The sequence below is a fragment of the Cydia pomonella genome, chromosome 2, assembly GCF_033807575.1.
Source record: "Cydia pomonella isolate Wapato2018A chromosome 2, ilCydPomo1, whole genome shotgun sequence".
NCBI lineage: Eukaryota > Metazoa > Arthropoda > Insecta > Lepidoptera > Tortricidae > Cydia > Cydia pomonella.
Window position 1 is genome coordinate 27,764,091 of NC_084704.1, and position 144,179 is coordinate 27,908,269.

The 144,179-nt window shown below is 37.8% G+C and overlaps 2 protein-coding genes across 3 annotated transcripts; both read left to right on the top strand.

Annotated features, from left to right (window-relative positions):
- The first annotated feature begins 5,065 nt into the window (after positions 1–5,065).
- LOC133534810 (uncharacterized) lies at positions 5,066–63,260 on the top strand. The gene is made up of 8 exons (XM_061874096.1): positions 5,066–5,403; positions 27,592–27,732; positions 47,499–47,710; positions 53,083–53,218; positions 54,881–55,014; positions 57,788–58,018; positions 61,721–61,892; positions 62,136–63,260. The coding sequence occupies exons 2-8, from the start codon at positions 27,669–27,671 to the stop codon at positions 62,297–62,299; spliced, it is 1,113 nt and encodes a 370-aa protein (XP_061730080.1). The 5' UTR covers positions 5,066–5,403; positions 27,592–27,668; the 3' UTR covers positions 62,300–63,260.
- Positions 63,261–69,821: 6,561 nt separating this feature from the next.
- On the top strand, positions 69,822–76,364 carry LOC133534809 (uncharacterized). 2 transcript variants are annotated; one of them, XM_061874095.1, is made up of 2 exons: positions 69,822–72,021; positions 73,217–73,428. In XM_061874095.1, exons 1-2 carry the CDS (start codon positions 70,180–70,182, stop codon positions 73,238–73,240), a joined length of 1,866 nt encoding a protein of 621 aa, XP_061730079.1. In that variant the 5' UTR covers positions 69,822–70,179; the 3' UTR covers positions 73,241–73,428. The 2 variants fall into 2 exon arrangements, with proteins under 2 accessions (XP_061730079.1, XP_061730078.1); XM_061874094.1 differs by having other exon boundaries at positions 71,933–72,021; positions 73,217–76,364.
- The last annotated feature ends 67,815 nt before the right edge of the window (positions 76,365–144,179 follow it).

Here is a 144,179-nt window from a genome sequence, read left to right on the forward strand (position 1 = left end):
ACACATTAACTAAAACCTACGTAATTCACTGCACATTGTATAGGTACCAAAATACTTTTTTTATTATAAATTATCTACAGGCTTCAACAAATAGATTATTGTAAGTAGTAGTACTAAAACGCTTTATTGTACATAACAAATAGAGAATACAATACACCAACACTAACATATACATAATAAATAGAGAATATATTGTACATCTTTGTTATGTTTATAAAAACCTAATTACTTACTTGAAAGTTTCATCCTCGAATTTTTCAAGCAGTTTCCATTACCTAAAATAATTGTCGGATTTGATGTTATGTCTGATTTGATATTTTAGATGTAAGCTTATTTGGTTGCTTTATAATTGTTATACAGTTAACTCTAAGGTACTTGGTTGATTACTAATTCATTAAGGTAGTACTAACGAGCATAATCAACTGAGCTTTATTTTTAGACAGTTTTTGTGGCTATCTCCCGATCATAATAAACTTAAGAGTTATTTTCTTGTCGATTGAGTATATCCCTGTCTTGCGCCAGCTCTTTGACTTAATATCGTATCGTAATGATAAAATGTCAACAAATACGGTAATTAAATTGTAATAAGCGGTTAAAAACGATAAACAAAAATTGTGTGAAAAGAAAATGTATGGAAGGAAAAAAATATTCAATTATACTCACTTACATCCTGCTAAACGTTTAGCGCAAGAATTTGCACCTGCGATTTACCTCCAGCTAAATGAGAACATGCCAAACGGCGGCCTGTCGGAAATGACATCTGCGTAAACGCGCAGTTTCGCCATATCTCATTCCACCAATTCCACCTATCTCAACAAGGGATTTTTATGCTGCTGCCAGGCGAGTCAGGTATTACTGAGAGATTTGTGTTTTATACATATGTTTTGTACCTCAGTTTCTGACTTTAATTTGGTCCATATCTTCAAATTGATAAATAAATAATTTCTAAAGCTTAATCAATATGCAAATGTAGGTATTTATAGGTACCTGCCTGTATATGTGTGTGCATGTACACAGCACATGTAACAAAAACATTTATTTCCAGTAGCCAATAATAAGCTATTGGAAATAAATCATTGGTTTAAGTAGGTACTTTTGACTGGGTATGGCTAGTGCGTACATGCCTGGTTAAAATTGATATCTATAATGTCATTTCGAAAAATCTTACAAGTACATATCTCTACTTGTAATTCTAATTTTGACCTGGCATGTAAGCACCAAGCACTAGCCATATAGCCAATCAAAAGTGCTTACTGTGTGACCTAGCTTAAAGTATTTTCAATTCCGCCTTTACAGACTCTATTTGAAAAGTTTTAAAGAGAAAATGGCAAAGTTTGTTTTATAAAATATTACCTTACTACATCTGGCTTCGTATTTAAGCGGGCGGCACGGCGCACTTGCTCAAAAAGCAGATGCCTTTTCAAGGTAAAATGTTCCCGGGTAAACCGAATTTAATTTCTCACTTTGAGGTTGAGATTCGTAATTGTCCGTGGTGCCCTTTTTGTAATTATTAAACCAATCTGCCGCGGGCGGATTCAGTAAACTATTTGCTGGGGTCTCCCCAGAGGTCGAGGTTATTAAACCTCAAACACCTGTTTGTAATCAAATTCATTCAGGCTTCGTGATCTTTGTGTACGGGCATGGGTATATAATGGCCATCTAAAATAGTATATTATTGCAGAGGCCGGGAAAGGGCAATTCGTGGATGAGTTTCAAGAAGACGAATCCACGAATTGCTGTTCCTGCCGTGGCATATATAGTGCTTTTCTCCAAACATACGAGGAAATCAGGTAAAATAATCATAATTTAAACATGAACCAGCACTCAAATCGAACCTTCACATCAAAAACGTCAAAAACAATTTCCCTCTAATTATTTTAAATAACCGGCCAAGAGCATGTCGAGCCACGCTCAGTGTAGGGTTCCGTAGTTACTCTTCCGTCACAATAAGCTAAACTGGAGCTTAAAGTATAGTAAATTGTTAACCAAGGGATGAAACGGTACCTTTCACCCGAGTTAAATAAATAGGCAAATTTGCATAATCAGTACCTAATTAAAGTAAGTCTTTTTACTATGAAGGGAAAACTTTTTGCGAGAACTCAAAAACAGCTGAACTGATCGTGTCTGCTATAGTTTTCATTTAATGTCTTTCTTAAGCTCTACTTCCACGATTTTTTTCATATTTTTTGGACCTATGGTTCAAAAGTTAGAGGGGGGGACACATTTTTTTTTCTTTCGGAGCGATTATCTCCGAATATATTCACTTTATCAAAAAAAAAAATTCATGAAAACCCTTATTAGTTTTGAAAGACCTTTCCAACGATACCCCACACTCTAGGGTTGAAGCGAAAAAAAAAATTCACCCCCACTTTACGTGTAGGGGAGGTACCCTAAAAAAAATTAAATTTTTAGATTTTATTGTACGACTTTGTCGGCTTTATTGATTTATATATCCATGCCAAATTTCAGCTTTCTAGCACTAACGACCACGGAGCAAAGCCTCGGACAGACAGACAGACAGACAGACGGACATGGCGAAACTATAAGGGTTCCGTTTTATGCCATTTGGCTACGGAACCCTAAAAAGTTAAAGGCACAACTATTCTGCCATTCAGTACCATTCAATATAATTGTGCCATATAAGCTGCATTTGCATGCATGAGATACTTAAAAAAATATAAAAGTTATATCGTCTTTGATTTTATTAAGCAGTATTCGCACAATCATACACGTCGGTCTTACACGACTCAATCCTACGAGTATAGCTTGAAATGATGATGACCTGGTCGTGTAGACGTACCCCGAGGCTATATTAATTGGCTGTATGCGTTTTTCTTAGTGGATACATGTTTTTAAAAAGTAAAAAACAATACAGTAATAACTCTCCCGTCCGCTAAAACGCGACAATAATGGTTTGAATTTTTTTTATTTGAGTTTGACCATAACGAAGAACTTCCCGCACTATTTTGGCTACAATAAGGTGAACATTTCGGAGCATATTGGAGAAAAAACCGATTTCTTCTCGACTCGTTGACACCACACTCGCACATTCCTAATAAGTACTTCTTAAATTTAAATACTAGTGTTGACTACTAGTGTTTATATTTGAGGTGCCTTTACTAAAATTATGGTAAACAAAACAACTGCTTGAGCAAAAAAATCATGCAATATAACATATAACAATTAGGTAGTTCTCTCTTAAAATAAGCACTTGATACTATTCAACTTTGCGAATACATACATGCTTTTACATTCACTTAACTTAATGTTTACAGTACATTATATTTAACTCTTAGTCGTCTCGTAACTCTCGTGCATTCCGTCTGTTGCATGTTTTCGCAGTGAAATTAAGAACCTAGATAACACTTATGTAGTCAACTTTAACTTAGGTACCGTAAAACGCTGCAACTTTGCCTGGATTTTGACGTTTTTTTCTTATATCTGTGAACCTATTTTTCATTATGAGTTTCATGAGTATTAGTCGGAAAACATACCCTATGCCTTACCAGATAAGACTCAGACCTCATTACCTAATCATACTGTATTTCCGATTTACAAGCAATCAAAGTGGCAGGCAAAGTTGTAGGCCTAAGACGTAACTTTGCCTAGACGGATATCTCCATAAATAATGTGTTGCTATTTGCAATAATATTTACTCTTGTGCATGAGACATTATGCTTGTCCCTGACAGTCAAATTATTGCCATAAGCTTAATACTTTTTTTTTCACATGCAATAGGTAAAGTTGTAGCAGGTTCCACAAACTTTCTATACAAAAATATCGTTAACTGTAGGGTTGTGCCAAAAAATATTATTATTAAAAAAATCTATTTATATTGTTAGTTACAAAATAATCAACCAACAAATGTAATATAATGTTGTTTGATTTCTTTTTCTTTTAGTATTTAATAATTTGAATTATTTTAAATTTTTTATTACGAGTACATTGCAGATACACTATTTTGCAAATTTTCAATGCATCATTATAGTGTAAAGTTCTATTTCATTGTAAAGTTCTAATCACCCATCACCTTTGAACTCCAATTGTAATCGACCTGACACCTGACAACCCAGATTTCGATAAGAAAGATAACTGCAAGACAAATCAAATGAGCCTAAACACAGTGGGTTTATTATGTGTAGTTTAGAAGTTGCTATTTTCGGTCTCCATCATCAGATCATCTCGATGGTACCATAAACATTGCATTGTCACCCAAGTTACATAAGTATGTCAAATACCTCAATTGGTCGCTAATAAGTGGTTGAAAATGAGATTGCAAATTTTGAACAAAAAGATAATTACAAGTAAACATACAACATAATTATAATACAATAAATATACAATTGCAAGTAACTACAATAAAAATATAATAACAGATTGCAATAAGTTTTTTTTATAACTTTCATTTTAATACCCATAAGTTTTTTTTGTTAACGTTAGTTTATTATTGCATTGTCAGCAGATCTACATAGGTACCCACACTGAAAGTCGGTGAAAATCGACTTGCAAGATTTGACTTAAACAAACATTGCAAGTTAATAAAAAGCTTGTAATAAATGAACTCATTTAAGCAGTTTAGGCAAGCTTATTTTTACTCTTTTCTGTACATTTATAAAATTCAGCTAGTGACAGCCCTAGACCCAGGCAAAATTGTGTCATTCAAGTTTCCAAAACACTGCCCAATATTGCCTAGTACGTTATTATGCTGAAATCATGTCCTTTTCTTGAAAATATTAATTTTACGGGAAATAGACAGTCTTTACTTACCCTGGGACGTTACCACTTCTCAAAAAACACCTTTTTCGTAGATAAAAATTCAAAAGTTGCGAGACACTAAAAAAATGCTGCCACTCACGCCGACTTATGATACGTAACTGGCGGAGCAACAATGGAGTTACCCTTGTAAAAAAATGAAATATGTGTTGCTAGAATAATGAAAATTACTACCAACTGGTAAAAAACAAGAAAAAACTAAGCAAATTGGAGAGATCGTAATTGAAATGAAATAGGCAAAATTGAGCTTAAATGGCAAAGTTGCAGCATTTTACGGTATAAATGAACATGTCAATACACAAATTTCAAGTGACCCTAGTCCGCAAAAAACTTCGTTGATCGTGTATTTTTAGTTAACAAAGTTGACCATGCAATTGGAAAAGGTTCGATGCTATTAATTGTCCCGCGAGTAACAAGGGGTTTTTGTGGAGTCGCACTTGTAGGACCGAGAGGCGGTCGATGCCGGGCGGGGTTGTGCCATACGGCCTCAGTGTGCCTCGCGTCCGCCCCCACGACGCTCGCCCGCGCCCGGTGCACTCGCCGCGACTCGCTGCGATACCCCGCGACTCGCTCCGTCTCGCCCAGCATCGCTCAGCCCGCCCGTCGCGGCATGTAGGAAAAACGCTACAGGTGCCCGCTTTCCTTACTCGCCACATGAAAAATGAGTGTAATTTTGTAAGTAGGTAAACGGACACAAAAAAGTTTGTTCCGTAATGCAACGTGTATATTATGTGTTTTTTAGTAGTTTGAGTTGCAAAATTCTGAAAAGTTTCGTAAAGAAGTTAGGAATACAATGTTTTTTACGTAACTTAAAAAAAGTAATACAGCTATCTGCCAAATTTTTTATAAGTTTCTTCCAGTATCTCAAAACTGAATGAAGATACATTTCAATGAGCACATTAAAGTTATACGAATTATTTTGGACAAAGGCTATAATTAGTTATACATTTTCGGTTATATTTACGCTTATAAAAGTTATCAAAGTCGACTTTTACTTAGCAGCTCAGTGCGCATGATCTGCGCAAGAGGAGTCAAAAGTGTGTACATCGGTACCCATACTACGGGGATATACCTGTAATAGGGTTAGGGCAAAATTTCCTGTGACCTAGATTTTATTCATCGAAGCTGGTGCGCTTCCGCGGGCAACTCGCCGTCTCGGAGGAAACTTAACGGGCCCGGATCTAACGAGATTATTATTTATTACAGTCTCGAGACACTTGCAAATACACTTTGCTATTTCCTGAGATTTGTTTCAAATCCGTCCTTCGATTTAGGTCTTGAAGGTTTATTTACTCAGTTTGAATGCTTTCTTCCATATTGTAGAATATGCGCGAAGGTTATTCTTAGTACTGAAGTATGTTGATATTTTTGGGTTGCATTGTCGCTTAATCAGCATCAGTAGAGTTTATTTTAAGGGCGTATACGCTGAAACAAGTGAAAAACATACTGGACACTATTTTCTATTACCCCATTCTCGAGAAATTGTGCACTTTTAGTAAACTTTCGTTAATTTATATGTATTATTGAACAGTTATTTAAGTCTGGATGAATGAAATCTAATTCGAGAATCCTGTTCTGACACAAAACAAACGGGCATATAAAGATAATTTTATTTTAATGCTAACCCTCTTTAATTGCACAAGTAGGTAGGTACTTGTTTAATTTTGAGTATGGAATTGGTACCTAAAGCTGAACTTCGGCTTACCCTCAAACGCCCCCCTTCTTGAATATTTCAGTACCCATACGTTATGTTTATTAAGATACTCTTTTTTTGTGATTCTTCACTTAATTCAGTAACATTTTACCAAGAAAAGAAGCATCGCACACCAGTGACTTAAGTAAAAAACTTGTTGTCATGATTATTATCCCAGCAAATAGTTATTTGTACAACAATAGAGCAAAGTTTGATATTTCTTCGAGTGCTTGTTTTGAGTCCCGTGCAAGCGAAAGATTCTATAATTTAGAATCTTGAGCGTAGTAAGGGAAAGGGACTCAAAAGCGCACGAGATGTAAATAACTTTGATCTCGTGTAGTACACAAAATGTTTCACGTCAGTCAGCCATCAAACACAACCTGAAAAAATGTAATCCGTCTTCATCACTATTTCACTCATGTTTTCTGAAGGTATTCTAACAATTAACTTTAATTACCGCAATAAAACAAAACGAAAGAAATTTCAATAAAATGATACGAAAATAATGAATTAACGAACATCAATTGACAGTTCAATCGTCAACTTTTTTTTGTTAAAAAAAAATTTGTAAGATACGGTCCGAATTGCGGATACTACTATTTGTCAACTATAGTAGAGATCGTTAAAAGTCGTTAAGTAGAATTATTTACTGCGTAACAATTGCGTAAATTTGTATAAGTAGGTACATTGTTTTGATTGTATAATAAAATACGTAAAATATGGTATTTTTATTAAATTTTAAACTTTTATTTCATTAATTATTACGAATGAAGACTCGTAGGGTGTTTTGGAACGATGCGGTCTGACTTATTTCGGGGGTCTATTATAAACCGTCAATATATCGTTGAATTACGTATGCACTTTTTTTGTCTCTTTCTTTTTGCTAATGACGTGAAAGGGACAAATACAATAGAATCCAAATACTTCGAACTTGTATTAGGCCCCGCACGTTGAAATGACATTCGAATATGAAGGTCACTTGAATGTTATTTTGTCTCACTCAGTGAGCAAAATACGATTTTAATCACTGTTTTTAAGCAGCAAATTACCCTTGTTCCAGCTGCTGACCTGAAAAACATATTTAAATAATGTAAGTCTCGCAACGCAAAAAGCTTTGAGATGTAATTAATGTAAAACCAAGTCGGGTTTTAATCAGTAATGCGATTTTGTTTGACTCTCCTACTATTTTATAGACTAAACACTAACAGTACCTATCAAAATTTGACGTTTCTGTGTCTGCTAGAAGTACCTTAGATGGGCTGTGAATGATCAGTCACAATGACAACATGAAGTAACTTTGATTTTAATAATTTTTAAACTACAATACAACTTAGTTTCATTTTGCCCTTTTGGTGACTGAAAATCGGGCTTATAGCTTTACTAGTGACCCGCCCCGCCTTCGCACTGGTTACACAAACAAATTATATACTTATCTAGCTATCTGAAATATTAGGACATGTTCATTGTTCATGTTAATATGTATTCACATAGTTAAATGTTCAATGCAACTTTGGGAACAAAACAAATTATTATTTTCGAATATTAGTATTTTTACAGTAGTCACATTACTATATATAAATCTTAAACTGATATGGATGTCATATATTTAAATTAAGCCCTCAAGTGATGGAGGCCGGATTCAAACTATAGCGACTAACCTGAACCTCTAGACCACCTCGCCACGATGGAACCGGTCCCAACTTCTCGATTATACCTATGCGATCTTAGTTAGACTAGGCGTTTTTGATCAACGCTAAGGGCGAGCAGTGCGTGCTTGCTATTACTTCACTTGCTTTCCTTTTCTTTAGTTTATAATTTATATATAGTAGTGTGATTACTTTAAAAAAACATTCATTCGACATAATTTTTTGATAAATAATAGTTTGATTTGATCCCAAAGTTGTCACTCTCACTATATCGTAATCTCGTTAGGGATTTTTCTTTCTGAGGAGGTGCAAACACGTACTGCTTGCCCTTAGATTTAGTCAAAGACTCCTATTAGTCTTTCTAAGACGGCATATAGTCGAGATATTGGGGCTCTTTCCGCCGTGACGGAGTGGTTAGGGATTCATGGCGTCAGCCGAGATAGCTAAAGACGCTGGCTGGACGCTCCACCATTGGAGGCCTTGGTCACTTTTAAGATCATTTATAGATTCGTCATGTCCGTCTGTCTGTCCGATTATGTCACAGCCACTTTTTTAAAATATATGACATCTATTTCAGTTTAAAATTGACTTACGTATGGAGCATGCTAAAAAACAAAAGATTTCACTGTTTTTTAATACACACTATTTTATAACACTCACTGACAGATCAGTTATGGGGATAAAACTAATAGATCGCATAAGAAGCTCAGAGATAAGAAAAATAACGGATATAGTTCATACTTGTGTAAATATTAGAAAATAAAAATTGGCAGGACACATTGCTAGAGCAACTGACGGACGTTTGAGCAACGCATATCATACAATGAAAGAAAGGCACAAGAAATAGCGGCCAACTGAAGATGCGCTGGGAAGACAACATAGTGAAATTAGCAGACAAAGCACAGCAAAGAAGAGCTAGAGACCGATACAAGTGACGTGATAAAGATACCCATGGAGGAGGTCTTTGCCCAAAACTAGACGTCCAAACGAACCTAAAGATGTAACGTGACTCTAATACTACTAGCAAATAAATTAAATTCTATACTAACCAAAACTAGGTAAGCAAAAAAAAATCAATAAGTAGTACCAATGTACCAATTAACTAAGATAGAAACTGTAAAAAGCTTGAAATAAAAATAAAACATTCGAAAGTCTTCATTAGATCCACCTTACTGCGGCTTCAGAATTCATTAAAACCTGTAGAAGCAACTTTAGATTAAGCGTAACTTTTAACAGAGTGAGCATTTTCAACTTTTAATGGATATCGAGAGTGCGGCACATGTGAATCGCCGTGTGGGAATGAAAAATAAAAGTAATATTGCTACCAGCGATAGTTGCGGCTCTGAACTGCAACAATATTGCGGTACATATTATTTTCCAATCTTTAATATTATTTTGACTTTACCGCAACGTTTTCGATGAAAACAACATAAAGAAAGTTTACATTCCTACGTTTTAGATTTTGGATACGAGTGATGTTTATAATGAAAGTGGTGTATTTTAATGATAATAATGATATTGAAATCTAAAAGTATTAAGTATTTTTTTATTATTATTATAGAACATTATTACACAACAAACAATAGTTACAAACACCGAAAATTTTGTTTTTGCTTCCTGATTGACATTATGTTTTGGTGTCCTTAAACTTGAGAGTTGCGCGCGTTGCCGAAGCCAACACGTTGAGTACCATAATATCAACGAAAGAGGTTATGAAATGTTAGGGCTAGACCGAACAGACGCTGTCCTTACCGGTGTCACTAGACGGACGCAGAGGTGTTATTAAAGCTTAATGTTAGATCCAAATAGGCTAGGTATCGGGTGAAAACTGACCTAACTATTATTCTATTGGATGAAAACCAGACGTCTATCTAATAAAACGGTATCCAATTAAATCTCCGTCAGACTGTGACTGGTCCTACTCAAGATGGGAGATCATAAAAACCGACATCAAAGATGACTCAAGGGAAAGACTGCTGCATTAAATAAAAAACCAACTAGCGACGTCTGCTTCCACATTTACCCTCGAGTCCTCAAGATAAGTCGGGTAACAAAAGAGCAGTCAACAAGAGATTTTTGAGATATGTAAGTACGGTATTCCAACCCAAAACCAACCCTTGCACTAGAAATCATTAAACTCAACCTTAAATTCAGGTAACATTAGTTACCTGAATTCAAGCGTAAATTGCGCAGAAAATTCGTCTATGCAAAAATTACAGTATTAAAATTAAGGCGTTCATAAATGCTCGTAACACAAATTACACTTTTATAAAAATATACGATGTAGGTTTCAAATGTTCAACCTATTGTCTGACGTGTTAAGTCCAACGAGCGTTAATTACGAAATGTTCATACGTGACATCTGATAGCACAGAGGGACTCAATTAGTTAATGTCGATCCGGCGATAGGGCGTGACCACACGTGCGCAAGTATCGGAATGAACACAAAAACACCGGCAATACCAATCGTTTGTTCCACCTAATGGATTCACAGGGGCTTATTGGACGTGAAATAATCGAGGCAACATGGGGATTAGATCGAAACAATAACTGTCCTTAATTACAATGTCCATTTTAGAAGTGAGAGCATTAATGGGATCAAGAGGGCTGTAGCTTTATCAACTATGATAATGAATGATTTTGAATATACAAACCAGTACACCCATTTCCAAGAGTATCAGTTTCTCGTAACTGCGTTATAAAATCGATGCCTAACGTAATTACTTGAATTTACCTTTGTGTATTTGAAAATTAAGTTTGTTAACTTGTACTAATTTACCGATCAAAATAGCGTTTTCATTTGAGACCATAAGTAGAACTTTTCCTGAAACTCTGTGAATCATTATTAAACATAACGTGAACTTGAGTTGGTGAGAAACTCCTAAGAGAGCTAATCTTTTAACTCCCAAGACATAGGCTACATCAGACTTGGAATAATCCCCTATTGAATAGAGCCAGATGCTTTTGCGTGTCTCGAAAATTTATTACACCAGATTAAGTACGGTTTCAGGGTAGAAAAATGTATATATTTTGTCTGAGGTACCCTCTTTTGTAGAGAGGGGAATCTTGTGGTGAAAACACGTAGTAAGAATGAGATATCTGAAAATTATTCTAGCCATTCAATTGAATTATATTTCACTATAACTAAGAAAGGTGACTTTATCGAGTTCCTTTTCAGTTGTAACTTGTGACATAAGTAAGGTAGTTACAAGGGCTTTATTAGAGATGTCCATTTATAACTAAAAAATATTTTAAGTACTTACTTTTGTACTAAAAAAACTAGTATGTATCAAACAACCAACTTAGGCGTATTAGACGTGATTGAATGGTTGTTATTTGTGTTATTTTAGTATACAGCGTTAGTAATGTAAATTCCACATTATTTTTATTTTTTGTGGCAGTCATGCAGTATCCCATACACAATACTTTGCATGTACCTACAATTGGTACCTAATTAAATAAATAGTACCTATGTTCAGATGTCACTGTCTAACTGCATTATGTAGTATGCATTGTCTGCAACTCCAATTTACTCGTACTTTGCATTAAAATCAAAACACTTTTATATGTCACTTATTTGGGACGCAGCACTGGTAGTGGAAAGTCAAGACTAGACTTAATTGTTTCACTTTAAGCCTTTTCTAAAATAGGTACATGTAGTGTTTATTAGCAATGGAAGAGAAGCGATCGTTGCTGTGCAGCTGTTTTAGAATATTCAACTAATCCGCGACTCGTTTAAGCCGGAACGGGCCGGGCCACAGTGCGTATCTAGATACGTTGCAGGTTGCAATGTAACTAGGTTCCCATTCTCGAGTATAGTACCCGAGTAGTTCTCGAGTTGTACATATAATAGGTATGTATAAAATATAAGGCCTAACCAAAACCGTCATAGATTAGATTAGATAACACTTCGTCTCGAGATAGATTTATAAAAACGTAATAATTATATTATGATTAGGAATAGGCACAAGGTAAGCTGAGCATGTCAGTTGTTATGAAAGAATTGATTTACCTCCCATACTGAAATTTTAAAACTAACTCTTTTTATCGAGTACATACCTACTTTTTTTTCTTACCAATGACGGGATTCCACAAGGTGCGGCACTGGGCGGCACAAGCATAATCAGTACAATAATACTTTGAGAGGCTAATATTTCTGGAAGTATTGGAAGTTCCGTAGAAAATATTAGGAATTTGAATCTATTTTGAAATTATATAAAATTTTGCATAATATTCAACTTATTATACGGAATATGGTCAATATTACTGAGAACCTACGTACGTCACTACAGAATTATTCGCGCCAATGAACCCCAATACTCACTATTCTATCAGCTAATCTTATCTGTTCCGGTCCGAACGACTCGAATAAATACGACTGTAACCAATGTGCCCTTAACAACATTTAGCTTTTAGCTCGATACCTATTTTGCATTTTAGTTTGGTCATGTTGCTTACAACAGATTCTGTATGGACGGTTCATTAGCATAGGTAATGTTATTTTGAATTCCATAAATAGATAATATTTTATGTATGTCATTTTAATAATACATTTTTACTATTTATAGTAACTACCTTTAATAGTAAAAATGTATTATTAAAATGACATTGCGAATAATATATTGTATTACACTTACTTGCTAACTCAGTTGTTGTACGATTGTGTTACGTAATTTATATAATACATAGTTGTTTACTGTATTAGTCTCCTTTTTAATAGTAATCTCTCCGTCATAGATTCCAAAAATAGAAGCTCTTAAAATAACCATATATTCTATGTATAATATATGTTTACACTTTTACCCTAATGATAATGGAATACGTTATAAGCGTTTGTTTACACACAACATTGTACATCTTTGGCATCAACAGTACGTTTAATGTTGTTGTTACTCCTGAATTGTTTATTACTAGAACTCTGTATAAGAGAATCTAAGTATGTGACACGGAAGTGCCGTGTAGTAAGTACTACCTGCTGAAGGACATATGTGCTGCTTTTTCAAATTGGATCGATAAAAGCCATTACAAATAAGTCCAAGTGAGTGAACACCACTATCTAATTAGACAAGAAATTCTCTATTAGATCAGTAATATGTACTTGGCGTTTTAGGCGCGTAGGAGCCTATAATATCGGTCGGGCATGACGTGGGCGTCCACGGACGGTGTGACCTTTGAAAGGTTTTCCAGGTTTTCTTAGAATTTGCTTATCTTAATTTCGATTTGGGAACTCGCTAACGTACTCAGCTTAGTTTAAATAAGCACGTGCACAAGTGCGCGTTTTCATCTGCGGGCATGCTATATTGATTGCTTTAGCGACGTAATTTTACGTCCAGAACTTTCTACTTAGACGCGCGGCATGCTTTTAAAAGAGACTTAAAATTTTTGATTTAAGTACCTATCTTGTTCTTGCATGCCAGAGAGTAGGTATGACGTAATTTTCTCGCGCACTAGCTGTGGCTGCAGGTCATGCGTGGGATTCGTCTGTCTTTTCCCAGGTGGATTCCCAAAAATAAAGCAGATTAAATCAAATGTAACCTAACCTTTAAGTATAACAATTTAAAAATACTGTACTGTAGACCTCTAGATAGTAATTATAAATGATAGCGTTATATTTAACACGCTGCCTGGGGTAAAAGCGGGTCGCAAGAGCTATGGCTTTGGCTTCGTTATACATTATTGATTTGAATTATTTACAATGGACAGTTAAGTAAAAAATATTAAAATTCAATGACAAACTAACAACACAACATCACTAACGCTCCTTTTATGAAAACCAAGATGTCGGACAGATTACTGATATTACTTATTTGATAGTTAAATAGTTCCTAGCATTGTCTATGTTCCCAGCTCAAAAAATATGTGAGGTGTTGCTTATATAAAATAAGGAAAAAAATATTATGACTAAAATGCAACTTTCTCATCAGTTTTTGAACAATCAAGAGACTAGCTGGTGTGGTAACAATCTCTTCAATGCCTTCAAATTGGGGTTGAGACATTTGATTTTTTCTAATATGAAACTGAAAATTTAGCTTTTTGAAAAGAGTTGCCTTTGTCGTTTTTTTTTAATATTTTAACTGTTTCAAGGGCCGATATAGTACAAATAAATAATAAACGTATACAGAAACCATACGAGTATAACAAATTTTATGGAGCTTTTAAAAAAAAACTTATTACTTTACGTTCAGCAACGTCCAGCAAAAAAATTAAAAAGTACAATTTTGTGAGCCTTGCGATTTTTGATTTTCGCGGTAGGCCCTCAGGTTAATACTTTAATAGCAGTTTGCGTGAAAGGGCCTAGCATGCCCGTCATCCCGTCGTCACAGCGCTTTGTGTCCAGCCCCGCACGGAACACGTATCTATTCAGTAAGCACATGCTTGTTTTAGAGTTCTTTTTTTTGTGCTTTGATAAATGGTTACCTATTGCTACTGTAGGCTACCAGACAAAATAACTGGATTAAAGTGGCAATACTAAAGTATCTACTTTTACCATCCAATAATGATTACATTCGGATTGTGACCGCAGCAGCGTTACTGTTGCAACATTACTACTGCAGCGTTGAAAACGGGCAAAAACATGATCTTGTATGTTAAAAGCAATTTCGCTTCAAAGTAAAATCAAAATATGCCCCTATAATAAAACAACTAAGTAGGATAGAAACTTCAAGGAATTTTAACTGCGTAAAAACCTCTCAAGAATAAGACTATGATGTGACGTTGAATTTATCTTCACAATATGTTTTATACCTTCATACGTGCAGGTGATAGTTCCTGCATTTTTATTCACATTCGGGATAAAATCGGGTCGCGTGAGCCCTAGCCTGGCACACACGTCGCGCCTCGCTTTGTGTAAACCGCCCTCCGAGCTCGTGCTCAACTCGAGTGCTAAGTGCATCACCTTTTTGTTCATGCCTGTTTTATTCACTTAGGTACAGCCCTTTAGCTGATTCTCGCATCATAAAAGGTAAGCTATAAAATATTTTCAACAAATTAGCTGATTTTATACGTTAATTCGAAGCCAACGTCTATTATAACATCATTCATTTACGACTCTTCGTAAAACGAGCCATAAAAAGGAAATATCTAAACAACTTAAACACCAAGGTTTTATGAACTGCCGTGAAAAAACGAATGCATTATGTATTTTAATATTTCATAACGTGAAATACTTAGGTAGGTACCTTTTTCTTGCGCACCCCGAGCAAGCGAATTCCACTTTATACTCTGTTGATAGACAACCTTTTTCCGTGAATAGTTAAGTTGTCCGCCGAATTTACATTTAGGTCGATGCTGACAAAGGGTAAGGCACTCCAGATTGTCCCCCATGTTAGATAGGGGGGTGATATAAATGAGAGGGTTACGTTTTAGCACACCTGCAATTGATCTTGGGTAACCTGGCATTTTTCAGCTCATGCTCGTAGTGCTTAGCGATATCGCAGGTGTATATTGATAAGACTTCATGTATCTTGTGAGCGCCACTTTGCATTTTATACACGATGCAGTGAGAATTTATCGCCCGTGCCAGACTGTTTATGATGTGTAAAGATTGCAGTCTTCATTGCAAAATTATGAGACCTCGATGTTTTAGCTCTCTTTAGATACTCACTTAAACTCGTTTAACAAATATCTGTGCAAAAATACGAGCACAGATAATGAGATTATATGATAACCCCATATATAAACCCAGGTCAAATTGCAGTATCCTTACTCAAAGCTCTCAAAACGCTTCCGTTTTTTTCGTAAATATTGCCTGAAACAAATGAATGAAAAATGAGGGACTTTTCAGTCGGAGGAAGGCATCACGGCAGGTGATTTTTCGTACTTAGCGCGGGATATCCGCCGAATGGTAGAGAAATTATTAACCGGTTGCTCGCTGAAAAGGGAAGAATCCAATTCCTGAAAAATATACGAGGCTTTTATACGTGATGTTTATGTACTTGCGGTATCAGGTTTTTAGTACTTATCTTGCAACAATTACTTGCCTTTTTACAATGAAGCGATATACGCCCAGAACAATTAATAAAAGTCCGGACAATTGAACCACGTTTTGTTTTAAAAAATCGGCCAAATGCGAGTCGGACTCGCACTGGAAGGGTTCCGTGCCATTATCTATAAAAACGATCACCCATCCCCGCCCGACGTTGCTTAACTTCGGTGATTGGATGAGAACCTCGAGATTGGAAAGAAATATTTATTTTATTATGTTTTTAGTATTTGTTGTTATAGCGGCTACAGAAATACATAATCTGTAGAAATTTCAACTGGCTAACTATCACAGTTCATGAGATACAGAGAGTCAGGGAAGTTTGAATTAGTCTAAAATGACTGTATTTGAGTCCGTCTGCGGGTCTAACAAGATTTGCACACGGCTTTCGTGAAAGGGAATGCAAAATACCCTCTTACATTAAAACATCATAAATTCAAGAGTGCGAGCACCAGTCTGATATCTTTTGTTTCGTACAAATATTTATTTAATTTTGCTATGAACGCGCGCCTCCTTTTAAGTGTTGTTCTGAGAATGAATAAATTTTAATAGCGTTTTGTACAAATTATGTTTCCGCACGGGTTCTACAAAATAATTTGTGTAACAAAATTTAAAATGGCCGCGGGTAAATATAATATAATGATAATACCATAAATCGACACTACTTTTCATTATTGTGAAAGAACACATGTTTTATGAAATCGTGTTGTAATTTGAGTACTTACCTAATATAATAAACTTAGATTTAGATATAGATTTCTTAATTTCATGATAAAAATTACACTTTAAATTGGGGTCATGTCAAAATTATGATCATGATCGTCAAGCATTACATTAATAAAAAATAAAAATTGTCTCTCACAATAAGGATCTTCATGTGTAAAGAAAACTTATTATTTAATTAAATATAAATCAAGTTAAAATTATATCAAAATAGATGTCACTGTAGAAACTTTAGGTTCGTCAATACAATGTCAAATAAATATATAAGTACCTATCACAAAATAAATGAATTCTATTACATTTTTACAGTACATATGGTGCTACTTTATAGCACCAGTGCGAAAATTAGCATATTAAGCTACTGTGTCGAACATTTAAAGGGCCATATGTACTGTAAAACGTTGTACGATACATGTGCGAATAGGCAATTCGCAACTCGTGTCGATTTAAAACACTCCCTTCGGTCGTGTTTTAATTTATCGCCACTCGTTTCGAATTTCCTATTTTTCGCACTTGTATCGTAATGTACTATTATGACACAAGTGAAGATAAAATTACGACATTAAAATACATTTCCATGTACTCGTTTACAAAGTACAGCGGGTTAACCAACAAATGGTTTCTCAATTTGCGCTTAAATGCAAAAGAAGAGGGGCTTCGATAGTTTTAGAAGAAGTGGAAAAATAACACAAGCAGTTATACAGCACCAGATTTATTCGCCAACTGCCATGATGTGTTTACAAACAAAATTTACTTAAAATAATTTTAAAATAGGATAGAAATAGAACTTAAAGTAACATAGACAATATTAAATGCGACGGGGAACTGTTCGTATAGACCCTGTTGGCCAGGTAACTCGCGCAAATTAGTGTATAATTCGTCTAATATACAACGTGTTACACCACACCACAAGTTGTATAGATCATACTGAGCAACTTTTACTATGGGACTAACCCAGAACTCGCGATAAAAAAATTGCATCTCCCATACAAAATATGAAAATCAGCCCGCCAAACGTATGGGAGAGTCAATTATTTTTTTCGCGATTGTGGGGTTGGTTCCATAGTCAAAGTTGTTCAGTATGACCTATAAGTACAACGGGTACATACCTCCCCACTTTCAGTGGCTGGTATAACACGTTGTAAATCAACAGATCAAACAAATATTGCAAGTAGTGCGTCATGCGACACTTTGAGAAATAATAAGCTCTTTGCAAGGGTGCCTTTTCCGCGGCGTGTAGGTACATATTGCGCGTTTTTTGCATTATTAGACTCTTTTTGATTCTGTTGAGTTACCCAAGAGTAGTGAGCCGTAAGCCTACGCCACACGGCACTCCTAATTTAAAGTGTTGTCGATCAAGAACCCAAGAAGCTTACTCTCTCAAGGAACTCTTCGCACATTGGCATCGGAAAGTTAGCCATGCACAGTAGCAGTTGAACCCTTCGTTTCGAAAATGACATGACATTTAATTTTGAACAATTAAGCAAAAGCCCATTTGCTGAGAACCAAGCCTACAATTGATTGCAAGCCTCACGGATTTCTTAAGAGAGCTGGTCATAAGATTTTGCACCAGCTAATATAGTCGTGTCATTCGCAAACAATACAAACACGGCAGCTCCAATATTCGATAGTAGGTCATTAAAAATAATATAAATAAGGTATTTCCAAGGGATGGCCCTTGAAGGATACCAATATTTATATGTCTCACATCGGATTGTATTGATTTGCCGTCAGCATTTTATTTATAATTTCAATGGGTCATGCGCGTTTACGTTCTTTGGGCGTTGTCATGTGTCAAATGTTGGAACTTAGGTTTCACAAACTATAGTTGGTATTGCCATAACTAACAGACGACAACTAAAACTTGCGAGGACAGGCGGGTGACAAAGCGTTCTTGGTAGTCTGGTGTCCGAGGAGCTTTTGGAATTTAAAATTGAATGCCCTCCACTGCCACGCGGATTTTTCATATTTCAAGTTCGGCATCCGATATTTCAGCGAACTAAAAACGTGTGGGGTTTAACAGTAATTAGTTATACATTCAGCATGTTATTAAGGTTTGTATAGACGTAAGTTTCAATGTAATAACTGTTGCTGAACCTTAAAAAAAAGAAATAAAAATACATAGTTATGGCTATGACATATTTTATTTAAATGAGGTTAAAAAGTAACTTAGTGTTTTAATAGGTACAATATAATCGTGAGATTATAACTTTGACTTAAAAGTACTATTTAAAAAAAAAAACAGTTTATCTACATAGATATCATAAACTCTTTATGATACTTCCAGAAGCCGCAAATTACAACCAGCATAACGATATACAAACTGTTTTGTTAGAACAAATTCCTTATATGTGAAAATATTATTATTGTTTAACTTTAACATAAATATCGATTTTATAATTAAATTCAAATTTTAAAACAACTCTGGAATACAAAGCAATTTGATTTGACCTCTATCGTAATGTCAGCCGAGATGGCGTCTTATTCGAAATGAAGTGTCAATTGCAAACAATTTTGACAAATTTCGTATATTAATTGATACCGAACAATTTGGCAGTTAGGGCCGACTCTATAGTTTGTCTTTGAATTATTGATTTGGTTTATAATTGGGTATGTATTATTTTATTAAATTAAAAAATCAAACTCTGGGCTTGGGACTTAGAGGTCCAAACAGCAGTTTTTATAACCAGAATATTTATTTCCCTTTCATCCATATCAATAATTTAAGCCAGCCAGCGAACTGAAGCTTAAATTATTGAAATCGGATTCCTTGACCAAAACCCCGCCTAAGCATCACGCAAGAGAACGGTAAATCTGGTATCAACTGTGTAAATTTCTTTTTGATCCCACTGAGCTCATTTACGAGGGATGATATAAAGACTCGTACCCTGAATATTTTCTAAAACAGAAACACATGAATTAAATATTATTATTAAATCCTCCTCTTTTTACAAAATCGTTTAATTATTTAATGTTAAGTTATTATTTTTGGCTAGGAATCCGTAAAGCGGCCGTTGCGAATCACCAAACAATTCTTGGCATACCAATGCGGGTAGCGAAGAATTCCCAATATTCGGGGTCCCATAATATCGCTGCCACGTCCCCGCCCTGCGTGTCAACATTAAGCTTATATTAAAGTCACAAAATAGTTTGTAATGTTGAAAAAAGATTTACAGTGAACAAATGTTTATATCAGTAAACTTAAGATGCGTAAACATGTAGAAGTACCTATACCACGTTTCGTGTGATCCTTCATTTTAATTCACCCTTACGTATTCTTTGAGATTTATGGTAAACAAAAACCTGTCGTACCAGTGAAGGTTTTAGGTATGGATTCACGTATAGGAATTAGGAGGATCTAGGGTATCTCCTTAAACTACGTCCAACAAGAGAGGTAGGGCACATCGATATGTCATCTCGCGAAGTCGTTGCACATCGGTATGTTTGGCGAAAAATTGGAGCGCCTCCCTCCGGGAACTCGTGCATTCTGGTCTGTTTCCAAGGCTATCCAGGAGAATTTCTGGACGCCTTTGCACATGGAAAATGATTCATTGGCCCACGACGCAACAGACAAAGCAGTAGGTAATTCTAGTTAAATTATTTGCGTCCAACTCTGCTTTCGATCGAGGGTCACGCGCCGTCGACCATACTGCGGTGCGAGAGCTATATGCCGGATGTCCGGTTGCACCGAAGCTCAGTATGTAAAGCAGTTTTTCCCTCGACACTCATAAGTCGAGTGGGCCCGATGGAATGCCTGCAATTGTGCTGAAGATATGTGTTCCTGAGTCAGCACCGTCTTAACGCGTCTTTTCGGCTCTCTTACTCTTCTGTCGTAGTCCCGACCTCGCAGCTTTCGTGCAAGTCAGTTGCAGTACCCCCGAACCCTAAAAAAGTCGACCGCTTAAATCCGTTCAACTGCAGGCCAATATCTATAACCACCCTTTTCTTGAAAATAATGGAGTCCATTATCAACTGTCAGTACTCCTTCGGTACCTAGAAAACCACCAGTTGCTTAGGGATCGACAATACGGTTCCCGTAGGGACCACTTGGCTGGTGATCTTCTGGCTTACCTGACACGTCGTTGGTCACAGGCAATCGAGATAGAGGGTGAAGCATTGGCACTTAGCTTGGATAAAGCGAAGGCCTTCTATAGCGTTTGGCACAAAGCACTTCTTTCGGACTTCCATCCTAATGGACTTCCCGAGAAATTATGTGAATGGGCCAGTAACTTTCTAGCAGAAAGCAGCATAAAGGTTGACGGTTAATGCTCAGACTCCATGTCTGTGAATGCTGGTGTTCCTCATGGCTCTGGGCTATCACCCACGCTATTACTTCTGCATATCAATGATATGCTGCAAATTAGCGGCATTCACTGTTATGCTGATGATAGTACGGTTGATGCCTCCTACACCGGCCGCACCAATATTTCTCGGGAAAACATTGAGAGCCGAAACAAACTTGAGTCTGAAATTGATTTCCCTAAAACGAGTCTCAGAGAGTCGACTTAATTTAGTCCGTTTCAACTCTATACAGGTTTGCGCGTTTACCACAAAGAAGTTTGCATTTGTCGTGTTCGTTCTTCGTTTGGAGAGCACTCTCCTAAGTGTCACAGCCAGTATCGAAATCCTTGGCGGCAACATCTCGAGTGGAGTCCAGTTCCGCGGCCACTTAGAGGGTAAGGCCAAATTAGCCTTGAAAAAGCTCGATATACTCAACAAATCGAGATTGTTGAATTACAGTCTAAATATTTGATAAAATGGCTCACCGGCCCAATGCCCAAATATGAAATACTGTTCCCATCTGTGGGCATAGGCACCATAGAACCAACTTCTCCTTTTAGACCGCATACCGGGGCGAGCGACTCGAATTGCCGGCTGTAAGCGTATTTCTGAACGGCTTGACTTCTTGGCGCTACGTAGAGATGTAGCGGCGCTCTGCATTTTCTATCGCATGCACAACGGGCAGTGCTTCGAGGAATTGTTCGGATTAACCCCTGCCACCTCTTTCCGCCCTCGCTCTACGGGACAAACTTTTCCATCTTCACCACTTAGATAGTTGGCAGCCCTCCACAGATACGACTTTCAAACCTTCAAGATAAGCGCATGTACTCCCATCTTAAATGTTGGCAACGCACTTACAACCCCTCTGGTGTTGCGGGTGTCTATGGGCGATGGTAATCGCTTACCATCAGGCAATTCATCAAGCCGGTCGGCCGAATTTCAGCTTCTTATACAAACGGAGTTTTGTTTTCATTTTAAAACTACGTGTTGGATTGTAATAAAACTTGACACATACAATGACATGAGGTATATCTAGGACTGAAATTAGTTTATATTGCTCTACCTTATAAAACAAACAAAATAGAGCAAAAACAAGTTTTATATGAAAATCTTAAATTCTCTGTATTTTTTTAACTCTGGTATCTGAGGCCACATAAACTAATTTCAGCGCTAGACATTATGCTATTGTAAGTACAAAGTTTCGGATTGCTCGTCGCTTCGAGAGCTAGTCGTTTTAAAATGAGAGCGTAACTACGTTTCTATGGAGAACTGAGGTTGCTCTGAGCCCTTAATATTCATACTATGATTAAAAGATAACTTAAATTACTTATACTTTTCCGATCAAATGGCACATCGTCTGTTACGGCAAAATATGTAGTTTGAACTTAAATTTAAAATACGAAAATTGGCTTACTAAAATCGGTATTTCATAATATGCATAAAAACTAAAAGCAATCCTTTAACCTATTGTAAAATAACAACTAATATAAAAGCATAATTAAAGAATTTCGACTGCAAACTCTTAAGCACCGGAGGCTTTGTTAATTTGCAATAGCAAAGAGTGGCGCAAAATAAAATCCGACACTTTTCCATTTAAACTTTTGGTATCGACCAGCAATGGCGGCATCCCTGACGCACTCGCCTGGCAGTTTCATTTTAAAGTTGCCCGACAAATTCAGCAACACAATTGCGGTTGAATTAATATCATTTTAATATTTAGTTCATTTGGGATAAATGAGCAGCTCAAATTTCTGATAACTTAGCATTTAAACTTAAGGAGATACCTAACGTTATCTTTATAAGAGGCGAGAAGACTACACCTTACTTAAATATCCATCTAAACAAGTATAATTTACAATATTCTATTGACACTGACAGGCCAATTCAAATGCACGCTGATATCAGAATGACATATTAATTGTTCATTATCATTCAAATATTGTGCATTTCGCTCGTATTGTCCGCACATATACCTATTAATGAGTATTAACGCGGGCGAGACGCACGATAACTAAATGATATAATTTAAAATCATTCTGATACGTTTGAATTGACCTGTCATATTTATGGGCGAACAATACCTACCTACCCTTAACTTTAATTGCCTTCGTCGAGTTTAAAACGATAATGAGTTTTAATGCACCCGGGCGATTCAGAAACAAAGATTTATTCAGAACCAACGGTCCTGAAAAGGACAAAAACTTGCGGAAATCATTAAAATGAAGAACTGAAGTTTTATACCGGTAAATTAATTGCTTCCCTTCGACATGATAATGCGCTTTACCCAGATGACATAGTAATAGTTATGAACAAATAAATGCAAAATAGTTATTTCAGTTTCCTTTATGAAAAACGCAGTGTGAACTTAGGTTGTTTTTGGACAAAAAATTCTTGTGTCCGCATGCGTGAATTTTAATATTACTTTCAATTATCTTTTCTCGTGTAAAACACAGGTTTAGGCTTTAAAAGACAAATATATCTCAGTAAAAATCGATATATAAATAATAACAAATTGTTTATGTATGTTATGATAAAAAAAGTACATAAGTATAATTTAATTTTTGTAGTAATTTCTACAAAATAGGTAGTATAATTTAACATTGTATTAACTTATGTAAAAAATTGCATCCTTGTATACCCATTTCCATGTATGCACGAGCATCATGGTACCCGTACATACATAACATGGATGAACTTTGTTTTCCGCTTAGCGCTCCTACACTAGCTACTTTAAATTCAAATCATATCATTAAGATAGAGCACTCAAGGTCTATTACCATATGTTATTTAATATTACACTAATTCTGTTAGTTGCCTACATAAATAAAAAAACCTCGCTTATCGAATCTTAAGTTTGGAATGATTTGAAGCAATATTAGTGGAAAACTAGTTTATAATTGAGTTTACCTTAAAACTGGAACCTCCAGTTGAGAAAATAATCACACAGCAGTCTCAGTATTTAGCTTCGCAGAAGTTAATTAGCTGAACTTGCTGCTGCAGCTGCGACGGGGTGTAGCCCGAAGAATGTTTACTACGCAAACAGACTTATAAATTCAGCTATTTAGTCTATTAAGGAAACAACATAAAGCAAAACAATGTAAAATCGACTTGAGGGCGTATCGATAAACTTAAGCATATCAAAATGTTGTTAACATTTTAACGATTCGATACGAACTTTATTATTATGTGTTTGCAATTGTTGAAAGGCTTAACCTAATCGACAGCATAGATCCATCCGACATTCAGCTACGATTAAAAATTGTTTGAAAATATTTTATATTGCTATTAAATTAAATATTTTTAAACATACACAAAAAACATGTTTTAAAAATAAAACTCATTAATACCTCCTTGCGTAGAAATTGAGTAAATGATATAAATAAAAACCATTATGTCCAATATGTCCATGGGCATAATGAAATTAAAAAGATGTCTATTACGCCCAAACCTCATTCAATCTCAGTTAAAAATAACTTTCAAACTAAACCCTTGCCCTACCCTAGCATGAAAGTGAAATGTTTTGTAAATCGTTAGATCAAGTTGTTCCCATTTATCACATAGACGATTAGATGTACCTAAGCGTAACGTTGATGGATGACTGGTCAAGAAACGGTTTCGTGCAAGCAAGGCTCAAGATACAGTCGTCGAGTGCGTAATATAGGTACTTTTATTATATTAAAAGCGTACATTAAACTAACTCTGCGTAGCCAACGTGTCAATCATTTACGCTACGTAAGGAACGAAACGCAACAGTCACTGTCGCACTAATATGGAAGTGTGATAAAGAGAGAGATGACTACGCAACGCTGCGGAATGTCACCGATTGGCACGTTAGCTAGGCACCCAGTTCAGCTAGCACGGACAATTAAATTTGAGCAGCGCATTACGACACGTTGTCGTTTTGCCTATACAATCATTTTCTCTACATACCGGGAAACTAGTTATCGGCTACGAACATACCTTAGCGGTAAATGTGGTAAACAGGTATAAATTGCTAGTTATAAACCGGTTTACGTTGTCGAAAATGAACATCTGAATAATTTAATATTTATCATGATTGGCTAATACAATTTTTTATACATTTATGAAAATCCCCATTTACCTACATAATTGAAACCTTAAATTGCGTGTCCTAGTAACGGTTTAGTAATAATCTATTTAAAAAAAAGTATGGTAGCTACACACAACACAACCTGACAACGAATATGGGAAAAAAAAGAGAAAAAAAAAGTAACTAGTTACTCAGATTGAATGATATCCAGGCTTCAGTTATAGTTCAAACGAAAATCCTATACATATTTGAGAAGTCCGAAATGAGCAAAATGAAAATTTCGGGTCCGTGGTATAACTAGGGAGATATATTGAGGGTTCATTGAATAAAATGTCATGCGGACGGCTCATCCCTATATTATCATGTGGGACTGATGTCCAATGATAACACAGTCCTTCACATTACAAGCCCTCTCTTATACTTGTCCTCGGGATAGGAATCCCCATTACTCCTTTCAAGTAGTTTCTTACGTACCGCAAGCATTTTCGTAATGAGAATTCTTATACCTTTAAGTTTCTTTATAAAAAACGTCCTTTTCTACAGCGCTTTTAATGGGGAATTATTTCATTTAAAAAAAATTGGAGCTATAATTAGGTATTCACTTACATTGAGCTCATTAAATACGGGTCTTTATTTTTGTTTCATTTTTTATTTTCTGATGGTACTAATATGCATACTTTGTTCCACACTGGGTAATTGTGCTCCAACAGTTTTTATATAAAGATATAAAAACTATATTACAACCTCATTTAAGCGTAACCACATGATAGTATTGATGGTCTACTTAAAATCGGCATATACAAAGTGTAATCGTTAAGTGTAACCAGGCGATTACAACCTGTATTGGGAGCGTGCACGACTGTCACGCAACCTAGTGTCCGCAATTCTAGGGGAAAACGTCAATTCACTACATCTTATAAAACTACTCCAAAACTAAAAACTACTGAACGGATTTTCATACGATTTTCATCTATCAATAGAGTGATTCTTGAGGAAGGCTTAAGTATATAACTTGTTAAGGTTTTGTGTAAATTGTTTGAAATATAACGATGTTGTCGGAAAAAATCACGCTGGCTAGGAGCTTTAATCGAAAACGCTGCCTAATCCGTTTGAGCTATAACAACACAATGTATGGTGGGATTGTTTCTCATTCATAGGTCTACAAAAAAGTCCGCGATGTGAAATGTCTATCTTTTAAGGATAACTTACTATATCCATTCTTAACTTCTAGAAAAAGATCACGTAATATGTGGCATGTGCAAAGCTATTTACATGGATACATTATTAACAATTATCAAAATAAATACGTTAGTTATATTAAGCATTTCATACAGATTACAATGGTCCCTTACACCATACAATTTAGATGAATATTTCAGGAGTAATCGTAAATCAAAGTTTCATTTCGAGCCATATAATTGTACGAAATGTTAAAGACGCTATCCGCAGTTAGTTCAAATTTTTACCACCTTATGCGCTGGGATCGCTTTACTTACCCCCACCACGCACTTCGCACGGTCCCAATATAAACATATCTAAAAAACATAAGTATATTAATTTTTAAAATTTAATTTATTTTTCGAATATTAGAGCGTAGTAGGCATATTTTTTTCGGTAATGTCTTTAAAATATTTATTTACATATTTGTCCCAAATTATTTACAATTAGTCCGATTTATAGAATATACATAGTAGCCAACTACGAACCCTTATAGCCTTGTCCTTCAGTCTATATGTCTGCCTGTCTATCCCCGGATTAGATCAGTGATCGTTAGTATTAAAAAGATGTAATTTGGAATGGATATGTATATCAATCGCGCCGACACGCGACAAAGTGGTAAAATAAAACAATATAAGTAACCACATGTAAAGTTCATGACTGCTTTTCGCTTCAACCCGATGGTGTGTGTGCTTGGACACATCTTTCAAAACGATCAGGGGTCTTGATGCTTGAATAACCATTTCTTGGTGATATCAGTGTATTTACCGAAATTAAACAATAGTTACTTTTCTGTTGTCTGTTTTTGATGATTTCAATATATTTTCCGAAGGTTCCTTAATTTTTTTTTTCTTTTCCAAGACATCGAAATTTCCAGAAGCGGTGAATTTGTATTTTTTTTCTTTATCATTTTCAAGTATAATACATTTTCTCATAGTACTCGTGAAAAGCACTTTGTAGTGATTCGGCCAAAAGTGCAATATGCTCCTGACGGGTCGACCCTCAAACTAACTCATTCATCTATTGCAACTTTCTCAACATCATTGGTAATTGGTATGTTTGAGGAAAATGGCTTAGACATAGACTTGTCATGTCACACTCATATTATGTCGTTATTGCTTGTCCATGATATAGAGTTACACAAATAAGAAAGTATCTGCTTCCCTAGACAATAATGTGCAAAATGAATAAATGTGTAATGTGTTTGTACTTTGTTTGGTTTCAGATCTGGTGACGATGACAAAACAGAGCAACTGAATACATGATGCTAAGCACAAGTGATTAATCAGATATTAGGTGGTGATGGTGCTATCACCATGGGTATGGCATTTCTGGATTACACTGCTCGTCTGTTCCACAAAAGAAGGTCAGTATTATTTTTATCTTTTTATTGACGTTTACAGTTGTGTGCAATATAATAGCAGTACACTCTGCGACGAAGATAGTCTTATAGAAAAGTTTATTTTATTCTGGATGACTTGAGTTTAGATGTAAAGCTTTGATTGGAAATAATAGGAAAGATTCTAAATTACAATTATAGTACACAATTGTATTTTTTTCGTAGGGTTTTATGTTTTTATAGGAACTTAGTAAAAACAGCTGATTTTCATGATATTTTTTTTTACTTCCAATATCATTTAAGTAAAGGTTACAGTTAATTTAGAAATAATATCAAGTAATGCAGAATAATTATATAAATAGATACAATATTATTGATCTAAAGTTATAGTTTTCCCTTAATTTACATTTTCTTATGTACTGCTATTATATTGCACACAACTGTACATACTCGTAACTATATGAAAGATAAAATGTTGCCCTGTCTGGCCTAGTGGGATCCTGCCTATGAAACCGATGGTCAAGGGTTCAACTCCTGGTAAGGGCATTAATTTGACATGTTCCTGAGTCATAGGTGTTTTCTATGTATTTATAAATATTTTTATATAATATAGTTGTCCGAATACCCGTAACATAAGCCTTATTAAGCTTACTGTGGGACTTAGTCAATTTGTGTAATAATGTCCTATAAGTCCCACTATATCATATTTACTTATTGCGTAATTCTGCCAAAAACAGTTATAATCTAAATTTCAGCGTATCCTTATTTCAAATATACGTAGTTAAGTTAGTTTCTGCTTGCACATACGTATTTACAATTACATGCATAATCATATCTACTAATTTAGGTAAATATCTTTGTATTTGTCAGATTAAATATTCAATAGTTAACATCCCGTTTGTGGCCTCCATTGCTATGATTTAGGAAAATATTATAACACTATAAAGCACATTTAACATTGCATGCTACGTACGTAAAATTTCTTTTGGTGTATATTTTAAGCACATTAATGATGAGCAAATAGTTATATATATATATATATATATATATATATATATATATATATATTTTTATAAGTAATCAGTAATGTATGTATATAAAACTTACGTATCATTAGAATAAAACTAAAATATGTACAACTAAAAATTTCGCCCCCTTTTCGCCTGGTACCGAGGATGCTGGCAGGCAGCATTTTTACGCTGTATTGCGATGTTTATACATTGCGTGTGGATGCTGCCAGCTTTTCGGTCGCTAGTGAAGTCGACCAGTCTTTTAGATAGCTCTTTGAAGAGTTAAACAGCGTTATGCATGGTTCAAAGGTGTCAACTCCAAATGGCATAAAAGTACTCCAGATAGATCGAGACCCCTGCATTTTTGAAATTTAAGACTTTCGGCCACTTTAGCCGCCACACTTGAGTAAGTTCTTTATAAGCAATTTCTCAAGGCCTCATTTGTTAGTGCATTAACTTAGGTACTCAGTGGATAAACCATTTTATACCTCTTTTATTATAAAAATATGCTAAAGCCGCAGGTGGCGTGCTCACTGCATTGAACGATCAGAACTATTTCAGTAATTTATGTTTAAATATATCGCCCTGTCTGGGATTTTATATTTCTGTGGAGAGGTCGACACCCTGTATTTGTATGCAGCGGAGGTGCCGACCGTCCCCGGGGGGTGCAAGGGTGCCAATGCCCAAATACAATTACAGTTTGCGTAACGTTGTTCGGTTACGGTCTCTGTCGGGTTATGACGTGACACAAATTACGTACCTAGTTTGGCATGTTGTCTAGTACCTAAGTGTAGTAAGTTCGGTAACATAAACCAAATTTGAGGACTCACCAGTGCTTGTGGGCCCACAATCCTTCGTTAATGGTGAACGTAGTGACCCCATGGCGTCAAGAAAGATTTCTATTTGAGCTGGATACTTGGATTTGATTTTCAAAAGATTTGGAGATCGTTGAAAAATGTATGTGGCAGCACTAGAGCTACGGTGTTCCGCGTTTTCAAAAAAGGGTCCCGTTTTCGGCTTGTCCCGTTTGGAATATGCTATTTAATTAAGTATTAACTGATTTAAAAATAATAAAAAGATAATACGTAGTATATTATTTGTGCGTACATGTACAAACATCTTTTAAATTAATTATAAATCATGATATTCATTTACTCAAAAATAGTATTTTGCTTTAAAAAAACTTACTTTATGACATACTATATAAGACAGAGGGAGGAATTATTCCTGTTTTGTTACCTAAATAAACATAAATGTATATTTTTACATTGCACAAATTTTACCTGTAGGTACCTATGTACAACATAAACAGCGGTTAATATTTTTTTTTATAAAATAAAACAAATTGGTAATCTCCTTCAATCACTGTTATTGACAGTCGCTTCATTTATGATTAAAAACGGTCGCCTTCACCTTGTTCTTCTGATTTTAATAATTATCTTAGTGAAAACAAAAAGTTGACAGTTTAGTCAGTGTGCCCCTTTAGTAACAATAAAGTAGAAATGTATTAGATATTAACTAATATTTTTAATAAGTCTTTAATTTGAGGTCTGCAAATATAACTTTAAAAAGATGAATACGATAGAACAGTTGAAGTTGAATATATCATTAATGGTCACAGCCTAGTCAAACATCGATTATCCTTCATTTCTAGTTATTTATATATCAGTTTGCCTCAATGGTAGGTCATAATGTCAGTCGTTGTGTGTTTTCTCACGCTGCAATTACGTTTTGCAAAGGTTTATGAATATTAAAAAACGGGTGGAAGAATTCTGTCGATTTTACTATTACGCTAGCGACCCGCCCCGGCTTCGCACAGGTTACACAAAACCTTTTTTTTTTGTTTTTTTTTATGATAGAGGAGGCAAACGAGCAGACGGATCACCTGATGGTAAGCGATTACCGCCGCCCATGGAGACCTGCAACACCAGAAGGGTTGTAAGTGCGTTAATAATAGCGTAACTGCTATAGTTTTTGGCCACTACATGTTTCATTCTGATTTGTTAGGAGTGGCCAATTACTATGTAGTGGTCAAAAACTATTGCAGTCAACCTATGCCTTTCTTTTTTTTTCTAAATAATAATCATTACAGGTTGCATTCGTAACTCTTTAAATAATATTCTGAGAATAAAATATGGTAAAATGAAATTGTAGTAGGGTATCAATACACTCATAAATGTACCTACTCAACTTTATGATCCCAATGAAAGTAATCTATGTAAAAATCAAGTATTAGATACTTTGTGTTGTTTGGAAAATAAACTTTGTTACGCCTGATCAACACTTCATTCAAAGGGAAATCTCAAGGCTAAATTGCCTGGTTTGAATAAATTTGGCTCCTTCAATAAAGAACTCGTGCCTAAATATTTTTAAGAGATATTTTTTATTCAAATTGCAAAATCCAGATGCATATTTCAATTTTGATAAAAAATTAGTTTCGGCTGTGGTTACGGTTACGAATAATTTTTAATGTTCAAAATATACAAGGTTGACATTATTTCCTTTGTCGCTACAGTGGTGTGGTAGTCTACTATTTTGTAGCAAGAGAAAATAAAATATTTGCGAGCCGATCAGAACCAGACAGTTACTCATGAACGACAATGCCGATTCCGCCTTTATTATTACGAGAGAACCGTTCAAAAGCCTATTAGAAGAGCTAACTCAATAATTGCATTCGCTTATCAAACGGGACAGGCATAGTGACGGGCGTGGACAGGAACGGGAAATAGCTAGCAAGAGCTGTCGACATTGGGACTGACACTCGCTTTTCATTAAGGATTGTAATATTTTGAAAACTAATCATCAAGTACTCGTTTTAATACTCTGGACTTTTTTTAATATGATCGATTCAATATTTATTTTCGCGTACACGTGTGATGGTCATTGCGGTCCTAACCTAGAAGTTAGAGGTATACATAGAAAACATAAATTTCCTACAATAACAAATAGACGTGAAAACATAACGACGACTGAACGGCACAATGAGGTGTCTTTACGGAACAACGCCAACTGATACCTGTCCGTAGCCACAGCTCCGCCTCGCTTACGCAGGAAATACACGCTCTTGAGTGAAACCGAAAAATACATGCGAATTTATGAATCCACCGCCGCATGGACCCAAATCGCAGCGTCCTACGAGCGAAGCTGGAAGAATACTGAGGGATGACCGTTTTCAGCTGGACCAGGCGTGGAAGGAAGAGTTGGCAGAGGCGAAGACTTGTGTCCACAAAAGTGCCCTAAAACATACTTAGAAGCCGAAGGACTTCTCACTGCAGAAAAAAATACTGGTACTGCCTCAATAGAATCCGTACAGGCCATGGCAGGCAATTAAGTTAGTTTGGCCAATCAAAATTAAAGATACAATTTTATGATAACGAGAAAAGTTCGTAATAATAGCTCACACTAACTTTTAATATTGTAATTAAAGAAAGAAAACATCAGCATTAGATTTCTCCAGAAAACTTTGTTACTACTTATAGAGAAATTAGTAAATTTAGAGTGCTCATATATGACTATCCTTACTTATCGATAATAAGTTGTGCGGGAGATATTTTTTTTTTTTTATGTAATAGGCTGCAAACGAGCAGACGAGCCGCCTGATGGGAAGCAGTCATCGCCGCCCATGGACATAAGCAACATCGGAGGAGCCACTTATGCGTTGCCAACCTTTGAGAACCCTAAAAACCTGCTTCTTGAAGAACCCCATGTCATAGCGCAAGGGAAACACCTCAGAAGGTAGCTCATTCCACAACTTGCACGTTCTGGGAAAAAACGAGCGAGATGCCCGCTTGTTCTTGGTTTGCCAAGTGTCGAGAAAGTGAGGATGAACTTTGTTTCTTTGGCGGGAGGTGCGGTGATAAAAACGTGACGGTGGCACCAATTCAAAAAGTTCTTCAGAACATTCCCCATTGTATAGACGGTAGAACAGGCATAGAGAGCCAACGTCTCTCCGAAGACTGAGAGGTTCCAAACCGACTGTGAGATCGGGGTCACCAACAATACGAACTGCCCGACGTTGGATGGAGTCAAGTGGAAGAAGTTGGTATTTCGGTGCTCCAGACTAGAGGTGAGAACAGTACTCCATATGTGGTCGAACCTGCGCTTTGTATAACGAAAGCCGGTGACCTGGTGTGAAGTACTGTTTCGCTCTATTGAGCACCCCGAGCTTCTTAGAGGCCAGTTTGGCTTTGAGTTCCAAATGGCCCCGAAATTGGACTTCGTTCGTAATGTCGACACCGAGTATTCCGATACTCTCAGAAATGGTAAGGGGAATGTTCTGGAACTTAGGCGCTAAGACAAATGGGGTTTTCTTAGCGGAAAACGCGCAAACTTGTGTCTTACTGGGGTTAAACTGGACGAGATTACGTTTACCCCACTCGGATACCTGCTCAAGAGAGGCCTCGATTTCGGACACAAGTTGCATTCTGCATTCCAACACCTGCTCACGAGAGGCATTTGCACGACCTGTATAGAAGCTATCACCCGTGCTGTCATCCGCATAGCAATGGATATTGCTAGTCAATAGCATATCATTGATATGAAGGATGAACAGTGTAGGTGACAGTACAGATCCTTGGGGTACGCCGGCGTTAATGGGCCGGAGATCTGAGCATTGTCCGTCGATGACAACTGCAATGCTACGCCCAGATAGAAAGCTCGCGACCCATGTGCATAGCCCTTCAGGAAGCCCGTACGAGGGAAGCTTGGAAAGAAGCGCCTTGTGCCAAACCCTATCGAAAGCCTTTGCGATATCTAGGCTAACCGCCAGAGCTTCTCCCTTGCTCTCAATGGCGGTGGCCCAACGATGAGTGAGATATACCAGAAGATCACCAGCGCCACGACCATGGCGGAAGCCGTATTGCCGGTCACTTATGAGCTGGTGGTCCTCAAGGTACGCTAGGAGCTGGTTGTTAACCACGCGCTCCATCACCTTGGAGAGAAGGGAGGTAATCGCAATCGGCCGGTAGTTGGAAGGGTTTGTGCGGTCACCCTTTTTAGGGATTGGATGGACCCAAGCAGTCTTCCAGGATGACGGGCATTTACCTGAGCAGTATGAAAGCGAAAAAAGGCGCGTTAAAACCGGAGCTAGCTCTGGAGCGCACGTTTTTAGCACAATAGCGGGTATACCGTCGGGCCCACTGGACTTATTGACATCGAGAGCAAAAAGTGCACGCCTTACTACGCTTTGAAAAATATGATATTTGAAGAATATGAATAATATGGTAATAGGTAGTACTTATTGTCTATGGTAATGTAACTTTCCCGTTAACGGCACATCACTAGGCACGCGTGGGGGACAAAGCTTGCAATATACGGACGTGTCAGTTGCACGGCAGCGACCGCGGGCCATTGCGCACGACCCCAATGCCGTGTGCGGAAGAAATGTATTACACTTCGTGTAATAGGGTTGTGATTCAACCCAGTTGTTATGTACTAGAAGCGACAGTCCTTAGCAATGAAACCTCGTCTAATGTGCTTGAATAGATTTGATTTATTTATATGCTCGCTAACGAATCCACTGCTGTCTTATTGCTATTAGTGATTACAACGATATACAAAATGTATGTACCTACAATAATATGTAAATTACTCTGAAGCCCTTTTTGTAAAAATATTAAATTTTTGTAGGCTATTTTTCTGATATAGGTAGGGAGAAGTGGGTCAGATTTGTACACCTCAACTTTATTGAAATTGATTTTGGCGCCAAAATGAACTCAGAATATCGTAATATTCCGTTTCCCCCTGCGTGATATGATAAATCTGAAAACTTTCTGCCAACTTGGCGTATAGCAAGTACAAATAGGAAAACGATTTCTTTAGGCTAAACCTTTTGATAGTTTAGTTGCCTTAAGAATAAACCTATTGAGGTGAAAAATGTGATTGCAGAATGCCTTTGAATTGAGTAGCTAATACAGGGTAAAATCTAGAACGTGATCAATGATGCATCACATTATCCAGACACTATGAAAACCAAAAGGGAAACATCCAAATGGTGGTATTATGTTTTATGATTGTATGGTATTATTTATTTAGTTGTTAAAAAAAATTAATAAAAGAATTGAAATGATATCAATATAAATTATGGTACGTTATCCTATGTTAACTCCTCCCAAAAATACTTACAAGGTCAATATTTCACGTCTTTTTAATTGCTTATACAGAATACGTCAATGCCCAGTAGTGAAACATATTAAATGCAACGATGCGATGACCATTGCAACAGAATAACAATGAATCATAGCGGCAGAAAAGGCAAATCCTTCCTGTATCGGGATAGAAAGATTCGCAAAATGTGTGACAGCCGGAAACGGTCCTATCTTCTCTCGGATCAACAAGTGAGCTTTCACTACGTTTTCATTTTGGTCAGGCTGGCGCAATGAAATAAAAGGGGTATTAGCTCCACTATGCTGACATTATTCACAATTTTTTAACCTTTTTGTACATTTTACGGCACTAAACTCGTTTTAAGTTAACCCCCGTGTGCTGTGGCTACCTATAAGTGTGTTTAGTGTTGTTGTTGGCTAAAACATAAGTCTGTAATAGTAGAATATATACATTGAATTAAATTAACTGTGAATTCTAGTGAAATTAAGGCATATCATCAACATTTTTTGAAATTTTAATGAAAACTGAAGAAATCCATCTATAGAATAAACTTTTGTGTGCATCAAAAACGGTCACACTTATTACTTCGACGCGACTGAGCCGATGGCGCTGGGCGTCTCTCAGAATTTGTAAAATTAGCAGCTGTAAGGTGTTTCTATGTCCATAAACTCACTATAGCCCGCTAATTTCGAATTAAGCCTTCTATGTCATTTTGTCCATATTTCCCCTATATAAATACCTTTACAATTCTAAATGTTTGTATTTTCCACACAATAACTGAAAACAGAGGTGGCGATTTTTTTCCCTATTCCTTTCAGAAGTAATAATGACGGAATATTTGTAGGTAATATAAAATTCTACTAAGGCACAAAAACTAAGCCCTGAGCAACTTAGCAAATATTATTTAACTTGTACGTAGGTACAGTCAGCATCAAAAGTAGCGGATGAAACAACGCGCCAAAAGTATCTGACATCCCGAATAACTTTTCCAAATATAGATACATTTCTAAAACTCATGTTCAAAAGTATATCTTTTACAGTCTTAGTTGTTGTATATTAAACACATCACTTTTTGTTTAGCTATAACAGAATGGTAGATACTTATGAAGCCTTATTTGATCCGCTACTTTTGATGCTGACTGTACATAAAAGGATAAAGAAGTTATGACAACAGTTGAGCGGCCTTGTACGTTTTCTAAACATCGTCATTGGCAACCCTACGGATTGCGGTGGCTTGATCTTTGTCTGATAATTGTAGAAGTCCATTGATTTAAAGCTCAGTAAATGGGGTTTATCATACAAACCACTGCATCCAGTTAATATTTCTTTTATTACATCGATACACCGTATTAACTAAGATCAAATCGTACATAATATCGGTCGACGGCATTCCGCCAAAATCTGACAGTTCTCTATATAAAACTAAAATGACCATAAACACAACAACCAAAAAGTATAAAGCCCGGTGCATACTACACGTTATTATCAGTATAAGGCCACATACAGGATATTAACTATTGTGATGCTTACAGCTTCGGCCATCCTTTTTTTTAAAGTGAGCCCTCTCACTAAAAGTAATTATAAAAATTAATAACAACAGCAATATATCGTAACACTTTTATCGATATCAAAGATAATTCACAACAACAGTATTTGTAAAGTTCTACACAGTACACTTCTTATGCACAGTATGGGCTCACATGAATCAATCATAGCCAATAATAACCTTTAGCCTTATTGAGAAATAAATCTTAACGCTTAACATGCTTGAATCTGAGATCATGTAAACAGTCATTGAATACAACCAACACCTGGTAGCATTAACAGCCTTCTTTAGATAGTCTTTCAATATATGAACTAACTTACAATCATGGTCTGCTCTAGGCAGTCTGCCAAAGTATAAACCAACCTCAACGATCACAGTCTGCCCTCAAGGCCTGATCTAAACAATTTGGCAAAGTATAATACATGATCATAAACAATCACAGTCTGCACTCAAGGCCTGATCTAAACAATTTGGCAAAGTATAATACATGATCATAAACAATCACAGTCTGCACTCAAGGCCTGATCTAAACAATTTGGCAAAGTATAATACATGATCATAAACAATCACAGTCTGCACTCAAGGCCTGATCTAAACAATTTGGCAAAGTATAATACATGATCATAAACAATCACAGTCTGCACTCAAGGCCTGATCTAAACAATTTAGCAAAGTATAATACATGATCGTAAACAATCACAGTCTGCACTCAAGGCCTGCTCTAAACAGTTGGGCAAAGTATAATACATGATCATAAACAATCACAGTCTGCACTCAAGACCTGCTCTAAACAGTTGGACAAAGTATAATACATGATCATAAACAATCACAGTCTGCACTCAAGGCCTGCTCTAAACAGTCTGGCAAAGTATAAATACATGATCATAAACAATCAAGTCTGCCTCAAGGCCTGCTCTAAACAGTTTGAAAAAGTATATAACATGATCAGAAGCAATCACAGTCTGCCCTTAAGGCCTGCTCTAAACAGTTTGGCAAAATATAATACATAACCACAAACAATCACAGTCTGCCCTCAAGGCCTGCTCTAAACAGTTTGGCAAAGTATAAATCAACATCAAAAATCACAGTCTGCCCTCAAGGCCTGCTCTAGGAATTTTAACAAAATATAACACATCATAAACAATCACAGTCTGCCTTCAAGGCCTGTTCTAGACATCATTCCAAAGTATAAATTGTTATAGCCTGCTCTAGACTTGACTGGTCTAGACAGTCTGCCATCACGGCCTGCTCTAAAAGACAAGCTGCTATCAAAGCCTGTTCTAGACAGTCTGCCAAAACTCACACCTAATCATTTTAATGATTTAATTTGTTAGGGCCTGCTCTAGACTAGATTAGTCTAGACAGTCTGCCACAACGGCCTGCTCTAGAAGACAGGCTGCTATCATAGCCTGTTCTAGACAGTCTGCCAAACCTCACACCTAATCATTGTAATGATTTAATTTGTTATGGCCTGCTCTAGACTAGATTCGTCTAGACAGTCTGCCATCACGGCCTGCTCTAGAAGACAGGCTGCTATCATAGCCTGTTCTAGACAGTCTGCCAAACCTCACACCTAATCATTGTACTGATTTAATTTGTTATGGCCTGCTTCAGACTAGATTAGTCTAGACAGTCTGCCATCACGGCCTGCTCTAGAAGACAGGCTGCTATCATAGCCTGTTCTAGACAGTCTGCCTTCAATGCCTACTCTGGGCAGTTTGTCAAAGTATAAACGAATATAATGAATCAGGCAACAAGGCCAACTTCTTCAATTTCAACATTTATTCAGCAAATAGGCCACAAGGGCACTTTTACACGTCAACATGGAATTTGCATACAATTTAAAAAAAACACATCAACAATTATAAAATACAACTAACCGCAAATATCAATTCAAACAAATTACAAGTATCTCATATTACAAGTACCTTAACAGCATATATACCTACTTATGGCCTCTAGACAGTCTGCCATCAGGGCCTGCTCTAGATAGTCAGCCAAAGTATAAACTAACATAATAAACAGTCATGGCCTGCTCTAGACAGTCTGCCATTACGGCCTGTACTAGACAGTCTGCCAAACTGACCAACCCAACCAACCCAACACTCAGAGACTCTCGCTGGTCAGATGCAGATTGCTATATCCTGGACACGGCGTGTATAGTACGCCGGTTTCTCACTCAGCGGCCCTGGCCATCGGCAGCTTGGACCCTGCCCCACTGCTGACAGCACCATGTAATAGCTTAACCTTCTTTGCTTTAGTCAGCTCTTGCTGCGAGACCCTCGCTTATCATCAACTTCATTCGTCCAGCCAGGTTACCAGCGTTGAAACATAAAACAAATAAAAATGTTATAATTATTGGCAGTAGCAAAGATCGTTTTAGTCACAGTCATCATTAACAATGAACATTTTATAAGCCATAATTATCGACACAGTCGATCATTATCAACATCATCAGTCGTTACTATAATATACCTAATCATCATCTATATTCTATATCGTCATCAAAATCGATCATCATCGTTCAGTCAAGCATTATCGCCGACATTGTCATCGAAATCACCCAGCTCCGTTATCATCATTGATTTGGTCAGTTATTGACCGTTATAGACATCGAGGCAAACACCGTCGCTGACACCGTCACTGTAGACGACATGTTCAGTCATATACATCATCATCGTTATCGGAACTCTGTTGCCTAAGATTTTCCTTAGGTACCTGATTTACTCATAGGTGCTGAAATCGTAATCAGATGTCACAACATTAATTAAATAAAATGACATAAATATTCAATCAATTCATCAACACCGAAAATAATTACATTAAAAACGTGTTTTTTTTTTTGTTCGTTGTTACATCCGGTTATTGCCTATACTAGTGATGACAACACACTTCATGGCGAAAATGCAATCACTAATTTTGTGTTTATTAAACACGGTTGTTTTGCCTAAATATTTTTAATATCACCCACTTATTTCTTGTCATCACTGTACCTTCTGTCACAAAATCATGTGTGTCTTTATCAAGCTAAATTTTTATGATACAAAAATTTATGAATTACTTTATAAGGCTTCATTAAATTAAAATGTTATCTACTTTTAACTTCATTCATATAACTCACTCTGGTGTGTATATCCTTTGTTTAGGTCAATCACACAGTTCTTCACAAAACCATACTAAAATGTCTTAGTAAATAATTGGTGTTACCTGTTATATTCATCAATTTTACATTTTAAGTCAATTTTCAATGACAATCCTGTAAGTCTTGTCTTTTCAAAGGAACACTGATTTTGTTAGCATATTAATTTTATATAAATTGATTTTCTTAAACTTTACAATGTTTTTATATAACTAAGTAAACTGCTTTTACCTTTGTAAGACACTTTCTGGTCGTGTCCATTACTTACACCTTTGCCTACTTTTTAGTAACCTGAAATTTAATGATTGAATACCACTAACTGTTAAGTTTATTAACCTGAACCTGTCATACAATAATTATTTCAGATTCACCCTTAAAGCAAATGAAACTATAAGTCACTAATAAATTGTATTTCATAGCAACAATTCATGATTTCATTCGTGATTTGTTATTGGATTGTACAGCTGCATTATTTAAATTTTCATACCTAGTAAATTTAAGAAAAATAATACAACATTCATTGACTTATAAATTTCTTCATAAAGATGGGACTTACGGGCACCCAGTATGGTGCCAGCACAGCGGTGTCAGTGAATGCGAGCCAAGCGTGCACTCCAAAGTAACTATGCGACTGATGCAAACTCATCAACCATCAATGTGCATTGTAGCAATCGAACTAGGCACACCAAATGAGAATGTTCGGTTATATGAATGGGCATATCTTTACTTTTGAAATCTTTGACAACACTAATAATTTCAACAATATGACCATGTGTGTTGACAGCACAGAAAAGTAATCTGTTCACTCAATCCTGTTTAACTAATGCTTTTATAGGCAGAATTTGCACTATGCTATTTGCACTTACTAAAATGCATAAAAAACACACAAACATAGATAAATACTGCTTCTCAACTATGTAAAGGTATTAAGTATTATATATAGTATTAATAGAGCTACAAGAATTCTAAATAAAAAGACTTGCATGATGTGAAATGTCAAAAACCAAAACGGGCCCGAGACATCAACATCATATGAATTCCCTGAATGATAATAATGATGCTTTGAAATTGTAATTTATATTTTGGCACCGTAGAGGAACATGACAGCAGTAAATTGGTGCAAGTCTGTTTTACAATATAAAATGGTACTTAATATCATTAATGATACTAATTTAACTTCCTTGGTTTGTATGTGAGGTGTGAGGGTTAATACCTTCGCTGCAGCATTAAGTGTAACTCGTAATTAACCATACTTTGTATGAGGTCTTTCAACCACTTACCGCAGTGAAGATGTCAAGTCTGGAATAATATCCCTATAGTCCAATATGCAAAATTTCCATACATCAAATGATATCTAAAATTTCCAAAAATTCAGCACATTTATTTTCATCTTTAAATTGTATAAGTACCTATGTAAATATTTCTCATATACAAAATTAGATTATTGTAATGCTACATTTAAAACAATATTATGAAAAAGACATGAAACTATCAGTATCATTTCATATTTAAAAATCATATAGTGTGTGTGATTCCATTCATTCAGTTTTGTTTCTATTTGCCTCTCTTTAAATTTCCAGATAAATAATTTTCAATATACTTAGCAATACTAGGCAAGTCAATGCTTATACCTATATCATTCAATATCTTCAATTAACTTTTTTCTTTTGAATTTTCCCATATGAGTACCTAAAACCTAAATAACTTTTATAAATAAATAATTTGTTTGTTATCAAATCATAAACGAATTCATTTGTGTATTTTATCCAAAATGATTTAAATGATTTTTATTAAGATTCTATTGAGACCAAAGTAGATAGAAGTATATTTTAATGAGTGTGCTGCTTGCTAAAGGCCTCCTTTAGCTCTTTTTCTTTAAAACTATCATGGGCCACTGTCCTACAATTCTAGCCCGCTGACAGATTAAGTTCTTCCTCTCATCTTAGTTATACCATCATTCCATCATAGCAAAAACCTCTAGGATACCAATCCAATACCTTTTTTTTGTTATCTCTTAACATATAAGTATTATATACTCATGCATAATTAAAAAAACCTTTCATTGCCATTAGTCCATCCAAAAATAGTAATAGTCAACATTCAACTTACAGAATGTCATTATACAACTCAGTGTTAATAACTAGATTCACTGAGCACTTGCACTGCACAATGCCATCCTTACCGCGTTGCCTTCCTTCATAACCATGTCACAGGCTCTTAAGTATGGCTCTTGTCTCACCAGAAAGTTGATGGTTGATTGCTTGCGCTTGCATTTTCGAGATCTACTCTCATTGTATTCCGTCTCATCTCACAAAACCGAAAACAAACAATGACAAGAACACGGGTTAATAAATAGGTCAATACCATAGCAAATGTATGTAACTATGTACAGCACATTGAAAATTTAAAACAAAACTTTTGATTTATGCAAACGAAACGAACTGTCAATCGTTCTCTTTAGCGAGCAAAACAAACAAGCTAATGAAATCTTGTATCATTTATATACTATCAACTCAACTGTTTCGACTATGAAACAAACATTTAAAAGACCAAGCAACTTACATTTTTATGCACCTCTATACAAGTGAAAATAAATTAAGTGCATCCAATATCTATGTGGGCATTTGAATTCATAATCCCGCTTTCTGAGATGTAGAAGTCCATTGATTTAAAGCTCAGTAAATGGGGTTTATCATACAAACCACTGCATCCAGTTAATATTTCTTTTATTACATCGATACACCGTATTAACTAAGATCAAATCGTACATAATATCGGTCGACGGCATTCCGCCAAAATCTGACAGTTCTCTATATAAAACTAAAATGACCATAAACACAACAACCAAAAAGTATAAAGCCCGGTGCATACTACACGTTATTATCAGTATAAGGCCACATACAGGATATTAACTATTGTGATGCTTACATAATTTATTAAGCGCACAATCTGGATAATCGACTTTGGTATCAAAGATTAACAATGTCACTTTGTTTTAGTAGATAAATTCGTTACCAAGTAGAAGTACAATTTACTTACGGTGGATAATGGGAAAACCCAATAAAACCTTGGTCATGTTCTTGGTCCACCCTGAGTGGCTTCTTATCCAAACTTTAAAGTCTGTATCCTGGCAATTTGGTGAGTATTTTGACATTTGCACAGCCAGAATCAAACTGATATCCACTCACATGATTCCGATTTTAACAAAAGGTGCCCTGAATTACTCTGACATTTTGCAGATACGACGGCACCGTGACATGTTATTTTCAAAAATCGATAACTTTGTTTCTGCTAAAGCATTTGCAACGATTCTTTTTATGTTAAGTATAGAGATAAAAAAAAAATACATAAATTTGACCCAAAGAAATAATTACAGATTTTTAGTAGAAAGTTATTTTTTTATAAAAAATCTAAAGCGACAACATATCTTTTTTTTTGTACAAGTAACTAAATTATTATTTTTTTACGATTTCTTACACATTATCATTTTACTAAACGAGACTTGTGCGCGTATAACCTAAGCTTTAAAATTATCTCCGACGTTTTGTGGACGACATTGTCTTCGTAGTCTCCAAGACTGACTAGAGTTGACATCGAGATCTTCAGCTTCGCATGTTTTTCGAACTACACTCATTTCATCTTGTTATCTATTTCCATTACCATTATCCACTTGAACGTTTTATTTAGTATATAAAGTGACAAATACTGTTGTATAAATATCAAAACGAGAACATATTTTTAAATTCGGAATGTGTCTCCTTGCCACACGTAGGCATGGTTCCGGTGTCCTACGTACAAAGGCCGGTACACATTCATCGCCGAGCGCAAATACTGCGATAATAGTACCCAACTAGAAATGGTGCTTACTTTGGGATTTCCATTTTGTTTTTAATTTTCCTGTTTTTGAAATGACTTTAAGTTAGCTATAGGTGCATAACAATTTCTTTAAAATGATCTAAGTCCTTGTACGAAATTATGCCGAAAGCAATATACATTACAATACAAGTGCGAAAAATAGAAAATTCGCAACAAGTGGCGGTAAATTAAAACATGAGCGAAGGAAGTGTTTTAATTCGACACAAGTTGAAAATTACTTATTCGCTCGTGTATCGTACAACGTTTCAGAGTATACATAATTATTAAAGGCTATAGCCGCGGCCCGTGTAAGGGAACAAAAAATTCTCCTAATATCTAATAGCCAAAGAGAATTTGAAGTAGCAGTGGATTGTCAAAGAAAGTTTGTAGCCACAGTATTTTTTATTGACGTCTTTCGACACACGATTAAAACTTTTAGAACGCCATTTGACTTTGATCCTTATTATTTCACTGATATGTGTGAATTTGTTAAATATCAAAAAGTGGCGCCATCTCATAGAGCATAGGCCAAAGGTATGGCGGCATCGTTTCGAGCAATACATATATACAAAGTTTTTTTTGACAGTCGGCCTCTATTTCAAGTTCTCTTTGCTAATAGCCAATGAATATATCCTATGTACATATTGGCCACAATGCTATTATTAATCTGCCAAGTATTTTTTTATAGTACGTCGGTGGCAAATAAGCGTACGGCTCGCCTGATGGTAAGCAGTCTCCGTAGCCCGACCCTAACACTCTGCACCCTCCTCACCTTGAGCTCTGGCAACCTTACTCACCGGCAGGGACACAACACTATGTAGGGTCTATTGTTATTTGGCTGCGGTTTTCTGCAAGATGGAGGTACTTCCCCAGTTGGGCATAATAGTTTAAACAAACTTCGTAAAAATCTGTCATATTTGTTCACATTATTTGTAATTTCTATTGAACTCCACTTTATATATGTTTTGACAGTACAATAGCGCCGGTCAGGGCTATAACCGAAAATCGAAGTTCGTCGATTGCGGGCATTTTTCTCTGTCAATTACGGCTTTGTGAGAGTAAAAGAGAAAGATCCCCGCAATTTGCGAATTACGATTTTCGCAGTAGGCCCCCTGATCAACACATTCAGCTCGCGTAAACATTGAGATAGAGAAACTTGACGCCAGACCAGAGTCCTTTAATTATTGTGTTTACTCTCACAGAACTAGATTAGGTTTCATATTGGTTTAGCTGAGAAGACTAGCTTGATTTTATTTAGTAACGTTATACAGGCTGTGATTATAATTCTCCTAATATATAGGTACAATTTACAGTCAAGAATATTTACGCATGAAATGTGGCTTATTTATATTATGGCAGCAGCGTTTTCTCAACTCCGGTAGTTGAGAAAACGCTGTCTACTGAGTGAAAACATAGCATCAAATGTCGCCTTTAGACCGCAGTTTTGATGAAACCGTTAAGTGTAATGAGAAGCGACATTACCCGTTTTACGATCCGTCGACATTTTTATTGAGACAATTTGCGACGCGGAGCAGCGATCATGATTGATTTTTAAATCTCAATTTTCATAATTATTGTATGAGTTTTTTTATGACTATATAATATGAAGTTTAATTGTTCTTCTTGAATTTAGTTGTTCTAGTCGAGAATGGAACGAGTGTGATTTGTAAACTCAGTCAATAGTGTAATTATATTTTTAATTAACAGTCGTTTTGGGTAAACAAGGGCGTTATTGGAAATTCGAGTAGACTATCTATCTAAATAGTAAGCTCTTTAAGATAATTAGAAATGTATAGCGTAATATATAGGGCCTTAATAATAATTCCCTTGCCTATTTTTTTTTCATACTGCCATTGTAGTTTAGTATCTATGGAAATTATCGGAAGACTCCAATTTAACATTTTGAACCTGAACCTTTTATTTGATAGACTACTAGTACATGCAGTAGTTATACGCACAATAACAACTATGGGGCACGCGGCGTTTGGTGTATTGCAGGTTGTTAGTCTTCTAGATATATTTGCTAACCCTGTGCTATAACTAAGTGGAAACAAAAGATTAAGAAAAAGAAAAAGTAACATAAAAAATGACGCGATTTTTTTTCTATGGGTCGTCCAAATCTGCCAACCAAAGGGTTTTTTGAGGCAAAAAAACTTTCGTCTATAAAAAATGTTCCTTCTACTTTTTCCTAATCAGAACACGATACGTAATATGCCCTTAAACGGATTCCCACTATTTTTGTTACACCTTGTATAGGTTAAATTGCGTGTTATATCGGGAACTTACAAGATAACGACATCTAGTTTTATTTTACAGCGAGGAACGGTTTCTGAAACATGCTGTTTTCTCTGTACTATGTGTAACAACAAATTTAAGCATGTGCAATAACAATAATTGAGTTGATTCTACTCGTATCTTGTAAGTCAAGAAAGGGGACAAGCCCTTTGAACAAGAGGCCAGACAGAGTCCTTATGTTTGTATATTTATTACGGTAAGCTCTCGCCAAATTGTTTCAACTGTTCTAGTTTTATCAGAGAAAGCTCTAAGAGACATATTGAGATAAGGTTGGAATCGTAAGATCTGTTCGTGCTTGTTTGTTTTTTAACCGATTTCCAAAAAAAGAGGTTATCTATTAAAACGTATTTTTCTTGTCATTTCTGTTACCTCAGAACTCCTTTATGTGTGAACCAATTTGGACCATTATTTTTTGCTTAAAAGTATATATTTAATTCCAACTTTATATTTCGTCTTTATATTTTGACGCCTGCAATTCCAGAGGTGCAATTCCATGCGCGTCGCTGACCCTAACACTCCGCACTCTCATTGAGTTAGAAGGAGGAAATTAAACCAGGAAAGAAAAGCTTTGTTTCATCAGGCCACAGAGTTATCCTTATTTATCCCGGAATTTATGTTAACACATATTTCGGTCTTACAATCAAAAAGTTGAACGGCATCCCATTTGTTAGCAACCCTAGCTGGAAGCAAACACCGGCCGACACGTTCGGCTCGTATGTTGGAGGGACTGTGTACACAGCTACAATGGGCTCCCTTCGGTCAAATTGAATACACACCCAACTAATCCACACTAACAGAAACAAATAGTACCTACCTAAATACCTACGACCGTCATATATTTTCATAAACATTACTGAAAACTAAGGCCGTAGCATAGACATGCATAGGCAACAATGAAAGTTCTTAGAAGAAATCATATAGATTCATGCGGTTGTTATTTGTATTTCATGAATTTCATACAAAAGCTCTGAGGACCTAAAATCGCCATACAAAAGGCTTTAGGAGAATGAGTCGTCTGAATCCTAGTGAAAATGTGTACACGTCATCAGAAAGAGTTAAAGCACTATTAAAACGAGTGATGGCCTAAATACTACAGTTTTCTATATTCTAAAAGCTTTCAGTTTGCCCGTCGTATCTTTTTTATTTGAATTATTTACGATTTTTTAACGAAAATCGAGTCTTTTGTTAGTAAAGCAGCATCCGTTACTTGTATTCATTCCTGTCCCAAAATTCATCAATCAATGGCTTCAACAATGAAAGCATAAAAATAAATAAATAATATATTGTTGGTTTTGCAAATGCTACAACCTTAACGAGAAACATGGCTGGTAAAAAATCTCGACTTCGTCTCGAGGCTACGTGACCAATCATCAATGGCAGATCAATATACAATAGGCACATGTTATCAAAATTGCCTTGTATATCAAAAGCCTGTTAAATTCTAACTTCTGGCAATTAACATTGGGTACCTATTAGAAAAAAAAACTTTAATGTTGATATGTTAGGGTTTTTAATAAGATATTGTAGGATTTCCACTGACTTTCTCAGTGAATTGGCTATAAGTTGAGTGGTAAATTCTAACATGGAGAAAAAACCTGAAGTTTAGTAGTGTTTGCTCTTAGTGTAAGGCCTGAGTGGACGCTCGAGTTGGACGTGCAGCGGGGTGGGGCGTGCAGCTTTCATGTTAAACAAATCTAAACGTGTAGGAGCGGCCTTAATGCACGCTGCTCAAATCACTTGTGAGCCCGACGCCACTCTGCACGTCCCGCAACGCAAAACCCTCCGCTTCGAGCGTCCACTGAGGCCTTACACTTAGAAGTAACATAACCTTTGGCATGTCCAGGAAGCGGTCAGGCCACGGACGTGGAGGTGAAGCTGACGGCGCCGAAGTGGGTGGCGCGCGGCGGCTCGGCCACGCTGCGATGTCTCCACCAGGTCCCGCCGCAGCTCCTCTACAAGGTGGAGTTCCTGCGCTCCGAGTCCAAGCTGCTCCAGTACGTCCGCGAGCGAGTTCCGCCATTCACTAACTACACATTCCCTGGCGGGCGGTTGAATGTAAGTTATGTATGATTTTCAACATCAATGCATGCATATAGACCGTTTACATATTCAGTGAACATTTGAAATTAGCATGGAAGCGCTACAATCTAAGCTAAACTAATGAAAATCACAGAAGCATTATTTCTTCTTTGTTACATAAAACGTGCTGCAAACCATAAAACTTTTACATCTACAGTAGTTTTTCTTTCGGCCCAATTTGACCTTTAAGATAGGTATGTACGTCCAATATCGGATATGTCAGTGTCAAAAGTGACGTGTTTCAAACAAAAACATCACTTAACACTGACATATCCGATCCATATTGTATCTAGACCTATCTTAAATATCTATCTTATATTTGACGTATCCTAAACTTAGAATCGGGTCGTTAGTTTAGCCTAGGTGTCGGGATTTAGCTCATTTAAAGACCAGTTTCGACAATTTTAACACAGGCAGCGTTGAAGGAAAATTTCCCATTTTTTAATGAAAAGCGTCGTCGTAAAAATAACTTTTTGCTACAAAGCGCCTTTGCCTAGTCTGGCGACGAAGCTGGGCGGGCAGACACCGTGTATACATTTACGTATAGCTTTAGCCATATATCCAATTTAATGAATACTAGGAACAAGTGCCAAATTGACAAGTGTTTTTTACTAAAAAGCCTTTATTCTAGGCATGTATGTTATTCTTGGACTGTAAAGCACCCAAAGATTTTAAAAACTTTTTATTTTTTAAGAATAAACGAATAGAACTGAATCTAGGGCGGATTAGCAACACCTGCCTACGCTGCAAAATTACTGATGCTTAAAAACTCTTATTCACTACGCTGAAAATAGTTTCGCACTGCAAAATTCTGAAGTGCTTAAGTAAGATCAATTAAGGCAATTAAATAACATTTACTAATTACATGATATCGAGTAAATACTTATAAGTAGACAATTATTACGAGAGCGTCGTACGAACGATTAGATACCTAATTTTAACACGGATTCACTGTGCTGTTAACAGAATATTAAGTCCGTTAAAGCCATTATGCGCTTGCCCCTTGAGGATAAAGACATCCAGATGTGACCTCACATTTTTCTTGGTAACAAAACAAAGTTCTAGAATGTTTTTGCGGTCACCTACTTAACTAATAAAAGTAATTTGATAAAGTTTCTTCCCAGAGTGTTAGAACTTGACCCAAATAACTGCTCCAACGCAAAGCAAAAAACCTAATGGAAGTAAGGTATAGATTTATTTAGGCTTTGTTCGGGAAGTAAAGTTAATGACTCGGTATTGATACACCAACGAGAGTACTTACTATAGGTTAAATACAACAGGAACGAATTATTAAATAAGACGGCACAGGCTTCTACAGTGTTCTGCCTATAAAGATGTTTTTATTTTGGGTTTGAATCCTGGTGAAGGCATTTTATTTGACTGACGGATCCTAATATTTCTGAGTAAGAAATGTTTTTTGTTGTGTATTGTTCTATGGAATCAAACTTGTCTTAAACGGCCAGTGGCGGCGTTGTCGGCTCCACGCATGCCTCTCAAAGATCCGGGACCCTATGGTCCCGAGATATGGAAAGACATACAGATAATAATAAGATAATCTTTATTTCTAACCATATAAGTCCATGGCTTGTTAGTGAGTTTTTAACTATGTAGATATAAAGAAAGGTAAGTAAATTATGTAACTATATGTACTATAACTAAAGGTGCTTATTTTAAATAATTAATATTTTACTACGAAATAGGGCGAAATAGATAACTTGAATTTATATTATATAATAATATTAATAATAATAATAATAATGACACAGTCGTTGGGTATTGAGGACGAGGATATTAGACAGTCGGTGAAGGAGCGCTTTTTCAGTCGGCTCACAAAAGTCCTTAACAGTCTTTTGTCAGGAGGCAACAAAGTGCGCGCCTTCAACGCCTGGGTAATACCCCTACTCACATACTCCTTTGGCATACTAAGATGGACTCAGACCGAGCTGGACGCCTTGGATCGGAGGGTCCGACTACTGCTAACCACACACCGTATGCTACACCCACGCTCGTCAGTTATGAGATTGTACATCCCACGGAAATGTGGAGGTCGCGGCTTCCTAAACGCCAAAGATCTCCATAACCGCGAGGTGTGCAATCTCAGGAATTATTTCCTTAACGAGTGTGGGATGCATCGTGATGTGGTGGCAGTAGACAGGAACCTCACGCCGCTCTCCTTGGCAAACGAGAACTGGCGCAAACCTGTGGTACTAAGTACTGCGGATCGCAAGGCGGCATGGGAGAGTAAGGTGCTACACGGGCGGTTCTACAAGGCCCTCACGGGACCCGACGTGGACCTGCTCGCGTCGGTGAACTGGTTACGATTCGGGGACCTCTTCGGAGAAACCGAAGGTTTTGCCTGTGCAATTGCGGACGAAGTGATGATGACGAACAACTATCGGAAATATATCCTGAAGGACGGTACGGTCGACATTTGTCGGGCATGCCGCCGTCCCGGAGAGTCACTCAGGCATATCATTTCCGGTTGTTCTCATCTTGCTAACGGCGAGTACTTGCACAGACATAATCTCGTAGCCAGGATTATTCACCAGCAACTTGCTCTTCTATACGGCCTTGTGGACCGCGAAGTACCGTACTACAAGTACTCACCTGCGCCAGTTCTCGAAAATGGTCGTGCCACGCTCTATTGGGATCGATCTATTATTACTGACAGGACTATTTTAGCCAATAAGCCTGACATCGTGATAATAGATCGATCGCAACGCCGGGCCGTGCTCGTCGACATCACCATCCCCCATGATGAGAATCTCGTGAAAGCCGAGAAGGACAAGTCCAGTAAGTACCTAGACTTGGCTCACGAGATAACCGCCATGTGGGATGTTGATTCGACGATCATTGTCCCGATAGTCGTGTCAGCGAACGGTCTCATAGCGAAGAGTCTCGACCAACACCTAGAGAGACTCTCGCTAGGTGGCTGGATCAAGGGTCAGATGCAGAAGGCAGTAATTTTGGACACGGCGCGTATAGTACGTCGGTTCCTCTCTCTGCGGCCCTGACCACCGGCAGCTTGGGCCCTGCCCCGCTGCTGGCAGCACCCTAGGTTAGGTTTTTTATAATGTGTTTATATCTTTTGTATTGTTTTGTAAGTGTTTTTATATTTTACTTTTATATCCATATTATAAAAATCCTAGCCTGAGAAAAGAAATGAATAAAGGAAATAATAATAAAATGCTTTATTGCACACTACAAAATAAAAATGGTACAAAGTATGTAAAGGTATAAATATGTATGTATGTATGTATGTATGTAGGTATTACTTAACTCAAAAAAAATCATACATAGAGTAATATGTTTTAATCTAAAGTAATAGCTATTATCCAAAGCGACAGCTTAGATTTTTGGTTATTATCCGGGGCCCATATGTATAATATACCTATTTAAGCAAGAGCTAATAAGCAATAGAGTTGTATTGTCAAAGAAAACTTTGTAGCCACGTAAATTTACTGTCACCTTTCGACGCATAATTGAAACTATTAGAACGCCGTTTGACTTTAATCCTTATTCTTTTACTGATATGAGTTAAATTTGTTAAATATCAAAAAGTGACGTCATCTAGTAGATCAAAGGCCAAAGGGATAGCTAGCAGCATCGTTTCGAGCGATGGCGCCATAACCTTTAGGTAGTGCCCGGTAAGATGGCGCAACTTTTTGATATTTAACTAATTGAACATATATCAATGATAGAATAAGGATCAAATTCAAATGGCGTTCTAAAAGTTTTAATTAGGTGTCGAAAGATGGCAGTAAATTTACGTCGCTACAGATTTTTCTTTTACAATACACCTCTATTTCAAATTCTCTTTGCTAGTAGGTACCCATAATTAAGCTATGCTTAGCTTGTAAAATACATACCTACCTATACATACCTACCTATATTTATCACAGTCAACTACCAGTTAAGCCAACCAGGTCTTTAAGTAACAACAAAATAGTCTTTATATTGAAGAGTATAATTTTGCGCCATTCTTGCAAATTGATGTTTAAAATCAGCCAACAGTTAAGTCGCTAATCACATCCAGAGCTGCCAACTTTGCAACTTATTTTAGCTACATGTGTTACCTAAACGATAATGTCGTATATGTGTATAGGTATTATTAATTTTACCCCCTTTTACATTATCTTCTTCCACACGCACTTTATTTAGCTTGTTTAATCTTATTAAATTAGAGAAGTTCCTGTCTTGAGCGCATGTTGTTTGTTAGTTAATTATAAAGTTAAGCATAATTATCCTGACTGTGAAATTCATTAGAATATTAGTTAAAATTAGATAGCTTTCTGTTCGTTTTACAAGGAGTATTTAGATGAATTGAATTTATACTAAACCTAATTTAGGATTCCAATAGTGCTTGTCATAGCGCTTTCCAGGTTTCTAGGTTTCACTTAATCAACATTTTTTTTACTTCTAAACTAAGTACCGGGTCACAAAATACACCTATGCTACACAACTTATAATTTTCGAGTGAAATGCCTGTGGCATACGGATAGACAGTCGGGCGGTCAGACGGTGTGACGGACGACGAAACTTTTTAGGTTTCCGTTTTTGTCATTTTGGCGACGGAACCCTAAAAACGTATTAGTATGATCCGGGGTGCCTGCGACTTTCTTCATTTTGCAAAGGTATACAAAAATGAGTCCCAAATGAGCTTAATAATATGTATTAGAGGATATTGTAACATAATATGAGTAGGATCATACACAAAGAACTCCAGTCCAGTTCCAGTTACTGGAATTCGTTTTGAAATCCTTATATTGGTAATATCAAAATACCTTTTAACATTACTACAGAAAGGGGTTTCATTATAATAAGTTAGTGCTGTCTAGTCAGCCGGGCCTTGGTGTTCCGAGGCAAAGGGTTTTGTGAGGGACCTGGGTAAGCGCTTGCGAGATAGGGGTTGCGATCCTAGGTCTGGCTCGTACCTGGTCCAGCGTATATCGTTGGCTGTTCAACGTTTGTGCCGGGTACTTACTGGATTAGGACATAGGTTTTCTCTTTTTTATTATTATTATTGTACTCACTTTTTGTTAATTACTTTTGACGATGCATGTTGCAGATGACTTATGTGTAAATAGACATTCTGTTTTGAGGAAACCTGAGGTGGATGAGCTTTCTGTTATAATAAGTTAAACGTTTTTTTTTTACTGTACTGTAGTGTACTGTAGTGTACAAGTGTGTTGTGTGTGTGTGTGTCTTGCTTATTTTGTGTAAAACTAAGGAAAAAATCTAATTTTTTTATTCGATTTTTTTTGATTTGTAGTTGTAAGTGCCTAATCACATATTATTTCACACACATATTTCAGTCCACAATCAATAGTTTTTGTCATTGTTATCAGATGTCGTTATCGACGGAGGACTCAATCACCATCGAGAACTTGGACCCTTCAGCCTCGGGCCTGTACTGGTGTGAGGTTTCCCTCGAGACGCCGATCTTCACGGCCGCGTCATCGCCCCACGAGCTGACTGTCGTCTGTGAGTAAAATATTATCAGGCTCGCTCAAAACGCAGACACCGAATACGAAATGAGCTCATTTGAATAAATACGAATGTGCTGTGTAGGCTGGCTTGTTAGGATTAGGCGCCCTGATGTGTCGATTTATTTACTATAGTTTGGCAGTAGGTATGTACTTTATAGTTAACTTTATTCATTCATGATTTTTTCCAGCTGTCGTAATACAGAATTTTACCAAATATTTAGTACGAACTTATAAGAAGTGCGATGCGACACATGCTCTGGTGATTTGAAAAAACTAAACCTTTAGTTGTTAATGCGTTTGAAAAGTCATTTGGGTGTTTTATTTATGCAGGAGGAACCGTAGTAACACGACTGAAATTAACCATAGATTCCTATGCTTACTTAGTTGACAGTTAACGACTAATTCATCGTTTTTCCAAATTTGTGATTTAAAAAATCTCCTGACAAACTTATCCTTATCAATCGAATGACATACACTGTTTAATGTCAGTTATAAATTTTTATTTCTAAAAAATGGACGGCAACGTCGACTTTGCCGTTTAGGAAATAGGTCGCGAAGTGCGTAGTTTATGGTCAATCAAAAATTAAAAAGTTAAAACATTGCAGTCTCGATTTCAGAACTGGAATGTTCCATACAAATTCCATTATTTGTCAAATTCCAAACTTTTTAAAAGTTGAAATGGCCATATCAAATGAAGGCATAGGTCTGCCTCACCATATGAACCTCATGATACAAATCCGCCAACATCATCGATAACAAATACTCAGGCAGAAATTCAAATAACTAATATCAGTCTTCCCGGAAAGACTGTGAATCTAACTTTTAATAATTGTACCAATATGACATTTCTAAGTGTTTATATTTAATAAAATTAATATTCAACTACTAATTGTTTTCTTGCACCATTTTTGAGAAAAACACTATATATGACTCGGAGGGAAGGCTACTTGCTAGCTTCGGATTCAATTAAACGGTTTAAAACGAATCCTCAGCCTGCAAGTAGCTACTTCCCGTCCTCGATAATAATGTTACTATTAATATAGTGTACATTACAAAAGGTACCGAACATAGTACAATCATTTTGTTGTTGCAGTTTATTTTTAATTTATTATTTTTAAGGACCTTTATACATTGTACATATCGGCCCTATCAAGTCCGCTTAATTTGTTGTTTTGTTTCGGATTGTTTGCGCTTACCTTGTGTATTGTCTATAATAATTATATGAAACACAAAACCTAGGTTGACCATAAAGTCTGCTTATCTCGTTCGCATAATTTCTGCACGAAAAAGTAGAACTGTCTTAATAAATTTTGGAAAGGCTGCATGATACTCTCGCGCTCATTAAGCACGTGTAATAAACTCAGCTTAACTGATTAAAAACGAGCGGCGTAACAGTTTATCTTATAAGTATTATGCGCAAGTTTATATTTTTATAGACTCTAAGCAAATAGGTATTTCAAAAGACTCATTTAACATGAATTTAGCTTGGAAATGGGTTTCTAAATTGTTATAATGCGGTTTAATCCATTTAAATTGGTTATTTCATAAATTACTCGCGGTATTTAACCAAAGACGATGTTTGATAATGATAAACTATTAAATGTTTGTTTGATTTCATTCAGTACCGTTTGTACAGTACAGTAACCGTTGTCAACAGATGCGCAGAAGCACCCGCCGATCATAACGTTCGGTAAACCGGACGCGGTTGTGGGTGGACTGTTGCGGGCAAACTGCACCAGCGCTCCGGCGGCGCCCGCGCCGCGTCTCACTTGGTACATTGATAATGAAAAGGTAAGTACTTCGATAATAAATTCGGTAACCTGGACGTGGCAGACGGGAACTGCTACTAGCAATAAGCGCCAGCACGCCGGATGCATATTTGTGTGTCTGTATGGTACAGACATTGAAATAGGTAAGCAGCCACTAAAACTCTTGAATACACTGCATATTTTTGCATCGATGATGTCGCGACTCAGGCTTGAGGCATTAAAGCGAGGTAGCAATACAGTAATTGAAATACTACTAGTGTTGCGGTGCAATTGTGCTGCGGTCAATAGCGTGTTTGTATCGCTGGGAGTGAAGTATAATTTGTTTTATGTGCCATTTTGCTGCTTGTTAAAGTAACCATCAATATTAAAGTCACTACAGAAATCCTCATAATATTATCACTGTGAGGTGTCAGGGACCTATCATACTTAAATATCTACATGAGGTACCTACCGGGATTCGTATGCAAGTATTGGTCAGTATGAATTTTATGGCAGCTTGTACTGGTTCAAGAGATTTATAGTGTCCTTTATAAACATACGCAAAATTTATTTTGACATGACGTGGCTCGTTATCTAAGGCCTTCGATTGCGTCTGTCATGAAACATTGATCAGGAAACTGCACTATTATGGAGTAAGAGGCTCGGCACTGAATTTAATAAAGTCTTACTTACACGGTAGAATACAAAGGGTTGATGTGAGTGGACAGCGATCACCGGGGTCATTGGTCTCTATGGGTGTACCGCAGGGATCAATATTGGGGCCGTTCCTGTTCCTTATCTACATTAATGACCTGCCTTACCTTGTAAAGACCCACCATGACATAGTATTGTTTGCAGACGATACCTCACTTATTTTCAAAGTCAAACGACAGCAACAAGCTTGCAGTGATGTAAACAATGCTATTTCTAAAGTAGTACATTGGTTTAATGTTAATAATTTATTGTTAAATGAGAAAAAGACTAAGTGCATTAAGTTTGTTACAAGTCACATAAGGAATGAGCAAACAGGTGTCATTGTCAAGGATGAGGAATTGGAACTAGTAGATAGCACAGTTTTTCTTGGTATAACTTTAGATTCTAAACTACAATGGGGTCCCCATATTGCTAATCTCTCGAATAGATTGAGTTCTGCAGCTTTTGCAGTGAGCAAGATCCGTCAGTTAACAGACGTGAAAACAGCTCGATTAGTTTACTTTCATAGCATTATGTCATATGGTATTTTACTATGGGGTAGTGCTTCAGAGATAAATACCATTTTTGTTCTGCAGAAGAGGGCTATTCGTGCAATATATAAAATGTACCATAGAGACACACTTAGAGATAAGTTTAAGGACATTAACATAATGACAGTGCACTGTCAATATATTTATGAGAATATTCTGTATGTACATAAAAACATTGCCAGTTTTAAGAAAAACTGTGAAATACATAATATTAATACTAGAAATAAGCATAAGCTCGCAGTGCCCTTCACTAGGCTCCATAAAATTAAGAAATCATTCATGGGTAATTGTGTAAGATTTTACAATAAACTTCCTAATATTATAACTGAATTGTCTGTTAGTAAATTAAAAAATTATGTAAAACGTAAGCTTATCTCTAAAGCCTATTATAGCACACAAGACTACATGAATGATGAAACACCGTGGAATTAAGTGGGATTGTAAAGAATGAATTATTTATTGTTATGTTATTAATGATGAAATTGATAATTCAATGTATATATATATACCGTATTTTTTGACATTTAGATTTTATTCTAGAAAGGTTCTAGACTAGTATTTTTATACAATTTTGATGTTTGACGATCTTTTTGTGAAATTCTTATTATTAAGTTTACCATATCTATAATAGTTCAATGTTTTTTTTAGAACAATAATAACTGCATCAATAAATTGCTCTGATATTTAGATTAAGATGATATTTGTAAAATTTGACGATTTAAAAGTGCTTGTTGCTAGGCCTATTTGAATAAAGAATATTTTGACTTTAATAAATTTTAATTATTTGGCCGGAAAGACATCATCATTTAGTTGTCATTTTAATAGCTATGTTCATTTTGAGTCTGCGTATTTTTTATCTTTCTGCTTGGTTTTCCTTGCAGATATTTGTCCCTTTTATTCTATTTGCATTATGGAGTAGGGAATAATGTATGCCGCGGGCGCTAGGCGTGAGTCGGAAATTGACTATGTCCCCTAGATTTTGCGACCAACATGGTACAAAATGGTTAAAGTAAGAATATGTGAAAACTACTATGTATAACTTTACTGTGGTTTGGTCAAAAGTCTAAATAAACTCTGAGCAAATTCTGTTATCAATGTATCTCCAGGTAGGCATTGACTATCTAGTAATTGACTTTAACCTGTCGTGACTCGTGTGACATACTACGCCTCGTTTTACTAGTTAGCATTAGAAAAAGGGTAAACAAACGATGTATAACATTAAACTAAGTTTATTATTGTTTAACTCACGTAGGTATTCACCGGAAACTGTCGCGCGAGAGACGAGAGAGAGAATAAATACGTGAGTTAGCCTGCAAAATTAAGGTTAGGTCATTTCACTTATAGGAGAACAGAATTACTGAGTTAAAGTAATTTTTAGTAATCTTATAAATTACCTTCACGTAGTAATCTAAATATCGGAAGATATATCTTATATAAGTAATAAAAAGATGGCATATCTTAACCGTCTTTGGAAAAAAAATGTCGCTTTAGAATCCGACAAATTCTAAGACACTATCACATTTAATATAGATATTTGAAATCTGTGAACATTTCTGTATTCCTTTGTTCTAGGTGGACGAAGAATCCGTGCGATACTTCTCCTACCGCGTATCTAGTTCCACTCGTACGAAAGGTGGAGGGGGCTACCGGCACAGAAAGCATCAGCACCGCTACATTGCACCGGAATTCAACTACACCGCTAAGTACTGGGCGCTCGTAAGCGAGACCACCGCCGCGCCGGTGCTCAACCACACCAAGCATACCAAGTGCACGCTCAACGAACACAGCGAGGATGCTGCCAAGGTGAGGATTGTACTGCACGGCATGGCAAACGAAGAATTCGTGAATTACTTGCCTTTATACCACAATTTTGGTCAAATAGCGCCTAGTGTAAACGGGCAGGTGTCATGTACTTAGATATATAAACATACGGCACCTGCCCGTATACACAACTAGACGCTTTTTTAAATAATTATTTTGGTAGGCATACAATCCGTTTCATTAAAATACTCGTAAATAGTAGATTGTTAACCAAGGGATAAAATTATACCTTTCACCCGAGTTAAACAATACTTTTAATTTCGATTACAAGAAAAGTTAAATGCATTTCGAAGTATAAACTTTTCTGGTATTCCTTAAGGGTACTCTCAATTTGTAGCCGGCTAACTAAAGCGGTAGTAACTAAATGAAACCAGGTTCTTATAGTAAATATGTACAATAAAATAAACTAATATCCGTCAGTACGCGAGTATACTCTAAAACAATAAAATATCATCACTGGCCTTAACGTTCTTGAATCTTCATCGAGCCAAACGATGAATCCCGGCAGCAGGTGCTACTGAGGCCTACGCGGACCCACCAGGCGCAAGCAGATGAAAACTTCAGCAGCGATTGTCAAGAAAATAAGTAGTCTTCAATTTTAAACGAGAAGAAAGGGCTGCAACAATCGTGCGTTCTTAAATTTCGGGTCGGAACCTAACCCAAGCCTCATTCGGTTACAAGAACCAGTGACGTACAAATAAAACTTGGATTAGGTTAAATCACAAGCAGAACTTAAACTGTTATACATATATACAATCTTTACCTGCGATAGGGGCAGCCCATTAAGTGAAAACTCTTTTTTAAGAATAATACAGCTAGACCGCGAGCCAGGAACAATTTCCATGACCAATCGCCTCCCGGCTGAAAACTCGTGTAGTGATTAACGGTTAGGTATGATGAACCCTAGTGGACGTCAGCTGCCGCTCCGTTGGTGGGTTGAGGAATGGCAGCCACCGAAATACGTAAAACAAAAAAAAGTCATCGCCTTCCGTTTGATACTTTGTCGAATAATAGTTCAGATGCTGCTGTTAATTTAAAAAATCGTCAGCTGGTTATATCGCAATGGTAAGAACATCAGCTGGTCGCATGAACATGTAAAAAATAAGCGCTATACCTTTTATGATAGCAATAACAAATCATGAAAATTTGCATGTAGTATTTTATGTTTTTAAAAAATTAAGACATGTTGCGGACAGTTCTTTGACTAAACGTGTTTACCAGGCCCTCTGTCAGTCACACACACACACACACACACACACACACACACACACACACACTCAAAGTTGTAAGCTTTGTCAGCATGCTAACTTAATTTAATAGCTTGATTTAAACTTTATCTTATTCTTGAAATATCTATTGTTGTTCCTTTTTCTAAATTGTATGCTGTTTTACTTTGTTATAACATAACCTCATTATCTTTGATCATGAATCTCTTACCTTGTTATTGTAATTAATAATTATATTTAAGGGGAGGGGCACTGTTTATCCTAAATCACAGGTTCGCCTACTTAGGAAACAGACCTTCTGGTTTACTTTTAAGAATCCTTTTGTACAAGTTTGTTTATGAATTAAATTAAATAAAAAAAAAATTAAATATTTCATCAAGCGTAAACGCCTGAAAAGGCATCAACGGATTACGCAATTTACACATTACGCATACTTTGCCGCACATAAAGTGGTAGGCGCATATTTTTGTCATGTTTATTTTACAGCTGACGGCCATTCCACCGCGATAGAACCGGCTGACGGCTTATTTAGTTTAAAACAGCATCTATCATCTGACAAAGTATCAGCCGGGAGGCGATGACCGACGAAACATGCTCCTGGTCCGCGGTCTAAGCGGTTAAAGCTTGAATAATATTAGATAAATGTAATTTGAATCGTGCGATTCGCCTTCAAATTGTCGAGAAAACAAAAGACGCAAGAGCAAAAAGGGCATATTTTTTTATTACCGGCCAGTGCGCGCGGTGACTGCACCATACAGGTTTGCCATGTTACAGATTAACAATTTACGTACAAGTATCGTTATTTATGGAATGGAGAGTTAAATGTCTATCTTACTAGGTATAAATGCATAAACTTTATATTTTAACGTCGTACAAAAAGAAAATATTCGCTCTAATAACTCCTAGCGCTTTTTACATAAAAATACGTAACAGATTTAACGCTAGCACAAATTGTTCTGTTAGGATGTTGTTATAGTTGTTTGTATATTTAATAAATTGAAAACTAATATTTCGTATCGTAATTTAGGTACCTACTTATAGGTATAATTTTTTCGCTTTTTGTTAGATCACGATATTCAATCACTGACATATCCTATCCGATCACTTTGAATGTTATATATTACCTACGCGTCCTGTTTCAATGAGATGCCATTTATTTGATAGCCATAGTCTATCTTCCCCTTGGAAAGGAACATCTTGACAAATTGCATAAGTTACTTGGTTGTTTGTAGAGCCAGTAACATGTTAATCTTTCAGTTTTGGAGTAAGTAGGTAACAATATGAATGACAAACAAGAACAACCAGGAATACCTCCGAGTATACTTCCGAGTGCTCGTCACCTCGTGTACATGTCAACTTTAAACTTATGTCATTAGAAATACAGGTGTCAACAGGGGTAACAACAGGGTGTCAACAGGGGTAACAACAGGGTGTCAACTAGGTATTGGGCATTAGCATATCAAGCACTGGGACGTTTACTTTATTTATACTTTATGGCAAAATAATACTTAGGTTAAAACTTTCGGCTTTTTTCTGGCCCTGCATTAGGTGACAACTAAACTGATTATAATTTTATTAAAAACTATATATATATATATATTTATAACCTACATGCTATGCTAGCTCTCACTGCCCATTTTTTACGAGTTGCGACACGATACAGGCTGCGTAGCCAACGTGCCACTCGTTAACGCTCTGTGACGTAGCGTAGCTCTCTCTATCACTCTTTCATATTAGTGTGAGTGCTTCGTTCGCTACGAAGCGTTAACGATTGGCACATTGACTACGCGCCCAGCTCTTACAACTTGGCGTAAATCTCGCCAGAGATCTCCCTATCTTTGTTAATAAAAGTGATGACTTTATTTAACGTTCATAAGCGCATTTTATTGTGCCTACTTGGAAATACACTATCTGTATCTTTATCTAGACGAATCAAATTGACATTATTAAGAAAAATATGGTAACTGAAGGGAATAAGATTATTAAATTAATCTATCTGCTAATATTTCGCCTGCAAGGGTACTCTAACACGATATGTAACTTCAATTACTTATCGTGTTGGAGTTCCGCTTCAATCAGCATGTTGGATGTTGGATACCATCGGTATGAGAATTGTCAAGCTAAGTAGGTACTTGGTAATTGTCAAGTACATAGTTAAGTTATATCATACGTGCACAACATTAGTTACGACACCTACGTACATTACCACACACGACCCAAGTTAGTTTAAATCGCTTTAATCAATCTTAACACTGTGTGCAATTCAATTTCAAGTAGTTGCGAATATTTCGTTTCGTTGTATATTGTTAACATTTAAAGATGTTTTATGAAGTTTGGAATGTCTTAGGATAAGATGGTAACCATCTATCATAATAACCATCATCATAGGCAAGACAAATGTAGCACCCGACAACTGTATCTACAAAAATCACCTCGCTGATTTTTTGTTATTTGTTAGATCCGTGAGCGTCCTCGTGTACCTCCGGTGACGCCGATCTCCCTGTGGGTGTCGGTGGCGGAGCTGCGTGCGCCGGCGCACGGCCGGCTACAGCTCACGTGCACGGCCACTATCCCAGACAAAATCGGTCCAGACGAACGTTACGCGGACATCAAGAAACAAACCGTTACTGGTGAGTATTCTTTGCTATTTGGCAGAATTGCGAGTGGCCCCAATCTATTCAACATCGATATTCATTGATCTACAAGCACCACAACCATCCCCAATTTAAGACTTTAAAAAATATAAATTATGCGCCGTTTTGCCCGCCATCTAATTAACATCTCTATAAAAAAAGACTGCAGATTTTCTGTGCATTGTTAAAAATTGCATGTTATACACACCAAAACAGCTAACATGTTCCCATTCTTTGCAGTTGCTGTGAATGAGTTAAGTATAAAGAGGCCACATTCAGATTCAAGCCAAGGGAATTCAACCTCTACCTGCCTGCAGTATTATCGACCCCTTTGGTTACTCAGCTGGAGTCTGCTAGTCAACCAATATTTCTCACCATCAGCCCTAGGAACTGTTGAGCTTTAAATGGCAAACTTGAGCACCAATTTATAGTAATTTGTTTTATTCAAAGCGCAGGCTCTCATCTGCTATGCCGTAGCGCGTAGCATCTTAATTTATAGTAAACACTTAATGGTGCTGCGCGCACGAGACGAAGAAAATGGATGACTCGCACTATGTGGGTTGACATTTTTTTTTTTCGGTGATATACCTATTTATTTTATATGGCAATATTAACTTTGAACCGTAATTACTTTATACCCTCGTCTCGTCTCACGTTCAAGGTAAATGGTTGTCCTGTTATTTTTTAAGTTCCTACTCTGATTCAACAGTTGCCTACGTTACACACGTTTTGCTTCTTTAGTCATTGTTATCAAAATATTGTAAGATTGAATCGTTGTTGTTTTTTAATACTTTTACGGCATTACTTAAGTGTCTATAGCTTAACTAGAGCTCATATTTTTAATAGTTATAAAAATGTCTACATTTATAATTAAAAACATACCTAGTCAATTATTATTTTACCTGAGCTTTTTACAATGTAAGTCAATTATACGACTTTATACTTGATCTTATTCTTCTCCGACAGGGTTCATAAAACAACTTTAAATAATACTTATAGCTCCAATCTATTCCCTAGATAAAACGCATTTTATGCCTTAGAATATTAGCATCATTTGTTTGTATTTGGAAACTAGGTTCATTTCATGTCATCCACGATGACGCGCAGATTTGTCAAATGTAACCTTAAATAACATGACCAGGCACGCGTCTTCGTGAGTGATACGATGTATACACCAAAACCACAAAGGTTTTTGCTACCTATATATATAGAAAGAAACATCCTGCGATTAAAAAAAAAAAAACTCTTGAAATTGTTAAAACAGTTTTAAAATTACCGTTGGAAAAGTTAAACACTTGGTTCCAACTAATAACTACCTAACTATGATGCCATTGGGCAATGCTATTATAATCTATTAACAGAATAATACTAATTTAAATGACATTATGGAAACAATATTAATGCTGAATATATACTTATATATTACTTGAAATAATGCATTAAATACACAGTGATATTTATAATGAAGTTAGTGCTGAATGCTCATATGCATAATCTGGTTAAATTCATGAACATTACGGTGGTTACCTCAAGCGTGATACGATGCTAATGGGACCTCCAAATAATAATGCGACGGTACAAATCCATCATAATCAACTGATGTGAATATTTTTGGCTTGTAGTAGGTAAAATCCTTTTTTTTTCTAGACGGTTCATATCTTTGTTTTGATCTGACCGTAAACGTACCTAATGTATAATTTACTTAAGTAGGTATTAGGATTTACCTATTGTACATAGTTCTATTAGATTTCTGAAAGTGATTGTTTCCACAAAATACATTTATTTGCATACCACAGTTAGGACTTTCATGGGTTTGTCTTGAAAAAATATAGCTATTATTAAATCATAGAAGAATATAACTTCTGTTTTATAAAATAAGACAATAAGGACATAGAAAATGTAATATTTCTCGCCATAAACTGCCAGGTCTTCTTGGATTCAAATTATTCGTAAAATTAAAGCCAAAGTATTGTACTTAACATCATATCTGAAATAATTGTTACATACATGTATGAGTAGTTGTTTCTTTACAAAAATTCCAAAATGTACAAAAAATCCAGTCATTTTTTTTTCTGCACATATTAATTAAATATAATTTGGAAGGGAACATATCTACTTACCACACTTTACTGTAAATTATTCTCTTGATATTTACTTAACCAATTTTAAAATTATGATCACAGAAACATCTCGATCTCGAATAATTCAAGTTCTATAATCTGACAGCAGAGCAGATAGCCCGTATATAAATCGAATTCGGCTGGGCTAGTCTCTGTTACATAATCCTGCCACAAACAGAAGAGAACATAGAACATATTGCATGTTTAGGGCTGTAAAGAAACAGTCCAACCGGATTCGTACTTTAAGATACGTCAAACATTAGGTATAGACAAGACATGGATCGGATATGTCAGTGTCAAAAGTGACGTTTTTGTTTGAAGAACGTAAATATCTAAACTGGTCAGATACTTGAGCCCAATTATTTATTTTAGTTTATGTTATAAACTAACGTTATGAAAAGTGAAACTAACTGTACTTCTATACAAGTTTTATAATAAACTTCGTTAGATATTTAATATAAAAAAACACTGCAGAATTTATTGTTAACTGTTTTAAATGTTGTCCGATTTCCTGAATAAAAATAAATTGATACTCACTTTCCCTAAAGACAATTCATTGTAATGATAACGAACCTATTTCAGTAAATTCCATTGTTTGTTACAAGGTGATTTTTCACATTTAAACCATTTTTTGCACAATAAGAAAAAGACATACCCGTGTTTCAATAGACCCCGTAAGTTTACAGAGTGTTAAATTATATTTACTGAACTAATGTCTATAACCCAGATAAATTTCTTAAATATTTAACTTCATGACTTGTGTATATTATATTTACTTAGGTACTTATTCACGACATAAGTCATTACATTAACAACTTCGGAATATTATGTGCTGGTAGGCTATTTAAAAGTGAGACAGTATTTTAAGAGTTCAATTATTATGTATAGTCTGTGTAATTCAGCAGAATATTTTCGATATGGTTAGAATAAAACTGTGAAAACAGAGTTATGTATGTTAACGTAATCATAATTGCCAAAGAAGGGTTTGACTTTAAGCATGGGGCTTTCAGAGTTTTAGTTAGATATTTAGTTCCGGTCACTTTAGGTGTCATTGAGATCAAATATAAAAATCACGCAATTAAAATAAAAAAAATATGATACCTATTTTTATTGTGACTCGGAATTTTAATGTTTTGTTAAATAATTAGTCAATTTAACTATAAAACTGCCGTGAGACTCGAATATATTAAAAATATCTTAAACTTAAATATCTTCTCCACGTCGTTCGATTGGTCGGTTGTAACGGTGCTCAAGTCGAAGATCCTCAATAACGGATCGAAATATGTCGAGCGTTTATTCGACTTACGTTTATTAATAATTTTAATAATTTAATTTTTGAAGTAAATACAAGCAAGAAGATGCTTTTAAATTTAATTCCCTGTGAAAGTCATTCTCGTCGATTGGTGTTCAAAGTCTTCCTGCAGCTCTTTACACTGACTATTGTAGAAATTTATTTGTTAGGCTAAAAGATGTGATATGTTAGGAAAATGTGTATATTTAACGCAAATCGACATATTTATTTTGAAAACATTGAGCTATTGTATAGATAAATTATATTCAAATTATATCGTAATGTATGTAGATACTTTAGCCGTACTATTTAGAACCGATGTCAACAGGTAGGACTATCCATTTTTGGGTCCCGTTAAGTAATAAAATAGACACTATATATATATTGTTTTATTAATTTTAATAATTAATTTATTAAAATACTGTACCTAAAGTAAAGTTATTTGACAGATCAGTTGTTTAACATGTATTGGATAGAGAGATACCTATATTATTTTAAAAGAATATTTTAAACCTCAAAATATCCATGTTGAGATTGTTTAATCATATTTTAAATATAATTACATACATTTTATCTTTAAGTAAATAATATAAAATAATAAATATGTTGTCTTAATGTTGCCTCACAGATTCATCGCAATTATTGAAAATGGGGCCCTAAGTATTTTTCTTATTACATTGATAATTAGACAGTTGAATTATTTATTAAGGACAAGGTTTTAAATTTAATTTATATATAAACCCAATAAAATAACTGTTGAAGACAATGTTACAATGCAAAAGACATCCAGTTTTATACTTGTCCTTAATAAAAATTAAAATATATGTATGTTATATAATATATTGTATGTAACCAGCCCAAGCCGATAGTAGGTAGTTTCCGTTAAGCCATAATATATTTGTTTTTATGAGTCCTTGCTATGCATACATATTATTTACAAGATGGATGGACGTACAATGTAATTAAAATAAAAAGCTTATTATGGTATGTTGTTTTTTTTAGTATCTAAACCATGTTATCAGAGAATCCTATGACTGTGTTCCACATCCACATCTCAAAGCTACTTGCGGTGTCTGTTGATGACATCCTGTTTCCTAATTGTTGACTCCACGTTATTCGGAACCCGAAAAATCCGTGTACAGTAAGTACATTACTATAGAGACCGGGAAACGAAGGGTTGCAAGCGAAGTAAATGTAGGGACATATATAAACGGATAGGGATACGCGGCCCGCAACCCTGTTTCTCGCCGAGATTTGTATAGCCATTTTCTCAAACTTGCAATGAAATCAAAGAAAAATTATAGTCAAATTATTCTATTCCTAGGTTTAGAGAGCTAAAAACAAATAACGTATCTATTACTATTTGATGGTTGAATGCCAAGACGTTGTGTCACAATTTGACGTTTGGAAACAAAAGAAGATTGCTTTACAGGCCTGGCTGTATGAAATTTCTTTACATATCATCTTCACTCATCGCACCGGATGCGTAGTATTTCCGGACCTAATTTGAATTAAGTAAGTCATGTCCACATTTCATTGCAGGTTTGAGAAAAAGTATATTAACAGCTGACTTCATTCGCTGTTAAGGTGCAGCTCTTGGGAGCCTGATAACATCTGACACGGTTACATACTGTGACTGTCACTCGCAGCACCTCGCATCGACCGTTCTACTTATGAATAATTCAGATGCTTCTCAACTCAGTTATCGTTCATAATTCGGCTCACAATAATGTTTCGCCTCATTCGGAAGGCAATAAATTTTATTCCAGATCAGGTGGTAATCGTATTTGTGAATGATATTAAGTATTATTTCACCCCTGATGCCTGTTTTGCTTTGTACTGAAGGCAACGAAACAAGGTATTACGGACATATTTAATACTTTTCTTCCTTTTAAATACCGGTAAAATGGGGTGAGTAGGTTTCGAGCGGAGAGCTGGGTTATGAGTGGGGAGAGAAGGGATGAAAGGGGGTGGGAAGGGATTTTAAGGCTACCGCTACAAAAATAATGTATTTCAATTTAAAATGGAGCTATAGTAATACTCATAATAAAAAAAAATCGATCCAACAATCTTCCAAAATCACTTCTGTATGAAATCCCATGTGACCCCAATTGCGAGGGACTACGGGGTGAGGTGGGTTTTCCTGTTTATCGTCAATGTTATGAAATGAAACTACCCAAAATAAAATACAAACGTCCGGAACACTTATTATATACTCCAGTCAGTTTGCATGTGTACAAATAAAATGTTATCGAGGTTTGAATGACAGTTCTGACCCTACTCACCCCATTTTACGGTACTTACCTACTAAACCGTCTGCCTTTGGGTCGAATGAGATGAAATAATTCTATGACACATATGAAAACTGAAAGAGTTGCAGAAGTATTTTAATTATAGGGTATGAATTATATCTGCATTATCTAATCCAGAACTGCCAGTGTAAAAATTTACATTTTTGGTTGAAGAAATATCACTTTTGATACCTACTGACACATCCCATCCACATCTAATAGAATACGCCTGTAAGTATGTTTAATTATAATAAGCTATCTACATTACTAGTGAAGCTAATATCTACCTTAGCCAAGTAACTCAATTATTGCCTTATACTCGTAATTTAATTCGGGGTCAAGTCAGTTAGAAGGCTTTCTACTTAAATACCTAACAATAATGGGTTATGGCTACAACCCATTATAGGTTCTAAAATTTCGAAAATACACGGTGTTTCACGAGGAACCCGAAAGAGTTTAAGATTGACGACCTGTCTGGCCTAGTGGGTAGTGACCCTGCTTATGAAGCCGATGGTCCTGGGTTCAAATCCCGGCAAGGGCATTTATTTGTGTGATGAGCATAGATATTTGTACCTGTGTCTTGGGTGTTTTCCATATTAAATAGTATTTATATACGAGTAGTATCGTTGTCTGTGTACCCGTAATACAAGACTTCTTGAGCTTACTGCGGGGCTTAGTCAGTTTGTGTAAGAATGTCCTATATTTATTTATTTTTATTCCTTTATTTATCTTTCTTCTTAAGTTAGGCTTTTTACAATATACAAAAGTAAAATTTAAAAAAACAATACACTACAAAACCTAACCTAGGGCGGCCCTATTATTATTATTATCCCATAAACTTTTCACTCGCGAATTCGCCTAGTTTCAGAGTTAATTCCTATTGTAAAAAAAACTTATTTTTATTGGTTCTTAGAGTTAAACGCCTTTTTTGGTGGCCATGTTTCTACCGGGACGTAGTCTAAATATCCTCCTTGATAGATGTAAAAAAGTGACAAATAACACTTGGCAAAAACTATGTTTAAATTAAATACAAAAAGTAAAAATTCATTCTAATTTACTCAAGTGACAGGTTTACTAATAACATTAGATTTTTATTTATAAATACATTTGAAAAAAGAAAAAAATAAACAATAACAGAACATGTTTCTTTCTTTTGGCCTCAGAAATGCGTAGTTAAAATCTTGGGTTCCTCGTGACACGCCATATATTTATTGCAAAATACAATTGTAAAATATTCTAAGTAGTTATGCCCACAATGCGAGTTAAAGAGTACGTATTTTAAGTAGGTAGTTATTTAACTACTATGCAAAGACAGCAAGCTACAAAAGTCCATGGCCACTTTATAAATGGAATTCATTTATAAAGTGACCATGTACTTTTTATCTGGGTGTATGTCTTTAAAGCACCTTCGAGGTAAAAATTAACTACTATCCACCCATATCGTACGAGTTAATAGTAAGGATAATTTATATCCAAAATAATAATGAATGTGCTCCCATGACAGTTTTGACCAGTGTCAAAAAGTGTCAATGCGATATGGATCAGATATGTATACGTCAGTACATGTCCGATCCACGTCGTATCTAGACCTAATATTTGACGTATATTTAAGTTCGAATCGGGCCGTTAGTCAGGTCATAAAGAAGAAAAGAAATTAGTTATGTAGTTCAGAAGAAGGGTGAGGACGCGGCAGGCCCAGACGGAGATAGCGGGACAATCTAGATACCTTCCTCAACAACTGGCCAGAAGAGGCACTAAATCCAGAGTCGTGGAGAACAAGGGGAAAGGCCTTTGCTCAGCAGTCGGATACCAGAATAGGCTAGTAGAAAAAAAACTGTTCCAATCTAAGGTAAGCCTGTTTTTAATATCACACTGCTAGTCAAAAGCCTCCCTTCTTTCCCGCCTAACCTTCATTACTTGGTACTCACAGCCGGATTCGAACTGTAAGATAAGTACGTCTTACTTCAAAGAAAAATGACAGATTTGACCAGTGTCGTGTCAAAAAGTGTCAATGCGATATGGATCAGATATGTATACGTCAGTACATGTCCGATCCATGTCGTATCTAGACCTAATATTTGTCGTATATTTAAGTTCGAATCGGGCCGTTAGTCAGGTCATAAATTATGTCACAAAAGTTTTTAAACACGATAAAGTTATTATTTTAATGTCATATTCTTTGCCATAAATAGAAGGAGCAAAACAGATTTCCGTCAGCCAATGTTTAAGCGTTATAAGTAATTGCGATTTATTGTCAACATAGTTTTTTTTGGTATCTCAAACGGCGCCACACGCCCATAGATAGTGTCAATTGTATCATCGCTCTCGCTCTCTCTATCAAAAATGGCTGCACGCGTAAGTCCATAACTCTGTGTTAAAAATAATAAAATTAGTTTTAGTGCACAAATATTGTGCTTCAAAAATGTGAAAGTCGAAATAAAAGACTATTGTGTTAAATCCAACGTTTTATTGAAGAGTTATCCACCAGTGAACCAGCTTATCCAATTATCCAAATTGTGCCGGCCACATGGTCGGACATTGGTCCTTCGAACCGGATAAGAACGAAATACAAGATTATCACCATGGAATATATAAAATTACAGCAAAATATAGAAGAGATAATTGACAAGGCCGCTTCTAACCTCAAAAAATCACCGAAATCGCGTATGACCAACACGTACTTACAAGCAAGGTTAGATCTTCTCGAAGGAAATTGGAAATCTTTCGAGAGCAACCATCAAACGATTTTGTTAGAATCTAAGGATCCAAGCAATACGTACTTCACAAATGAAACCTATGACAGAGTCGAAGAAAAATATATTGATTATAAGTGTCAGTTAAAAGAGGCCTTGGAAAAAATCAAATCAACAATGTCAACATCCTCAACTCACACACATAATAATCTACAGAGTGAATCAAATCCATCAAGTGCAGTGAAGCTACCCAGAATTATAATCCCCGTATTTTCTGGCAAGTATGCGGAGTGGCCTACTTTTCACGACCTATTCGAATCTGTGATCAATAACAACCAGACTTTAGCACCTGTACAAAAGCTCCACTACTTAAAGGGTCATCTGACGGGTGAAGCAGAGCAGTTAATACGACACACACCTATAACGGATGCAAATTATGAACAATGTTGGACATTATTGAAGAAACGTTACAGCAACACTCGCTACGTCTCATCGTGCATACTTAACCGCTTAATAAGCCAAAAGACTTTAACCGCAGCATCTTCTTATGGTGTCAAACAAATATTAGACACAACAAATGAATGTTTAAGTGCTCTGACCAACATGAATATTGATGTTTCAACATGGGATCTTATCATCATCCACCTGATCATACAGAAGCTTGACCAGGAATCCCGGAAAGAATGGGAACACAAGATAAGTGATTACTCAGATAAAATACCAACGTTTAGTGAATTTTCAACATTCCTAGAATCCAGATTCAGAGCATTGGAGTTCTTAGAGCCAAGTACTAAGAAAGAAACAAGATTCAAAGAAACAGAGCGACCTAAAGTGTTCAGCATTACCTCATCAGCATCATCAGTATCCTGCCCATTTTGTGCAGAGGCTCACTTGTTGTACCAATGTAAGCGGTTTAGCCAGGACTCTGTACAACAACGGAGGGACTTTGTCAAAAGTAAGGCGTTGTGCTTCAATTGCTTTGGAGCAAAGCATTCTGCAACACACTGCAAGCGAGACACAACATGTAGGCGCTGCGGCCGCCGTCACCACTCCCTATTGCATCTGGACAGCGAGCAACCACCTTCAGCGCAACCAAGCCGAGCCGTTGAAGGGGTGAAGATCCACAACCAACAGCCGAGTACCCATGAGAAGTCGGAACAGAAGGAACCTGGGCCTGGTAACATAGTGGCTCACGCTGCCGAAAGTTCAGGTTCATCGAATAGTGAGATAATATTAACAACGGCATTAGTTAAGGTAGAAAATAAAGGAAACTGTCATATACTTAGGGCATTTCTTGACCAGGGTGCACAATTATCATTTGTGACTGAGCGTGCTGTACAATTGCTTCAGTTACACAAGATACCTGTTAATGTTAGTGTTGATCCCTCAGGGCTGGGCGGAGAGAAAATCCCCTTGTCAGTCCCAATTAAACACAAAGTTCAATTCAAAATACAATCCATTTGTAGCTCTTTTAGTTGCGTTGTTCAAGCATATGTGGTAAGTCAAGTAACTAATCCCATTCCTTCACAGAAAGTTGAGATTCATGATTGGCAGGAGTTGAAGAAATTAAAGATGGCAGATCCAGGATATGACACTCCAGGCCATGTGGACATGTTGCTGGGTGCTGAGGTGTATGGACTGACCCTGACAGAGGGTATTGTACGTAATCCGACGTCCACGCTGACAGCACAGAACACCGCTTTGGGCTGGATCCTGTCAGGAAGAACACAAGTGAGTAACCATTCTAATAGCTTTATAACTGCTCATATTCTGGATAACTCCATTAATGACACTCTCCGTAAATTCTGGGAAATAGAAACTGATCAGCCTCGCACCTTGTTGTCTAAGGAGGACCAAGTGTGTGAGGAGCATTATGCATCCACTACAACTAGAGACTGTACAGGTCGCTATGTTGTTAGTCTCCCATTTCGTGATGAAGATCCATCATGTCAGTATGGCGAATCACGGAAAGTGGCTTTAAGGAGATTTCTCTCATTGGAGAAAAAGATGGATAGCAATCCACTCCTAAAGCAGGAATATACCAAAGTGATAAATGAATATTTATCACTAAATCACATGGAACTTATCCAAGACCAGCGGGACGCTGCGAGACCTGGCTGTGTGTACATGCCTTACCATGCCGTGATTCGCAGCGACAAATCCACAACCAAGTTTCGCATGGTTTTTGACTGCTCTTCTAAAGGTGTTAATGGCAGGTCCTTGAATGATGATCTCTTGGTTGGTCCACGACTACAACCAGAACTGCGTCATATCATCATGAAATGGCGTATTCATCCAATTTGCTTTATAGCAGATATTATAAAAATGTACAGGCAGGTTAAAGTCGTGGACAAACACACTGATTTCCAACGCTTGCTGTGGCGTGAGAGTTCTGATGACATTGTAAAGGATTACAGGATGTTACGTGTAACTTTCGGGGTCTCGTCAGCTCCTTATCTTGCAGTCAAAAGTTTACAGCAAGTGGCTAAAGATGATGGTAAAGATTATCCATTGGCTGCAGAAAGGGTGCTGACAGATTTCTATATGGATGATTTCATGAGTGGGTGTGAGACAGATGATCAAGCCATCCAAATCTATTCGGAAATAGTTAGTTTGCTAAGTAAAGCTGGGTTTGAATTACAAAAATGGGCAAGCAATAGTCAAAGATTAATGGAAACAATTTATCCACACCCGGTTACCAGCTCTGACAAAGACATAAAACTGGATGACATGATCAAAATCCTAGGCTTGTCTTGGAATCATCAGACTGACTCATTTCACTATAAGGTTAACTTACCTCCACAGCCAACCCCCGTCACCAAGCGGAACATCTTGTCTGACATATCACGTCTCTTTGATCCACTGGGATGGATTTCCCCAGTCATTATCCGAGCCAAGATATACATGCAAAAACTGTGGGTTTCAGGTCACTCGTGGGACGAGGAAGTGACTTCCAACTTGCTGACAGAGTGGAATGAGTTCCGTGAGCAGCTCCCGGTTCTCAACGACTTCATCATGCCACGATGGGTTGGCGTCAGGCAAGACGCGAGTGATATCCAGCTGCATGGGTACTGCGACGCCTCCAACGACGCTTACGCAGCAGTCGTATACCTGAGGGTAGTGGATCATGAAGGTAATGTTACTGTCCATTTAGTCGCAGCCAGAACAAAGGTCTGTCCAATCCGCCAAATTTCCACACCCCGACTTGAACTTTCCGGAGCAGTACTCTTATCCAAACTGCTGGCAGAAGTATCCACTGTCTTATCCATGCCAGTCAGTCATTGCAGGGCTTGGACAGACTCAACCATAGTCCTCGCATGGCTTCAAGGTGAGCCGAACCGTTGGACAACGTTTGTTGCCAATCGCGTCACCGAGATCCTATCCATACTAAACCATGATCAGTGGGCGCATGTAGAATCCACCAGCAACCCGGCAGACTGTGCAAGTCGAGGAATGTCACCATCTGATTTCATCCAATTCGAGTTGTGGGTCCATGGCCCAGCTTGGCTACATGACCCTAACTACCAGCATCCAACATCCGAGCCCGTATCCACTGAGCTAGAAGCAAAGCCCATGAAAGTCCAGGTATGTACAGTTTTATCCCCTGCTCAGCCATCCGAAGAGTTGAGTGCTTGGACTAAATACTCATCTTTAACAAAGACAGTAAGAGTAGTAGCTTACTGTCTCAGATTTTGTAAAAAACTGAAAGGAGAATCGTTTCCATCCTATCTGACCGCAAGAGAGCTTGATAATGCCTTGAAGGTAGGTATTAAAGCAAGTCAATTGTCAGCCTTTCCCCGGGAGTTAACTAACCTGAATAACTCTAATCCAATTCCCCGGAGAAGCATTATCTTATCATTGTGTCCCTTCTTGGACGAGGATGGCATTATGAGAACGCGAGGTAGGATTGAGCATAGCGATCATTCTTATAATGTAAAGCATCCTATCATAATGCCTCATGACCATCACTTGTCAAAGCTGATTGTGAGTGACGCTCACTCAAGGACTCTCCACGGAGGCCCCCAACTCACCCTAAATTATGTAAGATCCAAGTTTCTAATTATTAATGCCAAAAGCTTGATTAGACATATTTTAAGTAAATGTGTGAGATGTATAAAGTACAAAGTCACCAAAACTCAACCCTTCATGGCTGATTTACCCAGTAGCAGGGTGACTGTTGCTCGACCGTTCCACCGCACCGGGTGCGACTATGCAGGCCCTATAAATATCAGAATATCCAAAGGTAGAGGATGCAAGAGCTATAAGGGCTATATAGCACTGTTTGTATGTATGGTAACCCGTTGTATCCACCTGGAGGCAGTAAGTTCACTTACCACTGAAGGGTTTCTAGCTGCTTATAGACGGTTCGTGGCACGTCGAGGACCCTGTAAGGAGATTTGGAGCGACAATGGGTCCAACTTTGTCGGTGCATCCAAGGAACTGCGCATCCTCTTCCAGCAGGGCGAGGCTTCTGTCATGAAAGAGGTTGCTGAGGCCTTAGCTAATGAAGGTACTGAATGGCATTTTATTCCACCCCGGGCTCCCAATTTCGGTGGACTCTGGGAGGCGGGTGTCGCCTCTACTAAATATCATTTGAAACGGGTCCTAGATGGCACCACTCTCACGTTTGAGGAGTTATCAACGGTTTTAGCACAGGCTGAGGCTTGTCTAAACAGTAGGCCCATGTACCAGCTGCCATCAAATGAAGTGGACACGAGTCCACTCACCCCGGGACACTTTCTAGTTGGCGAAGCTCTGGTAACCGCGCCAGATCGCAACTATGAAGATTCTCAAATCAGCCCTTTACATAGATGGCAGCTCACCCAGAAGATTATGCAGCAGTTCTGGCGAAAGTGGTCTCAGGAGTACCTAACAACGCTCTATCAGAGGTACAAATGGACTAAGGTGACCCCAGAGCCACAGGTAGGTGACGTAGTGTTAGTCAAGGAGGATGATCTCCCGCCCTCGATGTGGTTATATGGGTTAGTACAAGAAAAGCACCCTGGTCCAGACAATGTCACTAGAGTCGTTACCTTAAAATGTAAACATTCCAAACTTATGAGACCTGTTTCCAAATTAATAGTGTTGCCTGTTGCCAACTAGTATTATTTGTCATGTAGTTAAAGTTATAGTTTCCTGTATTCTTATTTTGCTACCAGTCAGAGCAAGACTAAGAGTATGTTATTAATATGTGTTAAATTTAGTTGTAGGTACCCAAATGGTACTGTAAAATTCATATGGTTGATACTGTTACTGTATAACTTTAGGTTCTTACTCGTAATGAAGTTCCTACAAGGTTGTTACTGAAGTCTCTATTAATACTTCTAAATTCTACTAGTATGTAAAACTATACAAGTGTACTTATTCAAAATGACTGATAGGAAAGAGTACTAATTGTATAAATATTGTAATAGGTATACTTATAAGTTTTATTTTTTCTAAATTACATTTATGTGGTATGTAGTAATTAAAGGGTTTTTAACCTTCAGGTGATTTCTGGATACTCACTTTTACGGGTATGTTAGTAAATGTTAGTTAACGTGCTAAAGTTAGCATACAATGTTACTTGTCTTAGTCAGCCTGTTTTCTCTATCTCTATAGATTGTAACCAAAGTTGTTCATGATCTCTGCCTTATAGACTGGTGAACAGTGTATTGTATTGTTTATGTTTAAAAAATTTAGATGGAGTGCAAAGTTATCTATTGATGTCATGTTAACTCGTTTTCATGTTAGTTTAGTACGTTAGTAATGTGCAGTTCCTAAACCTTGTTATGTATGTACTGCTGTATGATGTCATGGCGGGCGGTAGGAAGAACATACTGTTCTTGGCGGGCGGAATGTTTAAGCGTTATAAGTAATTGCGATTTATTGTCAACATAGTTTTTTTTGGTATCTCAAACGGCGCCACACGCCCATAGATAGTGTCAATTGTATCATCGCTCTCGCTCTCTCTATCAAAAATGGCTGCACGCGTAAGTCCATAACTCTGTGTTAAAAATAATAAAATTAGTTTTAGTGCACAAATATTGTGCTTCAAAAATGTGAAAGTCGAAATAAAAGACTATTGTGTTAAATCCAACGTTTTATTGAAGAGTTATCCACCAGTGAACCAGCTTATCCAATTATCCAAATTGTGCCGGCCACATGGTCGGACAGCCATGCTAAGCGAAATGCTTAAATGGAAAGCTGAGCAAGCAGCCTTGACTTTAAATATAAACACTCACAAACAACAACTTTGCACCACCGCATAACAAATAACTATTGTGCCTTTTGTGCTTTCAGCTCACTCAGTGGTAAGGATCGCTTTTACACTCGACAGAACTCCATTTACGTCAAATGTATTTTTTTATCTAATTTCAAAACAAAATTTGAATATATACTGAAACTACCTATTTTAAAATTTAACAGAAGATATGTATAATTAAAATTAAAAGCCTTGCATTTAGGCATCGATAATAAAAATGGAGCTTATTAAAAAAAAGATCAGAATGAGGGGAAGGGGTGGGTGCGGTAACAATAGGAACTACATTTCTTTCTCCTAAAAGATTTTAAAGGCGGTCTACTTCAGATTTGTTAATAAGCCTTAGCTTTACACACATTACGTCACATAATCAGTCCACTTAAGCAAATCAACATGCAAGTAAATTAATGGTATAATAAAGAACAACAACTAAATCTAAAAATTATACTAAACTGAAACTAAATTAACATAAAATAAATCTATAAATGGTTTCTGACCCGCAGATGCTGGTTAGACTTCTATTTTAAATGTTAGTTCAATATTCATTTATGTAGGCACCACGTGGGTTGCATGCTGTACGTTGCCTATTCCGTGTTCTATTTCGTTGCTGTTGACAATTCTATTAAAATCCACCCACAATCCTGTATTACCCACGCTATCGTTGCTTTTGTTAGCACAAACGCCCACAAACTCATATTACCTATCGCCAGAGTGTAAAAAGTAAAAGTGGAGTTTGAACTTGAACGCAGTAGGGTTGTCACAGACTTTTACACAACTGCCCAAAAGAACAGCTGGATAACACAATATGGGCAGCCCTGTAAGTAGTACCGAGCTGCTAACAATGGCGATGTATGCAGTTCGGGTGCGCGTGACCCGTCCCTCGTTCCTCGCAACCCACACGATTGTCCTGTCTAGACGGCTGCGTCGAATAACTTTATTGTTTTATAGGTTGTGCTATCGGAGCTGCCCGCGTAGCCAACGTACCTATCGTTCACGCTCCGTGGCGTGGTCACAGTCGCATTAATATGGAAGAGTGATAGAGAGAGATGAATACCCTGGGAAACCGTTTCGCATACCACCCAGACGCGGGGACGGGCCTGGGATGATTATGTGGGACTCCCGTATAGGCTGATGAGACCCATGGTTTACCCACTAAAACCCCTCTGTTGCCGCCTCAGAGCTATAGGGCGAGGTCCCAGGAACGCCGAAGTACTCTTCCGCAACCTCGCCAGCGGCCGTCCGGACTCGGACTCGACTCGTGGGGGAATATATATCACCCCTCCACCTCAGTGGGCGCGTTGATCATCCATCGCGCCCGCCTGCGCAGGGACCCTTGTGTAGGCGGCAGACGTTCCCGAGCCTGCCGCCCACAGGAACTCTTATGGGGGTAATCGGCGGTCGTATGCCAACCGCCTTCGCCCTACACGTTTGCGGCGCATTGGCTGGGAGGCCGGATCTTCCTCCCTGTCGCGCTCCGCCGCCTCCTTCTGCGCCATCACGTCCTCGCAGAAGGAGGCCGCAGCCACCCATGGCCTCTCCCCACCAAGCATGGCTTTCACCACCGCTGGCAAGGAAAGGTCGCTCCCCACTATGGCCACGAGTGCGGCCCGCTGCTCCGCCCACGCTGGGCACACCGCCAACGTGTGTAGCGCCGTGTCTTCGGCGTCGCCGCAGTCGTGGCACTGCATCGTCGGTTCCCGTCTCTCCCTCCTACACAGGTATCTCCCGAAGCAACCATGCCCCGAGAGGACCTGAGTAAGGTGGAAGGAGAGGAACCCCCCCCCCCTTTCTTTTGACCCATCGCTCCAGAACGGGTCGAATAGCTTCGACGGTCCAGTGGCCGGCACTTGGCGCCTCCAACCTTTCTTTCCACTTCTGGAGGAGACTCGACGGTAGTCAAGTCTCCACCGTCTGACCTCCTCCAGGGGTGGTTGGATCTCACTGGCTCGTGCCTCTGTGACACGCCAAAATTGTAATAACCTTTTTTTTTTTTTTGACCCAGGGGGAATCCGTTATGGATCCCACTGGCACGGGAGAAGCCGAGTGGGTATGTCCGACTCCCACGGACTAAACCCCCTGGGGTGTTCCACCGCGCGCTTTGTGGACGGGGTTTCGGGAACGCGATTGTAGACTTCCGATACCCCGTCGGCGTTGCCATTACGGGCTCGACTTTTGTGGCTGCTGCAGCAGCCTACTCCGCTGAAGACGCCTCGGAACACTTGAGGGCCTTCCAGCTCGGAACCTCTTTAGGCGAGTGATGGAACTCCCGGCCCATCACCCGCAGGTTCCCGTTAAGGCGGTATCATTCGGGCTGCGTATGCCCTTAGACGCCGACCTGGCCTCCTACGGCGCTGAGGGAGCGAATTCGCATCGTCCTCGCGCATTCTCTCTGCAGCCTCCTTTTGCGACAGGACGGTGACGCTAAAGGAGGCCACTGCCGCCCACGCTTCCTCACTGCTGAGCATGCGGCGTATTAGCGCCGGCAGCGAGAGGTCTCCTCCTATGGCCGAGGACAGGATAGCGCGAGGCTCCGCCCACGCAGGGCACTCTTCGCGCGTGTGTTGCGCCGTGTCCACGGCTCCTCCATCGCAATGATGGCACGCTGTCGTCGGCTCCCTTCCCAACCTCTCACACAGGTACCAGCCGAAACAGCCGTGCCGTGCAACGGGAGTCAAGTCTCCACCGTCTGACCTCCTCCAGGGGTGGTTGGATCCCACTGGCTCGTGCCTCGGTGACACGCCAAAATTGTAATAACTTTTTTTTTTTTTTTTTTTTTTTTTTTTTTTTTTTTTTTTTTTTTTTTTTTTTTTTTTTTTTCCAGGGGGGAAAATGCATTCCGCATACCACCCGGGTGCGGGGGGTGACCCGAGTGGTTATGTGGGACTCCCGTCTAGGCTAATGAGGCCCACGGTATACCCACTAAAAACCCCCCATATGCCACCTCGCCGCCTTATTGGTGGGGTTACGGGAACACTTGCGTACTCATCCGCGACCCCACCGGCGGCAGCCGCCCGCGAGCGGCTCCTTCGCGGATGCCCGAAGGCCCTTCACGCGAGGCGCGCCAGATGGTTCGACGCGCCTTCCTCCTCGGCCTCCGTCCTGCAGTGTAGCGGACCCCCCCGAGCCCGCCACAAGGAGGCCACGGGCGCCAGAAAACTCCCCAGCGCCCGGCGGCAGATGAGGTCCATGGTTCTGCCGCAAACCACAACTCGGCTGCAGAGGACAGGGAGAACGGCACACCGTAACACCGACACTCCTCTTCCTCTGCAGCCCCACCAACGCCGCTACAGCGGAACGGCCCCGCCAAGGTCGCAGGGGATAGGGAGAGTGGCGCATCGTGATACCATCACGCCTCTTCCCCTGCGATCCCACCTCGGCCGTCGAGGATAGGGAGAACGGCTAACCGCAATACCGACACTCCTCTTCCTCGACGGTCCACCTCCAACGCGTCACAAGCGGGCTTATGAAGCCCACTTGGAGCGTCCTCCTCGGGCCAGCCAGCACCTCAAACAGGCCGGCCCTGGTTGCCTCTTCGCTTCACCGTGGGAGACCAAGCCACGGCTACTAAGCCCCTCCACCACGACAAGGTGGGCAACCCTCGGGGGGAAAATTGTAATAACCTAACCTAACATTACACAACGCTTAAGTGGCTCCTGTGATGTTGCTTATGTCCATGGGCAACGCTGACCGCTTCCCATCAGGCGACTCGTCTGCTCCTTTGATGACTATCACATTAAAAAAAGCTTGAAACAAATCGCATCTGGACTAACAATGCTTAGTCCGCGAATCCTATTTAAGAAAAAGAAATATAATAATAGTTTTATTGGCTAAACTAAGTAAGGTAAACCTTTTTTTTGTGTATATTTGTTTTTCTCCAATTTCTGTTAATTTTAGCAGTAGTAGGTAAAATGCCATTTTAATCTCGTAAAAGGAGCACTTAAGTCTATTGCGCTTTATTTGTACATAATAGATTAAGTGTTTAAGATCAATCCAATGGCAAATTAAATAATTAAACGATTTTTAGTTAATACTCTCTCTGCTTTAATGAATACATGGAAATTAATATGTAGGGTCAGCTGCAAAAATATGTATCAAAAGAATCAGCAGTGGACGTCTTCTCAATTCCCCCTCAGGGGATTGGGGATGCTGTTCGGGGCGTTGGCCCCCTGCAGCGGTGTCAAACCGCCAGCCATGAATATGGCTGGGTCGTCGGGGTGGGGCCTCGGGTGAGGCCCCAGTGGTCGTGTCCGGGTCTTCTCACACCGGCGAGATCAAGCCAGCCAGGTGGGACCCCGTTGGGGGAGGCCCAGCCAGCGATCGTCAACCGGTGTCAGGGTGGTGTCAGTCTGTGGTGTGGTCAGTCCGGTGTGGCAGGGGTTGCAGGCGCGAGCTCGCGCGGCAGACCCCTGTGGTCGGGCGGGCGCGCGTGGTACGGCGCTATGCCACGGAGGTGGCTCCAGCGCGACCGGTCCGCGCGCTCGAACATCCGACCCGCCAGGCGAGCTACGAAATCACGTAGCGGTTCTGCTCTCAGGTCCCGGGCTATAACGTCGTTCCTCACATAGCGAGGGGCTTCGACGATGGTGCGTAGAGAGAGCGACTGCTGAGCGTCCAGTCGCTTCCTGTTGCACTCTCCCACTAGCGCGTACCACGCGGGGGCTGCATATGTTAGGCGTGTTCGGACGTAAGTCTTGTACACGCCTAGCTTCACGCGTAGCGATAGCCGGGACTTCAGAACCGGGGCAAGTAAGATGCGAGCGGCACGCGTCTGGGCGATCACGTTCTTGACGTGAGGGGCCATGGTGAGGTGGCGGTCTATGGTCACCCCCAGGTATTTCACCATCGGGGACCACTCGATGGCCTGCCCCAGGAGTGTGAGACGCGGCGGCATCAGCACCTTACGGGATATAGCAATCGCCTGGGTCTTCGACACGTTGACTGATAGTCTCCACTTCTTCAGCCATGGAGGGAGAGCCTCTAGGGCGCACTGGGCTTTGTGCGCTGCGTGTGATAGGCGGATGGATGACGTGATGTAGGCAGCGTCGTCGGCATATAGCGCGAGCGTAACGCCCTCGCTGACCGGGATGTCATCGGTGTAGCGCCCATAACACACGGGCGAGAGGCAGCTCCCTTGGGGCACTCCGGCAAGGATGGTGCGGTCGGATGATACGGCGTCTTCTACCGCCACGTGGAAGCGGCGGTCTTCCAGGAAGGTGGCCACAGTCTTGATTACTCGACGCGGAGTAGTAGACGTGGACAGCTTGTAGAGGAGTCCGGGGTGCCATACGCGATCGAACGCCTTCTCCATGTCCAGAAGAACAGCGACCGTGTGCTCCCTCTTGTTGTAAGCTGCTGCAGCGAGGTGCAGCACGCGGGCAAGCTGGAGCGTCGTCGAGTGTTCCGGGCGGAAGCCGAACTGTTCGTCGCGTGGCTGAATGTGGGGCGTCAGGTGAGGCAGAAGCAGCTTCTCGAAAACTTTCGAGATAGTAGGCAGCAGCGTGATGGGTCGATAGCTCTCAGGACGAAGAATATTCTTCCCGGGCTTGGGAATCATGATGACGCGACCCTGCTTCCAGGGGCGCGGGAAGTGGCCGGTCCGCAGGACTCCGGTGAAGAGCCGCGCCAACGTCGCGATGGCTCGCGGGGGCAGGTGGCGCAGCGCCTCGTTTGGTATGCGGTCGGGGCCGGGTGCCTTCTTCAGCGGGGTGCGTCTTATCATCCTCTGGACTTGGCCCGGTGTGAGGATGATGGGATCTTCGTCTGGAGCTATGGACGTGGCGAAGTAGTCCGCCAGGTGCTGCTTTACAGCTGCTTCGTGCTCGGTGTCGTCGGACGGATTCGGTCTGAACTGCGTCTCCAGGTGGTCAGCGAAAATCTCCGCTCGATCTTCTGCGCGGTAACGTGGGGTACCGTCACTGGCGAAAAGAGGGCGGATGGGTGCTGGTCTTCCTGTTACTCTGCGGCACAGACGATGGATGTCGTTCCAGTCCTCACCAGCTGACTCGATGTACTCGAGCCAAGAGTCCTCGGTGTAAGCCGCGAGGCTTTGCGAGATCTTCTCGGCGAGAGAGTTCAGCTGGGACTTCATGGTGGGACATCGTGTGCGCTGGAATTGTCGACGCAGTTTCCTCTTCCTCTCGATGAGGGTCAGGATAAAAGCGGGGATGCTTTGCTTACGGCGCGACTGACTGGCGCCGGTCTCGGCGGAAGAGTCTGTGAGGGCGGCAGTGGCGCATGAGGCGAACTCCTCAGCGAGTCGGTCGACTTCCTCCGCTGTAGTCACGGGGAAGGATGGAGTGTGTGCGCTCATGTAGGTCGCAAAACGATCCCAATCCTGTCGTCGGCGAGGCGAGGGCGGAGCCGTCCGAGTCGGCGTCAAGTCCAGTGTTGCCATGACGGGCTGGTGGTCAGAAAGAAGATGGTCATCCAGGATGTCCTGCGCGGGCCAGGAAGTCAGGCCGCGTACTACCATAAGGTCGATGACGTCCGGTATGTGGGCTGCCGTGTACGGGAAGTGCGTGGGGACCTCTGGTCCTAGCACCTCGTATCCTTGGGCTTCTGCATCGGCGAGGAGTCGCTGCCCATCTGGGCAGGTCTTCACTGAGTTCCATGCAGTGTGTTTGCAGTTGAAGTCGCCGGCTACAATCGTGGGCAGTGGCGAGTCCAACAGGTCGTGGACATCAGCCACTGCAAGGCGAGAGCTGGGTGGCTTGTAGAACGCAAACACGCGCAGAGGGTGGCGGTCGACGCAGATTTCCACGCCTAGGGCGTATGACGATCGGAGAGTTGTCGGCACTGGCAGCGGCTGGTGGATGACCTGACGCTTCACAAGGACGGCCAGTCCCCGATAGGCGCGTCCGAGTGAAGATGTTTCCTCCTTTCTGTAGGCGACGTAGCCTGGTATTTTAAGGCGATCGCCTGCCTTAAGATGGGTTTCTGAGATCAGGGCTACGTCGATCTTCTTCTCGGCCAGAAGATGTCGCAGCAGGGTGACTTTGGCTGCAGAGAGCCCGTCGGCATTCCAGTGTAGGATCCTCAGTTGGCTAGCGAACGCTATAGAGGTCTGCCAGCCTTCTGAGGATAATCGGGACAGGGCTCTGTCCCGACTGAATGGCAACGAGGAGCTCCTGCAGGATCTCCACGAGCATCGTGATGGCTTCGGCTCGGCCATCGCTGGGTCCCGCTCCTGGCTTCGCCTTCTTCCCCTGGAGAGGGGCGGCCGTCGTGGGGAACGGGGCTGATGGGGGTCGCGGCTGCAACGCTGTAGCCGGGACGGTCGTGGGTTGCTGCTGCTGCGGGGCAGAGGAAGGTTCCGGACCCGTCTTGGTCTTCTTCCCTCCGCGTTTGCGTCTTCTTGTGGGCGGACGTCTCCCGTCGTTGGCGTTCGCCATGAGGGAGTTCGCGGCGTTGCCCGTGTCAACGGCTGGCTGCGAGGTGGTTGGCAGTGCTGCACCAGTGCGCGCTGCGACTCCGGCCTTCTTGTTGCGCGCCTCCCGCTTGTATACCGGGCACTGCGCGCTGTTAGCGGGGTGCGCACCGTTGCAGTTGGTGCACGTCGCTGGCTCCTCGCGTGGGCGTGGGCATTCGTTTGCGGGGTGAGGCTCGCCGCAACGAACGCAGGCGAGAGGGCGGTGGCAGTTCACCGACGAGTGCCGAAAACCCTGGCACCTGTGGCACTGCGCGGGGCCCTTTCGTCCTCGCCAGGCTTCGATCTTTACTCCTGGCATACCCAGGAGCTCGGTGAGGGCGTAGATCCCCGGCGTCGTGTCCGCGGTACGCTGCAGTTGGGCGTGGAATATGCATCCAGGCCGGCCGCTGCGCGCGCGGATTTGACGGACGAATTCGGGTAAGAAGCCCTTCTCCCTCAGGTCTTCTTCTATTTCTGCCGGGTCGGTGTTCGCCGGCAGGCCGCGGATGGCGATCTTGAGGCTGCGTTCTGCTGGGAGGCCGTAGCAGAACCAGTGTAGCCCCGTGGTCTGAAGGTACTGCTGGATCGCCCGGTACTCATCTTCGTCTCTCGGGGTGAAGATAATGCCTTTCCCCAGGGGGCGTGCGTTGACCTGGTGGCCCAGCAACTTCCGCAGCTCGCGGAAATGCATGGGCCAATCAGGCATCGCCTCCACAATGAGGGGTGGGTATCGCTTCCCCTTCGCGGTAGGGGCGGCGGGGGGCGCTGGTCCGGCCGTTGATGAGGCGGGCGGAGTTGGTGACTTCGCCGGCGGCTGGTCCGTGTCCATGGGGGACAGGTCGAGCCGGGGAAGTGAGTGCGGCGGCGGCGTTGCGCCACCCTGCCGCTTCTGAGCAGGGCTGGCTACGGCGAATGGCGGCATGAGGTTTGTCGGCGGTGGGAAGCGCGACGGCGACAGGACGCGCACGGGCGTGGGTACCTGGGGGGGGCCAGGGGGCGCGGGTGTGGGCGCGCAGGGAGCGGGGGCACGTGGCAGTGGCGTTGGCACAGCCTTGGTCGCGGCGTTCCTGGGCGTGGCTGCGCGAGTAACGGGCGCAGTGGGCGCGGGCGCGGCGGGCGCGGCGGGCGCGGGGGCGCGGCGGGCGCGGCGGGTGCGGGCGCGGCGGGCGCGGCGGGCGCGGGCGAGGGCGCGGACGCGGCGGGCGCGGAAAGCGTGGGCGCGGTGGGCGCGCGGGGCGCAGGCGCGGTCGCGGCGCGGGAGGCGCGGGGCTGGATGCGGCTGGCGGCTGCGGTCGCGGTCGATGGCGCCTTACTGGTCCTGGCTAGGGCCGGTTGAGGCGCTGGTGGTTTCTGGGGCTTCGGCGCACTCAGGGGGGTGCGGCGAGGGGGCGGCGGCGGCGATGCGGCCGCTTTCGCGAAGGTCGGCTGAGGGGCGTCGGCCTTAAAAAAGGCCGACGCGGGCGCCCTCGATGGGCCGGGTTGTGGCTCCTGGAGGGCGGGGCGTTGCAGGGGCTGGAGCTGCTCCAGCGCGTGAAGGGTCTGGGGGAGGAACTGGAACTCGCCAGCTCCCTCCGATGTCGGAGTTTTGGGGGCTCGAATGGCCTCTTGGCCGACGGCGCGCAAAATGTCCATAGCGCGCTGCATCGCCGTGAGGTCCTCCGGGCGGCGTCTAGTCGCGGCGATCCGAGGCCGGGTGGCCTTGCGGACGGCGGGGTCGCTGGTCCGCGGGGTCGATGGCATGTTTGCGGTGACGAGATGTCACTAGAGGTAGTGGGGCGGACACATAACCAGTGTGCGGGTAGTTAGAAAAACGCCGTTTTCCGAATTACCCCCACCTATGCTAACGCACCGGCGGGGGCGGGGGGCGGAGTTTGGGGCTCCGGGAGGCGGGGTTTTTCGGAGTACAGCCACTCGCGATCGCGGCTGCGTCACCCACTTCGCTCCGTTAGTCAAAGCCGGACCCGGTGGGACCCGCTTGTGGGAGGCCGGGCACGGCGGTGACACCACGGTGCTGGGTGGATGGTGCGGTAGATAGGTGCGATCCGGGCGAGTCCGGTAGTTTAGGAAACTGTAATTAGCAGGCTGCACGACTGTCCAGAATCGTCTCATAAATATGGTACTACGCTCCTATGGTACGCGCTATGGTATGGTATGGTACCTATAGGTAGACCGCTTAAATGAGTCTTCGCCCGCGCGGTACAGGGGCGCGGGGGTAAGACGACAAAGGGGATCGAGAGAGATGCGGGCGGCAGGCGCATTTTTGCCGTAGCTCAGTTTGCTAGCCACGCGGTTAGCAGTCACTCGTGTTTATAAGTTCCGGGCGCTTGGTGAAATATACACATGAGATTACATTCTCAAGATGCCTCGACTTATCTTTGGACAGAAACTTAATAGTCAAACCAAGCAAATGGCTTTTAATGTGTACACATATTTTAGAAAGAAGAAATTGGACCCGAATTCTATTGAGTATCAACAATTGATTATAAATCTGCAGGACGATTCTGATGATGACGATAACTCCGAAAGTGAAGAATCAAGTTCAAGTGATATTGATATGGACATAAGTGATTGATTTATAATTTATAAATCACTTTCGAGTCGTCATCATCAGTATCGTACTTACATATTATTATAAATTATTATATTCATAATTTGCATTGAATAAAAGTACAAAAGTTAATTAAGTTTGTTGTTTTATAAACTTTCAATAAAATTAACGTCATATTCTTTCCCATTAAAAAAACACCAACTATTAACCGCTATAACGTCACATATCTCAAAACCTGTCCAGTGCGCATTTCACCTCTTGTGTATCACAATAGGCGCGCCTGCCGCCCGCTCCTCTCTCGATCCCCTTTGTCGCCTTACCCCCGCGCCTCTGTACCGCGCGGGCGAAGACTCATTTAAACGGTCTACCTATATACACTGGAATACGATGCTATGGGACATATTTTTGAGTAAGATGTGTACAGCCATATTTTTACACTTGACTGTAGCTAAGGCATATACATCACGACATCAGCAATTATCAATGAATGTTCTTACTTTGTACAGTAAAGTAATTTTTTATTCATTTTGAACACTTCAACCGCTTAGCAACTTGTGCGGCTGGCTCTACTTTGTCCTACTTTTATTTAAAATGTTTGCTCTAATTTACACTACGATTATTTAGAATAAGGGGAAAAAGGGGCGGGGCCCACCTGTTATGTTACGATCGCTGGATCAACGAAGTTCCTAAATAAATAACTAAGTAAAGCAAATAACTATGTAATTTATCATTTTGATTACAGAAAAATAAACGAGCTTACTCCTAAACTATAGGTAAAAAAAATTGGCCCAAATCGCCGCAGGAGGCTGGCCGTATTTCCCCGCTGCATGGCGATACTTAGGCCGGCGCCCCACTGCTGCGCACGCTACATCCACGGCCCATGTTTCAATACGAACCGTGGGCAAGCCCACGAAATTTCGTATAGGAACGTGGGTCGTGTACATAGCGTGCGCAGCTGTGGGGCGCCGGCCTTACGCGCTGTGTGAAATAGTTGCCGGCCCTCTAGTCCCCCGAGGCCTCTATTAGTCGCCGACAAATCTTTACAAAAATTTCTTTTTATATTATATTTCATGTAAATTAACTTCTATTTAAACGTAAAATGCTCCGAGAAGAGAATCCTAGTCGACATTTGGCAATGTAACGATGAGTGTTTAACGACTGTCGACGTGTAAGAGATAGCGCTACGACGATGTAAAACGAGCAGAGATATCGTAGACATCGTCCTAAATTCACTAGATGTGGCAACTAGTGTTGCTGTTAACGATCATTTAAAAAATGTTTTGGGGGTTTGTGCCACGACGTTTCCTCTCTTATCTATTGCTAAATTTACATTTTTCGAAACATATCCCCGTAACGGTTGAATTGGTCGCCTTTCTTACAATGAACATCTGACCGTCGGCAACCAATACTTTATCTAATCACCTGTAGTTCAAAATAACCTACGTGTCATTCTTAAGATCACCACAACCTCACCTCAGTACCAATAACAACATAATATAATACAATCTCGCAATTGATTATAGTCCTACATCGCGCCAAACGAATAGAAAACATGCATCGGGATGACAGTATTTCATAGGTATCAGGTTACGAAAAGTCAGGTGACTATTTCCCATGCGTTATTAAAGTTTCGCTATTTATTTCATATAAGGATATATAGATAAAAATAGAAAAATAAATAATTACAAAATATCAATAAAAATTTAATTCAAGACTAGCCAAACGCTTTTATTTGCTGCTCTTAAAATAATCGATCTTTAAATAATGGCACAATATATTCAAAAAGTTACATGTTTGATTCTTGAAGAGGTAAAAAGTGCCCAAGTATTTCTAGATGTAGTGGCCTTTATATCTGCGCTATCCTAAAGACCGGGGAGAATACTTATATACGTTTATATAATGCACGCTACGCCGTCGCCATGTCAATGTAAAATCAATTTTTAGTAGGGGAGTCTGTGAAGGTTAAAGAATAACTGTATGTTAGAAAATTGCTTGCGATTGCTTTTCTTGATGAAAGAAGCTTGTAGAAAAATTTGGTGTATAAGTTAATTCGGCCTTGATCTTTTAATAGGTACCTACTTTAGAATCGTTAGATACATATTTTATATCGTGTTGTCGTAAATGTATAAACTCTATCTCAGTCATCTTGTTACGCCGAATTTTTAATGAAGTGATTTATAATTAATTACTGTGAATAACGATAGTGAGTAGAGTACCTGAGTCATACACGTTTCTCTTGTGGACATATTCAAACTTCAATCTAAGGGCCTAATTTTCTGATTGTTTAATCTGAAGCCATACAAGCTGCATTTGAATTTTTTTAGTTTCTACCAAATTATATGCTGATAACAAATAAAGCTGTTTTTCACAAGAGTGACAACTTTTGTTTTAAAATCTGTGTTTGATCCACTCTACTACGTAATAACACTATAAAGTACTCGATTAAGTGACTGGCCACGGCCGGTAAAATTAAAGAGGTCAAGTGCAAATCAAACCATCGTGCAGTGGGTACTGCCAGCGCACATTCGCGATGATCGACAAACTTAAATTAGGCGTTCGACGACTTTGATGTAGTAAATATCCTCCTCCTAGCGTTATCTTATGCATCCTAAAAAGCTTCATTTCATGCAACATTCGATACTTACATTGCTAACTACAGAGTGCAATGGATTCAGTCGAGTCGATCGACCTAATACCGCAATGTAACGAAAATTGCATACAAGTTCTTGAACTTCTAAAGGATGACTCACCCTAGATCAGGCCGAGCCCAGGCGAGGGGGGCGAAACTGCAACTTTCGGGCATTCTTGGCTCCATTCGATTTGACGTCCCCTTGCGTGCACAGATATGATAATGACTTGAATTTTGACAACCCTAATTAGCCGAAAGGGATAGTACCATATATAAGAAAGGAACAGCTGAGCACGATTCCTTCCTGAATCGCTGTCAATAGACTGCGAGCCAGGAACAGATTTACATGACCAATCGTCTCCCAGCCAAAAACTCGTGTGTTTGTGTTTAACGGCTAGGTATGATGAACCCTCGTGGACGTCAGCTGCCGCTCCGTTAGTGGATTGAGGAATGGCAGCCACCGAAACACGTAAAACAAAAAAAAATGTACATCGCCTCCCGTTTGATACTTTGTCAAATGATAGTTCAGATGCTATTGCTAATAAAAAAATCGTCAGCCGGTTATATCGCGGTGGTAAGAACATCAGCTGGCCGCATGAACATGTAAAAAAAAGCGCTATACCTTTTTATGATAGCAATAACAAATCATGAAGCTTTGCATGTAGCATTTCATCAGGCGTAGCGCCTGAAAAATCATCAACGGATTACGCAATTTACAAACAACCGGCTGACGCTGTTTTTAATTTAAAACAGCATCTAAACTATCATCTGACAAAGTATCAGCCGGGAGGAGAGGACTGACGAAATATGCTCCTGGCCCGCGGTCTACACACTTCGGTTTTGTAGGAAGCTTCTTTTCTGTACGGTAGTACTATTACTTATTCTGTGCCCGGGCCGGAGGCGGAGGATTATTTTCTATGACGGCTGATCGGTGATCACGTAGTGTTCTCCGTAGAAAGTAAGCACCGGAAGCTGCGGCCCGGCCGCGGCCCAGTCGTCCTTAAATAGGGCTTTAGGAATACAGGGTATTTTTTTCCTAACTCCAAATTCACATTTAAAAAGTTTTGGGTAGTAATTAAAGTTACCTATAGCTTTAGTGTAGTTTCTGCATATTTGGAGCCTTAATGGCCGTAATGGTTGGAATTCGATTCAGTATGGGTTAGCCTGACAGTGAAGAATGGTCCTCTATTTTCAGTTGAAAATTGAATTTCCAGTTTTCCGGATTCCTTTCTCTCAGTGTTACCATGTTAATTTCGTTTAAGCACATCGCAAATTTTCATTAAATGCATATCGTTGTGTATGTTGTTTACTAAAATATGTATTATGAAAATAACTTTGTTTTTTATTCTGGTTAAATTAAGAAAGCGTTTGGTTTCCTTTTTTTCGACTTTGGCTATTTTGATTGTAATGCTTGATGATGTTGATTGTATTTTGATTAAATCAAAATTTGATGTCCCGTTATGTCCAGACCGTTTCACGTTTAAGATTGACGACTTCGCTTTTAATATTAAACATATATGTGTAAGGAAATGTCGCCTAGTGCAACACTAAACCTACTTACACAGGCTTGGCAGATGACAGATAGCATCACATTTTACCTCCCGAGGCCCCGTGTCATCAATATATTACAAGAGTTGGGACTCTATATACACAGTGCTGAAGTTAAAATTTGTCTGAAAAAGATGACATAACTCAGGAGGTAAATTACCTGCACATGTGAGATTCTCAGATAATTTTATTTTAGAGGAGTTCCTGTTTACAGTGAAACATAAGATGATTTGAAATCCACAATAATTTACAGAATTGAGCACGAGCTATGCCTATAATTAACATTTTATCTGGCTTTAGCTAAAATAGAAAGTAGTAGGTGTATAAAACCTCACAATTTAGGACAAGTATAACACACGCTGTATTTTTAATATAATTTACGTATTTAATCGATGCGCATAATACCAAAGAATAAATAATAGTTCTACACCTTACAAAAATGACACCGGAGTTTGACAGCGATTCAGGGACGAATCATACTATGCCTTTCTAATGTACGGCGCTATCCCTTTCGGCTATTTAGGGTTGTCAAAATTCAACTCATTATCTTATCTGTGGTCGTGCAGGCAAAGGGACGTCAAGTTGTGCCAACCCTAATAATTGCTCGGAGCAATGCTGAGGCGAACGGAGCCGAGAATTATCGAAAGGAACAGTGTCGCTGCACTAATACTTGAATGAGCACATTGAACTAGACTTTCAGTATAAAGTTAAAACTATCCAAATATAAATTCCACGCAAAACTTGCACGAGGATGAAGTTGGATAGATATTCGGCGTGACCTGACTATACCGTGTACTGAGCGGACTGAGCCACGTCCCTTGGGCGCGCAGTCAAAGCACTTTGAGACGCAGCACCGCGCTGTCTCACAACCTTTCCAGCGTATGTAAGCGGAATAATTACTCGGAGATTGCTTCACTGAAACCATGTATTATATTCAGTGGGTTCTTTTAAGTTATTTCGGGGAAGATTATAGATTGCGAATATTCTCTTATCTTTGTATTTTTTTTATTGTTTATATTTTTTACGCTTAAATATAAATAATAAAAATGTAAGAAGAGTAAGTAACATGTAGGTAAGTTATTTAATTTACAAACGTGTTTTCATCACAGTATAGGTAGGCACCTACGTTTATTTTTTCATTAATCTTTATAGTTCATAAGTATAGGTGTTCTATATATTATACTACTCTTTGGGTATAGGTATCCTTTTATAAATTTTATGTTCCTTCCAAACAACGACAGAAGTGGTTTATTGTTCTGTAGCGTAATATTACACCGGTGTGCTATTCATCTAAACTTTGATCATTATGGTATAAATACTACCTACCTGGCTTTTTTTAAACATTGGACAATTTGTCAGGATCAATCAATAAGTAATCTTCGCTTAGCGCGAGCTAAGCCATGTGACTATGGAAAAAGTTAATTGGTCAATGGCCTTCTTAGAAGGAATAATTTATTAGAAATCAAGCTGTCAGTATGTCATGATATTTGCGTTAAAGGGCACGTAGAAATGCAATGCTTGTATCTATCCTTCAGCATTTTATACTCCTATGAATATATATAATAAAATATTGTTTTCATCTAATGGTTTTTTTTTTAATTATTTTATCCTTATTTATGGTGTTAAGGGTATTTTATTTAAAATAACAGTGTACACATAATGGATATATTACACAAGTATTACTATAACTATCTTAAATCTAAAATAGGCCCTTGAGGCCTTGTACCTAGGATGCTGGCGGCATTTCCTCGTTGTATCACATGGTGCCACTGACACAAAAGAAAAATATATACATGCCTCTTCTCTTACCATCTCTTACATATGCGTGCCAAACCTGGAAATTCACTGGACGGGCAAAAACGTAGTTAAATACGTGTCAGCGGAGTATGGAGAAAAGCATACTAAAAATATGAAAAATACACAAAATACGTAATACCATTATACGCCAAAAAACAAAATCGCGCTCTCCTACGCGCAAAAACTAAAATGGCCTTGGACGGGCCACGTAGCCAGATTGACTGACGACCGATGGACATTGCAAATAACCTCATGGTTAGGACCAACAGGAACCAGGAAACACGGCAGACCTATCACAAGGTGGGTATACGACATCGCCCAAAGAGGAGGCAAAAAACGGATGGAAGTTGCCAAAGACAGAGAACACTGGTCATCACTGGAGGAGGCCTTCACCTTCACAGGAGGGGTTCTTGCAGAATAGTTTTAAGAAAAATAATCAATTTATTACTTATTATTATTACATAACCTAGCATATTAGAAAATTGATTTGACATTTAAATATTAAATATTATTGACATACTAACCGAAAATAAATTATTAAGTATTATTGAAATACTAAACCTAAAGTAAGTTTAAGTTAATTGCTTTTTAATGAATTGTGTTTGTTAAGTACCTGCGAGAAATAAAAGGCCTTTTTATTTTATTTGTATTTTTATCTTAATTTTTTTTACAATTCATTTATTTATTTATCACATGGTGATACATTTTGCGACGAAGCCGCCAGCTCTTCGGTCAACAGTTACGTCATTGTTTATTAAATATATTATAAGGCAAATGAGAATTGCACCGTACACTACACCGAAATACAATCTAGTAAACTATCTAAATGCAGTTTAGAATTTATATTATGCACTGACCCATTTACCAACCACTGATAAATAGCGTTTGACGTAAAACAGTGCTGATGTTTGGAATGCATAAGCTGAAATTGTTATGCGAAGTCACGGGACGGCTACACTCTAACGTGGCCTAGATGTTGACGTCACTCCTACCATTGAACCAATTCTTAAATGAAGAAAATTAAAATAAATGTACTATTTTTACTTAAACCATTTACGTTTTGAGTTTGCATCAAAATCAGAGATACGTTTTAAATTTTTATAGTATGTAGCAGATAATACCGTGATCAAAATTGCTTACATAAAATTATATTAAAAGCTGATCCGTTATTATTAGATAATAAGAGATGATCAATTCTAAACGATTGATAAAAGAACCTTCAGTTTGAAAAGAATTTTCTTCGCGTGTTACAGCTGCACTGAAACACATTTTTTTCTTAAATTCAATCTCTAAAGGTGAGAAATTGGAATTATATTTTGTATGGTTTGTATCACTTGTATGCCAACAAAGCTGCGTGGGGAACGATGTTTTCAAAGTGCCTACAAAAGTAATAACTTTTTTGTATGCACGGAAAATAATCGCCTGCGCATGTAATTTTAAATGAAAGTTAAATTAGTATCCAAAATAAACGACCTAACTTGTATGCAAATTTGCCATACTACTGGTTAATCTTATGGTAAAGTTTAGCCCCGTTCTTGTACCAATTATCCGCACGCCAGGCAACATTCTCGAGCAGCAACGCCCAACAAATAGGATAAACTTCGTCAGAAAAGCTACCAAATTGGTCAAACAATCAATGTCTGCGTGTTAATGTGTAAATTAATGTTTTTAACTTTTCTAAAAAAGATAGTTCATTTTCAAAAATGTTTTAATTTATTCATGTTAAGCTATAAAATTAGTCAAATGACAGCAATTTATTCTGGACAATTTATTCTGCACTCAAATTTTGTGAAGATATTAAAATTTCTTGTTATTTTGATGTATATTCGTGCGACGTGCGTGCGACGTACTTACGTTAGGTACCTATCGGCTCTTTAGGCTACGCTGACTAACTACTAGCTAGGCCAATACGGTATACTTGAAGGTCTTGGTTGTGTAGACAGGGCAGGTTTCCACATGATAGGATGTCTTTTCTGTTTCCATTGAACCTCGTTATTGGGAACTGAATCACCTCAATTAAAGAGATGTTAGTTAAAAGATTCATGACCATGGGGCCGATTTTATAATTTTGAGCGCTTGATTTCGTTACTCGAATATATGTAGAAAACGGTGAATTTATATTTTTGAAATACGAGCTACAAATTGCGAATCTAGTGGTACTGGTCACTCGTTTTCAATTCGATTAGTAGAATTGAAATGGCTAGTAGTGGAGATATATTGAAGGGAGCCACCCGAAATCAAGCGCACGAAATTAAATAAATTGGCCCTTGTTATCAGATTAGTTACCATCCTTTAAGGTTTTGAAGTACCTAACTTTAAATATCTTATCTAGATCCAGATGTTTATTTCAAAACATTCGCAATGCATCTCACGCACCTATGAGCGGAATGCACAGCAAGTAATTTTTAAATCAAGTACGGAACGGATGAACGGTGTAAAGGAGTACGGATCTTGGTCTCTGCAAAAATGCACGAAGCGAAGATCTATCGGAAAGTCTTCAGTCATCGGTTAACGCAACCACAGCCAGTATAATATGCGTAAGCGAAATTTGCGATAGGCTCGGTAAAACTATGCCTTAATGTGTTCAAATTAAGAAAGTTTGAAATGTCACATAAGATATAGTATCTCTTCACTCTTTTGTCATCTAGTTTAAAAGCTTGTTCTCGGACATGCATACTGCTTCGTAGTAAGCCCCGTATGATGAGAGTAGAGCAAACCTTTACGTAATGAACAAAGCGAGGCTTGTAAATATGGGAAGATATTTGCGAGGGCGGCTCAACCATGAATGGACATGTACAGCTTTTGTTTTTTTAACTTTCAAGGTAATAACCTAACTACTGGTTTTATTAAAATATGATCAAATGCTGTTTTTTTTTTTATATTGTCACTTCCAACAGTTCCAACTCAGCCTTTGCTTAGGATTTACGTTCTTCATAACAGATATATACCGATTAGGTAATAGGTATATACCATCCTATTTATTCGATACTAACTGTGAAAGAAGGTTTCTTAATACTGTTATTGAGCTATAAGTAAAGTAGTTATTTAATTTTAGTTTCTGATTAACAGATTGTTTTAAAACATTTGGGGACTATATTAAGTTATGACAGGATTTGAAAATTCGAAATACTTTATCCGCAACGGACATTATCATGTCGCTATTTTGTGTTGTCTTTATTATTATTTTAGTTTCCATCAATATTTAGGTAGTAGAAGAATAACTGAAAAGAATAATGAAAACGAATACTTATATATACAAGCATAAGCAATTAAATTTACCTTGATTTCTTTGTACCTGGGTTTATGCATTGACAAATTTTAGTTCATCTGTTAACACGCTACATTATATTTATCACAGGTACCTATTAACAAAGCTCATAAGTAATTAAAACCAAATGTCAGGGAGAGATCATCAATCCCTTTTGTTTTAATATGTGCCATTAAAACAATATCTTGGACGCAATCTAGGTCGGGCGTGCAATACTAGCTCCTTACTTTAACATACTCGTATCATTCTTAATTCTGTACTTGAAATTGCAACGTCAGCGACTGTAAATAAAGTTGGAGCTTCAATAGCATAAGTTACTGATACAATACTGCGGAGAAAACAGAAAATACGTTCGTGTACATGTGATATGCGACACGAGCTCATGGTTCCCCCAGGCAATTCTGCGATTCAATGTGGGCAATGAAAAATACATTCGTAACTACGTACAAAAAAGATAAATTTCGATGAGAACTCTCATAGCAAAGTCCTTAGAAAATACTATCAAAATAGAGTTTTTTGTCTATTGTGGGTCGGTGTCCGGATGCGGTGCAAGTGTGATTACCGCCTAAATGGCCTTTATGTTTGTTTCTCAACACTTGTATAAGCTATTTTATACTAATAAAAATAACATTTTTTGGATGTAGGTAAGAATGTATGTCTTAAAACGCCACCTTTCGGCCACCGGCATATCATGCGAGCCGTGGGAGGAGCTTGCATCTCGGAGATCGGACTGGCGAACTGCTGTCAACACAGGTCTTAGTAACTTCGAGCACACCCGACTTGAAGATCTTGACGCCAAACGCCAGCTCCGAAAAACTCAGCCTAAGCCCTCCTACCATTACACATACAACGCATCTGGGCAGCTCTACTGTGTTTCGTGTTGCCGGACTTTCAAAACAAAATTTGGATTCGCAAGTCACGTCCGCGCCCATGCACGTAATAGTTAAGACCCTTTTTATTTGCCAGGGTGTCGCCGTCGACGGATACGTCTGGGAGGACATCATCATCATCATCATCATCATGTTTAAATCGGTTCTTGAAAACGGCTCAACACGGCAAAACAATTGTTTATACGGTTTTCAATAGGCGCCATAAAGGACGTTTTAGACGAAATATATTTTCAATTTCATTGACCTCTACTTTTTGGACTCTTTATAATTATATACAAACGAACATTGTAATTGACCATCATCTTCCTCGGACTGTCCCGGTTTTTTTGCCACGGCTCATGGGAGACTGGGGTCCACTTGGCAACTGGCGTAGACACTAGTTTTTACGAAAGTGACTGCCTTACAGCCCAGAGGGTAAGCTAGGCCTTATTGGAATTAGTCCGGTTGCCTCACGATGTTTTCCTTTACCGAAAAGCAACTGGTAAATATCAAATGATATATTGTACATAAGTTCCGAAAAACTCATTGGTACGAGCCGAATTTTGAACCAGCAACCTCCGGATTGCAAGTCGCATGCTCTTCCCGCTAGGCCACCAGTGCATCTTCATTATAATTTCAATATCAATGTTATTTAGTAGTACGATAAATAAATATACTGAGTTACCGAGTTTATCTTACGTAATGGAAATTATTACTCCAGATATAATGTTCCGGACCGATGTTAGGAAATATTATATTTTTAAACTCCCTACACTAATTGGAAGCTCATTAATTTTTTTACTCTTTCGTCAAGCAACAACAGTCGTTGGATAAAAACACCACTCGAATAAACATTTCATTAATACTATCACTATGTAAACGTAGTACGAATGTTTTAATGTTAAATTATAATAGATACATATTTATTTAATAAAGTTTTTGTTTACTTTTATCATTTATAGATCCCGCCCCACTTTATGTGTCCAAAATTAAATTTTCTATTCATATGATACAAAAACAAGTACCTACATTCAAAATACATCAGGAAATTCTCAATATTTAAAATTTGACTTATACAATACATTTCAATTAAGTAAAAACTAACGAAAAAGTCCCCCAAATCTTCACCGTGCGGAAGGATAGGTACCCATAATGCTGGCTACATTCCCCCACTGAATGGCAATGCAGATTCGTTGGCCAAGGAATGAGCCAGCCTAATGGTATCGAGGAGCATCTTTTTTATATCTTTTTATGAAGTAAATTTAATAAACTAAAGTACTCGCAAGCAAAAAACTTTACTGTAATAGGTACCTAGGAAAATCTTGTTCTACCTAGTTACATTTCGTACGCATTTGAAAATCTAGATCGCGTGATGCCAAAGTTTTCGCTATCTATAACAAACTCAGTTCAAATAATTATTACCATACCCAAATCCAGAAAAGACAATGTAAAGACCGGTATGAACCAACATAGAAGAGGGTTAAAAACCGACTTTATTTTTATTTTCCCATTGGCTTGTGGCTATTATAAGAGAATGAGCAGGGAATAAAATCTAATGGAAGGTACGTACTGTAATTAAATTAGGGACAGAAATTTGTCGTGTCCGTAATGGCGTACCTACAGACGGGAAAGGGTTTAGGCTTGCAATTTAAATAGAGAGTAAGCTTGACGTTGTTTAAGATATTTTTAGAAGTTAAAGTTTGCTTAGAAATCGGTGACTAGAATGCTTACCGTAGTCAAGTCAAGAGTACTCAATAGTGATAGAAAAGAAAATTTAATACATTCAGTAACCATTAGAAAGGCGATTTTTAGGGTTCCGTAGCCAAATGGCAGAAAACGGAACCCTTATAGTTTCGTCATGTCCGTCTGTCTGTCCGTTTATGTCAAAGCCACTTTTTTCCGAAACTATAAGAACTATACTGTTCAAACTTGGTAAGTAGATGTACAATATTCTATGAACCAAGTTCATCATACCCATACATGTCTATGGATAGGTCTTCAAAAATGATATTGAAGTTTCTAATATCATTTTTTTCTAAACTGAATAGTTTGCGCGAGAGACACTTCCAGAGTGGTAAAATATGTGTCCCCCCCCCCCCCCCCTGTAACTTCTAAAATAAAAGAATGATAGAACTAAAAAAATATATGATGTACATTACCATGCAAACTTCCACTGAAAATTGGTTTGAACGAGATCTAGTAAGTAGTTTTTTTTTAATACGTCATAAATGGTATCGCCGACTCGCACTTGGCCGCTTTTTTATTGTCGTGGTGCTATACAATACGTAATGATCCACAATGATAACTTTGATATTAACTACCTATGATAAAACAACATTATCTACGACTCTCATTCTCTTCTTATTAATAATATTGTCTTCGATTACCACCATAGTTATTTACACTTGAAATAAATTATCCAGGATTATCCAGGTCGGTGTGTATTTAAAAAAATCGTTAAAATAGATCTTTAAACTTTTTCGAAAACCGTAGAATCAAGAAAACGAACAATATTGGATTCCAGATTTTTCTTTAAGTTTTTTTCCCGGCACTTATGAAAGTAGAGTAAGCATCAGTAAAGAAAGGGAATGATCAAGACGGGTGGGGCTGGGGCGTTATTGCGAACACACTTTGAGGCGTCATCGTCAGAGATCCGACGAGCGAGATAAGCGATCCATTCAGCGCGTTCTAAAGAACAGCATTTACAGAATCACTTTTTTTCGCAGAAATTTCGCTCGCTGCAGTTGATGCAAATATTCTCAATGTCTTAAGGGTACAGTCAGCATCAAATAGTGACGGCCAAAGTAACCAAATATATCGTAAGACGCCTTTATTACCATATAAATAATGATATGTTTAAAATTAGGCTCTAACAAAGCAAATATACTTCATTTTAGGTAAAACTTCTAGCCGAATATTCGGCCGATAGCTCCGGATATTCGTTATTCGGTATTTGGCCAAGCCACTATTCGTTGCATCTCTAGTGTATTGTTATATGTATGAAATGCTTAATATAACTAACGTATTTAATTTGATTAATACTGTATCCATGTAAATCGCTTTGCAAATACCACATATTATGTCATCTTTTTTCTAGATGTTAAGAATGGGTATCGCAAGTTTTCCTTAATAGAAAGACATACCATCGCAGACTTTGTTGTAGACCAATAAAAGAGAGACAACTCTACCATACATTGTGTTGTTATAAGCTCAAACGGATTAGGCAGCGTTTTCGATTAAAGCTCCTAAACATCGTGATTTTTCCGGCATCGTTAGCAGTTAACATCATCATATTTCAACAAAAAACCTTAATAAATTATACACTTAAACCTTCCTCAAAAATCGTTCTAGGTGAAAGCCGTATGAAGATTTTGAGCTTGGGGGACGTTTAATAAGATATAGTGATTTGACATTTTTCGCTAGATTTACGGAAGCTAGGTGGCGTGGTGTGCATGACTGTTCATGCACGTAGCGAGAAAAATTGTTAAGTTCCTGTTATATTTTCCTCCTGTAAGCGGCAAGCAACGCAAAGAGTAAATTTTCCAGTAAACAGGATTATTGTGCATAGAACCCGACTTTTGTAATATGCGGTGCAAACTTTTCACCACTTTTCCGTAACTTTAAGTCGGTTCTTATTTTCCTATTAAACTTCAAATACCTACTGCGCTCCAAACGAAACAGCAGCTACTTCAAAAGTTAAAGCTGAATTTGGTAATATTTCACTTTAACTTGAATTCCGTATTTATAATTAATATTTGTACAAGTAATTACCTGGTGGCATGAGTACTGTCAGTAAATTAACACTTCCATTCCGATGTCAGTCCCAAAACGCGTCGGATGACGGTAATATAAGCAAAAGTTTTGTATAAGCATTCCATTAATATCCATAAGCCAAAGATATCGTAAATCAATACCGTATCTATGTAATCAATTCCCAATAACAACTCCAAGTTACATAGTGTCCAAGTTTCGGGAGGGTCAGCGGGTAATCTCAGCGCGGGCGCTGCGAGCACGGTCAACCCTCGTCCTGTCGATTCTCGTCTAATTCAATTATATCCGTTTTGATAAGCCGACCGTATTGTGTAATGTTGCCGTTGTTTGGGTGACACTGAAGGACTTGACTTCGCGGGCTTTGTGAGATAAAATAGGTAGTCAGTAAAAATAAAGGTCAAGGTGAACTTTTGAGAAGTTGTTTGGTACTGCAACGTGTTGTTAATACAGTACAATCCCGCTTATCCGGCAGTAACGCTGACACAAAAGAGCTTTTAATTATTGTGTAGAAATACTAAAATACACACATATACTAAAATAGTAAATTCATAGAAAATTCGACCGTTAACTGGTTTCATTTCTTTTTTTCTTTCAGATCCATTTACGAAGAGAAGGCTGTGTTATCATGTAAGTTCAAATAGTAAATTCGGGACATAGCTGATCTCTTGCATCCCTATTTTAGTGCCAGATTACGGCTGTACCGGACCGTTAAAGTGACGGATTATTAATACAGGGTGGACCAAAAGGTAAGGTTTGTAAGGTATACAAAATTGTATACAAATGTAAAAAGACTTTTGGTCCACCCTGTATTTCACTGTACCTAAGGATAAATCATGATGATTGTTCACTGTACGGTTTTGAAACGGTAATAAGGCTCATCAAAGCCAGTGTAGGTAAGTAAATAAAATATAACCTATTTATAATAAAATTTTAATTTCAACTCCTTCATTTCTCTTCCTCCTACAATTATAACTTTGTACTAAATAGGTGCATGTTTCACATAATCGATATGATATAAAACCGTAATAGATATAGGCAGATGTATTTAATTTATTGCTGTATACTTATATAACGAAATGCATAAACACATCTATCTCAATATCGTCATACTGGTTCCACAAACAAGAGTTTAAAAATTGTGACATAAACGGTAAAGTTACTACGCACTTATGTTATAAATACAACCCATTTATTATGCCCTGTTATTTTAAGGGCACGCGCTAAATATTTCCTTGATCTTCATTGCTGTCTTGTACCACAACCTTAAATTAACATTACACTAAGTGTAGAAGTAAGTGGTTTTCCCCGTGACTTACGCAGTGATATCCACACGATTACACTAAGAAATGAACATGGAAGCGATTTATTTAACGAGCTCCCACCTAAGGGTCTTGGGTTATGCAACATTGAGCTTTAAGACCCCAGTGGTAATATGGTGGGACGGGTACGGATAACCACGGTTGGCCACTGAGAGCGAGTTTGGTAGTGTAAGGAAAACGTTTATGTTAAAAATTCAGAATCCACCCGTAAATAAATTATTTAACCCGAGTATGAATAAAGTCCAAATGTATAAAAAAATATTTATCTGATAATTTTACACAAACCTATGTCACAATACTTTTTTGCTTTTACGGGGACAGCTTTCTTCATCTTACTGTAAATCATTATTTTTATGGAACGTTCTCACTCACGTTCCTTCATTAAAAATAGTACATTGTGCAACGACATAAGTGAGATATTGCAAACGAGGGTGACAATTAAAGGCTCGATTTTTGAATATTCTTACCCCCGGAGTGACACACAATGTTATTCATCACACTTGCGAAGAAAAAACTAAATTTTAAGCAAAATAATTCTTACATACGGTGATTTTTCAAACATTCGTCCGCCATATTGTAATTTTTGACAGGTAAGGCATCGAAGGCACAGACCCATCCGGCATTCAGGCACAATTGAAAATCGTATAAAACTATTTGAAACGGCTATTAAGGGGCTCCCTGCGATTTTCATAGATTTTTGACTATATTTGAGTCGTTACTCCTACATTTGCACTATAGACAGAATTATAAGACAAACGGTTATCGGTTCTTCAATCTTTTATCTCCATTCTGGTCTGCCAGATATTGAAAAAATGAACACTTATTTTTTTAAACATTCTTGTTGTTGTATTTGATATTTACCACTAGCTTTTTGGTGAAGGCAAACATCGTGAGGAAACCTGCATACATCTGCGAAGAAATTCAAAGGTGTATGTGAAGTCCCCAATCCGCATTGGGCTAGCGTGGGGACTATAGGCCAAACCCACACGCGCATGAGAGGAGGCCTGTGCCCAGCAGTGGGACGTATATAGGCTGAATTATTATTATTATATTATTATTGTCTTAATATACACTTTTTTTCGTTACTAGATTGCTGTGAAGGATTTTATATGTAAGAAATCTACACATTTGGGTTCGCCTTTGACGTCTCTAAAAACTGGTCAGAGATTTTAATTTTAAACTATTTTACACAAAAAGTTTTTTGGCCTAAAATTGTTCAACATTGATGCCAAATATCTCTAAGACAGTGAACTTTGAAGTAAATATGGTATACTATATTGCTTACAGCCGTTGCTGTTAATAAGATAAAAAACATTAGAAAACGTAAGGGATTCAGATCGAAGGTCATTGGCGTTAGGGACCCCCTTAAATTAATCAGATTACATATTTTTAAACATAAACACGTCAATATTTTAAAAGTAAAAATAATATCTACCTTCTTGAAAAAAAAAACACATTTAGCCAAATATGCCCATGGGCATAATGAAATTAAAAAAATATATATTTCGTTACCTCTGGTTCTGCAAAACTACCCAATGTCTACGATACCTACGTACGTGCGTCACGTTAGCGACTACCCATGTCAGAGATGAATATTGACGTCTAATGACGTCACTAGCCACACTAAGCTGTAAGCTCATAACAATTTTCCTACTAATTTAATTTATGTTCATTGAAAACACCATTAGCAGAGGTATGGTAGCTAGAAATTAAACAATAACAACAACAAAGTCTTGCTTTCGAGGTAGATAATAAATAACAGAGCATTATCACTGTTTTCTACTCTGATCGTCATCGAAAACGCGTCAGCGGCACCAGTGTCCGCCAGCAGTGAGCAGCCACTTAACTCCCGGCTAAATCCCCATTGCGAGCCGAGCTTTATTCGGCCTAATTTAATTACGCCCTCTGATGACCTCATCATTGCCCTCCTCGCTCATCGGACCTTTGTTCCATTACCAGACCTTGAGGTTATTCAGAGCCGCGACAATGAAAAATGTACGTTGATTGCTCAAATTGTTTTATTCGTCGGTCCGATGAATTTCTATTTGGGTTTAGTGTTGCATGCTCTGAATGAATGGAATGGCGAATGCTAAATATTTTGGTTATTTACAAACATAGAATGGCATTGAAATGAAGAATGTTTCCATTTATTTTTGGTTGAAATACTGACTGAATAATTTAATTTTGGTTGCTGTATTTGCTGTTCTTCTTTGCCTTGAGCGATTAGATCGTCCACTTGTTTTATTAAGAAAAGTGCCTATGACAACGCTCGTTTATCCCTAATGTGGGCGACGCACCTTTTTAGTTTTTAGAAGATGTTTACTTTTTATCCTTTTTATATTTTTGAATTCGATTGTTTTATTATTGATTTATGTTCTTTTTTACATTCTTTTATTGTGCATTCTTTTTCTTGTTTCCAATGAATAAAGTACTATCAATTAACCAGCGTATTTTATCATTAAAACCTAATGTGAAGGTAAAATTCGGATCACTACTGCAGCAGTATTATATTTGCAACGTTTTTCTTGCACTTTTTTCCAAACATCTTAAACTATATATTTTGTAAAAAAAACCCAATCATGAAGTAGGCTATATCGTATTATCGTACCGCCAATTAAAACGTACCAGATCTAAATTTCCAATTAAACAACCTAGTATATTTACACGTTAGACACCAAACAATGTTCCAGTGGTGTTACCCTCTACAATCTAATTAGATATGGCACACAGCTAAAACCGAACGAAAGAGATTGAAAAATTAAAAAAAAATTATTAATCGAAAAGTTATTACAATCAAAGTTGATAAGCATTGGCAAAAGCATTGCCTGTCAGCCTGTATCATGGCAACCAATAACATATGCTATAACCAAATAATATAATATATGCTTCAGCCGGTTGACAGATTAAAAGTTTGTTAAATGTTATTCTGATTACAACAAAGTACTTATACATTAAAACTTAACTAATAATAATACAAATAAGTTATTTTTCTTATGAAAATTGCAACTGTTTCGCATTTGGACTATTTTTTCTGTCTCGTCGTAATTTAAGTTGACTAGCCATAGCTCCTTTATAAGCTGCCTTGCTTTAAACACTGGTTTGTCTTTAATATATACGTTTCTAGTGACAATGTTGTATATAAAACTAGAAATATAAGGGTGGAATCGTTTTGCAAAGGCAGTTTTGCATGCAGTATACATAATTTTCGTAGGACTTGTTTTAACTTTTGATATGAGTTTGAAACAATATAGGCTTTCTATATATAGTGCGACCTAAGGTGTTATAAGGGTTTATTTTGACAAGTACATCTAATAATAATAAAAAAATAAGAAGGGAAGACAACAGTCATGTATGTAAATTTTCAACTTCATGGGAAACCGGGAAGTGGGTCAAATTTATCTTGCAAGGTTTGACCCGTAAGTTAAATAAAAGCTTGTAATTTAACTTTACTACGAATGGAATTTAAGTGAGCTAAGAAAGTTATAACACTACTTTGGAAGTAGGTATTGCAACGTTGACGACTGGTCTTGCCTAGTGGGTAGTGACTCTGCATGCCTATAAAGCCGATGGTCCTGGGTTCGAATCCCAGTAAGGGCATTTATTTTTATGATGAACACAGATATTTGTTCCTGAGTTATGGGTGTTTTCTATGCATATAGTATGTATTTATCTATATAAGTATGTGGTTATCGTCGCCTATAGTACCCATAGTACAAGCTTTGCTTAGTATTAGGCTAGGTTAATCTGTGTAAGATGTCCCATGTTACTTAATTTGGTACCTACTTATTATATTATTCTGTTCACTAAAACGTTTTGACAAACTCGGCTCGAATACAAAAACATATAGACATTAGTAAAAAAAGGAAACCAACTTCAAAAATATTAAATAAAATATCATCCCTTTTATAGATATGTATGTATGAAGTCAGTGCCATACAAAATCTTAAAAGCGCCAACACACTGTCGAGGCAAGAACTGACCCTGGTGCGGTTCGATAAGAACGAAATAAAGCCATTTGTTGTCCATTACTCGTTTGGGGGTAGTATTGACCGGTATTGTAACTAATTTGTTTGAATTCGGTGCCAAGCCAAAGGTACCGCTGTCAAACATTTCGGTTACTAGCGCATATCTTACAGTAGTTTATAGCTAGTTTGTAAGCGATTTGGTGCACTTGTTAAGCTTATAAATGTCATATATACGTATAAATAAACAAATTCATATAAAAGATATAATATTTCATTTTATCCTTTTTGAAGTCCGTTTTCTTCTTTTTTCAAACAGTCATGTCACTAAAAAGTTTCGTGGACGGGTACGTATCAAGTTTCAAGGTTTGGATCTGAATCCATTAAGATTTGAGGAGTTCCTTCAATTCCTCATGGAACCCATCATAAAGCAGCATAAAAAGAGTTCCTTAAAAACCTTACTTAACAAACTTAACGAAGTAGACAAAATCGCCAAACGTGGCATACGCGTCGTAGTTCCGTCTTAGTTTTTATCAGCAGTTCTGTTTCTTCAAATGGCACTTTTTTTAAGCAAATGCTTTAATTCTTAATAAAAAACAAACATCACTGTATCAGTCAAGCTTAATAATACACACCCAGCACACAAGTTGTTCAAAAATACATATTTTTGAGTAAATTGCTTGAACCTATAGTTTTACACTTGACTGTAGCTATGCCTGTAACATTTGAGTTTGAGTTTCCTCAATTTCTTATGGATCTCATCATCAGAACTGGATTTATGATGAACCTGGTATTATAAAACAAAAAAAATCCAAACCGATTCAGAAATGAGGCAGAGTTATGAGGTAACAAACGCAGTTAAAAAATGCGGTCGAATTGATTACCCTCCTTTTTTGAAGTCGGTTAAAACAACGGAAATCTCTTAAAACGTCAAACGTACTAATAAAGCACGACTAGTCTAATTGAATAAATTGACCATGTCCATTCACAATACACAAGCTATTCATAAATGTGTTAGACGAAGCCGAATGCTCCTGCAACAACTCGACAAAACGGAAATTGGACGTCACATGTTACTTGTGCGACATCACAGTAAAAGTACAGTAGACTAGTTAGGCTAATGCACAGATTTAAATTCGCATAAATTGACATTTATTTAGATATTTATTTATAGTTTATTTACTTATAGTTCATTTATACTCGTATGAATTTTTTGTTCCTTATTATGAAGTTATTTTGCACTTAAAAAATAATCTTAAAAGTATATTTTGAGTTATTTTATGTAACTACATAAGTACTTCTTTTTTAACCGAATCTGTCTGCCACGTGACAGGAATAGCCTAGCGTGGGACCGCAGGATATTAACAAATGTAATAAACAATCTCTTCTTTTTTTTAATAAACAATTCTTATTCTTATTCTCTTTATATCAATCGATCCAGTTTTTATGTACCTATATAGGATTAATATAATACATACATATATAGGATCAACTAAATTAAAGAAGCCTAATTTCTTGAATGCAATGTCAAATTACACTTTAATTCCTTTAAATTATATTCTAGCAATCAAGGACTCTTAATCTAGGACAAAAAAATTCATAATAATATAAACATTTAATTCTGTTTATTTAATTCGGGAAAGATAATTTTAATCCTATAATTATTTCCAAGATTCTAGATCGTTTCATTAACGAATCCGCGTGCCTTGACTCGTATTATCATATTATTAACGGTTAGATTTAACAAATCTGCGCGTCATCGTTGGTGACACGAACTATCGTATTAAGTTTTTGTTTTACACATGCGAGTAAAAAAAGACTCAAGTCTCATGTCGCAAAACGGGAAATATTAAAGTGAGATATTTGCAGCATTAGTTATTGTAAATGCACACCCTCGAATTCAGTAACAGCTGAAAAAATCTGTTTCGTAATTTTCAGGATATTGTGGAAATAAGTTTACCTTGTATAGTAATGATCGTATTTAGTAAGTACTGTTATATAGTACCGCTATATTTAGTAGTAGTTTTTTGGCTTTGCCAGAGTCTGATTAAAAGCCCTACTGCCCGCCTGGCGCGCGTTTACTGCGACGCATTGAACAGCAATAGCTGCAGGAATAGCAGCAGTGACAACTCGCCGACCCGCTTTCCGATACACCAACTTTTAACGCCCGCTATTTTTAAACTGCCTTCAAGTTTCCTCAGTCATGGTAAAAACTGAAGCCTTAGGACAAAATCTGTTTCGAAAGTTTTACATTTAATTTTTGATACACGTTTTAAATGTTCAAGCTTGAGCTGTTTGAGATTATGAAAAGTTTTATTTACTCGACTTATATATAACAGAGGTAAAAATGTATTTTAGAAGTGCAGGAATCTTTATGATAATTTGAAAGTAAGTGTCGCGTGTCAAATCATAGGCATGCCTTTCCATTTACTTCAAATTTGCTTTTTCTTCTCAAGAGTGGACCAGTAATCGTTTTTATATCATCTGAGCAGATTAAGTTGGAAGTCTATGATCTGGTTTTGTTGACGCAAACTCTCATCGTCTCGGCGACCTTTATTATCCATGTCCGTGAAATACGTGTCTGCCCAAGGCCTATTTCTGAGTAGCAACCGCTCGGCCAATGTCTACTGCTTTGGTCCGTAGCTGGATTTCCTCGTTTAAGACCATGTTGCGGAGAGATATTACTAGCGAGCAAGCTGTGTTCCATTTCCATGCGACTCCTCCTCTTTAAGTGACTTTAAGCGTCTTTATTAGTCTACGTTTATTTTGATTGAACACTTTGATTTTCAGTAATTTCGATGTTTTGCCTTAAAATTAAAACAAGTTTTAGGTAAAGAGTGGTAAAAAGATTTTGTTCCGTTTTCTTATCATCATTTCATCAGAAATTTAGATTTCTAACAGCAACATTTTCCATTTTATATACCAAGACCGTGCTACTCGTTAAATAGAACTACAAAAAAAAAAAAAAAAAAAGTTAAAATCACCTATCCATTTTAGTTTGTTTTGACACCAATTACATTGATAGCGTCTACCTGACAGGCGTATGATATTGTGTCCAACCAAATCGGTATCAATCCCGACACGAAACGGCGCAGGTAATTACGAGCGACCGGACCCGAGTCCGGCGATTTCGCCGGATGCGATCGATCTCGTCTATGCACTGAATGCAACTAGCTTTGCGAACTGAATTTTTATGCTTCACATTTCTCAATGTCTTTCAACCCCCGTTACAATATGTTTTTACTATGCCGTTGACAAACACGCTTTACAAGTAAAACTCTTTACAATGCTTTAAAGAACCTTATATGTACGTTGCCTTTTTACGCCAAAATACTTTTATAATTTTATATAAGAAATTCTGCAATGAACGACTGAATTAAGAAATCTTTACGATTTAGATTCATTTTCATCACACTTGCTCGAAAAAGATTTTATTTTATGCAGGTGTACTGAAAGACAAAGACCTACATATATTGTTCCCGGGGGAGTTATGGATTGTGAAAAAAAAAAGCTATAACTCTCTAGGGAGTTATTAAATTATATCACTTATTCATACAAACCAAGTAGCATAAATGAGTTTTACTTTTTAACCGACTTCAAAAAAGGAGGAGGTTAAAAGATCACTCGATATCTCCGAGAATAGTGAACCGATTTTCAATTTTTTTTTTTATCGAACGGGTATAACCCCGAGATGGTCCCGTTGGCACCAAGTCGGGGTCTGATGATGGGATCTTGGAGAAATCGAGGGAACTCTTCAAATGTTATAGCTACATGTATGGCGCTTTTGGTAATTTTTATTTAAAGTCGGTTTTATTTTTTGTTAAAAAGTTTTTTAAAATACTGACGTTTATAATTTAATAATTTTGTTTTATGTTTAAAATGATTTAATTTGATTCATTTAAAAGTAGTCGTTTAAAATATTTTTACATAAATTTCAATCGTGGCCGATGCCGAATAGGCTTGTGCCTTCGATGCCTATTAGCCTGTCAAGAAATTACAAAATGGCGGACGAATGTTTGATATGTCACCGTATTTAAGATAATAATTATTTCGCTTTAAATTTATTTTTTTCTTTGTAAGTGTGATGAAAAATATTGTGTATAACTCCGGGGGTAAGAATATTGCAAACACGGGTCTTCAATTCCTTCGTATCCAAAATTTCACTTACCACCCTCGTTGCACAATGTAAGTACTATTATATAGATGGAGATATAACATTGTTTGTAGTTATTAATATTAGTTGTAAGATATTTACAAACATGCAGACGAGCATTTTGATGCCTAAATGATTTAATTTTTATTTCAACTTCTACGAGTATACCAAGAGCACTTCGCTAAGAACAACTGAGTAAGAAAAAATCCAAACATTTGGCATTATTAAACAAAGGAACCTACCCGCAGTGCCCGCATTGTGTGAATGCAACTCTATTTCCGATCTGAATGGCAAACGTTCCACTTTATTAGTTAATTTCTTGAAACGTTTTAGCCACCACGATTTCAGTAGTATGTATTATTATTGGAGATATTTTGACTTGAAGGAGCTGACTAGGTACATACCATACGATAAATGATGTGAAGAATAATGTATTGTAATAGAATAGGTGTAAGGGCTATTAATTAAATCTAGTTAAGTATGTCAAATCATAACTAAAACTTATTTTGGTACATACTCATGGATAATTTAAATTAAGCTAAGCCCGTGTCAGATAAAATAGATGAGTGCTTGACACATTACCCAACTAGCAAAATTTCGTCATATAATGGTTGCGGCAACGTTTCTGCGGTATCCTTTTAGCTCTTACTATTAGTCATCATTACGAAATCATTACGTTTATATGACGCGATTTGGGCCCATTTTATTCAGCATTTCAGTCATATAAAAGTTGTTTAACTGCAACCACCGCCACTTATAGATCTTATAATAACCACCGACGTGACTATCTTATGACAATTTAGCTGTATATTAGCAAATTACATGACTTAAATATGACTGAACTGATCTGTAACTTCCATTTATATGACATATTTGTGGAGTAATCGCATCCTAGGCTACTAAACAATAGAATATAACTCGAACTAGAATAAAAAAGGAATTCGTCTTAATAAGTCTTGACGGTAAGTATTTTCTTTATTAGTCAGCCATGATGTTACATGTTTTTATTAAGAATGCTCATAACGTCGGCGTATGGTAGAAATGTATTGCGAAGGTAAGTTTATTGATGAAGTAAACTATGTTTAATAGTAAATATTTAATGCCCCACTATAATTCTTAGTTAATTAAATATAAATTTAATTAATATTGATGATTTTCTTGAACGCCGCGGTTATACGGCATTTATCCAGTTATAAGCTATATAATCGCATCTTATATAGCAAGTTTAGCGGTCAAAGCGCCATTATACATATTTTGTCGGACATATTTTAGGGTTTGTTAGAGTTTCTGAAAAAACCTTTTTACAGATTTTAGTATTTTATTTCTAGAGACAAGTAGCACCGTGAAATATGGTCATTGTAGCTGATGTGGACTATTTTTTAAGAAAAGAAGATCAATTGTGTAGTGATACTGATGTACAGTGGCCTTGGAGCGAGACTCATTTGATTTTGTCTTCGATGTGTATTGGATGCGGATACTCAACGTCCCCGTTGACAATTGATCCCACACATTTTATTATATCGGACAATAATATAAAAAATCTACACGACACCATTTTTTTCTGGTGCCCAAACTGTTCAGAGTACGCTATATATGATCACCATCCATTAGAGGAATGTGAGTTTTGTGTGAATACTGACAATACTGACAATCATCCCCAAATCATCCAAATCTTTGGATCCACTGCTCTCATCAGCATTGAATTGGAGTTCCATTTCCTGTACGGAGCTATCTTCTACAACGCCACCAACATCAACGTGCATGTTTTCCGACTCTGCAGTACTAGTTTTTTTTTCGGTCACATTTGTTATTTCTACGGAACCACTTGAAAAATTAGCACTTGTCACTTCACTTCGGTTTACCGAAATTCCTTGCGTAAGAGTAGTTTTTTTTTTTTTTTTTTTTTATACTACGTCGGTGGCAAACAAGCATACGGCCTGCCTGATGGTAAGCAGTCTCCGTAGCCTATGTACACCTGCAACTCCAGAGGAGTTACATGCGCGTTGCCGACCCTAACCCCACCCCCCTCGTTGAGCTCTGGCAACCTTACTCACCGGCAGGAACACAACACTATGAGTAGGGTCAAGTGTTATTTGGCTGCGGTTTTCTGTAAGGTGGAGGTACTTCCCCAGTTGGGCTCTGCTCTAGATCTGGAATGACATCTGCTGTGCTGTGCCCTACCACACAAGGCGAGATGACATTCACATTGCCCATACCTCTCTTTTGGACGTAGTTTAAGGACATACCCGGGTCCAAAAAGTAGTTTTTAAATTGGTGATAATAGATTGCCGCTTCTTTTTCATTTTCCTCTTGTATCCACCGGTCTTTTTCATGTTTTTCCATTTAATCCAATCCATTTTCATATACTAAATGTTTATATCCAAACAACGTGTCGGATGTCTTTAAATGATGTTTAAGAGCTATAACAGTCATAAAAAGGTAGCATTTATACTAAATAGTGGTATAATAGCAAAGTTGTATCATTTACTCGACTACGTTTAATTCTGCTCCAATAAAGGCATATAAAATGTCATTACTCGACCAAATAGTCACATGAGCATCAGGTAGAGGTAAGTTATTCAGCAATATCTAAATCGCTGAATAAGATACTCATATATAACATGTTCTATAATTCGCGTTTATATGACAGCATGTAACATATATAGCTATTGTGCTGTATAAGTTACATGATGTCATATAATAGCAAACTACATTGCTTTTACTCGACTGCACTTGACATGTCGTAAGTCAGATATATAAGTCACTGTTACTCGACTAAATAGTCATATAAGCCACGTAAAAAAGTGACTTATTCAGCATTTCTTATATGACTTATTAGTCATATAATCAAGTCGAGTAAACGTTTACTCGACTTGCTTACATGACTGATATGCTGAGCAACTAAAAAGCTGCATAAGCTGGCTTTATACGACATGTGCTGTATAATTCACGTCTACATGACTTTTATATGATTTATTAGCTGAATAAGCTCAATCTTATATGACTACTTTGCTAGTTGGGTACATACTTTATTTAAATAGGTACAGTTAGAAACTACCAAATATTTAGGTAAAATTAGTTGCTCAGGCAGGACGCGTGCATCACTAAGCTGTACAGAATCGGCATCATTCACAGCATACCACTGTTAAGGCGATTATGACTCTGGATGCGATTCACACGTCGCTCCGATGTTTGTTCGAGACAACGCTATGCGCGTATTATAACGACATCCCGCTCCTCACATCCAGTGTGACCACCGCCTAAGTGTAATTGCGCGAGGCCGCACCGGGCGCATCCGCCGGACGCGATCGATCTATACCACCCGCTCGCGCTGAATGCAATTCGGTTAGAGGGTTTAATTTTACCCGCTATTGCTTTTCATTACCACGGGAAAAGTTTCTGCGCCATATTCAATGAACTTGATAACACTACTCACCAAGTAGTAGGGTTGAGGCAAAGTCATTAGACTAAATACAAGGGCTGCTTAACGCGGATGTAAATGATAAGCACCGCATAAGTAGTTTTAAGGAGTGAACAGGTTTTTAAAGGAGTCAGCAACGAGCATCATACACTTCTGGGGAGTGGGAATGCAGGAGTCCATAGGTTGCGGTGACTGCTTTCCATCAGGCGTGCCGTATGCTTGTTTCCTATCATTATGGTACAAAATAGTCGTGATTGTTTTAAAATAAATGGTCAAGATAACGCGATTTTTATCGATGGTGTGTCGTTTGGCATTGCAGCTTAGTTTTGATCCCTCATATAAGTAGGTCGATGAGTAAATACATTGATACTTAACTCTCTGCGGATCCTAAATCGCTAAAAAATAAAAAAAATAAAAATTGACTTAGTAGGTACGAACTGTCGTTAGTGACCTGTTGCGCGCAGCATTATGGTTGGCGGACGTCCAAACGGCCTCCTGCGGCTCTTTTACATAATCCCCAGCCTCCGATAGCCCACGTTCTGAAGTTATTACGCTATCGATGTTCTTTAAAAATTAGTGTAATATAATACTTAATATATTAATTTGGCAATTCAAAATGAGGTTGAATTTAAAATTGAATCCATACCATATTCAGTGCGAAACCGATACGTTTATAGGTTTTGAAGGTGCGTGTGAGTAGATATAGATAATCAAGATCTGGAGTGTCGGAGGGTCATCGTGCCACCGCAGTAAGTTAATAAGTTTTTGGAAAATAATTTGAAGGAACAAGCATAACAAACAAAAAAATCGGCCAAGTGCGAGTCGGACTCGTCCATAAAGGGTCACGTACCATTTATGACGTATTAAAAAAAACTACTTACTAGATCTCGTTCAAACCAATTTTCGGTAGAAGTTTTCATGGTAATGTACATCATATATTTTTTTTAGTTTTATCATTCTGTTATTTTAGAAGTTACAGGGGGGGGCACATTTTACCACTTTGGAAGTGTCTCTCGCGCAAACTATTCAGTTTAGAAAAAAATGATATTAGAAACCTCAATATCATTTTTGAAGACCTATCCATAGATACCCCACACGTATGGGTTTGACGAAAAAAAATTTTGAGTTTCAGTTCTAATTATGGGGAACCCCCAAAATTGATTGTTTTTTTTCTATTTATGTATGAAATTCTTAATGCAGTTCACAGAATACATCTACTTACCAAGTATCAACAGTATAATTCTTATAGTTTCGGAAAAAAAGTGGCTGTGACATAAACGGATATATAGACGGACATGACGAATCCATAAGGGTTCCGTTTTTTGCCATTTATGGAACCCTAAAAATGGAACTTCTCGGATTCAACAATTTTAGGAGCTTTTCATGGCAAGTGTGCACATTATTATTAGAACTAGAGTTCTATAATAACGACTAGACAAAGAGACATGCTGTAGAGATCTATACAGCCCGCGTAGCCAACGTGCCTATCGTTTACGCTCCGTGGCGAACGAAACGCAACTGTCACAGTCGCACTAATATGGAAGAGTGATAGAGAGAGATGACTACGATTCGCTACGGAGCGTTAACGATTGTAACGTTGGCTACGCGGCCAGTGATATAATCAATTGAACAACCAACAAATGAGAGGTATGGGCATTGTGAATGTCATCTCGCTTTGTGTGGTAGGGCACAGCCAGTGGATGTCATTCCAGATCTAGAGCAGAGCCCAACTGGGGAAGTACCTCCACCTTACAGAAAACAGCAGCCAAATAACACTAGACCCTACTCATAGTGTTGTGTTCCTGCCGGTGAGTAAGGTTGCCAGAGATCAACGAGGGGGGGGGGGCGGGTTTGGGGTTGGCAACGCGCATGTAACTCCACTGGAGTTGCAGGTGTACATAGGCTACGGAGACTGCTTACCATCAGGCGGGCCGTATGCTTGTTTGCCTCCGAGGTAGTATGAAAAAAAAAAAACAAATTATAAAATTGTCAGCACGGTGACGGCAACAAATTGTCACAAAATAGATTGAACACGTAAGTAATAGCCGCGTCTTTCTGTAAAACAATGGATTCGGCGCGGCATGTGCAATAAGCGCAAGAATGCGCTCCGCTTCCACGTTTAGATCTAGCTTCGCAACATTTGAAGGCACAGGACCTTTAAAAACAGTATTACAGCCAATCGGTTCCAGACAGTTTTTGTTTCGGGCCAAACTCCAGAGAGGAAAATGTCGAGAACGTTTGTATGGAAAAATAATCACTAACAATTTCTCTTAATAGTTCTCTTTGAACAATTACTATTTAAATTATTAGTTAGATCCCTTTGTGTATCAGATAGTTAGCGTAAAAAAAATCACTCATGATATTGGTTTACCGACTTATATTTTGCCAGACGATTAGCTATATATGTATACACGGGCGTATAACAACTTGGAAGCTATAAACCGTAACTTGTTGCTTATTTTTATTTGTACTGGTGGTTCGCTCGTAAACACATTACACATTCGTGGAAACGAGTAATGAGAAGCCCGCAAACCGCGAAATAGTTTCACTGACGGCGGCGACCTGACAATACGAGTACATTGTATGTAAATACTCTACATATATGGTATATGGTGTAGTATACTACAGCTGTTGTTCATATCTGGATGAACGGTGGACCCTACTTTTATGCTATTTTATCTCTCTAATAACATCTTTTACCTCTCCATCGCTCGAATATGCAAGAGTGGTGAAATTTCGAATTTCGATTTTCTAACAGCTAACATTTAAGAAGAGGCAAAGGTAATTTTCCTGTTAAAGTAAGTTGTTCAACTCTATCTTTGAAACTTGTCACGTTACTTACTCTTCCAGGCTCTTGAATGAGTACGGAACTGAACAGAGTGAATATGAAAGTGAGAGGCGAGGAAAGGTTAATGTATTAAAAAGGTAAATTAGGGGAAGGCTCCTTTTATTTTCCAATGGCGGAATCAATATGGCACTTTTACAATACTGATTTGGTAATTTAAGAAGAAGAGAAACGGTCAGACAGAAGAACGGCCGAGTATAATCTTTGGAGGTGGCGCTCCAGTTGCGCGCTTATGTAGGGCGGCGGCGGCGAGCCGGGTTGCGAGGGGCACTCAGTAGCGCACGCTAGTATAGGAGGGGCGCACCAGCTGTGCACGCTTGTAGGAGGAGCGCACCAGCTGTGCAAGCTTGTAGGAGGGGCGTACCAGCTGTGCACACTTGCAGAAGGGATGAGAAGTGCACCAGCCGCGCTCACTTGTAAGAGGGGGCGCACCAACTTTGCACGCTTCTAGAAGTGATGCACCAGCTGCATATGCTAGTAAGAGGGGCGCACCAATTTCATTGAAAGTAACAAAGGGTTTCTTGAGGGTGCGGGGCCGGGCCGGCCTCAGCCCCGCACAGACCCTTAAATTAAAAATGCTTTTTTTTTGGGAGCTGGCAATAAACTCAAGCTAAGATGGTCTGCTTACAGACACCTACCTAGGAACTACGAATGAAATTTTATTTATAAAAATTAATTGTAGTTTATTGTTAATTTTAGGTACATTTCTTCACATCATTTTAAATAGGTATCTTTTCGGAAACTATACAACCTAGGACTTTTTGATAAAATGGGTTATGTCAAATAAACATGTCAAAATATGAAATTTTACTAATTCAGGTAAAATATTGGAATACCATAGAAAAATAGTAAGATAATTTGTTTAGATGCCTCAGGGCCGCCTATAACATAGAAAAGTTTTAGGAATTGTGAAACATGATAAGCTAGTCAGAGTTCCTTGTCCTCTCATGTGACAGGAAGACTCACAAGAGCTCAAAGCATCTTAAGGATAAATGTTAGTTAACTGGAGCCAGAAAACGCAATTTAAAAGGTTCGAACACACGAAGTCGAAATAACATTAATTGTTCAATAGAGAGTAGAAAGAGGAGTTGTACAAACGTTTAAGAGGATTAATCCAAGTTAATATTACAATCATTAGCTTTTTACCAACAGCCTGTTAACCTGTTATAGCCTTGATCGAGAGAAAATTTTAATACTTACCCCCTTATTCATAAACGTGTACTAAAATTACGATGCCGCTGATCATCGTTTGTCCCTTTCCGACGTATTGGTATGATGGAAAGGGACAAACGATGATCAGCGGCATCGTAACTTTAGTACACGTTTATGAATAAGGGGGTTGGTGTATACAAAGCAATTTACCATTATTACTCCGCTCGCACAATTAAAAAACAAACATGACCTAATCAACACCCTTAAATGTTTTAATTGCATTAACTTTAAGTTCAAACACATGTTATTGACATTTTGATTAAAATATAACTTACTAAAATATTATGTGTAATAGGTAATACTCGTATTAGGTCCCTATTTACATCTTATTTGCTTACCTGTTTTAATTAATTATATATGGTTCCCTATTTGGAGTTTCCATAGGAGGAAATAAAAATATTGGAAAAAATAAAAATGTGTTTTTTTTCTACTTTTCGATTTGAAATTACAAAATAACCGTAAATGCCGAGTACATCATATGTTAGGCGGGTTTACACAAAATTTCAAGGAGTACTATTACCTATATATTAATATTAATCATGTGCCCCTCGTCTTGATCGACATCAACTTCTCCACATTCCACATTCTACTAATATGCTACTATTGGGACAGTTTTGCTCCTAAGTGTATTTAGTGAATAATGTAAAGCAAAAGAAATTGTTAAAAGTTATAAAAAACTCATAAACACTACTTTTATTTCGACACTAATGACTGTTCTCGACTAGATTTTGCCACGCTCGGCGATGGTTGACGACCTGAATGAATAACTAATGCGCTGGCAAACTTATCCCGTACGTACCTATACTCGCTCGGTCGAGCTAGTGTAGACTGTCGGGTCGCCAGAAAGCCTAGCCTCATCATTTAGAGTCTTGAAAAACTAACTCTGCACAAACGTTTGAAGTGACAATGACAACATTGTGGATATAGCGCGGTATCATTGTCGCTGGTCTCATTTGTTTTTATTTCGTTTATTATTTATTTTTATACCATTCGTCTTTCGTTTTTTTTTTAGTCTTGTTAGTTTTTGTCATTATCTTCTTTGGTCAAAGCCGTAACTCTCTTAATAAGTATTATTCGTTTTTCGGAACGGTCTTCCTTGGTCCCTCTTGGTCTGGGAAAGTACGAAACCCTCCATTATGCGTAGCCTTACATGCACTTACCTAACTACTGAACCCATTAACATTTCTTCATGAGCAGATTACATCTATAAATGGGACATTCTCAAATTATATGACTGCGGTCAGACCCAACTCCGTCAAACTTTTCATACATGTATTTAGTATGGCTTGACGGAGTTCAGACGCAGGCACAAATCTGGAGAACGACCCGAGTATAGCGTCTATAGGCTTTCAAAAATGTAAAAACCGGCCAAGAGCATGTCGGGCCACGCTCAGTGTAGGGTTCCGTAGTTACTCTTCCTTCACAATAAGCTAAACTGGAGCTTAAAGTATAGTAAATTGTTAACCAAGGGATGAAACGGTACCTTTCACCCGAGTTAAACAAATAGGCAAATTTGCATAATCAGTACCTAATTAAAGTAAGTATTTTTACTATGAAGGGAAAACTTTTTGCGATAACTCAAAAACAGCTAAACTGATCATATCCGCTATAGTTTTCATTTAATGTCTTTCTTAAGCTCTACTTCCACGATTTTTTTCATATTTTTTGGACCTATGGTTCAAAAGTTAGAGGGGGGGACACATTTTTTTTTCTTTCGGAGCGATTATTTCCGAATATATTCACTTTATCAAAAAATGTTTCTTAAAAACCCTTTGAAATTTTGAAAGACCTTTCCAACGATACCCCACACTCTAGGGTTGAAGCGAAAAAAAAAATTCACCCCCACTTTACGTGTAGGGGAGGTACCCTAAAAAAATTAAATTTTTAGATTTTATTGTACGATTTTGTCAGCTTTATTGATTTATATATCCATGCCAAATTTCAGCTTTCTAGCACTAACGACCACGGAGCAAAGCCTCGGACAGACAGACAGACAGACAGACGGACATGGCGAAACTATAAGGGTTCCTAGTTGACTACGGAACCCTAAAAAGGGGCTTCTCTCGTCAGTGAAATCTTGGTTTCGGCGATGGAACGCATGCCCCTTAAGAACCTAGGTTGCGACTAAGCTGTGATATCTGGATAAAACGAGTTGAGTCTGTAAATCAAACAGTACGGGTGACAGATATATTGCTTTCGAAAATATAAACTAACGTGGTTAAACTGGCTGGAAATAGGTAATTATACGACTGTAGAGTCTGGATGGAAAGAGAAGAGTCGTGGAATATATGTATGGGGCCCAATACATTCCACGACTCTTCTCCTTCCGAACAGACTCTACGTGTTACCAAAATACATGTCACGTGAGAATTAGTGTTTTTACTATTGTCAGTATTTCCATCATTTTCTCAATGACCAAAATTGTCTTTCGCAAAACGCCGTGGAAAATGTATAACAATTTCAAGCCAATATTTCATACGTAGCAGGTCTATGAGACTAGTAGGCCTGATTGGCGCGAGAGTATCTTGCGGCGAGATAGACTACCCATCTTTTTCTAACCATGTTAATTAAAGAGGGACGGGTAGTCTATCTCGCCGCGAGATACTCTCGCGCCAATCATGTGCTAGCCCGGCTGGGGCGAGCATTATGAAAGTTTTCCTAATAAAAGAAGTCAAAAGAGGCATGAGCCTCTATTTCTATAAAGTAATAATACACACAACAGTTTTAATAATAGTGCTGTTCTGTTTGTATGAACTCTATTGTACACACAAAGACACAAATATAGCACTGGATAGGCAATACGTACGCAAACTTAATATATCTTTAAGGGGTCTTTTCCAATAACATTTGAGTAGACGAGAAATGATGAAAAACGGTAGGTATAAGTATAGCACTGAGTACAATAGAGGACAGTCAATAAAATAATATAATATAATCTATTTTCTGCTTCCTCGTATTAAGGAAGACAATATGAACCTCAATTCAAACCATAAAATGACCACTTTACTTTTAACATTAGTTTGAATTAGTCTACGTATTTACCTATATATCATTTATGACAAATGAGTACCTAGTACTGGTGAGTATGTGACGAATCGTGCTATCTTAGATTCTGTTCGGAAAAAGAAGCGTTGTGGAATGTAGTGGGACTCATACATTCCACGACTCTTTCTCCGCATATACTCTACTATACTTAATAACCCCAAAACATAGAGAAATATACGTATTTGACAATTTTTTCCGCATAGAGTATATGCGGAAAAAATGCGGGTTATTAAGTATATTAGAGTATACTATACTTAATAACCCCAAAACATAGAGAAATATACGTATTTGACAATTTTAAATCGTAAAGGCAAACTTCTAGCAAAAGCGAGGGATTGATAGAATTAAACATCGACGAACCTATATTGATTTAAACCAACACATTATTTATTTATTCATTATTTTCATTCATAATTTTAAAACGAATACGGGACTTAATCGCGTAAACTTACGTTTATTATATGGCCTGACGTTATGGCCTGTACCCCTAGTGTAAATTTAGTCGACAGCGAAACGTGACGTACGCGTTTGCGTTAAGTCTCATTTTGTATGGGTTTTTGAACAGCGCGCCAAGCGGGACGTTTTGGAAAGTCAAAAATCTCATACAAAATGACACTTAACGCAAAGGCGTACGTCACGTTTCGCTGTCGAAAATATTTACACTAGGGGTACTGGAGTCTGCCTGTGACCACGAACGTAACGTCACGTTCGAAACGTCAGGCCATATACTCGTCGAATACAAAATTATCGACGAACCTGTTATCGATAAGCAAAACAAGTAAAGGATAAATATATAAAAGTTTATTAAATATATTAACAAGAATATAAACAAATTGGAATATACATATACATATTTCCCCTATTTATATAAAAAAAAAACCGTTGTATATAATAAAGAAGGTACCCTAAAGTCATTGAAAATGACTAATATATTAAAAAAGATACGCTAGGTACTATTTCGTGGTAAGTTTTTCTAAAACAATGGTAGTTATTGTCTACAGAGTTGAGGTACCTATTAAAAAAATATCAAGCCTTACCTCTGTAACATTTTATATATATTATAAATTTTTAGGGATCAAATACCTAGTCTAGCCATAAATTTTGTCACAAAATCTATGATTTTACTCGTAATATTATTTGATTATGTTTTATATACCTAATAAAGGGACTAATAACAAATAAAAACGCAAGGGATGACAACATCGAATCATATTGCTATTATGTTTATATGTGTAAGTGTATAAATAGTATATTGTTATATTGTGTACAATAACTTGATTTGTGTTTCATATTCCCTCTCGTTGTGTACAATCCTGCACTAACTACAAGTTTCTGTTTGACCCAATGGTTGACTGGTAGAGAATGCCTTAAGGCATTATGTCCGCCATTTGTACAATTTTATATCGTGCAATAAAATTTAAATAAATAAATAATCATTACCCAACGTAATTAGATTCTATATTTAAAATCATAGTCGTTATGTACAATTAACGTAGCTGCAGAACTTATGGCTAGACTAGGTAGTATATATATATTGAATTCCAAACCCTGTTTGAAAGTCGGTCAAAAAGATTCATAAATTAAAAACGTACCGTTAATTAAAGCTATAACAAACGCGATGAATATCCAGCGACGAATTTGAAGACAAAAGATTTTACGTCCAGCTCGAGCACGCTCGTTAACGCAAGTGCCTATAATCTCGGCGTGATAAAGTATTGTCCGGGCACAAAGAAGCGACAATATGACTACGGCCGAGTGGGTATTATGCTGCCCGTAGAGACGGGAGCATACATCGCATTCTATTTCCAGAGCTAAAACAAAAACCAATGGCGGGTATATTGTGTGTGATAAACAAATCCCGTAGGGGCCGTAGGGCCAAACCGGGTTAGTGTGGCTCGCCGAATGCGAAGTCTAGCTATACTTATCCGTATGCCACACTTACCCGTATTGACCTTATCTATTTTTTTATGGTAGAGGAGGCAAAAGAGCAGACGGATCACCTGTAGTAAGCGATTACCGCCGCCCATGGACACCTTCAACACCAGAGGGGTTTGTTATTTTTTTTTTTATTTATTTATTATCATCTAGATGACCGATGAAGACTAGGCTTCTTCTCACTTTTACATTTTAAATTAAAAGCGGTAATGTTTTCCTTCAATTTCGCTTAATGATATAACACACACTTAAACACACACACCACTAACACACCACACGTACAATTGCTGTCTACAACAGTTAAACGAATTTATATTTCGTGTAATCTTTTTTACTCTACCTTAATTGTGCTTGTTCCTGTAGAGTTTAAGCCTGTTATTATTATTAAAAATGTTTTAGTATTAGATACCTGTTACAAAACCAAACCTTCAGCGTAGGATGTAATTCAAATTGGTTTTTAATCTGACTCACCAACCCAGGCATATTAGCCTACTGTGGCAGTCATAGGTTAAGAAAATCTTGTACACTTTTGGTAAATAAACTATTTTTACGTTATTATTTTATTAAGGGCTTTATCAGAATTGTATAGTGTTTATATTAAATTCTTACACGTTTTAAACAAAGACAAATTCCATGAAAAATTCACAAAAAAACTAAATTGTTATAATCTAGATTCTAGAACTCTAACCAAAACCTCACTAGGTTAAAGTTAGCTGGATAAAAAAAAAACACGAAAACATGTCCAATTTTCATTAAAAATTAGTTCTGGTCGTTCCCTGCATACCATAGCAGTATAATTTTAGTATAAAATAGCTAGTGACATAGCCGAGCGAAGTTACTTCACAAAATTTAAACAGAAGTATATTTTCAGAGTTATTGAGGTAAAATGTTGAAACCTTTTTTATTATGTGTGAAAGGATATCTCTTGTCGCCAGTTTCACGCGGCGCGATATTTTTTGTTCCCCAATAATAACTGATTTTTTCCTGTCTTTACAACCCTAAATAATTAATTAATTTGTTTTTTTACGTTCATTGCTCATTCACGTAAAAAAACATAGTAACTATTTGTTACAAATTTAATACAACCATTTACCAAATATCACCGGACCAGACCAGAGAATTATAATTACTTGATAAATCGTGCGGAAAACTATGTTTATGAGTGAATATGTCAATATTATCGTAACGCAAATATAAGTCAAAGCGTTATTAGGTAATAAACAATCGCAAATTGACAAATAGTTACCAAGCAACAAATTACATAAGGTATTCATTAATTTGATTAAAATCGCGCACTTATCGGATTTGGCATTCTCAGCGACGAAATAATCGGTATATAAGGTTTCTACTTAGATATTGTTCCGGAGTAAAAATTATTATTATACTCCATTTCATGAAGAAAATCTGTACGAAATATATTTTTTGCGTAATTTTATAAACAAAAATATAATCTAAACGTTTCTGATACCGGCAGTTACAAAAAATATGTTTTCTAGTCCTGAAACAAACGTTGTACGTTATCTTCCCTAGCCGCAGTCCGCTGCAGGGGACAATGAATGCGTTGTTAGGACGTTCCGCTCAGCCTTTGTTACGTCTGCGAAATATTACATTACCTCAGGAACGCAGGTCTAACAAAATAAACAGTGCCCTTTTAAAAACTAATTTAATTTGAAATTTCAGTCAAATTACATTTATTTTAATAGCAGAAAAGTTATAGTTAAACATTTGATCACATTTATCGTAGCTAAAATATTAGGAAGCGATTATATAATCTCACCAGATCCTATTAAAAAATCAATAAAGTAGTCACGCTCGCAAAACTGGTCAATAATGGGAGATACTTTACTAAGGTGGTCAATTGGCCATCAACACTCGTTAGACCATGCAAACAGAAGAAGAAGAAAAAGAAGAAGAAGACAATTATTTACGCTTAATTTCAGAAAGCTTTTTCAATAATTAGATAATTACTTATCAAAAAAGAATAAGACACTTGCCAACCTAACATTATATTACAAATTTGAAATATATGTGTAAAGTATAATTATTACTTTATATTTACTCTTTACTACCTGCTCACTCTAATAAAAAAATGGTTGGTCATATTTCCGTCATCTTTATGACAATATTTTGTCCGTTTATCTATTTTGGTGATTAATTTTGACTGTAAAGTATATTATTATACAAAGAGCGAAACATTATTAAATCACAGGACGCTACTGAGAGTTATAATTAGCTTGAAATAACAGTTTCATTATAGCTGTTTATATCAAACTATTAACGCAACTGAATACGCCTGATTTTAGCTCATAAACAAGGTATCATTTTAATTAAGAACGATAGTTAGTTAGCTAAATTGGATGTCTAATGTAAGCCAAACTAACTAGAATATCATTAATATTAGGGCTACTGTAAATTGCTTCCCAAGCTGCATCGCATGACACGAAGCAATCCCCCGCTCCACTGATCACATCGCCCTGCAGGCCAATGCTTCTTATTAATCATTAGGTTCTACAAGAGCATAATACACGTCATAATATACCGATTGTTTTTGGCATGAAACCATCTCCCGAAAAAAAAAGTTAAAACCTTTGAGGAATTAGTCGACCTTGCTCATTTTTTAATGCAATAAAAGCACTTAAAGATCTTAATATATAGCGAATGTAAGCAAAAATTGGTTGAGTTTAGACCAATCAACGCGTGGAAAGTAAAAGTGTAAAATGCTAACAGCTGACTATGCTTTTCTTTTTTATTTACTCGTACATCTAACCATTTCTTTCTACTTAGCCTTAATTCAGTTCATTTCCACATATCCGAGCAGTGACGTGAAAAAGTTTTTGCTTTCCGCGTACAGGTATCCTCTAAACAACGTATATTGTGATATTGTAGCCCCGTGAGGTGAGTCGACGCATAAAGAATGTATTTTGCAGATCGTTCAGTTCGGCTCAGGTGCGTTACCAAATTAGGTTCGGTGCCACGCGGAACGCGCCACTCGGAATTATGTTCGTTTGTGTCACCCTGATTTACTCGATTTGTTTATCTATTGCGACATAATTTTGCGTAAAAAATACCAATACCTAATCAAATGTCGACAAAAGATCTAAGGATTGATTTATGCCACTTTATGCTAAATGATCGAATTAAGCCGCATTTAAGAAATAACTTTCTAAATTGATATCCGCTTAATCGTTAAATGCCTTTTAACCTATTTTAGGAAAAATACATGCATATCAGCCTCACCCGATAAATACAAGCTATTTGTGGGCTTAATATTAGGTCAAAGCTTACTGATAAATAAATTCCAGCTTAAATTTAAACGTATGCCGTATAGGGACCGTGCACGTTGGAGGGTCTGCCATCTTGTGGCCTGAATCGGAACCATAAACATGCACATTTACACGTCACGTGTTTTCTTGTGTATAGTAGGTTCTGCCATCTTGTGGGCTACATCGGAACAATAAACATCACATTTACGCCTCGCGCCAAAAATCTGACGGCTCCTGTGCTGCCTCCTACAGTTCATGCACGCTCCCTATAGCCCAACTATCGATTATTGATTGAGATTGTAAATCATTCACAGTAACTTCGATTCCGACTGCATAACACTTATTTGCAATTTGAACATCAACAGCCGTCTTTAACAGCGTCATCAATAAGGAGGCCGTTAGTTTCACTTATGTACCGTCGCCATCAGGTATATCGGAGCGGCCGAGGTACTCACAAATATGCGACTGTATAGTCATAGTATCAGCAACAAATATATGGCCAAATATATTGCGACACAAGTATATGTGTTCCGATATAAGTGCTTGGCCACTGTGGGCGTCACTATCTAGTTATTTGATGGCGACTGTCTTGTGATACAAAAACTTTATAACACTTAAAGTAATAAATCTACCTTACACTCATGAATCATTAAAACTAAAGATGTATACAGAAATAAGCTTAGTTGTAAGAGCCGAGGGCATGGTCACGCAATTTCGCAGTCTGTCTTTCACGTCGTTTCAAAGGCGTCTCATAAATATTCCCAGTAAAGAGTTTGCCCGAGTTGACCTGACTTTTTAATTAGATGTTACATTTGCGAGGATAATAAGTTTATTTCGCGGAGCATTTAGTTTTACTGTTGGTGCTGGCGTCTCTCTTGGGTCAACTTAATTAAAAATAGTTTCATAAACCGAGATAAAAAAATCAAAATATTTGTATTTTTAGAAAAAAATTGTAGATAAATTATAAAGTTGCGCTTGGGATCTAGCAAAACAAATATATATCAATGGTAAATGTACCGTTTTTAATAGTAGTTAAACATAACATTTTTAATTTACTTACAATTTTACGCTGAACTTTATTTTAAACATTTCAATGCAAAATGCTTCTTATTTTTAGTTAATAGAAAAAAACAATAAAAAAATATTGACAACGAGGCCTTGCTCATGACAGATAAATTTCCAGTAAAATAACGACCTCAATAAATGAAAAATAAATAATAGCAACAACTTGTAAAAATGTGGCGCTAAATGTGACTTAATTACGTAATAATTTACTTTGAGACCTTATTTGAACCGGGCGCCCGACGGAGGGTAAGCCATGTAATTTATGTCAAGTGTTGATATAATATAAAGGCCTCGTGATCATAAAAACCTACGCCTAAGGGAATTTAAGGTAATAAATACTTAAGCAAATATTTTTCTTATGCAACGATCGAGAAAGAAGCGTACAGCCTACCTGATGATAAGCGGCATTCACAGCTCCTTAATTGTTATTTTAATTTAGCAATCATGTATCACTTACTTAGATGTTCTCACAATAGTACAATATTATATTATAGCCTTTACAGGCCGAGGAATAGTAATTCGCGGATGAGATTTTATTTTGTCGGACGATACGGAGCTGAGTCCGAAAAGAAGACGAATCCACGAATTTCTCCCAAGGCTTTTTTTCAATAATTTCGTGATGATAAGGTAAAATAATGAATAATTTAAGCATCAACCACCACTCGAATTGAACCTTCACGTATTCACATCAAAAACGACAAAAAATATTTCCCTCCTCAGCTATTTAAAAAAAATTAAGGTCAACTCATACTGTTCACTCAAAATAAATGTACAATATTAGCTATTTGTGCACGCTGCTTTTACACGCACACACACACTTTATATTTTTTAAGGATCAGCCTTAAAAAATATAAAAGTCTTTGATTTTGTTAAGCAGTATTCACACGATCATACACCACGGTCTTGTAAGAACGAGACACGTAAAGTCATTAACTCACTGTATCCTATAATAGCTTGAAATTATAATTATACCGGGTCGTGTAGACGCGCTTTTAATGATTGGCATTGATTTTTCTTAGTCATTGTAGTTTCTTCTGGCATCCCCAGAGTAGTCGTGGCAGAAGCAGACCGAGAAAGACATGGCGGGACGACTTGGATGCGTTTCAGTGGGATGGCAGGATCTTGCTCAGCACAGGGAGGATTGGAAATTGAAGGGGAGACCTTTTCCCAGCAGTGGGCACACAAATAGACAGATTTTATAGACAAAAAACCAATACAGTATGGGGTTTTCTTAGGTACAACTTCCCCTTCGCTGAAGACTAGAAAATATCAGCACCTATACAACAAGATGTACATTTTTAGGATTCCGTAGTCAACTAAGGAATGATTGCAATGTCGTGTCATTATAATCATCCAACTGGACCGAAGTAATTTCAGCAAATGTCAGCGAGCAGGGCTACTTAAGTGTTAATAATGTTCGCGGCACGTGTCACTGCGTATCGTAGCAAAAGGTCGGCTTAAAGGTCGAACTCTTTTATAGAGACTGATAGAGGGTTAATGAAGTAAAGGCCACGTACACACTTGCTCGTTAAGTAAGTAAGTATTCTTTATTGCACCAACAATTATGCATTTATGTATGTATACATGTAAAACTTGCTTTACACTTACACTTACACACTACACTTGCACTACACTTGCTTTACGGACAACAAAAATCTGAAATAAAGAAATTTATTATTATTATTTTATCATAATCAGATAAGTTAATGTAATAAGGGTTCCTAGTTGAGCATTTATTTGTGTGATGAACACACATATTTGTTCCTGAGTCATGGGTGTCTTCTATGTATATAAGTATGTATTTTTCTATGTACGTATGTATAGCATAGCCTAGAACATAGTACAAGCCATGCTTAGTTTGGGGATAGGTCGATCTTTGTAAGGTTGTCCCCAAATATTTATTTATTTTATTTATTTTAAATGTTACTTGCCTCAGAAAGTTCTGAAATGTAAAATTTATGAATCTTGATGTTTCGTTTTTATCCGATTTCAAACAAAATAAGAAGTTATCAAATCGACCGTATTTTTTTGTATGAATCTCAGAAATCAGTCATTCTCAACCTATTTGGAAAATAATGCATTTGGTATGAAAGTATAGCTCTCATTTATGTGAAAATCTTTTTTTTTTATTATGGGAGCTATGAGAAATTGAGTGAACTTCTCAAATACATACAGCGATTTCACATTTCATGAAGTGGAATTTCACAATAGGTGATTTGTCTTCTTTCTTAAGTTTGTAAAGTCAAGTTCCAGGTCTGATTATGGGCTCTATGAGCAAGTGAGGGAACTCCTCAAATCTTGATGGATTCAGACCCAGACCTTGAAATTTGAAACGTACCCGAAGCGCGAAACTTTTTAGTGACATGACTGTTTAACATCACGTTTTTTTATTTAAGGCTCTAGGACTGAATGTACCTACCCCGTTTATAAGGGTGCGGTTCAAAAGTTTGCTTTTGATTCTCTTTACTTTGCGATGTCTACAGAAAAGACAAGAACATACAATTGACCCAGCTACCCAAACCTTTGCCGGCAAACTTTGTCGTCAAGCTCACCATAATTATTAACCTATCGAATGAGCTTGATGCCTTTACAGATACTGGAAAGCGATATGTAAACATTCTACATACCTATACGCGGCCTGGACGTTGATAGCTGGTGTCCTACTTTATAACATTCATATAAAATGAGTTTCACATTATTATCCACCTGGTTTCTTGAGCTGAAACCTCCCCATATAGCGACCCCATTCCTCTCACTAAGTTTACCTTAAGTTCGTATTAGCCATCAACTTTCCCCGGATCACTGTTCACTCTGAGTACTGATGGTAATCATTACACAATCTATAAGATACACATCATTATTCTAATAACACCATAAGAATGTCCTTGACTTGATACATAAGCAAATATCAATTCCCGTAGATTTGTTCGCACACAACCTCCTTTTCCTCCTGTCGTTCGCATCTACCCTCATCTTCAGCTAAATAATCACAATAACCTAGAAGCAGTTATTTAACTTAAACGTGACTCCTAGCGCCATCTACTCCATGATGTTAGTAAATATTAGCCGGTCCACAATACGTTCGCTACAACCTTAGTCTGCAAATAAAAAAAAACCTACAAACCTCCCTCAGGCCTGGATGGATGTGGATAGAGTAAGGGATGACTCGCTTCAACAAGCAATCTCTAAGTTAGATTAAGAGACACGAGAAAACATGTGAGAGCCTTTGAGTGCGAAGAAAGAGCAGGAATACTCTGGCAAAAGTTCGAGGATGTGGATCTGACTGAAAAGGAACGGTGGACTCTAATTAGGTGTAATATACAGTCTGACAGCTTAATACTGTTAGGTTTATTTCTTTATCTACACATTATAAACCCTCTATGATGCCTTTAAAATCCGTAAATAATGGCCAACATTACGATAAACTGTTTTGTTACAATAAATTTCTTATCTGTGATGATGTTGTCATTGCTTCATAACTACATCAAAGTCGATTTGGTTATGACATTAAATTTTTGAACTTCTCTGAAAAAAAAGCAATTCGATTTGACCTCTATTCTAATATCAGTCGAGATGTGTTTTTGTTCGAAATGAAATGTTTATTGCATACAATTTTGACACATCTCGCATGTTAGTATCGAATGATACGGAAATAGGCTCTGCCCGACTCTAGTTTGTCTCTGAATAAAAATAAAAACTACGAATACGTGACATGCGTGAAAAAAGTTTTCATTTACCGCCTTTTGACGTACAGTTTATCTTTTAATTAGTTTTAAGTATAAAATTAATTTGTTTTATTGTTCTTAAAGTAACTATAGCAAACGTTTCGTGTAAAATGAGCAATAAAAATATTTCTGTGGCTCCAACACATATCCGCGAGTTCCACCAAGAGAGCAACAATGCCTCAACGTTGGCTGTAATTTGGGTTAGTGAATATATCATAGAAAGTTTATAAATATGTGTGTAGATAAAATAGTGTATGTAACTGTAGATAATTAGACATTAAAACACTCGTGTGATCCTTTTAGAAACTCACTTTGTTCGTTTCTTAAACCCACACTAGTGTATTTTAATGCCTTTTGTTATGTGGCAGTCACATAAACTACTATTATGTCAATTCGGATTAGATTTATCATAATGTTTTACGGTTAGTATTTTTCTTGCGGCGGTGACGGCAACTTCACTTGTTCGGGTCTCAATATTGACACAACGGGGTAAAAAAAAACGAATTTTACAATAAATATAATAGGTGTTATTCACGAAGACACGTGGTTTGACTCGTAACGTCATGTTACTAGAGGTTAGATTTGACAAATCTACGCGTCATCGTGGATGACACGAAGCACAAACTATAAGTACCTGTTAGAATGTTTTACGATTCTTATAAAACTCTGGTCACACAATTTTTTATGTAAGGCGTGTAACACAAATTCTAACCCCTTCGCCGCCGCTTACCAAAACAATTAGTATGATTTATGACACAAATAAAAACCCTTGAACCCATTCCGCAGCATTTTTGCGTTAGCAATAGTCGACTTTCGTAATAAAATTTGATTTATAATACATTGGATTTTGCAAAGAAAGAGGGTGAATTCCATTAACAATGACGCTTTAAAGATGTGCAATCAACGGAACGTCATCTTTTAAATGAAATGTAAGAGGTGCATAGAGAATTAGAGAACTTTATCTTATTAATAAAAAAACACTGATTTTAATATCGCTTCAGCGCATAACGAGACTCAAAAATCAACAAAATGAGTTGCCATTAAAATGTGTTATCATTGCCTCTGACTTTTTAATAAGGCATCTGACGTAACTTTCATGATCATAATAAATTTATTCCCACTTAGTCATACTTGTTCATAAACTTCAAGAAAGTTCCCGGCAAAATGTGGTGGAAAAAATATTTTTTTTAAATCGCCTAATTGGACTTTTGCGTAACAAAGTTACATAATTATCTATATTCCGATACGAGAACGGCGGTGTAATTACATATAATTAGCCAAATAACGTTTAATAAAATAAATAGCAATAGTATTATACTTGTTTTTGAGCCAGAACCTCCTTCTTTTTGCAATTGAAGTCGGTTAAAAGACATGTGATGGCAGAATTGAACAAAAATTATAATATTTCTTTAGCTTTGGAAGTGTATCTAAATATATTTGAAAAAACTTTGGTATTTAGCAGAATTAGTGAAATCTGGGGAGCGATTTTTGAATTTCTAGCGCTCGATTTTGTCACTCGAATATCTATGGAAAACGGGAAATGGATATTTTTGAAATACGATCATTAGAAATTGGAAAGCTAATGGCATTGACCAATCGTTTTCAATTCTATTAGTACAATTGAAATGCCCAGTAGTAGAGATATATTAAAGGGGACACGAAATCGAGCGCTCGAAATTCAAAAATCGGCCCCTGATAGTCAAAACACTAGATTGTGCTGAAATCAAGTATACTTATGGAATTACCATAGCCGTGTAGTAAACAATACTGGCTCATTGTTGCCCATTAAGCTTTGGTGGGGAACAACAATACGTCTACCGTTTTATTGTGGCACTTAGGATTTTTTGTATGTAGCCAGAAATGTAAAGTTCCATAAAACCATCTCGTTCAGTCATCTCCGCAATCCACCTCTATAGTAGTGTTCCTCTGATAGTTTACGTGGTGAATATTATATTGCAAGTGACAGCAGACAGTAATACAATAGTAAGTTGTAGGAGAGGCCGGAAAACCGCTCAAATATAGACGAGTGAGTTTGAGGGCCGACACGTTAGTCAATCTTTAGCGTTTCCGGCCGAGGCATACATAGTGCTTTTCACGACTACTGCGAGGAAATAAGAAAGGCCAGGCCAGGCCATTGCCGGGAACATTTATATTTTCTTCACTAGAAGAATTCATTTTTATGTAAGCGTAGATACGTGTTTCTTGTATTTTTTAGTCAAACACAATTTACACTATCCAGTTCAGTAACTATTTTCCGATCCCACCTTTCTACTTTTTTTATCACTTTTCAGAGGCCTTTTTTCTTTTGTTTGCATCAAACCGACTCTAAACTTAGAAGCGTTTTTGCTAAAAAAAACACAAACATCTACAAAAGTAAAAACGCCTAAAGTGTGAACTTTCTTTTTTTTAAATAGTAATTGGGCCTATAAATAACCTAATTTTATTCTTGAAGGAAAAAGTTGCGCCAAAAAAAGACCTTTCACCATCACCAATGACAGATGATGATGATGATTGTAGTAGTGGTGATTCAGGTGCTACAGCTATTGCCTACTTTCCAGTTTGGTTTTAGACCATCTATTGCCAATTTTCCGAACAGTGGCGTGAAAAAATATAAACACACCGTTTCATAAACTCAGGTAACTATAGTCCTGTAATACCTACAATTATGGTCCAGTTTTAAATGCTGATTATTAATGAGCCGTTTTGATTTGCACTTGTCATATTTATTTTGGAGGTTAGATGTAGGCTACAATTATAATGACAAACAAAAAATACTATGGTACCCAAAAAAAAAGAATCTTCCTATCTAAAAATAACACCAAAAAAGTGACGTTTAAAATTACACAAGTACTAGCGTTTTAATCAGCACTGCACTTCAAATTGTATTCAAACACCAAATATAATTAATGATCACCAAATCTTCAAGAGCAAATTAATGCGATATTTTCACCTAAATAAACCACTAAAATGTCTTATTACCAAATAAAGTAAAATGATCCTCACAGAACCGAACTGCTATCAGAAAAGTGGGTTAGGTTAGAACTGCGGTTTTTAATGAAAATGTGGTTAATATTTTGGTGATTATTGACTATTTTTGGTTTAATAATAATTCGTTTAGAGTCATTTGCTTTAATAGGATAGCAATATGTAAAAATATTAGTTATAGTTTTAGATTAAAATGAAGTTTTAATTTTGGTGATCATTTACTATTTTTGGGTTAACAATTATTAGTTTGGTTTGGTGTCATTTGCTTTAATAGATTCATTGATGCTTTTATCAAGATGTAAAAAAATTGGTTATCATTTCACATTAAAATAGAGTTTTCATTTTGGTGTTAATTTACAATTTTGGTGGCAAAAATGTTTTTTTTTTTTTTTGAAGTGACATTTTACTAGATCCGGTGATCAGTTAAAAAGCAGCCTAAAATACGAGTATTCTCCTTCTATTGGATACTCAACATAATTTGAAAAATGTAAGGTGTAAACTAAAGTTACCAGAATTTACGGTCTAAACAAATTTGAATAGGTAGGTGTGCATGTCTCTCAATATGGTTAAGTAAATAGGTACCTACTTATATGACCCAAACAATAAAATATACACTTGTATACCAAACCCAACCCTTGCTTTTTTCAACCATTACTAGGTACTCGTACTCAGTTAAATACAAGTTAATGTCTTTTATATAGGTACTGGACTACATGTCGTACATGTATTGATAAACATGCCACGAAAAGTTTCAACGGGGGCGTAACAAGGATACATCCCCGGGCGTGTTGAGATAATAATTTATGTGCATTATATGTTCGCACCTGTCGGTAAACGACAAATGGATAACAAGGGAAATAATTCTGTTATTATTCACTCATATCATATTAATACACATTTGTGATCTAATTATTTGATTTAATATGTTCATGGAAAGCAGCGCTTTATTGAATTATAAATGTTGATTTACGTTAACATTTGTGCCTACTTTAATATGATTTAAATATTAATTTACTAGGCATAATAATTTTAATGCAATAAATATCTCATCTCGTTTTCGTAAACTGGTTGGTTACCTATTTACTGCAAATTTAATTTTATCCAATATTTACAATTTAGAGCAATCATGAAAGTCCAAATTCTATGAAAATAAGGCGTTTATCGTGGCACATCTACACGTTGTCTCTTCAAATCTGTGTATCTGTGTATGTATAGTCTAGCAACCACCACTATACTCATCCATTTATTTTGGGTGTTAGTACTAGCGTAAGACAAAGATAGTATGATTCCCGGTCTAAGTTAAAATGAGACAGCCCTGGGCCAAACTATAGCTTAGACAGATAGCCAAATCGTACGATCGAAATGCACGATAACTGAGTGACATTAGTTAGATATCATATCAATCTATATCAGTGAACGTTCGAATTGGCATGTGACTCTAGTTATAACTAGCATTTATTTGGATCAGGGGTCAGCCCTATTTTATAAGTTGAAATTTAAGTATAATTGTTTGTGTTGCTGAACTTTTTTATGGTGTATGGTTTTATGTTAAAAATAAGTAACATAAAAATAATCTCGTCATGAAACATGATCAGCTACTCCGATACCGGAGTTACGGCCTCGATTCCGGCGTGTCCCAGAATTTCTATAGACTCAGCACTACGTCATCCCTGTCAGTTTTATGTGAGCCTGCGAGGCCTGTAAATAAAATTGGAAATCTCTTACCGTGCATGTACGGCTCAGACTGGATGAAAATGATGATGTTTTAAAAATCACAGTTTTCTAATTTAGACCGACTTTCTTCAGATGCAACTCGTTTTAAATGAAACTGATAGCGTACTATAGTAGTTTGAAGTCAATTTTACTCGTAATTATTAGTGACAGTGTTTAAAAGAAAAAAAAAACATAATTGTTTTGCTAAAATTTAGTCATTAATTTTTTTTAGCGAGACAAAAGTATACCATACGAATGTTTTTTGCAAAATTAAATACTCAAGCGCTTTCAACTAAGAAATTTATTCTAAATTGTTCCTAGTAGAGATCATGGTAGCGGTCCGTTAAGTTTACGTAGGTGGGTACCCCCCTGACGGCAAGGTGATCGTGCAGCCCTGGGTCGGTCGTGGGAACGTCTCAGGAAGCGCTGAGGCAGTTGGTGCGTGAAGGAAAAAGCGCTCTGGTTTTCTTCCTACTCTGCGGCTGGATCAGCAGGTCCCTCTTCTTCTCGCCTTAGCTTCAAGCCGTACCGTAATTCCATCCTTCACTACATAGTGTAAAACAAAGACGCTTTCCGTTGTCTGTCTGACCCTATGTATGCTTAGATCTTTAAAACTACGCAACAAATTTTGGTGTGGTTTTTTAATAGATAGAGTGATTCAAGAGGAAGGTTTATACATATATATAATACATACCCGTGCAAAGCCAGGGTGGGTCGCTAGTACTGAATAAATGTGAAAGTAAGTACTGTCTGCTTACTATCTCTTCACGCTTAAATCTCTCAGGTAACAACCCATTAGGTAAAAATTGTTTTGGAGATAATTTGAGTGCCGAGGAAGGACATAGGATGATTTTTATCGCGGAAATCATTCCCAGATACCCTAAGATGATTCTATGTAGATTAAGTTGCGGGTAGAAGCTAATTACTTGTACTTTCATGGAAGGAAATAGTTACCTACTTGTTATGACATTGTCTTTCTCTTTCAATGGCTCGGTGTTAAGGCCGCGTAGATTCGTGTTCTTCTCTCACTCTGAGTCAGCGTAAGCGTGAGCGAGATGGATGTGCGTGCTCAGGACCGCGGATATCATGTTTATGAATTTTAATTTGTTGTCAGTTTGAACAAAAAAAGTAATCGATGATTTCCCTCATTTTACTTTCACTTTTCATATTTTTAGCCTTTGTAAATAAATTGGTACAATTTTTTAAAGTGCGTTTTAGACCTATGTTAGTGACTTTTCTCTATGGAGCGAAAGTTAAAAAATTAGTATTCGAATCGATGCAGTCACTAGAGAAAGTCCTCAAGAATGCTAATAACATTTTTGGCTGTCGTATCGTGATCTAAATAAGCGGTTACGATTTTTCAAAATCTCTGCTCTTAAATATAAAATGGCATTTATTTTATTACATGAATCATGCAATTCATGGTTCGCCTGTTATGTAGTTATTTTACAATGATATCTTACAACAAATTAAGTAAGGTAATACCAACTCAAACCGAAATTTCGCGGTCTCCGAACTTTTCAAAGTAAAGCCACTAAAATTACTTACAAACTGAAATGCGATAAACGCCAAAACGCTACGAACTCTACTTTAATTTGTTTCACGAACCGAACAAGCTTCGAATAAGAATTACGAGTAGGTAAGTACCTACATAAATCATGTCGAAATGCTAAAAACGGTTAATGAAAATCAATTATCCTATAAATCATTTTCTTGCGATTTAGCCAATAAAATGGGTACTTTGAAACATAAGCAAGGTAAACCTTTTTAATTAACTTGCCATGAAAACATTATAGAATAAAGGAGAAGGAGGACCATCTCGCGTCGTATTCCTAATTGGTGAGGCTCGTCACAAGCCTCCTAGAATCAGATTTTCCCCGACGACGTTGTTCCAGCATCTGTCGCTGCTCCCAGCATAGCGTAGTGCGACGCAAATTTGATTGTCAATGGAACGGGCCTGCTCTGCCCATCTTGTTGGGTTCTGGTCTCTAGGCCGTTTGCCATTAGCCTTGTCACGACGATGAGCTGTTCAAGGTCTCCTTTCCTCTCCAGTATTCTGCGTAGATAGGCAGTTGAATATCGAGTGTGCGTAAGAGAGATAACTATGTTTACGCGAAAAGAATTCTAAGAGACTTGCAGTTTTCTTATCCCCGCGGTCATAAAGTAATCATGTGTTCTTTGTTATGTATTTTTATTATAACTTCTCATAATGTTTAAAAAATATAATATTCTCTCAGCTCTTTTGTTAGCTCGACAAGCGTAATACTCCACTATTTCGCCAGCCAATTTCTATCTTTCTGGCCCTCAGCTATAATGTAGGCAGGTACTATTTAATCAAGTTTTTGTTCAAAATTCACTGAGCATACCTAAAGGAAATTCGATTTAATTACAAACGGTCTAGCTAAGCTCGTAAAGTAATTATGTGTCACTTGTATGAGTTTCAGGTATATGTAGCGAAGTTTAGCTTCGTTCGAAAGACAGCTTAATATTGGTAAAGCTTATGAATACAAGTGTCTCATCTAATCCTCTCTAATCTTTCTTACAGTCGCCAAGTCTCCTCCATTAGCATTAAGGTTCGCCTGGCACGCGACTTATTCCAACTTGTTGCAACTTCCTCCTTCCTCGCCAATACTCAACAATTCTCAACTTCATCCAATAAAACTGGCATCGTTTGCACAAGAGTATTATTACTTATCCTATTTGTAAGTGCCGTCTTGAACAGCTCTACAGAAGTTATAAGGTATTTAATCGAGGAAACGAAACAGTGGCTCTTCCAGAGTGAACGTTATCAATCATTAAGAAATTGATGGACGGAGAAGCGAAAACAGACGCGTACGTAATAGGAAACTTATTTATTAGTACCTAAAATCTAATCGAAATTATTGGGGCTGTTGTCTCATTAACACGCTTTTATTAGGTCGACCTGTATACATATAACTATGTAATGGAATCTAAGGTAACTAATTTAACCATCTTTCAAGGATCGTAGCGTCATGAAAATTGGCAGCTGTATGTAGTTCTGATGACAATACAATAATATGGTACTGTCGAACTGATCTGATGATGGAGCCGGAAGATATGAACTGAAACTTTATGATAGAACATTGTATCATAGCTGTGTTTGGATTTATTAGAAAAGTCTTGTAATGAACTTTAACCACGATTAGGTTTCAAGGTCTGATGATGAAGCCAGAAGATAGGCACTGGCATTCCATGATGGAATATCGTATCATAGTTGTGTTTCACTTGTGAGAAAGGTCACGTAATAATGGACTTTGAACACGATCAGGTTTCAAGGTTATAACAAACCTATTTTTTTTGTTTTTACGTGCATTTTTAAAAGCGTGTTTTTCGAGTGTTTTTTAAACTATTAATTTATTTTCATTCAATTATGTTAATGTGACATTATTCACATTGAAAAAAAATTGTTGGTACTATTAGGGTATGTTGCCAACGAATATAAACGTGCGTGGAAACAAGCTTATAAAATACCGTTGGTAGTCGACACACAAAATCAAGATGGAGGTCCTGGGTTCGAACTCTAGAATCATTATAAGTTTATCGTAACCTACTTATATATATGAAATATCATTTGTGAGAGTATAATTGATGAAATGAAATATTATTAGTGAAGTAATTATCTCGAGGAAGTCATCGAAAATTTAATAAAAAAAATTATTGAGGCACCCCATTGAGAAATGATTATAAAAAATATCATATCGTAGGATTTAAAATAAAACCAAGGCATTGAACGACTGAACGATCAATTAAACTCATTAGATTTGAGAAGCGACTGAACCGAAGTTATGAATTGCCTGCACAAAGCGATCAAAATAGAGTTTGGAATAATGCAAACCCAGTACAAGTTCCACTGCCGATTAATTAATGCGAACTAAGGATGTGCCGCAAGGTTTTCTTGTACCGCGCATATCGTTCGGAATTTAAATTATAATGGCCTTATTCATAAACGCGTTACTGACCGGAATTAGCTATGAATCTTTTGTCTTTATCTGTCATTTTGACTTATATATTTGATAGAAAGGGTTAAAACATAGTTTAATTAAATCAGGCCCATAAAGTTTTATGAATAAATTACAGAAGTATAAAGTAAGGGGGGGGGGGCTCATGGGAGCCTGGGGTCCGCTCGATAACTAATTAACTAAAAGTTTATCTGTAAGTAACAAAATAAATATTTTTCTGCAAGAGTTTCAAGGCACTAGCTGCCAGCTAGATGCACAATAACTTTGCTCCGCGAGAATAATAGGAGATGAAGGTAAAACTTTTCAAATGTAGTCCAAATATTTCCTCACCATTCAAATTCTAATATCTAAAATAATTCAATGTGTGAGGTAAAAAAGTTTTTTGCATTAGTGGTTAAAAAAAACTAGCCACAACCGTATACAGAACCTCCTTCTTCGAAATTGAAGTCGGTTAATAAAATGGAATTATGGGGACACTTTGAAAGGAAACTAACGCGGTACCTACTTAAAATAACTTAAGTAACTAGATACAGTTCAGAAGTAATTTTTCACAGCGCCTCCATCACTAACCGTCGGAACTCGGGCGTCGCCATTAATCCCTAATAACGATTGTTTTGAAGCCTTTAAAGCCATCTGTGGCGCGGGCGACGATTCCCTCCTTCAAAACTTGAGGGATACCAGCGTCATTCCGATTGCATGCCGATCACTGGAAAGTAAAAGCTTAGATGAAGCAGCAGAAGTGGGCTTCACTATTCACTGATTAATTACTACAGACTATAGAAGAAAATTTAATGGTATGAAAATAACCGTGTCCACTTTAAACGGTCCAAATAGTCCGTAGCCAAAATTGCCATGGCATCATGTCCGTCCGCCCACGGAAACCACTTTAAAATGGAAAAGATTATCAAGTGACTCCAATTTCAATGAAATCGGTTAATGGACTTATGAGTAATTCTAGATAAACACTGCAAATAGGGTTTTTTTTTAGCTCCAAATGCGTCGTTTCTAGCGCAGAATCAGCGCCATCTATGTCAGCTGCACAAGCAGTTCCGAGTTTTGGCTACTTTGCTCTGTAAATTACTGATATCTGCATTGAAGTGGAAATACAAATTCAGTAAAAATCACTTGTGGTTTACCTATAATTCTATTGCTCTTTCAAAATAATAAGCGTTTATTGATTCAGTAAATAGTTGTAGGAATAATCACTCCGAAAGTCTAAAATAATGTGTGTGTGTCTCCTCTTACTTTTGAATCAAGTGTGCAAAAAGTATGAAAAGAAAAGCAGGAAATACGACTGAATTTAATAAATACTTTCCAGGAAAATTATTTGATACATGATCGGATGAGCCATTAATGAGATTTTTTACTTATCTTCTAATTAAAAATGACGGAAGTGCCCTTTTGCTTGTATTATATGCTAAGGTACGGAACCCTCCATTATGCGTGGTCCAACAAGCACTTGCCCGGTTTTTCCACACGCAGGTACTAATACTAACTAATGGCGTTTGTGAAAGCTGCATAATGACTACGAAGAAGATATCTATTAGACGTATTAGAACTTCTTGGGCAACAAATACCTGATAGAATGGTATGGTACGGACGCGCAGCTGAAAGGTTTTAGATGCAAGGCACCTACAAAAAGTCACGGTTAATACGAATATCTACAGCGTATAGGTAGTTCAATTATGGTGTGTGTGCGTATCACAGTAAGCTGGTTTGTCTAAGAACTTGATCCGCTTGTTCTCGTGTGGGCGTTGATTATACATAACCAAATAAACGCTTCTTTGATTGGATGACTGAAGCCTAAGCTTAAACTTAATTTATATTTTCCAATTAAAAGTGTCTTTGAGATTTAATTTTTTTATACTACGACGGTGGCCAACAAGCATACGGCCCGACTGATGGTAAGCAGTCTCCGTAGCCTATGTACGTCTGCAACACCAGAGAAGTTACATGCGCGTTGCCGACCCTAACACACCGCACCCTCGTTGAGCTCTGGCAAACTTACCAGCAGGAACACAACACTATGAGCAGGGTCTAGTGTTATTTAGCTGCCGTTTTCTGTAAGGTGGAGGTTCTTCCCCAGTCCTAACTGGGGAACAGAGCCTACTCTGCTCTAGATCTTGAATGACATCTGCTGTGCAAATATTGTTGACTAAATAATTAATAGAATCAGGCGTTACTTTGCGGAAATCCATGCTAATTAAAACAAGAAATATTACTTTGCTAATCCGCGAGAAAATAACGTGTTAGTCAATCAGTGCTAACCCGTTATACTTATTTGCGTATTTTTACATGCAATTAATGTTCCCACCCTCCCACCGCAAAAATAAATACGCAAATAAATATAACAACCCACCACCAAAAGTACAAAATTCGACACGTGTTTCGCCTCTCTACGAGGCATCCTCAGGAGATGCTGGAGATGTTGACGGTCTGACACCCGACAACTGACTCAGGCGAAACACGTGTCGAGTTTTGTACTTTTGGTGGTGGGTTGTTATATTTATTTGCGTATTTATTTTTGCGGTGGGAGGGTGGGAACATTAATTGCATGTAAAAATACGCAAATAAGTATAACGGGTTAGCACTGATTGACTAACACGTTATTTTCTCGCGGATTAGCAAAGTAATATTTCTTGTTTTAATTATTGTTGACTAATTATGACCTGGTTTGAGCTTAGAACTGTTATCTATCGAATATTCATAACTAGTAAGTACTTGTCTTAAAAACATGTATCAAACGGGTAGTGGACAACCATCTCCCTGGATAACTACAATATGGAAGTTGTACCTATAATAATAATTTACCAACCTTTTTGTCGAATTTTTCCAATAATTCAATTGCTTTCAAAATAAGAAACGTCTTCAAGTCAGGCTATAATGCTCTTAGCAAAAGTAATGTCTATAAAAGATAAAAACGAAGACACAGACTATTCTTTTGAAATGTAGTTTGATAAAAATATTATTACTGTTGGATAACTTTTCAAATAGGTAATAAAGGCTAAGAAATGCTACCTTGGACTGTTTTATGGACCTAAAGTCCAAGCGACATCGACAGTTCCTTCTCTATTTGATTTACGAATAACACGAACTATTAAAGGTGAGTAGCTTCCGCCCGCGATTTTCTCTGCGTGGGATGATGATAATAATGTTTGATAAAAACTATCTATCTATGTCCTTCTTTGGATCTCAAACTATCTTCATACTAACTTTCATCTAAATCGATTTAGCGGTTTAAACCTAAAGAGGTAACAGCCAGGCAGAGTTACTTTCGCATTTATAATATTGTATATATAGAAATAGTAATATAGTATACTAGTTAGGATATGTGACGAACAAACTTAGTCCGTTGATTACCTACACCGTTTGATAGAGGAAAAAAGAAGTATGACTGGATTTATTACAAAATATATTTAATTTAGAATTAAAAACTAACGTACTGTAATATTACAAAATAAAACTAGAAATACACCCAAAAATAAAATTTATTATAGCAAACAAACAGGGACTTATGTATAGGTATCAACAGTATATTGTTTAATGTATACGAGTATTTTATAATAACATATTACACATAAAGTGTTAAAGATAAAGTTAAGCACGTTTTCTGAGAAAATTGATGGTGGTATCTGGGCCCTATAAAGATATGAATATCCTGTTTCTAAAGCTCGTCGCGCCACCCTATGTCATCTATCGCAACATAACCTTGGTATGCTCAAGATTCTACTTAATTTAGAATATTTCGCTTGCTTTGGACTTAAAATTATCACTCAAAGAAATAAATCTTACTTTTTTTTCTTGTTGCACAATGAACTATTTTGTTTCAGGTATGTTTATGTAAAAAATGGTAAGAAGAAATGGAACCACGCCAATAAAAGTAAACACTAATATGATAACGGAGTAATCTCATGCCAAGTCAATCTTTCTCATCTTGGATACGAATGTACGGAGATTGTTTTGTATCACTATATCACAATATTTACAATCACAGGCAGAGGTGTCATATGCACATTGTCGATTCTTAATACGTGCCTTTATAAATAAATAAATAAATAAATATTCTTTATTGCACCACAAAGAAGACAAATTAAAAAAAAAAAACAGATTTACAATGTAAAGAAAGGTAGCAACAGGCGGTCTTATCGCTGTAAGCGATCTCTTCCAGACAACCTTAGGGTAGCAGGATATAAAGAACAGTAAGTTTTTAGAACAGGTAGTGCACGAATGAATTAGAGGAATAGGAAAATTACACATACATCAAGCAGACAGTACATACAGTACATTTACAATTTAAATAAACATATAAATATAACAATACATACCTATATTAAAATAAATAAATATTAGATACATATCTAAATATATATACATACATACATAATATAACACAGCGGCACATTAAGAAAGAGACAAGTAATGATTTTTCAGTAGGGTTTTAAAGCTTTGAAGAGTTTTCGCACACCTAATATCTAAGGGCAGGCAGTTCCACAGCCGAACAGCTCGAAAAGTGAAAGAGTCAGTATAATATTTTGTAGAGGATGGAGGGGGAACAAGTAGATATTTCCGTGAAGGCCTGACGGCCTGGCCTGGCCTTTGTGGCATAGCTATTCAAATACAAATGTTAATTCTAAGATACTATTAAGAGATACGTTCATTTTGAAATTTAAATACATAAATGTATTCTCGAACTCAGCTTTCACAGTTTCGATCCAATTATCAATAACCTTTTAGTAAAAAAGCCAAAAAAAATCGGCTAGCTGGATTTAATTCTTGGAAATTACATTATTTCCCTTAGTTTTTCCAGCAAGTCAAATATTTATTTATTTTGACGGTTTCAAATATTATGAAGCAATTGAAAAGAGCTTATCACATCAGAAGATCTTAAGTATCACTTACTAAATTGGAACTTGGCTCAACCCATGTTAAAACGGACTTAGCACCGGACAGCATAAGCTGGCCAGTCCGAAATTTGAACACCTGTGAACATAATTGCTTTCCCGTTTAGTACCCGCTATCAATGGAGATTACAACGATATTTAATAAAGTAGGTAATGGTTGCCTATGCCCGTGGGCTGTGGGCTGCTTGAACTAAGCTACTCATTATAATACATAGTAGCACCAGAACAAACTTCGGAAACAATCATGAGAGAAAAACTACGAGTATCCGAGTAAGATCTCTGTCAT

Excerpts from the sequence above, each read along its gene's own strand:
- LOC133534810 (XM_061874096.1), top strand. The coding sequence starts at position 27,669 with ATGGTGCTATCACCATGGGTATGGCATTTCTGGATTACACTGCTCGTC. Across the intron at positions 55,015-57,787 it reads GGTACATTGATAATGAAAAG|GTGGACGAAGAATCCGTGCG; the intron begins GTAAGTACTTCG and ends CCTTTGTTCTAG. Across the intron at positions 61,893-62,135 it reads CAAGAAACAAACCGTTACTG|TTGCTGTGAATGAGTTAAGT; the intron begins GTGAGTATTCTT and ends CATTCTTTGCAG.
- LOC133534809 (XM_061874094.1), top strand. The coding sequence starts at position 73,306 with ATGCCACGATGGGTTGGCGTCAGGCAAGACGCGAGTGATATCCAGCTG.